The 144,179-nt window shown below is 32.3% G+C and overlaps 6 protein-coding genes across 7 annotated transcripts; 1 reads left to right on the top strand and 5 right to left on the bottom strand.

The window, feature by feature from the left end:
- Positions 1-4,187: 4,187 nt before the first annotated feature.
- On the bottom strand, positions 4,188-21,598 carry LOC143079371 (uncharacterized). The gene is made up of 2 exons (XM_076254651.1): positions 21,018-21,598; positions 4,188-6,755 (listed from the first exon to the last, which is right to left on the bottom strand). The coding sequence occupies exons 1-2, from the start codon at positions 21,079-21,081 to the stop codon at positions 5,902-5,904; spliced, it is 918 nt and encodes a 305-aa protein (XP_076110766.1). The 5' UTR covers positions 21,082-21,598; the 3' UTR covers positions 4,188-5,901.
- Positions 21,599-25,197: 3,599 nt separating this feature from the next.
- On the bottom strand, positions 25,198-46,508 carry LOC143079372 (hepatic lectin-like). Of its 2 annotated transcripts, none has more exons than XM_076254652.1 (5): positions 46,391-46,508; positions 30,309-30,415; positions 29,316-29,406; positions 27,525-27,735; positions 25,198-25,297 (listed from the first exon to the last, which is right to left on the bottom strand). In XM_076254652.1, exons 1-5 carry the CDS (start codon positions 46,416-46,418, stop codon positions 25,273-25,275), a joined length of 462 nt encoding a protein of 153 aa, XP_076110767.1. In that variant the 5' UTR covers positions 46,419-46,508; the 3' UTR covers positions 25,198-25,272. The 2 variants fall into 2 exon arrangements, with proteins under 2 accessions (XP_076110767.1, XP_076110768.1); XM_076254653.1 differs by lacking the exon at positions 25,198-25,297 and adding an exon at positions 26,982-27,021.
- Positions 46,509-49,421: 2,913 nt separating this feature from the next.
- On the bottom strand, positions 49,422-78,051 carry LOC143079375 (syntaxin-16-like). The gene is made up of 8 exons (XM_076254660.1): positions 77,812-78,051; positions 75,220-75,314; positions 71,738-71,790; positions 69,715-69,821; positions 67,843-68,005; positions 65,845-65,954; positions 65,013-65,156; positions 49,422-62,138 (listed from the first exon to the last, which is right to left on the bottom strand). The coding sequence occupies exons 1-8, from the start codon at positions 77,890-77,892 to the stop codon at positions 61,956-61,958; spliced, it is 936 nt and encodes a 311-aa protein (XP_076110775.1). The 5' UTR covers positions 77,893-78,051; the 3' UTR covers positions 49,422-61,955.
- A 3,502-nt stretch (positions 78,052-81,553) lies between these two features.
- On the bottom strand, positions 81,554-98,718 carry LOC143079376 (vesicle-associated membrane protein-associated protein A-like). Its single transcript, XM_076254661.1, has 7 exons — positions 98,560-98,718; positions 96,603-96,755; positions 95,129-95,235; positions 94,536-94,613; positions 93,739-93,807; positions 93,389-93,484; positions 81,554-86,189 (listed from the first exon to the last, which is right to left on the bottom strand). The coding sequence occupies exons 1-7, from the start codon at positions 98,609-98,611 to the stop codon at positions 86,010-86,012; spliced, it is 735 nt and encodes a 244-aa protein (XP_076110776.1). The 5' UTR covers positions 98,612-98,718; the 3' UTR covers positions 81,554-86,009.
- Positions 98,719-98,983: 265 nt separating this feature from the next.
- On the top strand, positions 98,984-107,936 carry LOC143078565 (cilia- and flagella-associated protein 418-like). Its single transcript, XM_076253424.1, has 6 exons — positions 98,984-99,212; positions 101,910-101,956; positions 101,990-102,083; positions 102,328-102,393; positions 103,486-103,634; positions 104,152-107,936. Exons 1-6 carry the CDS (start codon positions 99,112-99,114, stop codon positions 104,247-104,249), a joined length of 555 nt encoding a protein of 184 aa, XP_076109539.1. The 5' UTR covers positions 98,984-99,111; the 3' UTR covers positions 104,250-107,936.
- A 14,112-nt stretch (positions 107,937-122,048) lies between these two features.
- On the bottom strand, positions 122,049-138,377 carry LOC143079373 (eukaryotic translation initiation factor 6). The gene is made up of 7 exons (XM_076254654.1): positions 138,131-138,377; positions 134,564-134,649; positions 133,982-134,157; positions 127,033-127,143; positions 126,348-126,413; positions 125,457-125,638; positions 122,049-122,390 (listed from the first exon to the last, which is right to left on the bottom strand). The coding sequence occupies exons 1-7, from the start codon at positions 138,235-138,237 to the stop codon at positions 122,381-122,383; spliced, it is 738 nt and encodes a 245-aa protein (XP_076110769.1). The 5' UTR covers positions 138,238-138,377; the 3' UTR covers positions 122,049-122,380.
- Positions 138,378-144,179: the final 5,802 nt, after the last annotated feature.

Raw genomic sequence — 144,179 nt, forward strand, 5'->3', positions numbered from 1 at the left:
GTTATACTTTACTAATCTTTAATTTATCAAAAAGCATATGCTGCAATATGAGGTGTCGTGTTGAATCCAGTTCTGTGGGGAGAAGTACGTATGTCTGATTGTTGTTAGTTCGGTCTTTAAACTGTTTTAAGTTATGAGCCTTGTATCTTTGACGAATTTTAACAATCATTGGGCCAATCACACTACTGGTGGACGTTTCGTATCCCAAGGGGATCACTGAGAGTATCACCAGCCTAGTGGTCATCACTTTTGTGTAACCATGAAATATCATTGATATGTTCATTTTCTGTAATTTACTGAAATATTGAATTATTCGAATTTGCATTTACAGTTTTTAATGCTTTTCTACTTCGTATTTTATTTGTCCTTTAATTCATTTAACGCCACTGATTGATTAGTCATATGTAGACGAAACGTGCGTCTGGCGTACCAAATTATAAGCCGGTGATGCTTACATCTCTGATGGATAGTTGTCTTATTGGAAATCATATCGTATCTTCTTATGGTTAAACTGGTATAGGTGATGCGTTTTTGAATAATGGTAGTGCTTGAAATTGATGCTTGTCTTTTACATGATCTTGTATGATTAAGAATATTGCTGTAATTAAGGACAAACTCATTTCCTCCTGGTTGTTGTACAACTGATAATTCGCTTTCATAAAGTCCGCCTTCCTGTTCTTTCGTTTCCACGGCTATATCCATGTTTGGTCATTTGTGCATAATGACTGGTGGTACTTCAAATATAATGGCTTTTTGTTGCATTAATAAGTTTGACAATGGAAGTATTATATAATAATTCCATGGTTTGACAATTTTGATTCCGCTTTTCTGAATTTGAACATCCTTGTTGTCGGTTATATAAATATACAATATTAGGTCAATGTCAGGAAAATATAAACTTTTGTGTATGAGGCTGAGAAACTGGGAAAGGGCGAGGTTCTGCGCCGAGTACAAACAAGTTTACATTTTTATGACATTGACCTAATATTGTTATCATACTGCAATTTAAATTAACATTTAATACATTGTGATAGCTTTTTAAATCGTAACACAAATGTCAAACTATTTTTTTTTCCTTAATGGACCCCTGATTGTGGAGAAAGTGTTCCATGATGAAATTGACATTATACAAAATATAGCTATGTTACTTTATTCAGGAAATAAACACAACTAGTTGCAGTATAAATAACATAATCCCTTGTGCTCATGCTGATGTCTGAAGATAGAAAAGATGGGATAAAGAAATCATCAATGTCTATTTTGTTGTTCGATTGTAAGTCAGCCGACTTCTCTAATTTAATTAAGCCTTGATAAGAATTTCATTATTTACTGTTGTTTTTTTTTTGCAACATCAATCAATGCATGCAGATACAAATATCCCAAACCATAAGATACGCAGATCCAAATTAAAAATTTAGATATTGTAAGAAACATTCAAGTATTATGAGGAGAAAAGATTAAAATGACACTCCGTAAATTTTATGGACACCATTACGAATTGGTTGATCTATACGATGTGTCTGTGTCTAAACTAACATTTTACCACGTCTTGGATTGTGGTTTAACATCTATGTCGTCTGTCTGCTAAGTACTGAACGTCACCTTTTCTCGAATATGACTGTTAAACCGAGAGTGAATTTACATTGTTGTACGACGTGTCTCGATATTTTGTACATCCAACATTCATGCATTTTTTTGTTATGGTTTTGGTTGAATAATGTGTTATGTCGTATCGTTTGTTGTCCAAATAATTATAAAATTACCATTCAATACCATCATTGTCAACTGTTTACTGAATGTGAATTTGAATTGCTCTGCGGCGTGCCTCGGTGTTTTGTACATCATCCATTCATGGATTTATTTTTGATGTTTCTGTTATGATTTCGGTTGGATAATCTGTTATGTCTTATCGTCTGTAGTTCAAATAAATATAAAAATTTCTTTCCATACCATCATTGTCATGAAAATTTGTTGGTTTAGTCCTAAGCAGATGTCATGATGGGGAAAATCTAAATATTCATGGCGTATTAATAAACAAGTTTACATTTTAAAAGGTTTTGACTTGGATTGAGAATTGTCTCATTGGCACTCATACCACATCTTCTTATATCTTAGTATAGATATGGATATAGTGTTTTAAAATTATTTCGTCTTTTATCCCCAAAAAACGAACTACAATGTAAGGTTCAATCAACCTCAGGCAAAAGAGAGGCGAAAGATGCCAAAGGGACATTCAAACTGACAACACCATGGCTTAAAAGAAAAAGACAAACAGATATACAACAGTACACAAAACACAACACAGGAAACTAAATACTGATTAACAAGAACCCCACCAACAACTGGAGGTGATCTCAGGTGCTCTGGAAGGGTAAGCAGATCCTGCTCCACATTTGGCACCTACTGTAAAGTTTACCAAAGATTGATTTGGTTATTTGCAGGTTCCGTAATGTCATATAGAGATTTTGAATTTTTGTATTACACATCCGTGGTTTTCAAACGATAGGGTTTCAGCTTTATTGGTGATGGTCAATCAAAAAAAAACCTCGAAAGTACGAAATTGATAAGGTGTTATATGGATTTACCAAGGATATAATAACAACAAACTTACTTAAATTGAAAAATATCAACATTATATTTTGCTAACCTATTTAAAGGTCAGTAAATACTGATGTGGAAAACATCGTTTAACTTAGCATTTATTGGTGGCAGATAGAGGTTTAACGTTCTGTGCAGATGTTACATTCATATTCAGGAAGATAGTATGCAATGGTCGTATGGATATATATATTCTGCTTTGTATACAGCAGTAACTCTGAGTCAAATTTTTGACGTGGTAAGTGACCTGGTCCACAGCAAGGATATCTTTCAGTCTCGGACAAATATAACCTGACCTAGTGCTGTTAAAAATAAAAAAAAACAACGCTTTATAAATTCCATGCGCCCGAAGCGCTTTTCTGAATTTACGTCCATCAGGAACGCTCAAAGTCGAGTATTTGAAAGGATGTATAAAACCCGAAACAGTTGAAGAGCTACATGAATAAAAAGTATATAAACAATATGTTTACTTTGCCTGAGGGAGTTGAAACCTTAGTTTTTTATAATTTTAAAATCTATAAACGAACAATTTCAGAAAGGTTTATAAATCGTGTCAGTACCAAAGTACTGACTACTGAGATGATGATACCTTCGGAGACTGATAGTCTTCCAGCAGCGGTATCGACCCAGTGCTGTAAAAAAAATTGAAAAGAACACTTCATACATTTGATACGTCCGAAGCGCTTTTCTGAATTTATCTTCTCCAGGAACGATAAAAGCCGAATATTTGAAATCCATAATGTATAAAAACCGAAACAGTTGAAGCGTTTTATGATCACAAAGCACCTAAAAAAAAGTATATGCTGATGGTCTTAAATGCTTGGCGAAGGATCGGGCTCATGGCATTAAATGCTTGGCGCCGGATCGGGCTGATGGTCTTAAATGCTTGGCACCGGATCGGGCTGCAGATATGAAACATGATGATTAACGGAGATAAAATTTCAATTTCTTGTGAGAAAAAATGAGAAATAAATGAGTAATAGAAAATTCAATCTTTACTGAAGTACCCTTTCGGAGCACATCGGATTCTCTTTATCTTGTTTCCAACTTTATGTGATTTATCGTGTGCACGTCTGTTTTTGTTCTGTTTTGAAAGGTTGTCTTTGTTGTTTTCATTTGAGCATATTCTAATAATTATGAAAGACAATCTGTGTTTTTCAATGGTCTCCATGGTTTTTTTTAAAGCACAGTCCTTCGACTTACCCCCGCGCTATGTTAAGTCTGCCTCAGATATTTGTGGACAACCTGAAAAAAAGGCCTTTCTAGTACTAGGTAAGTGTTGGTTTAGATTAATTTGTTTTGATTTGGTTGTATTACGGAAATTGTCATAATAGCTGATTGTGTATTTATCTCTCATTCGATGCCACATCTAACCAGTAAAGGTTACTCAAGAATACACAGAAAGTCATCGGATCAGGATTAATCTCACTTTTTTTATTTTGATTTGTTCCTAGATGTTTTTCTCTTTACTTTTTTAATTAATGCGACAAAAATGCATATGTTGATACTGCTCAGACATTGTATTTTTAAACATAGGAATTACTTTATAACAAATACAAGCACATATGAAAGACAATAAAATGTTAAAAATCAATACAGTGCAATATAATACATATAACGAAAACAAATATTAAATGCGATATCACAGTTTAAATCAGGCATATCAACTGCCATAAAAATTTAAATATAAAAAATATCAACAAAATACTGCTACTTATTCAGTTTGCATGAACTTTTATAAAAATGCTTGTACATGTAAAAGGCAAACTATAAAAATATTTCTTTGCATATATTCACATTTTATGACAATAAATATATATTTCAAATTTATTGATTATAAAATGTTATTTTGTAGCCTTTTTTATATAACTAACCACTCGGGGGGGGGGGGACATTGATAGAATAAGAAGGTTGTGTGGTGTGTTTCACTCAATTAAGTTTGATAAGTCATTGCTTGACTAACTTCCAGTATCTAAAACATGTATATGACACGGATATATTTCAGGAAAACTTATCAATAGTGTGGTACAATTTGCAAACGGACCAACCGGGATGAAAGAGAGGGAGCATTTGAACAGTCACGAAAATGTGTGTCATCTTAGAATAGACCTTTTGTTTCGTATAGACAATATAATATACGGCAGTCTTATTTGGATTGTGTATAATAGTTTATCTCGTCCTATTCAATGTTTATTTTTCCGGCTGTGATTTTGATGTTGATTCTTTATGCCTAAAACGGCACACTATATAAGATACGAAAATCCAGTTAATGAGATACCCGTATGTTTATGGTTTAACTGTATTACTTCGATTAATTTAATATCCTGCCACCAGTCTAGGAAAAAATACCAGCAGCAGCAAATATAGAATCATTTTTAATAATAAATCAAGTTGCTGGTATTGTTTGGCTATGTGACTTGCTTTTGGCATCAATAATCACGAATTATGTGCTGCTCATTGAGAACATTATGAATCAATTTCCTTTTATAATATCAAATATATTAATAAAGACAAAATTTCAAAATGTTGTTTCAATAACTTTCGATGAGTTTCAAAATATTTAGGTATTTTTAATTTCTTTAACGAAAAAAGTGGTAGTAAAAAATGGATATAAAACATAAATTTTCCTAATATATACAAAAAAATAAACAGAAGTTAATTTTGGTCCAAAAGACCCAAACGTTTTCTTTAATCAGTTAAAATACTCTTTAATAGCAAATGCCAAATTCGTTTAATCTTTACTGACTTTTTGTCTATGAATAGAAACTAAAGTATCAAAGGATTAAAATTGGCAGAAAGTAGATTTCAGAAACGAGGAATTGTAATATAATATATTTATAATAAGGAAACATATTTGAAATTCACCTATTTATTGTCGTGGTTAAAAATCCGAGACTCAGACATCTACTGTTGTATACTTGTCTTTAGATTCTTTTGATCTGTTATAAATATTGTAGTACCATTGAAATTGCATTAATAACATAAAATTATTTGCACAAATATCTGTTTTCAAAAGAAACTTTCGAACAAACACACCTGTACAACATTAAATATAGAGCACTTTTGATTAAGCCTAATGTTTACTTGAGTCAAATTTAAACTGACTCATGTACTGCAAGTTACAGAAAGTTCAATGTACTGTTACACTGCAAAATAATATCTAGTACAAATGAATGGTACAATATGTCTTTCGTCAAACTAAATACGACTCTGCATTGACTGTCGCATCTTAAACAGTAATATACCTTGCGATGGCCATCCATTACAGTAACTAAGATTAAATGAAAAGACATTTTGTCAATGTCATGTCTTCTTCAAATTAGATTTATTTGAACTACTAATATCTGCAGCCTTTGTACTAGAAGAATGGTCCCCGTTAACTTCTACAAACTCTTGAAATGTAACACTTTTCTTTGTCTTATTATTGCCATTATTTCCATTTATAGAAACACTAATAGAAACACCTGTTGCTGACGTAACATCACGTGGTTTACCAGGAGAAACTTTAGTTACAAAGTCCGCTCTAGAATCGGGTCTAGAGTCAGTTATAGAATTCGATCTAGAAACATTAGGTCCTATAAAAGTTTCTTGTTTTTTACCAGACGGCGGTCTGCTTATGGGTAATTTGTGTTTTAATTTTGGCGAAGGAGAACTATTGTTTGTAATAGAAGTTGATGCTTTACTATTTTCACTTGATTGTATATTACTATTCTTAGTTTTTGATCCGTCCTCGGGTCCTTGTTTAATTTTGTTTGATAGTAGGACAGTCAATTTATTAGACAATGCATTTTTATCCTTTTCTTTAGTCTTTGATTTCGCTTCTTCTACAGTAATTACAGTACTTGAAGTCTTGTCACTTTCATTTCCTGTTAATGTATCATTCGCTTTTCTTGACCACAGTCGGAAAAACTTCGTGCCTATTCCTACATTTCTGGCCTTCCTTTGTAATGCTATAAGCGACAGTCTAGCTCTGATGATATTTTTCGTGTTGTCACTAATGTCGCTGGCGTCATCCTCAATAACAGCTCTATCATGGCAGACATTAGCTACCTTTGCTATAATAACTGCAAGAATTACACCAAACAATGCTATACAGATAGTTATGACTATTTTAGGGTACGTTTCAGTGTAAGTTGCCGTAACCGTACTATTGGAACCTGCAAATAGAAATAATGGTGTGAGAAGAAATGTCAATCCAATATGTTCGATATTAAAAATAGATAGTCTTATAAGTTATGATTAAGAGATAGGGTATATACGTCAATGAGACAACATCACCAACGTCAAAAATGACCAAAAAAACAATTATAGATCAACATACAACCTTCAACAGTATAAGTATTCCTTTCTAGATTTGACTTTGAACAATTCTCTAGAGATATATCTTAGAGTTGATAATGGAAACAGGGAATGTGTCAAAAACACGGCAAAAGAGAAAAAAACAGCTCAAACACACTAATGGGTCTTCAGCGAGAAAATCCCGCAGCAAAAGGCGGAATTCGACGCCTAAACAATAATGTATACTAGTTTAGCAGTTTTTAAGTACTTATTCGTGGTCCAATTATTGTTCTAAAGACTTAGCGATTAATTTTGAAAATATAATCAGTTAAAAATCAATGAACTGGATTAAAAGGGGCCTTTGAATATCCATATCTCTTCGTGACATTAAAGAATCTAATTATTACAAAAGGTTGTACACTGAATTTAAATTTACATGTACTGAACATCATATCGTATGCCATATAAATACCTTTTGCATTATTTTTTTTAAAGGCACGGTTACCATTAGACATTATTTCATTTTGACTTAATTCTTACGCCTTCTGCTTGTAAATCATGCTTATATGTTTCTAAATTATCCTTTTTAGGAGTGTTTTCTATGTTTTTTTCCGGTAATGTTGTTGTCTGTTGTTTTCTTTGGTTATTTCTACATTATTTTTTTTTTATTTTTTTTTTGTTGTTAGTGCCATTTAGAAATATTTTCTTGCACATTAATGTCGCTTTATGTTATAGTCGACGAAAACAAGACAACAGATGATTACTATGGACAGGTTAAACAATATACTACGTGTTAATAAAATAAATATTAATCAATTTAAACAAAATAGTGGTCAAGAATTATAAAATATGACGAACAACTACGTATCTTAAATTTAACTACAAAATTTAAATATCAAGGAACACGAAAACATAAAAGCCAAAAAAACATTGAACACGTGTTCCCCAACTTGATAAGCACAACCTTTAATCCACACGATATATTTTTGCAAATTCCCGGATCAGGACTAATCACCTTCAATTTCATAGTGTTGACTATTTAATACTTAGTCTACTTATCTTATCAAAGGAACTGTGTCTTCTGTATGATACATATAAACAACAATACTGTTAATAGTTCAACCTTTACAAGCATAATTTAATCTTCGTTTGATTCAGATTGTTCAATTAATTAAAATTTATGGTCTGGTTAACCAATTCCTATAAGCGTTGTCATTGTTAGAAAGCCCTCTTGAAAGAATTTAAATCTATCTTATAATTAAGATTTAAATATATAAAAGTCGTAGACGTTTGTAAAAATCTCATCGCAACATACGTTTAAATATCTGTTAAATTTCTAACTTTGAAAATTGAATCAATTACCATAATTAACTGATCAATGTATTTTGGATAAGATTCGTTAAACAAAATGTTGCATTTATTCTCTGGTAACGGGAATACTGATGGTAAAACGTTTACGGTTCAGTTGATTAGGCAAGTGATCACACGAAACAAGTCATAGATATTAATGCAGTTAGCCATAACGAAGATACTGAAAGCTAGCTCCAATCCAATGCAAAAAGTAAAATCACAAAAATATCGAACTCAGAGAAAAATTCAAAACGGAAAGTCCTTTATCAAATGGCAAACTCAAATGATAAAGCGAATGGACAACAACTGTCATATTCCTGACTTGGTTCAGGCATTTTCAAATGTAGAAAATGGTGGTTTGAACCTGGTTTTATAGCGCTAAACCTCTCACTTGTATGACAGTCGTTACCACACAATACAAGACAAAATATCAGTCAGTACACATATTATGGATTTAGTGTCACGACATCATAAATATTCTAAGAAAAAATGATCATAGGCCTGTGCAATGCTAAAATAGAATAAAACAATAAATAATTTTATTTGAAAAAAAAAAAAAATATCCGGGCTAGCGATTCAATTTACTAGACTATAAGTCTAACTATTCAATTCACCAAATTATCGGGCTAAGTATTCAATTTACTAAACTAAAGGGATATCATTAAATTGCTAGTGCTCAAAAGATTATGAACTGATATTTTTTTTCTTTCTGAAAATGTTATAAAAAATTAAGGATATTAATTAATGTTGTCGTGATGACATTTGCTAAGACTTGTGTTTTTCATTTGTTTATAAAATTGACGTAGGAATTAAAACCCATCACTGTACAAAACTTAATATTTTCGTCTAATCCCTTGAAATCAAACTCTCTATCCCTATTTTTTTTAAATCGTAATATTATGAAATTTAAATATATGTTTATGAGACAATCGGTTATCCTGTTAAGGTGTGAATAACCTTTTTTACATGACGTCAAAACCTTAATTCTCTTTTAAACCAATGTAACAGAACGAACGTTAATTGATGGTTTTTTTTTCATTGTTTTTTTTTAAATGAGCGGAAGTAACAAAACACAAGTGATTCCATTCTTGTATTTACAGATTATCGAAATAAATATATATATATGATTATTTGCTATCTGATGAAAGTAAATCTTCGAGAGAGAATGTGCACTTACTAATTTGTTGGAATATAAACTTTTACAAGTATTTCGTTTGCGCGATAAAATGGTATTGCGTTTGCGCTAACAAATGGTACTGTGTTTGCGCTAATTAACCTGTAATTTATCTGCGTTTTAATCTGTTTTTTTTTTATACTGATAATAACCTGTACTTTATGGATGTCATGTGAATTAGTAAGGATATTTATAGATAATTTATAAGTCAAGGAGGTTATATATATGGCATTCAACAATGAGCAAAATCCCATTAATGCAAAAAAAAGGCTCCGAAATGACAAATGTGTTATTTTTCAAACGGGAAAACTAATAGCCTAAGTATTATAGGTACATTTCAATAACTAATATTATAAATTATGGGATACTATTTCAAGATATACAAATCTAATGCTTCCATTTTTTATAAATTGAAATAAACATAGAATGAAATTCAAAACAGTGTGGCTGTGGCCATTGATTGACACATTAAATTCATCCATTGACCGGGGCAATTTACGTGAACGTTTGTCTGTAACGACCACTGTTCACGACGTACCTACGATAGACATTTAAACTGTGGGTTTCTTAACGCCTTTAATTATAAAATAATTCGAAAAATTAATCAGGAATAACCTTTATGTTTTGATTTATATAATTGATATAAATCAAAACATCGTGTTATTTCTGATTAATTTTTCGAATTACTTTATTAAGGTGTTGAGAACCTTTGGTGACCCCATAGTTTAAGTGTCTAAGCCACACTGTTTTGAATTTCATTCTATGACTAATTCAGGTGATTCGTTTTTTTTTTTTTGGACAATTAAACTTCAGTTCGATATGAGTTATTGAACATACTCGTACATCTTTAACGTGGCATCGTAAAGTTGCCGCTCATAAACCACCCGGTGCATAAACATGATAAACGTGAAGGACAATTTTAAGGTTTTAATTATTTTTCGTTGTGTAAACATTTTTTTAAGGATCCAAAAGAAAATATGTAATTGTGAGAAGGAATGTACTTTTCAAATGCCCTTGTATTGTCAATTGTTTGTTTTACTATTTATATAAAATACACTCATTATTTCACATTGTGAAGCTTCATTTGTATTTTGTGTTGTGAGTTCTGATTGAAATTAAGTTGTTTAATTTCAGATAATTAAATTTAAAATGAATTGAACTTAAAAATTTAGTATAAAGTAAATGAACAAATTGAGGTATAACCATGTAGACATACAAAGTTCAAAGTTCATAGGTATTTCTCTTCCAATTAAGCGTAAGCTTAGGCACATGACGACAGCAATTACACGAATATTATAATTCAAAACACATATAATAAACAAATAATAGAAAATCAACATGTAGTACGGAAAAGTCGCTTAATAAGGAGTTTAGTCGTCATTTTGGATTACGGCTATAAATCACAGTATTGGTATTTCAAAAAATACACTTCACATTTTTACTTGTCGTCAAAAAATCGTATGGTGCAATTTTTGTAAAATGGGCTTTGAAGTACGTTCCCTTACTTTAAAGAAAAAATTACTATCAAAAGTTTTTAGGTCTACATTCTCCTGAAAAGAACATTCGTGATATGCTTTCTTTTATTATATACATTGTTGTTACACCTTATTTTAACATTTTCAAACAAAGTTTAGCAAAATTAATCCGTTATTGAAGAGTTTTTATAAAAATTGAACACTACGAATATTTTGCATCAAATAGAGAACGTTTCAATTCATTTTCATAATTTATTTTTACGCAAAATGTAAACTAATAAACATTTATATGATATTTGAAACCTTTATCAAACAACAATATCAAAATCATTTATCTTGAAGCTTTATTTCGACTTAAGCATTGAAACAATATATACACTACAAAATCGGAGATATAGGTTTTCCTCCGACAATTCGACTTGTACAAAAATATTGAACCGCACCGATACTCTTATTTTAATCTTTAAATGATATTTCGTAAGTTATTTCAGACAATAATGTTAATGACTGTCGTAACTTGTTTAGCACTCAACAAGGGCCAATACTCGTATGATATTTAATGCCTTATGCTTTGACATGAAGTTTAGAGAAATGGGAAAGTGCGGCAGAACAATCATACGGACCTCTGATATGGGTGTGATTGTTCTGTGTATTCATTTCTACAAACAGATGACACATACAAGTGAGTTGTGGGTGCATATGGGGAACATTAGCAGTCTAAAGAATGGGCGAGGATTTTTACCCATTCACCAACTATGCGCGTGCTATTTTCCAACAATTTGTTAACTGCTGCCTGCTGTACATACTCTTTCCGGATGCAACACAACTTCGTCTCTGTTTGGAGTAGGTAAGAAAACAGTCTGCAAGACTTTGAAGGACACGCACGACTATTTTAGTTGCAGAGCTTCGGGAGTTCTGATGAAGATGAAGCCCCTGTTTGTGCAAGAAAGTTAGTTTCAAAGATGTATAATCTGAAGAATCTTTTTTAATCATTCAATCATGATATGAATAAAATGCGCGTCCAGCTTGCCACCAGTAAAGATGTAGGTTTAGTCAGGTTACCACCCTGTGAACCGGCTATTTGGACCACATCACACATTGCTAAACCCCCTATTCCGTCACCTTTAGAATACGGTTGGCGAAAAGTAAATGATTCATAACACCTCCCAACACCCCCCCCCCCCCCCCCGGTGTATTTTGAAGGGTATATGTCAGCAGAATTCTTGCAGGATCTTGTGTGTTCATGTAAGGGGAAATCTCTATGTATAAAGTCATGTGTTTGTTCACCAAAAAAACAACGTGTACGGAGCTTTGCTCCTGTCAAAGGTCAGAATTATATAGAAATTCCTTGAAAAATGAACCAGAAGATACTCCTAGATGAAATCTGTTTTGTATTTCATTTTGATTTCATAATTGTAACTGTTCTCGAGGTAATAAGTGGTTTTTGGTTGTAATGAGTTTCATGCATGAGCTTTTGAAAAATAAACGTTTGGGATAGAAGGCTTTAATTGAAAACAACATTTATCATTTATTATTGTTGAGGTTCAATGTCACCCGGCAAGGTGACTACTATAACTCTAACGAAATTTGTATTGTTCTTGTATAATAGAACAAGTGTTTGAAAAACGTCAGTTTTTAGAATTAATCGATAACTATTAGTAACAAGTTCTTTTTTTCTTCTAATTTTCGAGATAATTTATTGTAAAATAATTTGAAAAAAACGTCTTTATCTGAAATTTAACACAAAATGCTGCCTATATCTTTCAAATTTGAAAATATAGAAGGAAAAAAAAAAAAAAAAAACAGTATGTTGATATTTGACCTTAATTTATGCAAAACTGTTACCACATTTCTTTGTGACGACATCGATATTCCATAAGTACTAATTTTGCCGAATCCAATGATATATAGTATAGCCATATAGTATGTTTGACGATTAAATTTAAAAAAATAAATTGGTCTGGTCACCGTACTAATGATCATACATGATATTATCATTTATATACCTTTTGACATAAATTGTACATTATTTGTGTATGTAAACAATCCATAGTATAAATCAGTTGGAAACTTTGTAGAAAAATAGTTCTGTTATTAATCCATATCAATTACAAGTTTCCGATGATAAAATCGTTTGGTGGCTATCAATATGCGGGAAAAAACTGTTTTAATTACCTGCTGTTTTTTATTTTAACTTTAAAAATAAGAAGATGTGTTATGATTGCAAATGAGACCATTTTCCACCGGAGACCAACTGACTGAGAAGTTAACAATTATAGGTCACCTACGACCTTCAACAATAAAAAAAAAGGCGATACCGCATCTTCTTCTTCTGTACTATCCTTCCATTTGGGAACACCAAGAATTTATTGTAACACTTTAAAAACATATATACACTATATATATACAGGTTCTCCTTAGGTCATCTCAAGGAAATATGTACATGTATACACACGACCTATACTATTCTTTAAAGTCTAAAGCTGGGGTCAGCACAATAAGTAAAGTTTATGGAATAAAAGGAGCAGACTACCTTGCCATCACCTCAGTCACTGATATATATATTAAGACAAATAATATATGTTTTAAAGTTACTGATCACTTAGAAACACTACACATTAATAGATGAACTTGTCCCTTTGGTAATTGTGAATGTGTATCTCCCTCATGCAAAGCTCTGATTCCTTTCACGGATTTGGCTATACTTTTTGAACCTTTTGAATTATAGCTCTTCATCTTTTATATAAGCTTTGGATTTCAAATATTTTGGTCACGAGCATCACTGAAGAGACATGTATTGTCAAAATGCGAATCTGGTGCAGGAAAATTGGTACCGTTAATGTAATTATTCAGAGTCCTTCCAACAGTTTTAATCTTTTAATATATAGCTGATGACACAATTCAGTAGATATTTTTGTAATGACCAATACTTTATTTGCAGTGGCGGATACAGAAATGTTCATAAGTGGGACCCTACTGACTGCCTAAGAGGGGCCCCGCTCCCGCCACGCTTCAGTGATTCCCTATATATAAGCTACCATTTTTTTTCCCAAAAAGGGGGGCCCGGGCCTCCTGCCGCCCTAAATCCGCCTCTGATAATTTTGACATTAATTTACTCTGTTATAAATACAAGCAAAATCAAAAGTATAAAGATTATCTAGGCAAACAGTGCCCCACAATCCCTCCGCCTGACGACTTGGGAGGTATGAAACACTTACAGAGAATATGAGCCTGTATTCTTTGTGAAAATCCTAATTAACTTATACTATTTGTATATTAAACAGTTGAAAAGTAATACGGTTCAGTATAGATAAGATATGTTCATGAACACTTTTATTATTATATCGAAACTGTGCCTGACGCAAAGCATTACAATAGATTACAATAGGTAACACAGCAGATGGACCCCAACCCCAAGGAGCAATTAAGCGGCTATTTTTTTTAAAGTAAATTCGGGATCTGATTCCCACGACGAAATTATATCATTACGGTGGCAAACATTCCTTTAATTGCTCGTCGGAATGCGAACCCCTCCGAGGATTTCGAGTCGGGATACGCGATGTGATCAAGAACGACATGATTTTTTAAATCAATTCAAATTCGTTGTTGAAAAAATATATTGTTAGTGATCTTTGAAAATAAGCTTTACGTGCTTTAGTGTGTGGAAAAAAGAAGACTTTGCACTGATAATATCTTATGCGCATTTTTAATTATTTGCACAAATGTAATGTTTATTCGTTTACAATTTATAGATATGTATAGCATATTGATATGTCTATTTGTCAAGCTCTAGATCATTATGAGTCTAGACTATGTATATAAAGATTATTATAGACCACAAAAGGTCCGCAATCATCACTGAATTTTTTAAAGAACCACAGACTACAATACGTAATTAATTCTAATCAATTTATTTGTTTATTTATTATCTCAGTTGGTTTCGTACCCTTCAAAGATTACCGTACCTATTTTTGTTTTGGAAGTGAACTTTTAACGTTTGAAGTACTTACATCAAATAAGAATATTACGTTTAAGTCTTATATACTTTTTTTTAATTAATTGTTGTTGGCTTAAAACAAGTTGTCAGAAACTTGTTTTTTTATCTTTTTATGTGGGATGTTTAGATACGCTGCCACGTCCGGTCCGTAGTCAGTCTGTAAGGTGTTTTCTGCTTTGTATCGATCTTAATATGCACAAAGCCCTCTTCAACTAATTATTATAGTTTATTCTTATGTAGTACTGTTACACCACTGTCACAGATTAGAAGCACGGTTTGATGCACGCAAACTAGTTTACCTCGCCACATTCTATATGTGCCTGTCCAAAGTCAGGAGCCTGTAACTGAGTGGTAGCCGTTTTATGCTGTTTTTCGTTTATTTGCTGTGCATAGTTTGATCTTGTATTGTGCCGTTGCGCCACTGTCCCAGGTTGGAGAGGCTTGGCGCCTTTGAACTAATTCAAACCCACCATATTGTGTACGTCCCTGTCCGTAGTTCAGTGGTAGTCGTTGGTTCATGTCTCATATTTGTTTTTCGCAAGTTGTTTTGTTATATATTTTAAAACTTTCACAAATATTATTTAAACACAACTTGTGAAACTTCGTGTTCCCAAGCTCTCAACAGATCAACAAAATGAAATAAGTAAGCACGTTTGCGTTGCTAGACTTGCTCACTTTTTTATTACTGTAGTTACTCATCCAGCGGCACATATCTCACAAAGTAACTACGACAATGCCAACCACAAGTGCAATTACTTTGATGGGTTCTAAAGGTCAATAGATTATACGGGTATGATAGATATTTCGACTTCAACAACAAATAGTTGATAAACAAGAATGTGTCCATAGTACACGGATGCTCCACTTGCACTGTCATTGTCTATGTTCAGTAGTCTTACCGTATAACTGGGGTCAAAAGTCTAATATGGCAATACAATTAGAAAGATCATATCAGAGGGAACATGTCGTCGCTGGGCTTCTAAAATGTTGTAAATTACAAATTTTTCAAGAAAAAAATATCTCAAAAACAGACTTTGAAAATTTTGGCAAAATGCATGCTTCCAAAATGTCGTATGTGAACTTGAACATTTTTGTAAATAGCAGTGAAATAAAAACTTTGACATTTCTGGATTATCCAAGAACTTAAATTATTTTCACAGAAATAAAGAAATGTACAATTATTTTTTTCCCAAAGCCATTCTACAACAATTTTCAAGTTTTCATACAACATTTTGGAAGCAAACTTTACTAACAAATGACATTGGCAATTTTGTAATATGTCTTATTTCACACATTTTGATTGGTCTAACTGCATGCTATTTTGTAATACCAAAGATTTCCTCCCGGCCAGACCATTGGTGTCAAAAAGTATTTTTAACCAAAAAAGTCATATACGACATTTTAGAAGCCCAGCGACGATGTGTATTAGGTTTCAAATTGATTTGACTTCAACTTCATCAAAAACTACCTTGACCAAAACTTTAACCTGAAGCGGGACGGACAGACGAAGGGGCATACGCACAGACCGAAAACATAATGCCCCTAGGTGAGGCATAATGAGCAAGATTAATTTACATTGTATGCTTTACTATAGGACCTACCTGCTGAGTATAGCTAAAAGGTTTTATAAAGATGCTGAAAGAGCGCATTTTCCAAAACTAGTCAAATGATATGTCATATTTCAATTAAAAAAAATGGATGAAATGAAACGTGGGAGTATCTTTAGTTATATATTCACTATGTCGTTCTGACCATGTATGAACTATTTGCTACTGGACATTAAGCAAACATTAACCGATCAATCATATTCATAAATGAGCACACCAGGTTAAGATTATTTATGTATTTCAAAATAGGAGGTAACGTTATTGAAATAACAAAAATGTATAGCTTGAATGTTATTTTTTCCCCCTTAAATTCGTTTTCAAGTTTCTCCTTGGTTTTTTTTAAAACTATCAAGAATTCTTCAACATTATGTGAAACAAAACCAATGGGATTAATACAAAAATAAGATGTGGTAAGATTGCCAAATCGACAACTAATGTTACTTCAGATATGTTTTTTGATTGTCCATTTGGTGTCGTCTTCCCTTTTCACATACATTACGTTATATTTAATGACATTATTTATTTATGGTGAATAATTACAAACGTCAATAGATTTTATTTTTAATTCATAAAGTTACTTTAATTTAACAACTGATTACCTTGCTATACACACATTCTAATAACACAACAATACTCTGAACTGTTCGGGATTAAATCTTGGACATTTTTATACTGGCTGACATAATCTAAAAGCATACTTAACATTGGGCTCTATAGTTTAATCTAGTAAAACTAACCACAATTATCTAAATATAGAAACGGTAGCTGTAACGTTGTTTAAGCTGAGCACATTTCTGTTATCAAAAATATCCAGAGTGTATAATGAGTTACATAAACTCTATGATACTCCATTAAAACATCATGTATAATTTCCATTTTGTCTGCAGATTTTTGGTTTAATGGGTTCAAAAACGGTCTGATTAATTAACAAGCAACTGCCCGGCATGAAAAACTGTAAATCAATATGTAAATCAGAAGAGTAGACAGACGGTCTGATCTATGTACAATAGGTGTGGGACATACATGAAAAAGAGCAGCCAACACCAACCACTGTATTACAGGTTCCTGACATGGAACAAACACAGATAGTTGCGAAAATTACTGCAAAAACTCAAGTACACGTATACACTCATAAAAAAATAGGCACACATTGTATCAAGTTTTTAGATTGATAAATTGAAAAGTTTATATCATCAAAAGCTTGCAGCGCTTCATATATGAACCATAGTTTGAGTGGTTGCTACGATTAGATTGCACGAAGAGGGCTTAACATTATCACAACGCGTGAAAGGAATTTGACCAATCTTATGTGTACTCCAATACATCATATAAAAATATTTTAATTAAGGATTAAAAAAAATATTTTTCTTTAAACGCATCGTAACAAGATACACTGCAATTATTTTTTTTTTAATCAATTTTTATAACATTGAACCTTTAATATTTTCATATCGGCTTATGAAACCAATATGTACTCTACATTTCCTTGAATATTAAAACCGTTTAAATCTTAATTTAAAGTTATAATCTTGAAACCTTTTCTATTGTAAAACGGTATGGCTAATATTTAGATATATTTTTTAGTATTTTTAGTATTAAGTATTTTCCTTCATTAATATTTCTAGAAAATATCATACATGTAGTGTTAATATTCTTTACTGGATTCCATATTGATAGCTTTCAACGTATGCAGTATGGGTTTTGCTCAATGTTGAAGTCCGAACTGTGACCTATAGTTGCTAAACTTTCTGCATTTGGTCATTGGTGGATAGTTGTCTCATTGGCAATCATACCACTTCTGTTTAACCTTTTTCATACTGGTTAGGAAACAGATTGAGCGCTCGCGCACGCTTAACCCTGCTATTTTTGTATGCGACTTTCCAAAGTAAAAAAAAATGTATTTCAGTTAATGTCGAAAATAACCAAGATATTAATAAAAGGTTTACAGTATGAAATTTAAAGGATTATAAATAAACTCAAGGACGTTTTATAGTTTAAATTTTTACCACATCTCAGCTAAAAATATCGTTTCATCTTGTTTCGGATGACAGTTGAGACTTTTCTAATCTCTACACGACACTACACTTACACATAATCTCATCAAACATGAGTTTTCTAATTTAATCAAATAAAGTCCTTCATAAATCTATTATCAAATGTCTTAGCTGTATTTCATAAAAGTCCTTTTTCTTAGTGAAAAAAATCTAAAACTGTATTTGCACGGTAATGATATGGCTAAGCTTTTTAAAAATACATAGTAATCTATATATTTAAATTGATAAGCTATAATTATAAGTTATTCGAAGGATTAACATGGTTTTATGGTTTGATTCTAAAATTGCGAGCTCTAGTAACAACATCACTGTAAATCTATGAGTGTGATATCCCGTTTAAGCATCAATAACATAAATGGTAGCAATTTAACAGTATGTGGTACTAAATGTTTCCTGAAGTCATGAAAAATATATATTATAGATACCAGCTCATTTCTTTGGGAGCAGATTTGTTATCGTAATCAACAGGTATGCAAAAGGCATCCGATTTAACAGTTTAAGAGAGCAAATGGTGTGTTTTCAACATCATCTAATAAATATTCCCGTCTTCTAGAACTTAACTGTATAACTTTCTTTCTTATAATAATATAGTTGAAAATTTTACTAACTTTTTCAACAGTATATAGATTTATATTTAAATATAAATCATACAATGAAATTGCTTTCAGTGCCAAACCATCATGTCCTTTCATTGTAAAAACTAAATATAAAATAATGAATGGCTAAGGGTGATAAATTGTTTAAATATTAAATGAAAATGAATAAATGTCAATATGAACACCTTACATTTTTTATTATAAATAATATTTGTATATCTATAGTTTAAAGGCTGAGTGTGTAAGAATATGATTAAAGAAATCCTTGGACCGTTTACTTTGAATATAGTAAGATTTAAATCTTCTTTTGAAATGACCGTTATTTCTTGTGTAATATTGTGTATTGCACAAAAGGACACACTAAATAAGTATATAATAGATCACACTGCCCTAGATAATAACATACAAACGTACAAAATTAAAATTGAATACGTGTGATCAAAACCTTGAATTTTACTTATGCTTTTGACGGATCAGTAAACAAGGCCTTGAAAATTACTTATGCCTTCGACGGAACAGTAAAGAAGTGTCAATAGTTCTTTGTATAACTGTTTTATAATTACAATATTGCAGTAGCACGTTATATGATTATATCTATCACATTTTTAAAATATTATCTCAATGAATATAGCGGGATATCAACTAGAAAATAAATTGTAAGCATGGAGTCTTTGGTACCCTCCCCCTTTTTCCACAAGCTGAACGATTATAGTAAAATTCTTATTAAAAATAATATGTTAAATAAAATTATTTGTAAGCTGAAAATGTATCACTGGTGCTACACCATTGAAATATTTAACAACTCGCCACCAATTAATGAATGCCATTAATAGGAATAAGAATTTGATATACTTTGCGTTTAAAGACAAATTTGCCCAATAATGATTAGAATAAAAAAGACCCATATTTATTTGTCCTTACTGAACATTCAAAAGGGTGTACAAATACACGTACCGTTAGATAAGTTCTTATCTTATTCTAATGTTGACAACAAAAATATCTTATATACATGTAGATATATTACATAAACAAAGTATAAATAATTCGTATGACAAATGATGGTTAAGTGTGGAGATATATCCAGTCCAACACATACATATAAAACAAGAATGTGTCCATAGTACACGGATGCCCCACTCGCATTATCATTTTCTATGTACAGTAGACCGTGAAATTGGGGTCAAAACTCTAATTTGGCAATTAAATTAGAAAGATCATATCATAGGAAACATGTGTACTAAGTTTGAAGTTGATTGGACTTCAACTTCATCAAAAACTACCTTGACCAAAAACTTTAACCTGAAACTTGCACTATTATTTTCTATGTTCAGTGGACCGTGAAATTGGGGTCAAAACTTTAATTTGGAATTAAAATTAGAAAGATCATATCATAGGGAACATGCATGTGTACTAAGTTTCAAGTTGATTAGACTTCAACTTCTTCAAAAACTACCTTGACCAAAAACTTTAACCTGAAGCGAACGGACGAACGGACGCACGGACGCACAGACGGACGGAGGCACAGACCAGAAAACATAATGCCCCTCTACTATCGTAGGTGGGGCATAAAAAAAACTTTAACCTGAAGTGAACGGACGCACGGACGCACGGACGCACAGACGGACGGAGGCACAGACCAGAAAACATAATGCCCCTCTACTATCGTAGGTAATCTCGTGATAATATATTGCAGAACCGACCAGTAATAGCAATATATGCGAGGGGGCTACGGAGGAATAGTATCCTACTTCAACACGCATGAGGTATCCAAATGTTGTCGTAAAAGCCGATATTTTAAATATATTTGAAAGTTTAAGGTGATTTTTCAAAAGATAATTCTGGTAATATACAATAAGCAAAAGGGTTAAATTGGTCCTTTCAAACTTACCTTTTATTTCATGTATCAGTGAACAAAAAGTAACAACTGTGAACCCAGTGATAGGGTCCACCATGGTGATATTCCATCAAACTTTCAATTAATCCCATGTTCACATAATATCCTAGAAAAGAGTGATTCAAACTTTCTCATTGTTTTATTTCAGCAGCTATTTATATTAGTAATAGAGTTGACTCGGGTTTATCGTGTAGTTGATCCTTTTTATAAAACACTCGTCAATTTTTTGAAGCTCGGTTATCTTGAAGTAAATCTCACATCCATTGATCCTTTAAAAATAGCGTTGTGTTCATTTATAATCTTTAGATTGTCTGTTGGTGTTTAATAAATTTCTAAGTTACCAGTGTCCATTAAATGTTAGCAAACTTTTTGAAACGAGAAACACCTCCGCAAATTATTAATATCCACCAATTTTCGCTCTCTGTGTCAACAATGCTTTGCTCCAAACAAACAATTGTATGTATATAGTTATAACTGAACAAACGATTTAATAAATCAGGTATAGCCAAATTTTAACCTGCTATTTAATTATTCCTTTAACTAGATCGTCGTGTACCTCTACAGAAAAAAAGTTTAAATATACACGTTAATTTATCGATTCTGTTTAAAAAGCATGTAATCTGTCTTTAATTGGAGGCTAAGCAGATTAATAAAAAAATATTCTATTGTAAAATTTCAAATGTTATGTAATTACACCGTTTGTCACAAATACTTGTAAGTAATTTATAAGTACTTACATGATTAAATGTCGTGGTAACATGTAACGGCAAAGGTTAATTAATTAGCAACATATTTAATTAATACACCGAGCGGAGACGTAAATACAATTGTATGTCTCTGATACAACATAAAGTTTTGCGTTAATTAACCAAATCGGTGCTATTTGTTTGAATTCTTTCTTTTTATATATATCAAAAGAGATGAAAAAGGAGATGCTAAACTGCGACAACAGTTTTTAAATTTGTAAAGTTTTATAAAGATAGGAACGGTAACTCTATATAGCATGACCGTAAACTCCGAGGCAATATTGCCTAACGGTTCTGTACATGCAATAGTGAACAAAAATAAACACAAATCTGCTGTATACTATAATTGCAAATTATAATACTTTGAGTAATGTAATTCCACCAAGAATCTGAAGTATGCCGACTGTTTTTTCTCCACTACGCAATGGTAACGACGCATGGCATCGTTTCTTCTAGAAATAGGGTCGTAATTATAGATAAGCTTTTAACAAAACTATGATTTTTTAAATACTAAGGCTTTTATACCTCAGGAAAAAATTACCATACTAGCTATATTTGGTAATACTTATAGGATTTTTTTTTATCCTCGATGCTCTTCAACTTCGTACTTTATTTGCTTTTTTTAAACTGTTGTTGTTTCGAGCGTCACGGATGTGTCTTTTGTAGACGAAACACGCGTTTGGCGTGAATAAAAAATGTAGTGGTCTACTTAAGAGCAAAATGAACATATCTTTAAACATGCACTTGATTTTATAAGAGGTTCGAATATGTTTCTTACTGCTTATATAGGAAACAATGCACACACTCATCTTTTGTGCCACTTAAATGTTCTGTAAATTTTCTAAAAATGTTAAAATAATATGCATGCTCTTATCTATTGTATTGCTAACTTCTTAAATATGCCAAATGGAGAAGACTTCATCAGTCTTGTGTCTTATCCAATTTATGGTTATGCAAATTCAATATGTTTAAACTAAACTGTGTTTGTAGTGTCCTGTCATACATTTATGCATGCGAGTTGTCCGTATTATTCTGTGGTTTACATGCTGTAAAATATTACTAATTTTTGTATTTCTCTGTCCTGAGTGTTCTTTTGTTTATTTGCACTGAATTCCTCTCACGTAATGTTGCCATTTTAGCGGTATATTTAACATTCCAATATAAGCGGAAGGTTTAGCTAGCAATCAAACCAGGTTTAAACCCCATTTTATTGTTAAAAAATATCCTGTACCATTTCAGAAATATGGCAGTTGTCATCTAATAGTCCGTTTCTATGGATGTTGGTGTGTTCTTTTTCTTGCGTTAGTGTTTCTAATGTTCCGTTGTTTTTCTCTTATAGTTGATGTGTTTCCCCCGGTTTTGGTTTGTGAACTGGATTTGTATTGCTTACTCGACTATTGAACAGTGGTGTACTACTGTTAAATAAAATTGAGAATGGAAATGGGGAATGTGTCAAAGAGACAACAACCCGACCATAGAACAGACTTCAGCAGAAGGTCACCAACAGGTCTTAAATGCAGCGAGAAGTTCCCGCACCCGGAGGCGTCCTTCAGCTGGCCCAAAACAAATATATATACTAGTTCAGTGATAATGAACGACATACTAAACTCCAAATTGTACACAAGAAACTAAAATTAAAAATAATACAAGACTAACAAAAGCAAGAGGCTCCCGTCTTGGGACAGGCGCAAAAATGCGGCGTGGTTAAACATGTTTATGAGATCTAAACCCTCCACCTATACCTCTAGCCAATGTAGAAAAGTAAACGCATTACAATACGCACGTTAAAACTCAGTTCAAGAGAAGTCCGAGTCTTATGTCAGAATATGTAACTAAAGAAAATAAACAAAATGAAAATAATACATAAATAACAACTGACTACTAGCAGTTAACTGACATGCAAGCTCCAGACTTTAATTTAACTGATTGAAAGATTATGTCTTCATCATATGAATTATATCAGGCACAATCCTTCCCGTTAGGGGTTTAGTATCATACCATCATAACATATATGAGAAGAACATAACCCGTGTCATGCTAACAGCTGTTTTTTTTTTTTTTTTTTTAAATAAATGTGTTTAGTTCCGATGCAAAGACCCTATAAGTGAATCAATATTAACGCCAAAATATGCAATCTTTAATGACCTGACAACAGTATCGTAACTATATCCCTTCTTAATAAGTATTTTTAAAGGGTTTGTTAGCTTCTGAGGTGAATACTGACATTTTTGTGCTTTATAAAGAATATTTCCATATAAAATAGATGTGAAATACATGAACGTATAAGAAGTCTGCATGTTGAGTTATATTTACGAATGATGAACATTCTCGAGCTTTGTCAAATGTTTGTTTGTAATAGTGAACTGGGAATATTATACCATCTAGTATAATAGTCCCAGCAATAAACAATAGAAATACTATCATTGTTTAAATATTACAAACGCAAATATTTTTCCTTTGAATTGTGTAATGTATACTACTTATTACATAACTCGTCTCATGAATATCATTTCATATTGTAAAGGGTGCTATTTAAATTGGCCTTTGTTGTTGACGTTCTTGTCCTTTGGACTTTGGTGGATTGTTGTCTCGTAGGCAATCATACTATGCACATAACCTTAAAAAAACACGGTTGAATGTGTTTAATTTATTGTCACGTTATCTATTATATAAGTATTATATAATCTGACATCTGATGACATGAAATATCACCCTTCAAACTAAACACTTCATAGATTTGTATACGTTCAATTCAAGGATGTGATTATAACTGGTTAAAAGTAGGCCAGAAAACGTTCGGGTAAATAGTACTGAATCGAAATTACATAACAATAATATTTTCATCACATGTATAGCAGGCTATATGAGTTTTATATAAGATTTATAAAATTAGTTAAAAGCGTATCTATAAAGAACCGAATCCAAACGGACAAACTTATTAATGTATGTTAGTGCTGGTTGTATATAAGTATATCAAAGAAACATATGAATCCACTCTGTTATATTTACGAAGTTACAAGTTCAAGATAAAATACAAACGGAACCGATCGATATGCAGCATTAATTTATAATAAGTCCGTAAACATACGGATCTAATTCGGACATAAATACTAAGAAATCGTGAAGACCGTATATAATAATCAAGATGACCCTCTAAATTGTATTCGCACAAACTATGTCAACCTTTTGGCGTTCCCTAATTTTTGTTTCAAGTCGCGATACCTGATAAAAATTGTCCTTTCATACATTACTTTATCTGCTCTTTATTTGTTCTCTCTACATCTTTTCGGAATTTTTTTACCCTATTTTTTTGTCTTGTTTTGACAATTTCTTGTGAAGATTATTGCAGAAAATCCATAGAACTAAACAAATTAGTAAAATTTGCATATTCAATAAGGTTTGAATTATCATTAGATTTATCATTATTATTATTCATTAGATATTTATTAGTATTTGAAACTAAAATTTCTTGAAAAGTTTCAGTAATAAAAAGTCATAACAATCTATCCAATGACTGGTCCTTCTTTCCTGAAATATAGAATATAATACACATTTTAATTTAAAAACAAAAATAGTTGGTACTTAAAAGACAATTGCAAACATATCATCTGGGCAGCATTGAAAAACCTACAAAACAAAATAATAAAATTGAGAATGGAAATGGGGAATGTGCCAAAGAGACAACAACCCGACCATAAAGCAGACAACAGCAGAAGGTCAAAAGCACATCAAACAATACATAACAGAATGTGCACTTATACAACTAAACATGTAAGTAAAAGACTAGTTTTCAGACAAAACGCTGGCATGAGCTATCAGATCAAGAAATTATTTAGTTTCTGAATTGTTTAGAAAATGATAAACATGCATCAGATAGAGAAAATCTCAATATTTAATTTCTTGATGTTTTTAATCTATAGTTTTTGCACATACGATACATTATACGCAAAAATATGACAAATTTTATGAACAAAATTTTATTTAAGAATTGAATGCTGCTTTTTGTAAATTTATTGGTGTGTAAAAGCGTTGACCGAAGTACATTTTGTATGAAGCGCCCTATAAAGTTACAAAAAGAAGCATTCAATACTTATAATTACATTTTTAGCTAGGATCATGAAAACACGATTTTTATCAAGTTTTTATTTAATTCACCTGTGCACTTTATTGTGGGACCTCGTGTCATCATGAATGATAAATTTGATGCAATTGTTTCAGGAATAGCACGTGATGTGCAGTTAGCCAATCAGAATAACGTATTATAATGAAAAATGTATACATCTAATGTAATTATTTGTAGATATTAATTTGCTGAACATTTATGTTATGTATTGTTGATCTCTATCTATCGTTGATTAAAAAAAAAAACCAGATTAAAATGACCATCCAGGGACTTTAAATGCGAAAAGTAGTTAGTTGACAATTTCGGCCAACTTTTTAGTAGTTCTTAGTTCTGCTAAAATTGAAAACAATTAATGGATAAAACCACCTTTAAGTTTCAAGATATACATAAAGCTTGATATGCTGATAAATTTTACTGAAGCCAGTTTTGCTCTAACAACTTATGAAACGAGATATAAAATATAAGTACAAGAATGTTTCCATAGTACATGAATGTCCCAACTCGTACTATCATTTTCTATGTTTAGTGGACCCTGAAATTGGAACCAAAACTCTAATTTGGTATTACAATTAGAAAGATCATATCATAGGGAACATATGCACCAAGTTTTAAGTTGATTGGACTTCAACTTAATCAAAAACTACCTTGACCAAAATGTTAACCAAAAGCAGGATAGACGGACGAACAGACGGTGAACGGACGTTCAAACGAACGAACGAAAACATAATTCCACTACATGGGGCATACAAACTGCAGTTTAACCCTATGTTCTATTCCAACAACAGCGACACAAATGGTGAGGGATCTTATCTCGGGATACAATTATAAAACTACACTACTACATTCAGGTAACGTTTATAAGCATTTGGCTCAGAAGGTCCAGAGCACGGAGAAGATTTTTAAAAAGTTTACTACGTTGGACGGACGGTCAACGATAACGCATACCAATTAATGGAAAAAATCCACATGGCCTTTTAGGTTAGGGGACCTCATGACTGGTATCATTGTTTTGTACATATACTAATGAACCATTTATGGAACACTCTTTACCTTAAATGCATTTCATCACCGTCTCTTTTTACCTATTATATGAACTCGAATAATTCAGCGTCCTGTGATTGTCAGTTTCCTACAGAGTTAATGTAGAGAATGTAGTAAGCGAAATTACTCCCGAATGTAACGACTTGATTGTTATTCGGGTTTTGATATGTTACGATTGAAATTGATCGGGAGTTTCATTTATATGTATGGTGGACGCGGATGCGGCCAAATCCACGGCCAATCAATTTCGCGTTTTATGTTTAAAAGATAAACGGCGATATCGAGAGAGTGAAAACATCATTTTCGATTTCGCGTTTTTTGCGATTTTGTTTTCAAGTTTTCTCCAATTTACTTAAATTATAATACAATTCAAAATCGCGAAAACACGAAATTAATCGCATCCGGCTTCCATAGAAATGTCTATGACTGGCGGGCGTTTTGAGCCGTTTCTTATGGGTTCTTTCTTTCTTGAGTTTAGACATATTACATGTATATATAAGCAATATCTCTAATTTAGAGAACACACTTTCTTATTTGCATCTATGGTCTATAAGTTATAAATATACCATGTGCAGATGTTTATTAACCTACATTCTTTCGCAGATGAATAGTAAACTGGCAGAGCAAATTCCATCATTCCATTGACCATTGAGAGGACTACTCGTCATCAAGCAGTCTTCCCCTCCATTAACATCATTTGGTTCGCCAGGGGCAAAGTTGGTATAATCAAAAACTTCGTCAGTAGATGTCCATTCCCAGACCCCTTCTGTCACAGAATCGTTTCCTCCAAGCCAATAACCACCTGGTTTCAGGTCAAATAAAGCATCGTTATTGGCAAAATTACTTTGAAAAATATCTCTTATTGAATAATTAAAAAATAATGTAATCATAGTTCGAATAGTAAAAATATTCAGGCAATTAGTGCCATTGGTATAGGAAAATGCTGTATTGTTTCAAATAAATGACACTTTATAAAGTCATGGGTATCATTATAACAAAAGTGAACAAGCCATATGGCGAAAGTACAACTAATTCATAGAACTGCATGTTTTAATAAAATAATTAATGACACCATCATACATAATTATAAGCTGAGACTACTATTGTTATAGTAGTCTCAGTTATAAGTAAGCAACTATGTGTTTGAAAAACTTGACCTATTATAAGTTTGAATTTTGTAACTGATTAAATTTGTACTGTACCATGTTTATTAAAGTTAAAGTTCAATTCTATAATGCAATTATTACCTAGCTTTATATACTCGATACACATTTGATATGTATCATGTCATTTGAGAATGACCCCTGCCCCTTTTTCAAAACTCAAATACATGTATGTATTTCCTTAAATCTCATAAGTTTGCAAGTATTCTTTCAATGACTGTTTGTATACAGGCAGGAATTCTTTTTCAAAATTTTGCTGTGTAATTTGGAAGAGATAAATTGAATGTGTCTACACACATGACATTGGTATATGTGTAGTTCCTGCAAGTTTGCAACAAACAGTGCCGCAAGCTTGCAGCAAACAATTTCGGCAAGCTTGCTGCAAATCTAATTTGCATAATTATGTTTGCAGCAAGCTTGCCGCAACCTTCATTTGCATGGTAAAATGGTTGCAGTAAGTTTGCAGCAAATGTTTACTGCAAACTTGCGGCAATGTTTGCTGCAAACTGGCTGTAAATGTTTGTCGCAGGGCTTATTTTTCGGTAAGGGTGGTCAATCAAACAAAATATCAATGTCTTGTTTGTGAAAATATATCAGTTTTCAATTATGTCATGCAAACATTGCGAGAATGTAATATAGTGATCATAGATCATAGCACATGTATCTTATTTTTTACAGCGAATGACCGTGAGGGCTTTCCGGTGTAATGCCATCGCTTAGATTTCCATTTAGCAATATTCGTTTTGGGTTTTTAACCGATTTATTTACCTGATGAATACGTAGACATTATCAAGTGCAAACTAATATTCCTTATCGCTTCTTATAAATTCATTTCTTCAATGAAAACTCATTACCGTATCATGGTGATACGGTCTGATTAGTAAGAGGCTGGACGTCTGGAATGTGGCAAATCTATTAACGGTATTTCATTGGTTATAAATACTATTTAATTGCTACTTCGTGGCTGCTGCCGAAATGATTCTGGGGGAAATGAAGGCCATATTAACGTGTAACTGGCTATTATTGAGTGATATGCATTATGTGTCAACGCGTCCGTATATGGGGTCGGATAAAAATCATGATAGTAGGCCATCGGTACAAATTATGAAGTGTTCATCTGCTATCGTAAAGAGCTGTGATGTTAATTCACGAAGCACTGTCAAGTTGGTGCAATTAATTAAATCAATATAGTTCTGTGTATAATCCAAACACTGTATACCTGTTCTGTTTTTCACCTCGCTCTCTATAAATGCGTTCTCGGCTTGGGTTTCTATTGCAACAAGTTCGGAATGGTGAACCTGACAAAATGCCTGAAAATAAGATTAAAATACTTTTCTATAAATATTTGAATTATAAATGATACGATGGTGAATCATTACAGAAAACTGTCTAAAATTTTCGTGTTGAAAAATACATTATCACACTTGTCATAATATTAAGAGTTTGTTACATTTGTAATGATTCGGTGTATGACTTTAATATTGTTATTTCTTGGTAGTAGTGTTATTCTAGACTTAAAATATCAAACAAATCGTTCAGTTTATGTGTATATATTTTGTTTAAATGGTTTTTTTTTATCGAGTTAAGCAATTCCAATTGATATTTCATAGTCTGTCATGTTACACTTCTAGTTCAGGTTAAGGTGAAGGTTGGTACCTGTTTAAAATTAAGACCCCCTTCTGCAACTGTATGCACATGTCTTAAGTCAGAAGCCTGTTGTTCAGTGTTTTTCGTTTGTTGGTATGGTTCATAGGACTCCTTAAATAGATTAGACCGTTGGTTTTCCTGTTTAAATTTTTTTTACACAAGTCATTTTGGGAGCCCTTTATAGCTTGTTGGTTTTCCTGTTTGAATTGTTTTACACTAGTCATTTTGGGTTCTGTGTGAGCCAAGGCTTCATATTTAGGGCCGTACTTTGACCTATTACTGTTAACTTTACATACACTGTGACTTATAAGGAGAGTTGTCTCATTGGTACTCATGCCACATCTTCTTATTTATATCTATAATATAAGAATGAAGCTTTGTAACAATATTCTATGTTTATAAAATAGCAACCTTTCGACACATATCTAACATAAGACATATAAAAATGCTTATATATATATGATGTTTGTAAAAATAGCACTTTATGAATTTAGTAAGTCCGTACGTTTTTCTGAATTTAACCTCACTCAATTCTTTTCAACAATGGATATTTAAAACAACATACGCCTGCGTTTATCCAGTCTAACGAAAGGTCACTAAAATAGTAACAAGACTTTTGATAATATGTCCATCCTTGATGACACGATTGTGAAGTAGCTCCACATACACACCCTGAAATGAAAAAAATATACAGACAATCTGAATTCAGTGATAATTTTTTTTAATGTTTTTTTTTATGAACCAGATTTAGCAGTTCATTAACAAGGAAATGTTAAAGTGTGTATCATTTTTTTAGTTTTCGGTATTGTAGGTTTTTTTGCTATAAACAGACACATCATTGTTCATTCGTATGTGTAGTATTCCTTTCGGGCACTCCACATACCCCCAATGATAAAAACTGATTACAGCACTAAGGTATTTTGTTTATTGAGTATAACTTATTGGCGGATACCACATATTTTCTGATAATAAAAATAATCAATATAATTCTATACGCAAAGTTGTCCGCAGTGCTTATGTCCTGTTAAATGAGTACACTTTGTCTGTAAATATTGTATATATTGTTTGTACTAAAAAAAACCTGAGGCTCTAAAGAGCCTGTGTCGCTCACCTTGGTCTATGTGAATATTAAATTATTAGGAAGCAGATGGATTCATGACAAATTTGTGTTTTGGTGATGGTGATGTGTTTGTACATCTAACTTTACTGAACATTCTTGCTGCTTACAATTATCTCTATCTATAATGAACTTGACCCAGAAGTTTCAGTGGCAAATGTTAGTAAAAATTTACAAATTTTATGAAAATTGTTAAACATTTATTATAAAGGACAATAACTCCTTAGGGGGTCAATTGACCATTTTGGTCATGTTGACTTAATTTTAGGTCTTACTTTGCTATACATTATTGCTGTTTACAGTTTATCTTTATCTATAAAAATATTCAAGATAATAACAAAAAACGACAAAAGGAGTAGGTCCGGTAAGGGCCGATTTTGGTCCCAAATTTCAGTTTCATCTAACGAGATATTTAGGACACTTTTTAAACACTTAAGTGTCTATTTTAATTGATTCGATTAGTTTATGCTAAAGATGTTAACTGATTCAGTCATTAAAAACACTCCGATTGAAGCTTAAATATGAAAAATCTATCAAATATGCCAAAAAACGTCACTTTTCAGATGGTTTTCGTCAAAAATGAAAGTGGCCGCATCCGTGTTCATCCTAAACCTTTATATATGTTATGTTTAATCATCAAATACAACTTACATTTCAATATTATGAATGAACACGAATGCGGCCACTTTCATTTAAGACGGAAACCGTCTAAAATTTAACTAAAATGCTATAATTGTGAAGATTTCAGTAATTTAGCATGACTTTATGATGCTAGTACACGATATATGTGCATTGTATTGTCAAAAACAGCACATATTTATGTAGCAGAAGCATTCTACTTTCCAAAAAATAGCTAAAAAATTATATTTTCACAATTTTGTGTTACGGCTAGAAATCGCCTTTAAATTGTAGCCAACAAAAGACACAAATCAATAGTAAAATTTAACAATATTTAATATACAAAAGTTTACAAAAGGTATTACACAAATATTACTGTTAACTTAACTGTCAAAATATGAGTCCAATCTGTTATCTTTATCTGTATCCGGAAATCTTTCGGAATCCAATTTGAATATTACGTTCACTACTAATGTCACAATCCAGTATGATGTTGTTTGTAGAATAAAAGTGTCAATCCAAATGCTGTGAATACTAATGTCTATCAATGTCTATGTCCAAGTTTAATTATGAGAGTTTAACTTTAGTGTCTGTATATATAGTGTTGTCATGGAAAATTCTAGAACACTCTATAATGGAACATTGTGGAAAATCCTGGAAAGTTACAACGGAAGTTTCTGGAATAACGTAGAAGTTTAAATTACGTATTTTTTATAAGGATCATTCTAGAAAAGTCCAATCATTCTGTGATTGTTCCAGTGATTCCTAAACTGCACAGTTATAAGATTATTTGGTAAACAACTATCAGGCCATACAACACAAATTAGGCCAACATAAATAAACATAATAATTACAATATCATAACACCTCCCCCCTTAAAAGAAGTTTTAGTGTAACAAAAACTTATCATGAATAATATGAACAAAAATACATAATATATACAAAGTGATTTAATAAGCTCTAGATAAAGCATCAGCTATTACATTATCTTTACCCTTAATATGTTTTACAATTACATCATATTCCTGTAACAATAAACTCCACCTAGTCAACCTCTGATTCTTGTTTCTCATTTTATGCATGAAGGTGAGAGGATTATGATCAGTATGAACAAGAATAGGATTTACAGTGGGATTCAAATATACATCAAAATGTTGAAGTGCTGACAACATTGCAAAACACTCTTTTTCAATAGTTGAATAATTTTTCTGATGTTTATCTAATTTCTTAGAAAAATATGATATAGGTTTTTCAACATTATCATCTGTCTCTTGATATAAAACAGCTCCTATTCCTACATCGCTTGCATCAACGGCAAGTTTAAATTGTTTTTCAAAGTCTGGAGTAATCAGAACTGGACTATTAATTAAAAGTGATTTGCTATTTTCAAAAGCGTTTTGACAATTTTCACTCCAGATAAATTTAGAATCTTTTCGTAAAAGATGAGTCAATGGTTGAACAACAGTAGCAAAATTTGAACAGAATTTCCTGTAAAATCCAATCATGCCTAAATATCTCATAAGTTGTTTTCTATTTGTAGGAGGTGGAAATTTGGAAATAGCTTCCACTTTACCCATAATAGGTTTTACTTGACCTTGGCCAACTGTATGCCCTAAATAATCAACAGTGGCCTGACAAAATTCACTTTTACCAAGATTAACAGTCAAATTTGATTTTGACAATCTATCAAAAGTATCATACAAATGTTTTAAATGCTGTTCCCAGCTATCACTACATACAATAAGATCATCAATATAAGCATAACAACAGTCTAAATCTTTTATAACATTATTGATCATTCTTTGAAATGTAGCTGGAGCACTTTTCATGCCAAATGGCATTACAGTATATTGAAATAAGCCATCTGGTGTAACAAAAGCTGATATTTCACGAGCTCTCTGTGTCAATGGAACTTGCCAATAACCTTTCAATAAATCAAATTTGCTCACAAATTTTGCTTGACCAATATTGTCAATACAATCGTCTATCCTTGGAATCGGATAGGAATCCGATTTTGAGACTGTATTTACTTTTCTGAAATCAGTCACGAAACGAAAAGTTTTATCTGGTTTTGGCACAAGGAGACAAGGAGAGCTCCATTCACTGTTACTCAGCTCAATAATATCATTGTCAAGCATATATTTAATTTCTTTTCTCATAACTTCAAGTTTGAGTGGATTGAGCCTGTAAGGATGTTGCTTAATTGGAGAAGCATCTCCGACATCAACATCATGACAAACAGCAGTGGTTTTGTTTGGCACATCTGGAAAAAGATTTTTAAAAGAAAATACCAAAGTTTTTATTTCTTCTCTACGATCAAAAGACAGATGTGCAAGTTTTGAATCTAAATTTGACAAAATTTCTGAATTTTTCAATCTAACTGTCTCTTCCATAGTTTTACAACTAAAAGTTGGTTCAATTACATCTGGTTTGTCATGATTGTTCTCAAAGTTAACCATGCCTAAAGTGGCAACTGGTTTACTATCACATAGTACATTAGTACGCTCAAAATATGGTTTAAAAATATTAATATGACACACTCTATTTTGTTTACGCCGACCTGGAGTTTTTACAATATAATTCAAATCATTGATTTTACTCTCTATTGTATAAGGACCACAATATTTAGCCTGTAAAGGATGTCCAGGGACTGGCAAAAATACAAGTACCCTATCACCAGGCTCAAAAACTCTGTCCCTGGCATCTTTATCATACCATATTTTCATCTTGTTCTGTACATTTTTTAAGTTTTTCTGAGCAATTTGACAAGCAGTGTACAATTTTTCTTTAAATCTAGATACATAGTCTAAAAGATTCAAGTCAGTATGTTCAGTAAGCCACTTTTCCTTAATCAATTTTAACGGTCCCCTTACAGTATGGCCAAATACCAATTCAAAGGGACTAAATCCAAGGGATTCTTGAACAGCCTCTCGAACTGCAAAAAGTAGAAAGTGAACTCCATCATCCCAGTCTCTGTCAAATTGAAGACAAAAAGTTCTAATCATGTTCTTCAATGTTTGATGAAAACGTTCTAAGGCACCTTGAGATTCTGGATGATAAGCACTTGATCTGTACTGAGCAATCCCTAACTGGTATACGACTTGCTGAAATAAACCTGACATGAAATTTGATCCCTGGTCGGACTGTATAGACTTAGGAAGTCCTACTAATGTGAAAAATTTGATCAAAGCTTTGACGATAGTAGGTGTCTTGATATTTCTGAGCGGAATAGCTTCAGGAAAGCGGGTAGATGTACACATGATTGTCAATAAATATGCATTTCCAGTCTTGGTCTTTGGTAAAGGTCCAACACAGTCAATTAGAACTCTGCTGAAAGGTTCGTCAAAGGCTGGAATAGGCAGAAGTGGTGCTGGTGGTATTTTCTGGTTAGGTTTACCAACAACCTGGCATATATGACATGATTTGCAGTATTCTGCAACATCATTTCTAAGTTTAGGCCAGTAAAAATGCTGCAAGATCTTAAGGCAAGTCTTCCTTATACCTAAGTGTCCAGCCAAGGGGGTGTCATGGGCAAGACCAATAATTTCTTGTCTATAAACTTTAGGCACCACCACTTGGTATAGCACTCTCCATTCCTCCTCTGGGGTAGCATCAGGAGGCCTCCACTTCCTCATTAAAATACTGTCCTGATGGTAATAGCATTCGGCCACTTTGTCTGCTTCCTCCTGTGGTTGAGCCCTCTGGCTGAGCTGAAGAATCTCAGGGTCTTTATGTTGTTCTTCGAGTAAATTATTTCGGTCTAATGAATGGCTGTTCACATCTGGCCATGGCATAATAACATTTTTGTTAACACTAGGTGGTTTTATAATAGCCTTTTCTGAGTTACCAGGATCTTCAATATCAGCTATAAAAGTGTCAGAAAGGTCCATGTAATCAAACTGGTCTTCTTGCAAATTCTCATCTTGTTGTTTTCTAGCCATCGCCCTAGTAACAACACAAGCTGGATACAATTCAGCATCATCTTCAGGTGATTTAACATCCACCACCGGTTCACTGGTAACAATTGGTTCAGCAACCACTTTGTTCCTAGCTAGATCATTTCCTAGCAATAAGGTAACACCCTCTACAGGGAGATTAGGACGAACACCTACAATAACTGGTCCAGTTATCAAATCTGACTTCAGATAAATACGATGGAGAGGAACATCTATACAACCTAACTCTACACCTTGTAACAAAACGGAGGCACCAACAGAAGTCTTCTCGGACAAAGGCAACACACCTTCTAACAATAAAGACTGAGAAGCTCCAGTGTCCCGTAAAATCTTAATAGGCTGAAGAGTGGTATCATCAACAATAGAAACAAACCCATCAGACATAAAGGGTTTGTATTCCTCCATGTAATCACAAAAACTGGACTTAAAAGCCTGACTCGCAGGACATTCCAATGTACTGGAAATATAAGGTGTCGTACAAGCACTGGTCTTCGGCTTATTATCTCGTTCATTCTTCTTCTGGAGTCTAAAACAATCAGCCATCAGGTGACCAATCTTCTTACAATAAGCACAAGTCAGTGACTTCTTCTCAAAAGTATCAAATTTTGGACTAGACATATTATAACTGGACTGACTCTTATTCTGTGGAACAGGCTTACTATCAGTACGCTCAGTGCTTTGATTTTTGTAATTTCCACTGGAAGTATTAACATTTTGACTCTTGAAACTTCTTTTATGTGAAAGAGTATAATTATCTGAAATTACAGCCGCATCATGTATTGACTCAACAGTTTTGTCGTCTAAATGTGTTTTTAATTCTGAATGAACACATTGTTTAAACTCTTCTAATAACATCAATTGTCTTAGTTGATCAAAATTGTTTTTTGTTTTCTTTGAAGTAAGCCATTTATCAAATAGATCTTCTTTTTCCCGAGCAAATTCCACATAGGTTTGCGAATCAAACTTTTTATAAGATCTAAATTTCTGTCTATATGCTTCTGGTACTAGCTCATAGGCTTTCAAAATTTCCTGTTTCACAGTGTCATAATCAGAACTTTTTTCTGATGGAAGTGCGGAGTATATTTCAGCTGCCTTACCCTCAAAAACACTTTGCAGCATCGTAGTCCAATACGGCATTGGCCATTTCAAATTATTAGCAATTTTCTCAAACTGTGGAAAATATTTATCAACTGTTTTTTCACAAAATTTCGGAACCAAACGTATATTTTTTGCTGCATCAAAATAATCTGATTTCGACTGGACTTTAGTGTTGCTTTCTTCTTTGACCATTTCAATTTTCAGTTTTTCCATCTCTAGCCTTTCTCTCATTTCAAGTTCTTTTAATTTTAATTCATCTTCTTTTATTTTCTCCCTCTCCTTCATTTCCAGTTCTGCTTGTTTTAATTTAAATTCATCTTCTTTTCTTTTCTCCATCTCCTTCATTTCCAATTCTTTTAGTTTGAGTTCATGTTCTAATTCAAGCTGTTTTAATTTAAAGGCGTCAATATTTTCGACCTTAAGTTCAAGAGCCTCTTCACCTAAAATTTCTGCGTCAACTAATTTGTCTATAACCAAATTTTTTATAATTTGTTTTCTCATAGATACTTTAAAAACTAATTTCAGTTCTTTAGCAAGCAACACTAATTCCTCTTTCTTTAAATTATCAAAACTCTCCAGGTCTGGCGTTTTCAAAAATTTACCAGCATCAAATGCCATTTTGTAGAATTTTGTTGGCTAGTTATAATAAAAATATTGAATAAATTTTGAAAAAGATATTTTCGTTATCCCGGACGAGCCCCCAATTTCTGTTACGGCTAGAAATCGCCTTTAAATTGTAGCCAACAAAAGACACAAATCAATAGTAAAATTTAACAATATTTAATATACAAAAGTTTACAAAAGGTATTACACAAATATTACTGTTAACTTAACTGTCAAAATATGAGTCCAATCTGTTATCTTTATCTGTATCCGGAAATCTTTCGGAATCCAATTTGAATATTACGTTCACTACTAATGTCACAATCCAGTATGATGTTGTTTGTAGAATAAAAGTGTCAATCCAAATGCTGTGAATACTAATGTCTATCAATGTCTATGTCCAAGTTTAATTATGAGAGTTTAACTTTAGTGTCTGTATATATAGTGTTGTCATGGAAAATTCTAGAACACTCTATAATGGAACATTGTGGAAAATCCTGGAAAGTTACAACGGAAGTTTCTGGAATAACGTAGAAGTTTAAATTACGTATTTTTTATAAGGATCATTCTAGAAAAGTCCAATCATTCTGTGATTGTTCCAGTGATTCCTAAACTGCACAGTTATAAGATTATTTGGTAAACAACTATCAGGCCATACAACACAAATTAGGCCAACATAAATAAACATAATAATTACAATATCATAACATTTGCAAAACTGCTTAATTGTGGGGCCAAAAAGGGGTCTTACTGAACCTACTCCTTTCCTTAAAATTACCAATTCAGGGGCAGCAACCCAACAACGGGTTGTCCGATTCATCTAAAAATTTCAGGGCAGATAGAATTTGACCTGATAAACAATTTTACCCTGTCAGATCTGCTCTAAATGCTTTGATTTTTTAGTTAAGCCAAAAACTGCATTTTACCCCGATGTTCTTTTTTAGCCATGGTTGCCATCTTGGTTGGTTGGCCGGGTCACCAGACACACTTTTTAAACTAGATACCCCAATAATGATTGTGACCAAGTTTGGATTAATTTGGCCCAGTAGTTTCAGAGGAGAAGATTTTTGTAAAAGATTTCTAAGATTTACGAAAAATGGTTAAAAATTGAATATAAAGGGCAATAACTCCTAAAGGGGGACAACTGACCATTTCGGTCATGTTGACTTAATTTTAGGTCTTACTTTGGTGTACATTATTGCTGTTTACAGTTTATCTCTATCTATAAAAATATTCAAGATAATAACAAAAAACGGCAAAATTTCCTTAAAATTACCAATTCAGGGTTGTCCGATTCATCTGAAAATTTCAGGGCAGATAGATTTTGACCTGATAAACAATTTTACCCCATCTCAGATTTGCTCTAAATGCTTTGTTTTTTGAGTTATAAGCCAAAACTGCATTTTACCCGTATGTTCTATTTTAAGCCATGGCGGCCATCTTGGTTGGTTGGCCGGCTCATCGGACACATTTTTAAAACCCCAATAATGATTGTGGCCTAGTTTGGTTTAATTTGGCTCAGTAGTTTAAGAGGAGAAGATTTTTGTAAAAGTAAACAGACGACACCGGACAACGGACGACGGACGCAAAGTGATGAGAAAAGCTCACTTGGCCCTTCGGGTCAGGTGAGCAAGACGCAACGTCAGATATTGCTACCATTTATATATAATTAGTGTAACAGAAAAATAACGTTAAATTAGAAACGCGCACTATCAAGTTTTTCTGCTTTTCTTGTTGGGTAAATTCAAAGTAGAAATGCCGAGATATTCCATTCCAATATGATTTTATAATTAACATAGGATATTACATTATACTTCTAGTAATAATATGTTTTTCGGGGGAATATTGCTGTATTATTTAAACAACCTGAATATGATTTTATTCAAGCAGTGGAACAAGAGACAATTAAATGGCTTATAATTATGACACTGAAGTTTTCTTAACTTTTTGATCGTCTTATAGATGTGTATTTTTGTAATATGTGCATCATTTCGTTTAATTTTTATAGGTAACCCTGTAATCATAATACAATTTGGTGTAGAAATTTCAACTTTTAAAGTACTTTTTATTGGTATAGGTAATCAAAGCCGAAAAATAATATCTCTGTTTTTTGGCAGTAAAAGTTTTGTGAAGGCAAGAAAGTTTAACTCGGACATTACCGCAAGACATTGCAAACCTATTGTATTGAATTGAATATGTAGCTCAATTCATTCATTAATTTGAACTTTTGGAGGTAACACTTAGTACAAAACGATCGTGCTTACAATTTAATAAATTATATGTCAAAATTTTATTTTTTAAACTGAAATGTTTCAAGTTTCCATACTAAATTTCCCCTGGGACAGTCATTTATACATATTCTTTTCAAAATATCTATGCTAATTTTACATTGAGACGGCCATGTAAACCGGTACTGAAATATATCACGTCATAGAACATTCATGCACAATTTCGAAGAGTTGCGTGAACATTTCGCGAATTGTTCGAGTTTAATGTTTCGAGTTTGTTACATGGGACAACGCCAAGTGAACGTTTTTTTCTGATAATCTTTGTCTTCCGAAGCCTATGAATATTATATTTTTATTCTTTCTCTATCATAATGTGAAAATTTAAGAAGCAGTCTTTATTTTCATATAATTTGAAATATTCATTTCAGCATTTCTAAGAAAATTTCCTTATCAAATATTTACTTAGCGCTACTTTTCGTGGTAGTAGCAATATCTAACGTTGCGTCCTTAGAATAAGTGTCAATTACCTGATGTAATTCTTACCTTAGACAGTTTTTTTGCGGTTCGTTTGAGGCACTTAATGGTTTTAATGCTCTCAAAATGTTATTTTTTGGGGGCCGTTTCCTTTGTTTTCGCAATGTAGTGTTCTTGATAAATGTTTGAATTCACGTGTCGCAGGAAGAACAGTGATTTGGGTAACGGCATGCTTTATATTTTCTGTAAATTTCATATTCAAACTGTCAAGCAGTAACAGACATGCCAGCTCCATCGGAAAATCATGGAAGTATATATATATTTACGTTCATAGTCAAATGAAAATCAAACACAATCCCTCCCATTATGGGTTAAGTATTATGTCACGAGAATAACACAACCCGCCTCATCCAAACTACGTGTTTTAGAATAAATGCAAATACCTTATCAGTGAATCACTATTAATTCCGAAAAATGTAATTTTAATGACTTGTCAGCAGTATTGTAAAAGAGGGGCGAAAGATACCAGAGGGACATTCAAACTCAAAGATCGAAAATAAACTGACAACGCCATGGCTAAAAAAAAAGAAAAGACAAACAGACAAATTATAGAGTATACAAGACAAAACATAGAAAACTAACGAAAACTACCACACGTAATAATATCCCCTGTGAATGAGTCTTCTGAAAGTTTTGGTTGGCTTTTATGTAAGGCATTTTTGGCACTGGCTACGGTTACATGGAAATGTAACAATAATAAAAATATTATTGTTACATTGGAGACTAATTGCCGGAATGCAAAGTTGGGTAAGGAACCAATTAATTACGAATGTAACAATAATTATTGAGGCTACGGTTACATTGCGTCATTGTTACATGAAAAACAGCAATGTACGCTAGATTTATTAAACTTAAATCTTCTATATAGTTTTGTTGCTTAATTCATTCATGTCTACTAAATAATACTTGTTATAATAATAAATAATAAATATTATTATTCAACAAATGGTGTTTAAATAGTTTTAGGTATTAATGAATTTGATGTTCTTAAAGATACTACTTCAAATTAGTAGTGCCAAAGGCGAAAAATATAGTTCAATGGTTTGTTGTTGAAAACTCGGGCTGAGAAAACTGTTCACTTTTAAGTATTTAACTGCACACCTACTCGTATTACTGTCATTATACTTTGAACAAAAGATGAAGAGATTCCTATTACCATTTTTTTGGGGGTGAAAAATTTAAAACTTGCATTGGATGTGTTTGAAACGAAACTGAAACAATAGCAAGACACAAATTTCATACAGCTATACAAACGCATTTACCAAAAATTGATACATCAAAAGCAAAGTTTGCTAACTGTGAACTAACACTGTGAACTTCTGTATACATGTATAAAATTGAGAATGGAAATGGGGAATGTGTCAAAGCGACAACAACCCGAACATAGAGCAGACAACAGCCGAAGGTCACCAATGGGTCTTCAATGTAGCGAGAAACTCCCGCACCCGCCGGAGGCGTCCTTCAGCTGACCCCTAAACAAATATGTATACTAGTTCAGTGATAATGGACGTCATGTACTAAACTCCGAATTATACACAAGAAACTAACATTAAAAAATCATAAAAGACTAACAAAGGCCATGCAAAGGCTCCTGACTTGAGAAAGGCGCAAAATTGCGGCGGGGTTAAACATGTTTATGAGATCTCAACCCTCCCCTATACCTCTAGCCAATGTAGAAAAAAACAAACGCACAACACTACGCATAGTAAAACTCAGTTTAAGAGATGTCCGAGTCCGATTTCAGAATCCATGGAGGACGTACTATAAAAAAATCAAAAAATTGTATGTTATACTTGTATGTATTGTAAATATATTAAGATAATAGAGATTATAAAAATTTCATATTTTCAATAATCTGGTTTAATTCAATCAAATATTTGTGTGGGTGTGTGGGTGTTGCAGCCTGTAGCTCATTGCCATATTCGGCATGGCCATAGAGGGCGCTCGCAGCTTGAATCAGAATTTTGGAATTCCCGTATCAGCTTGAATTAGAATTTTAGAATTCCCGAATCGGGCACTTGTTAATTTGCTGTCGACTAGAAAGCAGGTGTTACACAAATTAGTTAAACTTTTAAAAGAAAAAGAAAAGATGCCAAACAAGAGAAATGCCGTAGGATCGCCATCAAGGGCCATAGGAAAGAAGAGAAGAACGGCTAACAGGACAGGTGGACAGATAATGCAGAACGAGGAAATAACCCAAAAGAAGGACGGAGCTGGCCGGAGAAGAATTGCAAAGAAAAAACAAGGGGTCGGACACGTGGTGGCAGAAGGACCGGTGGAAACTACTGATTTTTCATCAGGTAATGAGTCGGAGGAGGATGCACGAGCGTTCACCTCTTTAAGGCACGACCCGTTACACAAAAACTTTGAAATTGCAAATAATTCCATTGATTTCACTCCTTCACAAGAATCTAGCATTCATGACACAGTGGGGGAACACGTGCCTTTTAAAATTAAGGAAAAAATTTGGGAGGGAAAGTTTATTGAGCTGCATTCTCTTTTGAGAACGCAAAAAGCAATGGAAGAGGTGGACGAGGGCGATTTGAAATTAAAAAGGGGAAAAATTTGCATTGAAAAAAGATCGTCGAGTGTTAATTTGTCCATAAATGAATGGACTTCAGCATTCATGGTTTTTATGAGTGTCTACATTGAGAAATACTGCACACGGGCACAGGAATTGTTAAAATATATGCGCGATATAAGACTAGCGGCAACGAGGTCAGAAAACTGGGCCACCTATGACGAGCAATTTAGGCTAAAAATAGAGAAGAATCCAAATTTATCTTGGGGAAATATACACGGTGAATATTGGCTATTACACATCACATCTCCCATAGTACAAAACAGCGTGTCAGTGCAATCACAGGGTTAAAGGACAAATACACAACATCCGCTAATCTGATGATTATAAATTCCTAACTCTCAGTATTAATTATAAGCCGATTCAACTATAAATTAGTGATAACGTATAATGTAAACATAACCAGACAAGGTCGTTAAACACTTCCATTTGTTTGTTGTTAACATAACAATCCTCCCCCTTTTAATTAAGATGATCAAGATAAACAAGATTAATCTCCAGTGAATGAAAGCAATAAATTCAATTTGCACTCAATTGAACTAAATAGCTACAAGTTTTAATGTTCAATTATGAAATCCTAAACCTACAGTTATATCACTGCACTAACTTAATTAACCACAATTATTTACAGTCATATATGTTTTCAATAAGTCTCTCTCAGTCTGGTGCCTTTCTTACTCTTTATGTGCGGTGCATAACTATAGTATCATTAGCATCTTCAATTGTTTTATTTTCGGTTATTTTAGTTTGTTCGGATTCATTGTTATTTTCAGATTTTTCGCTATCGCAAGTGAATTACATGTTGGTTAGGTTATTAATTCAGTGTAAATATCAGATATGGTAATTTCAAGTATGTTTGGTATGTTTTTATTTTCCTGCGGTATGAAGTTACGAATCTGAAAAATATGTCACTTCTAGATAAGTTACTGTTCCGAGTTTATGAACGATAGCTCCTTGTTTCCACTTGTTATTGTCTCTATAGTCTCTTTAAGATTTGAACTCCCTACTGGATGCAAAAAGAATATTTGTTTTTACCATCTCCCCATTTTATTATTATTCTCTGTGGAGCTATTGATTTGACATATTTAGAATTGACATCAAATGGTTTAATTGAAAAGGAAAAAATGGTCTACCCTACGTAACCAGGCTTTATTTAAAAAGGTTATTATAATATGGCCTTTATTGCTACAGTGCGATACTGGCATGTTGCACCCTTGAATGTGGGTGCAATAATAGAACAGAACAGAAAAAGAGTAATTTAGTGGCCAAAAATCTTTGTTACGGAAAAGAGGGGTAAAGCTATATTACATGAGAACATTAGGGCAAGTGAAGTGTCTTTATACAAAACAAATGGAACTTATTTGTCACAAACTGGAAATCAGGTTTTCTTGAATAATATACAAGGGTTTGTGTAGGGGGGAGTCGGTCCTACGCACAACATAATCAACTTTTCCTTAGAGTCAATAAAGAAAATTTTGTGGAGGTGAGAACCCATGTCAGATTTGGAAGCTGACTTGGGCTCTCATGTGGCGGTCCAGGGAGACTGGTAGTGATTGGGGGATTATTTCACTCGGCCCTTGCTCTGGGCCTGACAAGTTATAAAATTTGCAGGTTTGGAAAATGTGGTTAGTGGTAACGGTGTGGTCTACAGATGGGTGACTCTGGGACCTCCTCCACCTCATCTCATAGAGGGGAGGCCTACACCTGCCAACAGGTGGGGCGCTAACTGGAGCATTGGTAATACGAGTGTTTTCCCCGGTCACTCCCCATGGTAGGTGGTGGTGTAACCGTGTTTAACTACCAGGGGTTTTATGACACTATGTCAACATAGGTCAGCTGATAGCCATTGTGTGTAGGTAATCAGTAGTCACCCTGGCGCCTCAACAAAATATCATAGAATACTCTGTAGCCAAAGTATTGCCAAAAAGTAAAAAATGTATATTCTAGTCATGAAAATGTAAATACAAGTTGGTGTAATAAATGTATGTTTAATTCAAAGGATTGTTTTTGTATAAGTTGTATATGAATTACAGAGGATGGAACCTCTACACAAATGAGTATAATACACAGAAAGTCTTTAGTTAGTATTTGGTATTTGTGAATTATAATTCACAACAGAAAAAGGGAGACAACTCTTGATTAAGTTTGAGTATGTTTAGAAAATACGTCGACAACTCTGGATCGTTGTTTTTCATCTCATTGTTATTCGTTCAGTATTGAAATAGGGTCTTCATATATGAGTATTGCAATTAATAGAGATTATAAAAATTTCATATTTTCAATAATCTGGTTTAATTCAATCAAATATTTGTGTGGGTGTGTGGGTGTTGCAGCCTGTAGCTCATTGCCATATTCGGCATGGCCATAGAGGGCGCTCGCAGCTTGAATCAGAATTTTGGAATTCCCGTATCAGCTTGAATTAGAATTTTAGAATTCCCGAATCGGGCACTTGTTAATTTGCTGTCGACTAGAAAGCAGGTGTTACACAAATTAGTTAAACTTTTAAAACCCGCCCGCCCTCCCTATGAGAATAGTTGCTGCTGTTTTTGTTTTATATTTTCAGGCATCTGTTTGCTGTATTTGATTGGCATATTATGGTTACCAGTATCCAAGCAGGACCTTCATAGTATTAGACCAATACAGGATAATTTCGAATAAACTTGCGTTTCTATGAATTGGACATTTCCGTTATTAAGCACTTTATTAACATATTATGGACTATTGTGATTTGAGCATCCAGCATTAATTTTAGTTTTTATTAATTAACAATTATATTAATTGGAACGAAAACAAGACATTTTTAAAAAATCAATTATCTTCTTTTATCCTAAGGCGCAGAGTCAATTTTGAATGGGGGGAGGTCCAGGGAGACTGGTAGTGATTGGGGGATTATTTCACTCGGCCCTTGCTCTGGGCCTGACAAGTTATAAAATTTGCAGGTTTGGAAAATGTGGTTAGTGGTAACGGTGTGGTCTACAGATGGGTGACTCTGGGACCTCCTCCACCTCATCTCATAGAGGGGAGGCCTACACCTGCCAACAGGTGGGGCGCTAACTGGAGCATTGGTAATACGAGTGTTTTCCCCGGTCACTCCCCATGGTAGGTGGTGGTGTAACCGTGTTTAACTACCAGGGGTTTTATGACACTATGTCAACATAGGTCAGCTGATAGCCATTGTGTGTAGGTAATCAGTAGTCACCCTGGCGCCTCAACAAAATATCATAGAATACTCTGTAGCCAAAGTATTGCCAAAAAGTAAAAAATGTATATTCTAGTCATGAAAATGTAAATACAAGTTGGTGTAATAAATGTATGTTTAATTCAAAGGATTGTTTTTGTATAAGTTGTATATGAATTACAGAGGATGGAACCTCTACACAAATGAGTATAATACACAGAAAGTCTTTAGTTAGTATTTGGTATTTGTGAATTATAATTCACAACAGAAAAAGGGAGACAACTCTTGATTAAGTTTGAGTATGTTTAGAAAATACGTCGACAACTCTGGATCGTTGTTTTTCATCTCATTGTTATTCGTTCAGTATTGAAATAGGGTCTTCATATATGAGTATTGCAATTAATGTCTTCAACTTTTATTATTTAGTACATATTACTAGTCCCATCGAACATTGCTGTTTTTCATGTAACAATAACGCAATGTAACCGTAGCCTCAACAATTATTGTTACATTCGTAATTAATCGGTTCCTTATCCAACCATGTATTCCGGCATTTAGTCTCCAATGTAACAATAATATTTTTATTATTGTTACATTTCCATGTAACCGTAGCCAGTGCCTTTATGTAAATGACGACCTTACAGTGTTTTGTTTAAAATATTTCTTTATAAGAAATTGGATGTGAAATACATGACCACAGTATACATAAACCGGACATGTAATGAAGTACTTACCAACAATTATAAACAGAACTAATGACATTTAAAACTTGTACACGCAGTAATCTAAACCAATCTGCACACTGATAAGACTATGGTCATATGACTACGTCATATTTGTGCCTCACGAACTGTTACTACTTTGTCACATTCATTCGAATCAGAATTTTCAATACCATGTATTCTTTGCCTCAATATTTCGGATTCAGTGACGTAGCTAGGTCTTACTTGAGTGTACGCCCGAACCTCGGTGAGGGGTTCTGATGGTCCAAAGCGGGTCTATTTCATAGCATTCACCGCAGGAATTTAAAGAATTATTGAGCAAGAAATATCATTCCTATCATTAAAAACGTTGTTAAGGTGCAATATGAGAGTTAGTTAAGGGTTTTGCAATAGCTGAATCCGGCAGTTACCAGTTCTTTACAGCATTTAAAAAAATCAAACATTTCTTTCCATAATCTTTCTTGATCTGTAATGTTTACTTTTGCCAAAGTTTCATGACAATCAACATTATCAATAAAGGTTTTAAAAAAAATTCATGTAACAAAAAACACAGACTGTTTGTTAATTTCTGTCAATATAATACTGATATTTTTGTTTTGCTTCAGACATTAATCATGAAAAAGCTTCTGCCCAAACTTTGATAAAATTCGATGAAGTTGACAACAAAATTGATGCGTTACAAACTAACCCCTCTCTGTAATCCACTAGTTAATTGCAAAACGAAATTCATTTTATCAGTAAAATTCGGGAAGAGTAAACATATAATTTTATCATTATTTTCTGGATACTCTTTTGATCAAAAAACAGTTTCTCTCTAACTATCACGAAGATTTGACATAACTATCACGAAGATTTGACATAACTATCACAAAGATTTGACAGAGTTAGTGATACTAGCATTTGAATTTTTTAACTTCATACTGAACCTTATTATTTACGTCGCCAACGAAATTTAGAATCTCTGTTTCTTTTGCAACTCAAATGTCACAGACTCAAAAAAAAAAAACTGATACAAGACACATATTAAGAGTCAGCAGATAATAAATAATAAATTTCTTTAAAGTGAAGGAAAGTGAGTAGAATTCGCAGTAGATTCAGACTTTGACGGAAAATATACAAATATAACTTGATATCATTTGGTTCAAAAAGGTAACTTTCGTCTGTTTTATTCGCTATTACAAGTCACTGAAAGAAGAATTGCCAGGCTAATGTGCTTTTAACCTTTTTATTTTCTTCAGATAATTTTTTTTATCAAAATTTAAGTGTACGCCCGGGCGTTTTGTGATAGTGATGTGTTTGTAGATCTTACTTTACTGAACATTCTTGTTGCTACAATTATCTCTATCTATAATGAACTTGGCCCAGTAATTACAGTGGAAAATATTTTCTAAAAATTTACAAAAATTTATGAAAAATGTTAAAAATTAACTATAAAGGGCAATAACTCCTTAAGGGGTCAATTGACTATTTTGGTCATGTAAACTTATTTGTAGATCTTATTTTGCTGAACGTTATTGTTGTATACAGTTTATCTCTATCTATAATAATATTCAAGATAATAACAAAAAACAGCAAAATTTCCTTAAAATTACCAATTCAGGACAGTAACCTAACAACGGGTTGTCCCATCCATGTGAAAATATATGGGCAGATAGATCTTGACCTGATAAACAATTAAACTTAATGCTTCGGTTTTTGAGTTATAAGCCAAAAACTGCATTTTACCCCTATGTTCTATTATTAGCCGTGGCAGCCATTTTGGTTGATTGGACAGGTCACGCCACACATTTTTTAAACAAGTTACCCCAATGATGATTGTGGCCAAGTTTAGTTTAATTTGGCCCAGTAGTTTCAGAGAAGAAGATTTTTCTATAAGATTACTAAGATTTACGAAAAAATGGTTAAAAATTGACTATAAAGGGCAATAACTCCTTCAGGGGTCAACTGACCATTTTGGTCATGCTGACTTATTTGTAAATCTTACTTTGCTGAACATTATTGCTGTTTACAGTTTATCTCTATCTATAATAATATTCAAGATAATAACCAAAAACAGCAAAATTTCCTTAAAATTACCAATTCAGGGGCAGCAACCCAACAACAGGTTGTCCGATTCATCTGAAAATTTCTGGACAGATAGATCTTGACCTGATAAACACTTTTACCGCATGTCAGATTTGATCTAAATGCTTTGGTTTTTGAGTTATAAGCCAAAAACTGCATTTTACCCCTATGTTCTATTTTTAGCCATGGCGGCCATCTTGGTTGGTTGGCCGGGTCACGCCACACATTTTTTAAACTAGATACCCCAATGATGATTGTGGCCAAGTTTGGTTGAATTTGGCCCAGTAGTTTCAGAGGAGAAGATTTTTGTAAAAGTTAACGACGACGGACGACGGACGCCACGTGATGGGAAAAGCTCACTTTGCCCTTCGGGCCAGGTGAGCTAAAAAGTAGTATACCAGCTCCTTTGCAAATAAACAAACACCTTTTCAATACACATGAAATGCACAATCAGTCATTATTTTTTGTCTCTTTTTACTAATACAACTGAAAGGAAGGATTAATTGTCTACTTGTCGTATATAGTGACTGTATAACCCTATTCTCCTTTTATTCGTATTCAACATAAAAATACATAGGTTTGAGAACTTTTCCTTGAGCCACTGCACCACTTAAAATACCAATGCAAGTAAAACACTGTTTTTTCGTTTAAGCCTTCTTTTAATGGACAGTGCTTTTAAAGTTATATTTTCACTGCATCTGCCTGTCAATATATGAACATATGTCCTTCAAATGCTCTCCATAACTAAAACCATATTTTTTAAAGACATTTAAAATCAGGAATCACTTGAAATATTGGAAATTTTTGCATGCTTACCAGAAAGGGGAGACAACTTTCCATATACATATGGTTCTCAAGTAGTTTGTTGCCTCAGCACCAATTTATTTTTTACTCTTAAAATCCAAATTGGTGATTTAAAGATCTCTATAGGTTTCATTTACGTTATGTACTATGCTAAAAGATAAAACAAAACAAGAAATTGTTTTTTAACAAAATCATTTGCTTTTTTATAATTTTAATAGATTATAACATATATTTAAGTAATACTTATATATCTTATATGAAATAGACAAAATATAGACATTTATTTACCGTCACATTTATATTGCAACCATGCTATTTCACTGTCAAACAAAAACATGTTTGATATAGTCCCAGACCATAGAAAGCATTGTGTATGATTTTATAAATGAGTTTATGAAGAAATACAAGGTTGAGGAATTATTAGTTTGCGGCTTAATATCCAAAATTCACTATTGTCACCCAAAAGGTTAAGCTATGAGTATGGCAGTAAAAGGATTAACAGTGCTTCTTACATAAAATTGTTTCCTGCTCCACTAGAACCAGAAAGTCCCGGATACTTATAATATTTGTTTAATGAGAGAAAATGTATGGCAATTCAGTACAAATCAAGCCAAATTTTCTACAGTTGATTGGTCAATCTATACCCATTCAAATCTTTACAAAATTATTGAATGTAACCAAATGAGAATTTCTTTCAATTCAAATTCATTAAAAATAAGTAGATTAAAAATTTAAGATAAACAAAACATCTATAATTTAAATTTGAACAGCCTGGCAATACTGTTTTGATTATCAAATGCTAATTTGGATTTCAAATGTGCTTAGAGAAAGAGGAGGGAAAAATGGTATGGTTTTGATATACCAGTATGCACATATGGTTTGATTGTCTGACTGAGTCTTCAAAATAATTCTTAACCAGATGCTCCGCAGGGCGCAGCTTTATACGACCGCAGAGGTTGAACCCTGAACGGTTGGGGCAAGTATGGACACAACATTCAAGCTGGATTCAGCTCTAAATTTGGATTGTGATTAAATAGTTGACACAGCATAGGTTTCTGACACAGAATGAATGTGGTCTAATGAACTTAAAAAAAAATGTTTGCCTTTGAGCAATTCACTATGCTGTTGAATATTAATCCTCTCAAAAAAATGTTTGAAGAAATTTTCTTTTTATTTATGAAATCTGAAATGAAAAAAATTGACCCTCCAATTTTTTTTTCACATCCCCCTTTCCCTTATTTCAAAACTGATCTCAATTCAAATTTCTAATGAAGTTTGCAACAATAACTACTCATTTAAATACATCATAAAATATTAAAATGTAAAAAAAGTGCTTGTTATCACTGAATGGTAAAGATTGTTTTAATCTATCAGTTGGTAGTAAAAGTGAATATACATTGTATATTGTATAAAACAATGATTTAAGTTGATTCAACTACTATTCTGGACAAAGAAAGATAACTCCAATTGAAATCCAATTGGAATTTCTTGCTATTGCACAATATTGTGCAATTAGATATTTCTTGCTATTGTGGAATACTGTGCAATTGAAAATATTTGCTATTGCACAATACTGTGCAATTGAAGATTTCTTGCTATTGCACAATACTGTGCAATTGAAGATTTCTTGCTATTGCTGAATACTGTGCAATTGAAAATTTCTTGCTATTGCACAATACTTAATATAATAATTTTGGATCCTGATTTGGACCAACTTGAAAACTGGGCCCATAATCAAAAATCTAAGTACATGTTTAGATTCAGCATATCACAGAGGCCCAATAATTAAATTTTTGTTAAAATCAAACTTAGTTTAATTTTGGACCCTTTGGACGTTAATGTAAACCAATTTTAAAACGGGACCAAAAATTAAGAATCTACATACACAGTTAGATTTGGCATATCAAAGAACCCCAATTATTCAATTTTTGATGAAATCAAACAAAGTTTAATTTTGGACCCCGATTTGGACCAACTTGAAAACTGGGCCAATAATAAAAAATCTAAGTACATTTTTAGATTCAGCATATCAAAGAACCCCAAGGATTCAATTTTTGTTAAAATCAAACTAAGTTTAATTTTGGACCCTTTGGACCTTAATGTAGACCAATTTGAAAACGGGACCAAAAATTAAGAATCTACATACACAGTTAGATTCGGCATATCAAAGAACCCCAATTATTCAATTTTTGATAAAATCAAACAAAGTTTAAATCTGGACCCTTTGGGCCCTTTATTCCTAAACTGTTGGGACCAAAACTCCCAAAATCAATACCAACCTTCCTTCTATGGTCATAAACCTTGTGTTTAAATTTCATAGATTTCTATTTACTTATACTAAAGTTATGGTGCGAAAACCAAAAAAAATGCTTATTTGGGTCCCTTTTTGGCCCCTAATTCCTAAACTATTGGGACCTAAACTCCCAAAATCAATACCAACCTTCCTTTTGTGGTCATAAACATTGTGTTTAAATTTCATTGATTTCTATTTACTTAAACTAAAGTTATTGTGCGAAAACCAAGAATAATGCTTATTTGGGCCCTTTTTTGGCCCCTAATTCCTAAACTGTTGGAACCAAAACTCCCAAAATCAATCCCAACCTTTCTTTTGTGGTCATAAACCTTATGTCAAAATTTCATAGATTTCTATTTACTTAAACTAAAGTTATAGTGCGAAAACCAAGAAAATGCTTATTTGGGCCCTTTTTGGCCCCTAATTCCTAAAATTTTGGGACTAAAACTCCCAAAATCAATCCCAACCTTCCTTTTGTGGTCATAAACCTTGTGTTAAAATTTCATAGATTTCTATTCACTTTTACTAAAGTTAGAGTGCGAAAACTAAAAGTATTCGGACGACGACGACGCCGACGACGACACAGACGACGACGCCAACGTGATAGCAATATACGACGAAAAATTTTTCAAATTTTGCGGTCGTATAAAAATTAATGGCAAACTGTTTTCTGGAGAAAATCAGATTACTAAACTTGCCTTTATCAAACAGTGGTAATGACTATTAAAAAAAAAGAACACCACCATAGATTTATTATTATGTTTGGGGAGTAAAAGTTCAAAATTTCCTATGAAAACAAATATTGCACCTTAATTTTAATGTGTTGCTGGAACCCTCTAATTTCATGTGACTGTGTTCTAGTGTCCACAAAGAAACACATTTTTCTGGAATAGCCTTAATTATATAAAACAGACTTTTATTTGAATTTGGAATTATTTTTAATTATGGAATTTGCATAATTTCTTGAGCTTGAAATTTTTAATAAATTCCATGTTTTTGGGTTATTATAATGTTTTGATAGGTTCATAACACTTCCCATACAATGTATTCTGTATAGATAGATGCACAGTACATTCTTTTGAAAATGTATGATCTTCTTTGTTTAATATAGAAAATGTTGTGCGTAGCAAAGGACATTAAAGTACAAAATAAACAAGAAATTTATCAAAAATTTCAAGCACAAGAAATTATGCAAATTCCATAATTAAAAATAATTCCAAGTTTAAATAATAGCCTGTTATAAGCATTTTCCTACTGACTGTATTTATGCCTTGAACCCCTTCTATAATGTTAATAGGCTATGATGATCTATTCCAGTAAAGATTAGTTGTTTATATTGTAACTATAATAATAAATGTAAACATTTTTATAGCTATTGTGTCAACAATCTGAAAAAAAAGAGTCACATATAATCCCTTATTATGAGGACAAAGATTTAATATCTTAACAGCAGTAAACATATATTCAATATTTCATAAACTTGCTTTATTACTAAACATGGGGTTTTTTTTCACAGTAGAATTGTGCAAGATTTTTTTTATAATTTATTGGATATGAAAAAAACCTTTTGAACAAAATTCTCAATATTTAAGATACAAGAATTGGTAATATTTGTTTTTTTTCAACATCTACTTTATCTTTATAAAATAAGATACTGCTGCATGGGATTTTCTTGCTGGGTTGAAGACACAATGGTGACCTTTTGTTGTTTTCTGCTCTTTGGTCGGGTTGTTGTCTCTTTGACATATTCTCCATTTCCTTATACTTCACACATGTCAGTCATACTCTCACAACTATTTTATGAAATTGTATTCTTGTTTCTTTCCAATTAGTTACACTGATTACCATTTTTGGCTGCCAATACATCATTTGTTTTTTTATATATTTTTAAAACCTAATTTGATAGAGGACTGCAATTCAGGCAATCAATATATGTGTATCAATGTTTATTCTGTCCTTCATTATCTTAATATCTAACTAGAGGCCTCAAGAGCCTGTGTCAATCACCTGTATTTACTGATGCTTTGAAAATCATGTAAAATAAGGTTAAAATCATAATCAATTGTATTACTATTAGATATAATGAAATCTAAGATAACAAAAAACTGCAAAATTTCCATATAACTACTTACTCAGGGGCAGCTTAGGGGGTTGTCCGATTCATCTGAAAGTTTCAGGGCAGATAAATCTAAATCGATGAACATTTTTATCATGTCAGATTTGCTCTAAATGCTTTAGTTTCAGAGATATAAGCCAAAAACTGGATTTTACTCTATGTTCTATTTTTAGCCATATTGGTTGGCAAGCAGGGTCATCCGAAACATTTTTATAACTAGATATCCTAGTGCTGATTTCGGCCAAGTTTGGTTAAATTCTGGCCATTAGTTTCAGACAAGAAGCTTTTTGTAAATGTTAACAGACGACGACAGACGAAGGACGCCAAGTAATGAGAAAAGCTTCCTTGAGGTGTAATACCACCAAATCATGGTACATCACATCTGGTTGTATTCGAAAATAGATCGAAAAAAAATATTCCCTTGAATTTGACAGTTGTAGGTAATTAATCCTACATTTTATTGCAGTAAAAGATTTTTGTGTCAAAAACATATGTCTTGGGTGTTTTAAAGCACCATTATTTTTTTATTTGGGATTTCTATAGAATATTTTGTAATCTTGAGGTTACATGGTGACTAAACCTTGTACACAGATAAAATAAGGGGAGAGATTTGATTGGTTAACTTTCAGTGATGATTATTTTCTTATATGCAATGAAAAATTATGTGAATTTTTTTCTATAGTACTGGACAGGATAAACAGTCGGAAACCCGGTTGAAATAGATCAAAAGAATCGAAGCTCTTTGTTAGAGAAGGCGATAAATGTGTACTGTATTGTTTACTATAGTGACAAAAATTTTAAAAGTTAATAGAAACAAACAAAATTACAATTTTCTTCTCAATTACGAGGTGTTTTATTTTAAAAACACCCTTTGCATAAGTTTTCAATTATCTAGTACATAGTTAAGCAGAACAATTAGATTTTTTTTGAAAAAATTACAACGGATGGAAAACATATCAATCTATTAGTTCAAAAATTTTCGTGTCTGCCCTTCCATTATATGACTCAAGAAAAAAATCCAAACTAGAGGCTCTAAAGAGCCTGTGTCGCTCACCTTGGTCTATGTGAATATTAAAGGAAGCAGATGGATTCATGACAAAATTGTGTTTTGGTGATGGTGATGTGTTTGTACATCTTACTTTACTGAACATTCTTGCTGCTTAAAATTATCTCTATCTATAATGAACTTGGCCCATTAGTTTCAGTGGAAAATGTTAGTAAAAATTTACAAATTTTATGAAAATTGTTAAAAATTGACTATAAAGAACAACAACTCCTAAGGGGGTCAATAGACCATTTCAGTCATGTTGACTTATTTGTAAATCTTACTTTGCTGAACATTATTGTTGTTTACAGTTTATCTCTATCAATAATAATATTCAAGATAATGACCAAAAACAGCAAAATTTCCTTAAAACTAACAATTCAGGGTCAGCAACCCAACAACGGGTCGTCCGATTCATCTAAAAATTTCAGAGCAGATAAATGTTGACCTGATAAACAATTTTACCCCATGTCAGATTTGCTCTAAATGCTTTGGGTTTTGAGTTATAAGCCAAAAACTGCATTTTACCCCATGTTCTATTTTTAGCCATGGCGGCCATCTTGGTTGGATGGCCGGGTCACCGGACACATTTTTCAAACTACTAACCAAAAGATGATTGTGGCCAAGTTTGGATTAATTTGGCCAAGTAGTTTCAGAGGAGAAGATTTTTGTAAAAGATTACTAAGATTTGCGAAAAATGGTTAAAAATTGGCTATAAAGGGCAATAACTCCTAAAGGGGTCAACTGACCATTTCAGTCATGTTGACTTATTTGTAAATCTTACTTTGCTGAACATTATTGCTGTTTACTGTTTATCTCTATCTATAATAATATTCAAGATAATAACCAAAAATAGCAAAATTTCCTTAAAATTACTAATTCAGGGGCAGCAACCCAACAACGGGTTATCTGATTCATCTGAAAATTTCAGGGCAGATAGATCTTCACCTGTTTAACAATTCTACCCCATATCAGATTTGCTCTAAATGCTTTGGTTTTTGAGTTATAAGCCAAAAACTGCAATTTACCCCTATGTTCTATTTTTAGCCATGGCGGCCATCTTGGATGGTTGGCCGGGTCACCGGACACATTTTTTAAACTAGATACCCCAATGATGATTGTGGCCAAGTTTGGTTTAATTTGGCCCAGTAGTTTCAGAGGAGAAGATTTTTGTAAAAGTTAACGACGACGACGGACGACGACGGACGCCAAGTGATGAGAAAAGCTCACTTGGCCTTTTAGGCCAGGTGAGCTAAAAATGGGTAACAATTGTATGGAAAAGAGAAAATCCAGTGCCCCTTTTTATGTAAGGGCGTGTTTGAGTTGAATATTTTGTCTTTATATCGTACAAAGTAAGACTATTTCATACATCGTCTCGCTTCAGATTCTATTATTTTTATATATTAAAGCTACAGATCGACTTTATAACACAAAAAAAATAACAGTACTAAAAGATGAAATATATGGGTCAAGTGAAATACCTATCTAATGAGTCACAAAAACAGAGAAGGTGTGTTCGAATAGCTATTTTTTTACTGAAAGTACTTGACGACAGTCTTTCAAGTTGGATGATGAAAATGCATATCTTTAAAAAAATATATTTTTTTGTGTGTGAAAACTAGGGTTTATAGTCTTTATACACTAAACTAGAGGCTCTAAAGAGCCTGTGTCGCTCACCTTGGTATATGTGAATATTAAACAAAAGAAGCAGATAGATTCATGACAAAATTGTGTTTTGGTGATGGTGATGTGTTTGTACATCTTACTTTACTGAACATTCTTGCTGCTTACAATTATCTCTATCTATAATGAACTTGGCCCAGTAGTTTCAGTGGAAAATGTTAGTAAAAATTTACAAATTTTATGAAAATTGTTAAAAATTGACTATAAAGGACAATAACTCCTTGGGGGGTCAATTGACCATTTCAGTCATGTTGACTTATTTGTAAATCTTACTTTTCTGAACATTATTGCTGTTTACAGGTTATCTCTATCTATAATAGTATTCAAGATAATAACCAAAAACAGCAAAATTTCTTTAAACTTACCAATTTAGGGGCAGCAACCCAACAACGGGTTGTCCAATTCATCTGAAAGGGCAAATAGATGTTGACCTGATGAACAATTTTACCCTGTTAGATTTGCTCTAAATGCTTTGGTTTTTGAGTTATAAGCCAAAAACTGCAATTTACCCCTATGTTCTATTTTTAGCCATGGCGGCCATCTTGGATGGTTGGCCGGGTCACCGGACACATTTTTTAAACTAGATACCCCAATGATGATTGTGGCCAAGTTTGGTTTAATTTGGCCCAGTACTAGTAGTTTCAGAGGAGAAGATTTTTGTAAAAGTTAACGACGACGACGGACGACGACGCACGCCAAGTGATGAGAAAAGCTCACTTGGCCTTTTAGGCCAGGTGAGCTAAAAATGGGTAACAATTGTATGGAAAAGAGAAAATCCAGTGCCCCTTTTTATGTAAGGGCATGTTTGAGTTGAATATTTTGTCTTTATATCGTACAAAGTAAGACTATTTCATACATCGTCTCGCTTCAGATTCTATTATTTTTATATATTAAAGCTACAGATCGACTTTATAACACAAAAAAATAACAGTACTAAAAGATGAAATATATGGGTCAAGTGAAATACCTATCTAATGAGTCACAAAAACAGGGAAGGTGTGTTCGAATAGCTATTTTTTTACTGAAAGTACTTGACGACAGTCTTTCAAGTTGGATGATGAAAATGCATATCTTTAAAAAAATATATTTTTTTGTGTGTGAAAACTAGGGTTTATAGTCTTTATACACTAAACTAGAGGCTCTAAAGAGCCTGTGTCGCTCACCTTGGTATATGTGAATATTAAACAAAAGAAGCAGATAGATTCATGACAAAATTGTGTTTTGGTGATGGTGATGTGTTTGTACATCTTACTTTACTGAACATTCTTGCTGCTTACAATTATCTCTATCTATAATGAACTTGGCCCAGTAGTTTCAGTGGAAAATGTTAGTAAAAATTTACAAATTTTATGAAAATTGTTAAAAATTGACTATAAAGGACAATAACTCCTTAGGGGGTCAATTGACCATTTCAGTCATGTTGACTTATTTGTAAATCTTACTTTTCTGAACATTATTGCTGTTTACAGGTTATCTCTATCTATAATAGTATTCAAGATAATAACCAAAAACAGCAAAATTTCTTTAAACTTACCAATTTAGGGGCAGCAACCCAACAACGGGTTGTCCAATTCATCTGAAAGGGCAAATAGATGTTGACCTGATGAACAATTTTACCCTGTTAGATTTGCTCTAAATGCTTTGGTTTTTGAGTTATAAGCCAAAAACTGCATTTTACCCCTATGTTCTATTTTTAGCCATGGCGGCCATCTTGGATGGTTGGCCGGGTCACCGGACACTTTTTTTAAACTAGATACCCCAATGATGATTGTGGCCAAGTTTGGTTTAATTTGGCCCAGTAGTTTCAGAGGAGAAGATTTTTGTAAAAGTTGACGACGACACCGGACGCCAAGTGATGAGAAAAGCTTACTTGGCCTTTTAGGCCAGGTGAGCTAAAAATGAAATATTGTGAGTGGATTGAGTCTCCAAAACACATTTTATGAGAGATTTTTACAAGAAATAGGACTATTCCATGAATATTGTTGGGTTTTTTTGGGAGGGGGAGGGGGGGTCTTTTTCTCGTTATCTCTTATGTTTTGCTATGATAGAACATTTTCCTAGAAAATACTTAAATAAATATATATTTTATTTATAAGTTAATGAAATTATTTTTAATGCTGTAACGACAAATTATTCACTTAAAGGGAAGCCTTTTATGTCCCATTCTGGAACGTGGCGTAAATTTAATTTTGACGCAAGGACTTATTGAAACCTCCTTGGAGACAGTAAACTTGTATATGGATTGTTCATTCTGCTAAAATACTTCATTTACTCATTTCTGATAACATTTCTATCATAAATGAGTGAAAGTTACCCCATTATTTTCACACTTATTGGTCTGAAAAGTGGAAATTTTGAGGAAATCAGAGGTATGAATTGACCAAAAGAGACCTTATAAAGAAGACAAAGAGGTTCATTAGTGGTATTTGTCTTCCTAAAATCATCTTGAGTATTATATTCAACTGTTTGTAGGCAGATAAGATAAATATTTGATCATGTATTAGTCCACACTATAATCTATCTTGATGCGGCTTGGTTTGGATTTGTCGAAGAAATTTTGCTCAAATCGCTGTAGATGTCGTCTTTCATTATGCTAGATTTTTCTCAAACTATTGAACTGATTATGACAAAACTTGACAGAAATGCTTGCAATAACCAGTATTACAAAGGAAAAAAGTCACATTCAGTTTATTAAACAATAATGTCTTCTTTAGGTGTAATACCACCAAATCATGGTATGTCACATCCGGTTCTATACCAAAATAGGTCGAAAAAAATATCCCCTTGAATTTGACAGTTGTAGGTAATTAATCCTACATTTTATTGCAGTAAAAGATTTCTGTGTCAAAAACATGTCTTGGGTGTTTTAAAGCACCATTATTTTTTTATTTGGGATTTCTATAGAATATTTTGTAATCTTGAGGTTACACGGTGACTAAACCTTGTACACAAATAAAATAAGGGGAGAAATTTGATTGGTTACCTTCCAGTGATGGTTATTTTCTTATATGCAATAATACAAATGATGATCACAATGAAATGTCACTTTGTTTCTATTGAAAATAGTTTTAATATAATATCCCAACATGTTTTACCTAATACATGTTTAAAGTTGTACAATATGACAATATTTAATTTAATGACTAGACTATTTTGGAATGTATTTTTCCTATAGGAATGGTGAATTAAACAATAGTTAATAAGTTTTTTTTCCATACAAAATTCGTCACTATCCTATCTTTTCACTATATATAATTTGCGACCATCAAATCCCCAATTGATGCTGTTGGAGCTTAAAATACAATACAGTTATCTCCTAAATAAAAGAAGAATTTTGGTCTGTTCTTATACTTATAAAGTCTTGAACATTTACAGACTTTGTATAATTTTTTTTAAAATTTCAAAAATGGCTGGTGAATTCATACCTGACGCATCTCATATATTTTGTTAAAAAGCATTTCTTTAGTTTATATCTCATATATAGGCTGCACAGAAAAATCATATAAATAATATCGAAAACATCTTGCTATTTTCATATTTTACTATAAACATAACATATTGAAAACATTAATGTGATTTCCCCCCCCCCCCCCTAAAAACAATGAAATATTATTTTTGTATAATAGCAAAGTAAAATGAAATTTTAACAAAAGTATCACCATAAATATGAAGCTGACTTTACAAGAATTAACGTGCTTCTACCTCTTTTCATCTAGTAATTTTGGTAATAGTTCACATGAAAGATGGACTTGAAAAAGATTTTTTTTAAAACACTAGTAACATATACATATATGTAATGTCCCACTCTACTTTACTACAACTATCACCCTAAAACATTTAATACATCTACCCTCTCAAGATAGAATATTTTAAAGAAAAGGTAAATGGTTAAATGATATATTACAGTATATTATTACAACCTCTAGCATTTCACTTAAGCAAATGTTTGTTTTATTATTCTAAAACAGTATAACTGTGTTTAAAGTTACAGAATAATTCATAATTATCCCCCTTTTTAGTTTTGAGGACCCCGTCAGAGTTTATCAAAAGATGATATCAATTGTATACTCTCATTTACTTTTTTATTGCATAAACCCTGTTCAATAAACAACTATTAACATACCAGTAAAAGATATGACTTTTGATCTTCCTATCCTAACCTAATGGAAATATGTATTTGTCCAGATTCTGGGCAACTAAGGCCCTATTACATGGTATGGTCATTTGACCATTTTTTACAGATATTTGATGACTTCTTAATGTGAAGTTTTGCTTCCTTAGAATAGGAATAACAGTACTGTAGTTGAAGAGTTGCCACTGTCAATTGGTGATTTGACAGTCGCAAATGCAGTTTTACTGGCAACGCATAGCAGAGATAGTTAAACAGAAATTTGCTACCGTCAAATCAAAATTGGCAGTGGTAACTCTTCAACTACGGTACTGTTATTCCGATTCTAATGCAATACAAAAAAAATTATTACATTAGAGCTTGAAAAAATGTATAAATTTCAAATAGAATAAAATTCAGCGAAACTTCATGAATGATTTTGGCGCAAAGGAGTTGTGGCTAAACGTGACGTCATACAAATGATACCTTACAAACTGAAGGTTATTACGTTACCTGTACAATTCAAATTTGTATAAAATCACATTAAAACAGTGATTCTGATGTAGCTCTTGTTTTATTTTTGAATAAACTAATGCACACAGAAATTACTGAATTGCCAATACACAATGATGAACACAATAACTACTTATTGCACATAGAATAATAATATAATCTACAGATAAAATGTTATGCTATACACAAAACATAATAAAACCCATTTACAATCTGAATAACTATATTCAAAATTTTAATTTAAATTCAAAATGTTACCATTTGCTGTAAAATTATTAAATACGGAAGTAAGTCATCCAAACTTATTAAATATATTCTCCTGTCAAGAGTGAACACAGGAAGAAGGGAAAATTAACAGTACCCTGATAACCCCTTGATTAAATAAAATTATTTTGGAGGGCATTGTTGATGAGAAATAGGGGTTTTGCAATTTCATGAACCATAGTTGACAAACCAAAACTGCAGCAACAAGCGAACGCTTAATCAAACTTTTCAACATTGGCACCTGGCAAAGTTAACATTAAGGAGATTATTTGGCAATGGTGGAAGGTTAATGAACGATGGAGGTGCACCATCAACAGGCTAAGGAGATACCTGGAGCTTCAAAACAATTGTAAATTGTACAACAAACACAAAATAGACTTTATCATTAGATCATTCCCAAATTTTAACTTTAATGACTTCTGACAGACTCTTCTATACACATCCATATATAAATACAAGGAAGGATACTTTAACCTTTCATCTTTTTGTGTAGATACCATTGAGATATATTAAAAAAACCATACATGACATTAAGTATAATTGAGGTAAAACCTAACTTTTCTGCTCTAACAGAATGCATAGTTCAATGGCACCATTCAATGTTTCCTTTAGTCCCTAAACTTTATAAGTTAATCACAGCCTTTTTTTTTTTATTAAAATATAAAAATCCCTAAATGATAACTAATGCTATCTTTTGACGGCTATCAATATAATCAATAATAATATAATAACAGCTGCTAATATAACAATACATAACATTTTTCTATTTTTCTTTTGATATTTTTCGGCCTTCTGTAATTGTTGTAGTCCTTTATCTACTTGTACACTGGCATTTTCTACATTATAGTCTATTCTATCTAATATTGTTCCCTGAAAAATATACAATATTTGTTGTGTTAATAAATTGATACAAGTATTTACGAACTTAATATGTACTTTTTGTGTTCCCAGAAAAATAGTATTAATTCAAATATATCAAATTATTTGATTCAGCTGCAAGCTGCAATCATAGCAAACAAAAATCTTTATTTTGCACATGATTTACCATAATCCATGATATCACAAACTGGAGCCTACACATGTTATTAAATATTCCATTTATAGTATGTGTAAGTGAGACAATTTCCAATCAGTATTTTAGTTGTGTCCCTTTGATAAATGGATTGAAATTGAGCAACAATTTGGATAGTTAACATCCATATTACAACTCAAATTCAGCCCTTCAAAACCTACATCTTATACAAAGTCATTTACAGATAATACACAATTTTCATTAATTCATGAAAGTTAAGCATAAACAAAATTTAATTGTGATGTTTACCACAAAAAACATTACAAATAAGACAGTTTCATGAGGATAAGAAAACAAGTGAATTATCACTTTTATACATCCCTCTTCTATCTACATAAACACAAAGGTTTTTAATTCATTCTTAGAAAGTGAAATATATAAATTCAAGAACTTTGTAAAACTAACAAATCATCAAAAACTTGAACCAAAGTACATAATATAATAAATTACCTCCCCTATCATGAATTTGAATTTTGTTTCTGTATGACCTATATTTCCAAGTATCTCTAGAAATAAGATGACATGAAAAGATTTTAGGATTCCATTACTTTTTTGCTTTAGAGGTACTGAAAAAGATTATTACAAAAACATTTCTGCTATGAATGCGATTTAAAATGACAGGTTGCATCTGCCACACTACGCAGGAAATTATGTTGTAACTACATTTGTATTTAAACTTGAACACTAACCTGATCTACAACCATAGTAGCTAAATCTTTAAATATTTCATTCAGATCTGTTATAGACTGTACTATCTGTTAGTACACTAACCTGATCTACAACCATAGTAGCTAAATCTTTAAATATTTCATTCAGATCTGTTATAGACTGTACTATCTGTTAGTACACTAACCTGATCTACAACCATAGTAGCTAAATCTTTAAATATTTCATTCAGATCTGTTATAGACTATCTGTTAGTACACTAACCTGATCTACAACCATAGTAGCTAAATCTTTAAATATTTCATTCAGATCTGTTATAGACTATCTGTTAGTACACTAACCTGATCTACAACCATAGTAGCTAAATCTTTAAATATTTCATTCAGATCTGTTATAGACTACTATCTGTTAGTACACTAACCTGATCTACAACCATAGTAGCTAAATCTTTAAATATTTCATTCAGATCTGTTATAGACTGTACTATCTGTTAGTACACTAACCTGATCTACAACCATAGTAGCTAAATCTTTAAATATTTCATTCAGATCTGTTATAGACTATCTGTTAGTACACTAACCTGATCTACAACCATAGTAGCTAAATCTTTAAATATTTCATTGAAATCTGTTATAGACTATCTGTTAGTACACTAACCTGATCTACAACCATAGTAGCTAAATCTTTAAATATTTCATTCAGATCTGTTATAGACTATCAGTTAGTACACTCACCTGATCTACAACCATAGTAGCTAAATCTTTAAATATTTCATTCAGATCTGTTATAGACTATCTGTTAGTACACTAACCTGATCTACAACCATAGTAGCTAAATCTTTAAATATTTCATTGAAATCTGTTATAGACTATCTGTTAGTACACTAACCTGATCTACAACCATAGTAGCTAAATCTTTAAATATTTCATTCAGATCTGTTATAGACTATCTGTTAGTACACTAACCTGATCTACAACCATAGTAGCTAAATCTTTAAATATTTCATTCAGATCTGTTATAGACAGTACTATCTGTTAGTACACTAACCTGATCTACAACCATAGTAGCTAAATCTTTAAATATTTCATTCAGATCTGTTGTAGACTGTACTATCTGTTAGTACACTAACCTGATCTACAACCATAGTAGCTAAATCTTTAAATATTTCATTCAGATCTGTTATAGACTGTACTATCTGTTAGTACACTAACCTGATCTACAACCATAGTAGCTAAATCTTTAAATATTTCATTCAGATCTGTTATAGACTATCTGTTAGTACACTAACCTGATCTACAACCATAGTAGCTAAATCTTTAAATATTTCATTCAGATCTGTTATAGACTGTACTATCTGTTAGTACACTAACCTGATCTACAACCATAGTAGCTAAATCTTTAAATATTTCATTCAGATCTGTTATAGACTATCTGTTAGTACACTAACCTGATCTACAACCATAGTAGCTAAATCTTTAAATATTTCATTCAGATCTGTTATAGACTGTACTATCTGTTAGTACACTAACCTGATCTACAACCATAGTAGCTAAATCTTTAAATATTTCATTCAGATCTGTTATAGACTATCTGTTAGTACACTAACCTGATCTACAACCATAGTAGCTAAATCTTTAAATATTTCATTCAGATCTGTTATAGACTGTACTATCTGTTAGTACACTAACCTGATCTACAACCATAGTAGCTAAATCTTTAAATATTTCATTCAGATCTGTTATAGACTGTACTATCTGTTAGTACACTAACCTGATCTACAACCATAGTAGCTAAATCTTTAAATATTTCATTCAGATCTGTTATAGACTATCTGTTAGTACACTAACCTGATCTACAACCATAGTAGCTAAATCTTTAAATATTTCATTCAGATCTGTTATAGACTATCAGTTAGTACACTCACCTGATCTACAACCATAGTAGCTAAATCTTTAAATATTTCATTCAGATCTGTTATAGACTGTACTATCTGTTAGTACACTAACCTGATCTACAACCATAGTAGCTAAATCTTTAAATATTTCATTCAGATCTGTTATAGACTGTACTATCTGCGCTATTTCTTTCTCTCTTTGTTTAACATGTACTGTATTATCTTCAACCATGTGTAATTGTGACGAAGTAAAACCCTTCAATATATAAATAAATCTTTATCATTCAACTAGATTCAATCTTTTTGAAAATGTCCAGTCAACTATTGGTCATGGCAAAAGTGTATATGTGTATTTATAAACCAGTTTCATGACATCATGTGTATGATTTCTTACACTAGTGAAACTTTTCTGTAAGTGTGAATGAAATGTTTAACCTGGACATAATGTAATGAGCATTTTACTGGAGCTATAAGTATTTAAGATTGTTTTTACAATTTTTAATATTCATCTTTTGTACATGTCGTAAATGTATATTGTACTTCTTCGTTCAACTGAAACTATATTTGCATGTGTTGTAAACTCTGATTGATTGAATAAGAAGTGTGACCAGTAATATAGACGTCATTGGCCATTTTTTAAACAATATCATTCATTCAAAGTGCATAAAGGGAAGTCAGCAAACATTACAAGCTCCTACCGACAAAAGCCTCTTGGACTTCTATCTATAAAAAGGAAGATTTAAGTATAAAATGCCGCAGGTTATACATGAAGTGATTCATTGGCAAACTTATAAAGCAAGAATCCGTATCATTTCATAAACTAATTCTTTTTTATTTATAAAATAAGATTTTTATTAAGCCTTTGTTATTTTGCTTCTATAGGAATCATCAAACACAACTCTAACATTGTCTAAATGATGACGTAGATAGCTTCCCTCCATTACCTTGTCAAATACATCTTCAAAAGGTTCTATTTCCTCCATAAATGACCCTGAGCTTGGACCTATATTTGTATCAAAAAATTCTCTAGATCTTTCTTCTCTACTTTTTATTTCTGAAATGAAAAATGAAGAAATTGTTCACTTTTGAATAAATATAGAACAAGAATGTGTCCATAGTACATGAATGCCCCACTCGCACTATCATTTTCTATGTTCAGTGGACTGTGAAATTGGGGTCAAAACTTTAATTTTGAATTAAAATTAGAAAGATCATATCATAGGGAACATGTGTACTAAGTTTCAAGTTGATGTAACTTTAACTTCATCAAAAACTACCTTGACCAAAAACTTTAACCTGAACTTCGCACTATCATTTTCTATGTTCAGTGGACCATGAAATTGGGGTCAAAACTATAATTTGGCATAAAATTAGAAAGATCATATCATGGGGAATAAGTGTACTAAGTTTCAAGTTGATTGGACTTCAACTTCTTCAAAAACTACCTTGACCAAAAACTTTAACCTGAAGCGGACGGACGAACGGAGGCACAGACCAGAAAACATAATGCCCCTCTACTATCGTAGGTGGGGCATACAAATACAGTTTTCTCCAATTAGAACTATTTCTTACTTGTGACACTCAGAGCTGTCTGCAGTTGATGTAAATACTTTCATTTATTGATATCCATTTATCTTTAAATTCATGACTTAAAAAAATCTTTAAACATTGAAATAATATGTGATTAATAATGAATCCACATTCCACAGTTTATCTTGATTGATTTTTCTACCTTTCATCAAAAAGACAAAAGTCAAAATAAAAAACAGCAATAAAAGCAATGCTTGTCTGATAAGAACATTACTAGTATTGAATATTTCAATTGTGCACAGGTGAGGTTTTCATATTCCAATATTTAAGGTGGATCAGGTTTGTTCGACGGCGCAAAATTTCATGCAAGAATTACAATACACACGAAAAGTATGTGTCGTAAATTCAATAATATTTTCTAAAATATTTTGATTGATTAGAAATATTAACTCATTGTAGTTATGTCCTTCAAAAAATATTATCGTTATTATGTGTATCTCTGAAAGACTCAAAATGACATTTCACCCAATTTCACCATTTTCCCGCCACAATTTGGGTTTTAAGGCAAAATATTTTTTTTCTTATTGGTGACCTATGTTTTTTATTTGCTCATTGTTTGAAGCTATATTTCAGTTTTGGACCAAGTGTCATAGAAATTTTTTCGATATTCCGATAAAAATATGTCAACACCTCTATATTCCCTATCATTTCATTGAAAAATAGTACGTTTTACACACCTGTTTAAAAGTAAAATTTTGAGCTTAAATGGTCAGTGACCCCATATTTTTTTTCGACCACTTTGTTTCACTTTCTGTAAAGAATAAAATAACCACAAATACGGCACTTCTGATAGAAACTTCGAATACGCCCGAGCCACCTTAAGATGCCAAATTTTTTGAGTTTATTTTATTACAAATGTACAGTTTCTTGGTTTGACTAAAACTGACTCATTAATTAAGTTACAAGTAAGGAACTGTAAATGTGTAATACTGTATGACATAACCAGATGAAGATCTGTATCAGTCAACAAGAAGCTCTGACTTTTAGCGGCGAAGAAAAACTTAAAAGGTTTCAGTGAAAACAATAAAAACAAAGTAATAGGACAAGTTTACATGACTTTGTCATATTACTATTTATACAATTGTGTTCTTGTATTTATTTTAGGGATGTTCTATAAAAATATACATGGGACCCAGGGAAGGCACTTCCAAATTTGAACAATGGTAGGGTGTCATCTATGTTTTTGTATAGTGGAAATGTAAGTGAAAATTTAATTTGCCTCAATAGATGGTTACCCCATTTTAATGTGCCTTCCCTGGATACCATGGATGTTTTAATGGAACAGCCCTAAGTCATCAGTATCTGTATCATAGCATTTTTTTGTGTACCTATCAAAAGACAAAACAACTTACTTCTAAGGTAATCTGATTGTGTTTTTCTAAAATTTAATGACATATCTTGTAGTGATCTGGCCACAGATGATACTATATTTTTGGCTAGTCTTTTTTCTTGTTCTGTTCCATGGTTTCCTTTGTGACTTATTCTCTGAACTGTTATTTGACATCTGGTAAACATCTGCAAGAAAACAAAAGTTTTACTCTTGATTCTATATTATATGTTGGATATCAATTTCCATGTATTTGTATGGCTAAAACCAGGAATTTAAATGAGCAACAGAGTACAAATTATCTCAGAATTTAACTAAATCATGAAATCAAATATCCACAAAAAAATCTTTTTTTTTCTCATGAAAATTATTACCCTTGAAAAATAAGTGAATTTAAGAATGAAATATTTTGAATGTTTTGAGAAAAAACTGTGCTGTTTGGATGATACAAGCAACTATTCTTTGGTACAGTATTGTTTAACCCTTACCCTGCGGTACCCATCATATGACAGGAGTACCCAGACCATCGTTATTTGGCTCCAATGGCGTTCCATATTTTTAGAAGTCAGCTTTATGATACTTATTTTGAAAGTTATGCAGGTTCAATCAACCTGAGGATATCTAAAGTCATGTTTCTCATGTATGAATTGCGTTTTGTGGCAATTTGAGCACAAATACTGACTTGGCAAATTGAAATCGGATGAAACTAGGTTTTCTGGAGGGATGGGCTTCTCTTCTGTGTCTTACACAGGAAGTCCAGAGGCCTAAAACTTGCAAAAATAGTGCAAACCCGCAGGCATATAACTACTGATCGTAATTATTATTGAAATACGCATAGGAAAAGATAACTTCTGGTTTCAGGTCCATTTGAAATCAAAAATCGGAAAAAATCGTGAAATTCCGTATCTTTGGTCGAAATGACCTTCTGTAGACTGCTGAACCAGATCAAATTCACTCCCACCTAACAGTTGCTGGGGTCAATTTGTTAACTTGGCTCCACTCTACATGCAGACTACAGCTGGATACCTTTACCTGATGACCAACTTTAGGGCAAATTCCCCCCCCCCCCCCTCCTGTCTCCTCACCCCCAACCATCCCGCCCCTTGATCACTTACATTAGATTTAAAGGAATCAATATGCTTCAGCAGCAGGGTTAAGTTCATTTGCATATTTTTGCAAATAAACGAAAATGAGACATTTTCTGAAAACAATTCAGCATGGTAAGTGTTAATATTATTTGGAAAACAACTGTCTTCCGACTATCTACTACAGCTAATGATTTAGCAAGAGTTTTTTTCTGTTCTGTTCTGATTTTTTTTATATACCTTCTGATATTCCACTGCACGAGATTTTTTATTTCTGATAAATTTATCCACAAAATGTGTATGCCTTGACCATGGTAGTTAATAGCTAGACACTGGTCTAATTGTTGAAATTTAAGTGCCAATCTGCCTAAGAATCAGGCATTGGTGAAAACATGACAAACAAAAACCCACTCAAGTTGACATTAATTTATGTTCAAATTGTATAATGGTGCACGAATATAACATTCGTTTCCTTTTCTTGTTCTGGTAATTCAAGATATAATTTAGTTGAAATGCACTAGAAAATAAAAATTAAGGGGAGCTAACTCCATAATTTGCTATCATTCTAACCAAAAGTTATCTGGAGATTTCTCGAATTACCAGACACGCAGAAACAAAAGACCTACCATTTCTAACTCAGGATGAGGATAACTTCAAAATAGGACGGTTAGGTCGGTGGGTTTTTTCGGCCATGTTTTGAAATTTTTCTAAATTGCCTGATTCTTACAAAGACTGGCACTTAATTGTCTTTGTTTTTTTGTGTCATTTGGTTTGTATTCCAAATCTCTTTTAATTTATACAAGGAAACAAACCTGTGTAATATCTTGTGTCATTATTTCTATAGCATGTTCCTCCTGTACATTATCATCTAATGTTGGTCTGTTTAAATGTCTGTCATGGAGTGTTGCAAGTTCCTTCACTAAAAAATCAAATATATGCAGCTTTATATAAGGTTTCATCTAACAATGATTATGCATACTGTCAATTTCAGAAATTATTGCAAAATTTATTAAAATAGCTATTTTGACTTGACCAACCAAAATTCGAGATAAATTGTTGTGAAATCTCTTTCTTATTATCCAAAGTGCCAAATCTAAAAGTGCTTGTAAGCACTGAATGGTAAATATTGCTTTAAACTATAAGTGGGAACTTAAATTAAATATTGAATTGTATAAAGCATTGGTTGTATTTCAACTACCATTCTGGACAAAGACAGATAACTCTGAAATTTTAAAGACAACTTAATCAATGACATCATTGATATTTTTAGAATAGATATTTGGTCAGGCCTCGACAATAAAGCTTGTCCGATTGTCTGGTACCAGAGGGGAAAAAGGTGGGACAAGTAAAAGCTGTATCAAGCTTATCCGTTGGGACAAGTGCAATTATTCTGCAGAAAATAAATTTAATCCACCAAAGACTGATGATGACCAAAGTAATTATAAACAAAAAAACAAGAAAACAAATATTAATTTGACATGTTTCTGTATTCTGTTTATTCGAATGCAAAATCTTTTTCTTCAACATGTTTACACAGGCACTTGTCTCAGAATTTTTTTCCCCTATATACCTTAATATAATATTAGGTATATAAGGGGAAAAAATTCTGAGACAAGTGCCTGTGCATGTTTACTTACAATCGATAATTTCTAACTAGTTCTTTGTCAGGTACTTTTTAAAAGGTAAAAGTTATTCTATTCTCTGAAACCAGTCTTACTGATGGAATGATGCTAAGGTAACTTAATATGTCACCAGGACAGGTTTAGCTCCAAGTTAAATAGACAGTTTGGCACCGTAGGAGACATATTTAGTAGACATGATTGATAGACAGTTTGGCAAGGCAGGAGACATTTTGGGACCAAGACAAATCAAAAGTACCTCATTTTGCTACCTTATTCTGTTCCTTATAATAATTACCATATTCCTAATTTTTTCACAAAAATATTTTTTTTTTATTTACCATAATATTAAATCATATGATAAGTAAAAAAAAAAATACTTGTAATATGGTTACCTATAGTTGTTAATTTCTGTGTCATTTGGTCTCTTGTAGAGAGTTGTCTCATCGGCAATCAGACCTTATCTTCTTCTTTTTATTGATTGCATTTGAATCAACTTTTTTCAACTTCAAAAGAAACCAGGATACAAATCCAATGATTGTACAGGCCTATCAGATGGTGCCTCATGTGCAGAATCTGATGAGACTAGCATTGATGAAAACTAGTACCCAAGTCCTGTGACATGACTAGATTCAGTTGTACTTGACTCATATTTTTGAAAAGTATTTCAAAAGAAATACATCAAATTCTGTTCTATTGTTTAAATTCGTTTTGTTCCTTTAATCAACTTAAGATGTAAAAAGGTTATTTTTAATAAAAATGTTTTGGACAAGTAACAATTTCATTCGGACAAGTAAGTTTTGGTATGTACTTGTCCTACTGGACAAGTTGAAAAAAATTTTATTGTAGAGGCCTGTTGGTTCATATGCCTTGCAAAAGTTATGTAATTTTCTAGACAAGTATAACATCATTTTGTGCCTTGAATATCTGAGCATATATATATCATTGATAAATTTCTGGTAATGTTCAAGAATAGGATGTATAGAATGTGATGATCAATGCACTATATTATGTGAATCTCAAAAGGTAGTGATAAACCTTGGAAGACTTGGATATCAAGTCAGTACCATAGGGTTTTGGTAGCATTTCATGCAATCTTTACTCAAAAATATAACAAATGAGAAAAGGATACCTTTGCAGCAAATTGCTTTTTAAATAGTTGATTTAATTGAATCTTCATATGTAAATTGAAATCTGATATAATCTGTCTACTTACTTTTAGTTTTGATTTTTGTCATTTCAAATTGTACCTCTTCTACACCATCTACCCTGCAAAAATAATGTGTAACATTTATTACATCATGTTGTACAAGTATAAGGGGGGTATGAATGCCCCTTATTGTCATGCATCAAATTGTTAAAATTTTACAGTTATTTGTCAAAATATCCTAATCATGATTCGTCAGACTCACAGGTCAAAAATAATTATCTTAACTGTTATTTTGAAGAAAAAAAACATGATTCGTCACAATTAGTCAATATTTTAAATTGTCCAAAGAAAGTGTACATTTTATCGTCTGGCACCAAACATTACGGTTGTCATTAGGCAAGAATTTTTACCGTAATTTGTCCATTAATCATAAACATTAACTTGTTGGCTGCTGCAGGGCCATCTTGTCATAACTCTAGAAATTGATTCAATGTTCATGATGTTTGAAGGATTCCAAAATCAAAAGCAAAATTTTTTTACTTGTTCATCGTTTTTTGTTTGTTTTTTTTACTTGAAAAGTTGAGTAAACAGTATTTTTATCTTTATCCGGTTATAATATGGGCTATTAATAATGTGAAAGGGGTAGTTGGCTATAATTTTTGTGATGAAAGTATCATGTGTAACTTAAGGAAGTTTAATTCATATAAATATGCATTAACACATACATTAACACATAAAAATGTACCAACTAACAAATCATTTGGTCATGTTTGTTATTGAAAGTAAAGTCTTCGTTGTTGCAGTTTGTCTTGATCTTATGTTGTTTATACATATTTAGTGTTAAATAACAGTCATGGATAATACTTGTACAAGTCATGCTTATTTGCTTTAGGAAGTAAGAATCATTTACTTGTATAAGTCAATTATAAGATTTAGTTTTCGTTTTAAAGTTTGAATAATCTCCCTTGAATGATCGGCAATTTACAACCAGGTGCTCCGCAGGGCGCAGCTTTATACGACCGCAGAGGTCGAACCCTGAACAGTTGGGCAAGTATGGACAAAACATTCAAGCGTGATACAGCCCTGAATTTGGATTGTGATCAAATTTTTGACATTATATGTTTTTTTTTACACAAAACATGTCAAGATTTTACAAATCAATTAAAGATTTCTTCAAACTTTTTAAATCTAAAATTAAATAGTTGACACAGCATAGGTTTCTGACACAGAATGAATGTGGTCTAATGAACTTAAAAGTTTTTTTTTTGCCTTTGAGCAATTCACTATGCTGTTGAATATTAATCCTCTCAAAAAAATGTTTGAAGAAATTTTCTTTTTATTTATGAAATCTGATATGAGAAAAATTTAAACCCCCCCCCCCTTTTTTTCACATCCCCGTTTCCCTTTTTCCAAAACTGATATCAATTCAAATTTCTAATGGAGTTTGCAACAATAACTACTCTTTTAAATACATCATAAGATATTAAAATGTAAAATAAAGTGCTTGTTATCACTGAATGGTAAAGATTGGTTGGTAGTAAAAGTGAATATACATTGTTTATTGTATAAAACAATAAAAAAAACTTCATCAGCAACATTTTATATTGGCAAATTTCCAATGAAGTTATTTACATAAAGTTATTGGCAAATAAAAATAGAAAATGACATCATAGTCATGTCTGGCAAATGTCCAACATACATTATCTAAAAACATTTTAGATAAGATAAGGAAAAAAAGCTTCATCAGCAACATTTTATATTGGCAAATTTCCAATGAAGTTATTTACATAAAGTTATTGGCAAATAAAAATAGAAAATGACATCATAGTCATGTCTGGTAAATTTCCAACATATATTATCAACTACTATTCTATACAAAGAAAGATAACTCCAATTGAAAATTAATTGCTATTGCACAATATTGTGCAATTAGATATTTCTTGCTATTGTGCAATACTGTGCAATTGAAAATTTCTTGCTATTGCACAATACTTGATATGGAATCCTGATTTGGACCAACTTGAAAACTGGGCCCATAATCAAAAATCAAAGTACATATTTAGATAAAGCATATCAAATAAGCCCAAGAATTTAATTTTTGTTAAAATCAAACTTAGTTTAATTTTGGACCCTTTGGACGTTAATGTAAACCAATTTGAAAACGGGACCAAAAATTAAGAATCTACATACACAGTTAGATTTGGCATATCAAAGAACCCCATTTATTCAATTTTTGATGAAATCAAACAAAGTTTAATTTTGGACCCCGATTTGGACCAACTTGAAAACTGGGCCAATAATAAAAAATCTAAGTACATTTTTAGATTCAGCATATCAAAGAACCCCAAGGATTCAATTTTTGTTAAAATCAAACTAAGTTTAATTTTGGACCCTTTGGACCTTAATGTAGACCAATTTGAAAACGGGACCAAAAATTAAGAATCTACATACACAGTTAGATTCGGCATATCAAAGAACCCCAATTATTCAATTTTTGATAAAATCAAACAAAGTTTAAATCTGGACCCTTTGGGCCCTTTATTCTTAAACTGTTGGGACCAAAACTCCCAAAATCAATACCAACCTTCCTTTTATGGTCATAAACCTTGTGTTTAAATTTCATAGATTTCTATTTACTTATACTAAAGTTATGGTGCGAAAACCAAAAAAAATGCTTATTTGGGTCCCTTTTTGGCCCCTAATTCCTAAACTGTTGGGACCTAAACTCCCAAAATCAATACCAACCTTCCTTTTGTGGTCATAAACATTGTGTTTAAATTTCATTGATTTCTATTTACTTAAACTAAAGTTATTGTGCGAAAACCAAGAATAATGCTTATTTGGGCCCTTTTTTGGCCCCTAATTCCTAAACTGTTGGAACCAAAACTCCCAAAATCAATCCCAACCTTTCTTTTGTGGTCATAAACCTTATGTCAAAATTTCATAGATTTCTATTTACTTAAACTAAAGTTATAGTGCGAAAACCAAGAAAATGCTTATTTGGGCCCTTTTTGGCCCCTAATTCCTAAAATGTTGGGACTAAAACTCCCAAAATCAATCCCAACCTTCCTTTTGTGGTCATAAACCTTGTGTTAAAATTTCATAGATTTCTATTCACTTTTACTAAAGTTAGAGTGCGAAAACTAAAAGTATTCGGACGACGACGACGACGACGACGACGCCAACGTGATAGCAATATACGACGAAAATTTTTTCAAATTTTGCGGTCGTATAAAAACTAAATTATCAAGTTTTTGGAGGTCATAACATTCATGAAACTTGTATATATTTTATCTGGTTTAATAACATTTAAAAGCCTCTATCTGGAGAAATGCAGTAGTGTACATAGAAATCTATTGCACCAAGGATGTTCAAACTTCAGGAAATGCCTTCTAAAGTAGAGGAGGCTTCTAAACTACAGATCAGTCTTGATGTGAACCTTTTATAGTTATTTTGTCTATACCTTACAGATAAGCATTGTTAACTTGCTATTGTAAAGATGTCTATAAAAAAAATTATCTAATAAATAAATTGTTAGTCGTGCTTACCATTCTGGAGGCAATCTTGATGATTTTGTATTAATACTGCCCATTTCCATATCAGAAGCTGCATTTGAAACAAGTGCCATCCGGTCATCATTAACCTAAAATTATATGTTTTTGATGTCTGAACATGCACTTTAATCATTGTAAAAATTTACTAATAAATAAACAAGTTCTCAATTTTTTTATACTGCATGTTTGCATGGCTGTTCTTATCACATTTGTGTATTGCCATCATGATCAAGACCCAACAAATAATTTCAGAGAGGTTATAATCAAGGAAAAAAACAATAGGCAACAATTTTTATTTGTGTGGTGATGAATTTTAAGTAATTAATTGCAAGGCTGTTCAGAACATGTAAGTGTTTGTTGGTTTTGAAAGATATGCATCTGTGTGTGTTGCTTTTTACTTTGGGATACTGTTTCAATTTCAAAAGATAAACAATATTTAGTTTTTTTGTATGGTAATTGTAATACATTGTAAGTTGTATTATAATGATAATTAAGGGCAAAATACAATGATGTACAGACAGATTGAAGGCTAATAGTTTAACAAATGTTTAATGTAATTACTTCAATATTTACATTATTAAACCAGCTCCTCTTGTTTTGCTTTCAAAATGTAAATAATGGCAAACAATCAAATCAGGATTATGGACAGACCTTAGACAAACAGAAACAGGGGAAAGCGGGACTGTGGGCACCCATTTGACCTGGATTCTATCATAATTCATCTTTATATTTCCCCACTGACTCAGTTACAACTTTTAACTATCATGGCATCATGATGTGCATTTGCAATAGTAGTTTAAGCATGTTAAGAAATCAGCTGTGTTCTCCTTGCACAGCCAAGCACTTGTTTCTGTCAATGGGGGATTTACTATCCACATGTGTACGAAAAAGATAGTAAACCCCCATTTACAGAAACAAGTGCCTGTGACCCCTTGCCTTGAATTTCACAAAACATGTATAACAATGTATAAAGAATTCAAATTAAGGCACTTGATATAACTCAATCTAAAACTGAACCGTATAATACATGTAACTTGTTCTTTGTAAATACTGTAAGTCATAGAACCAGCTGAATTAATTGATTGGTTATTGGTTGCTTAACGTCCAGTGGAAAATATTTCATGCATGTTCTGAATGTTCCAGACCAGAAAAAGTTATCACTTAATACAATCGGTAGGTCTTTTAATAGAGGCCATTCTGGATGAAGGTTGGGGAAATTTTGACTGCCACTGGAAAATGAGGGCATATTCCGTGCAACTGGCCACCTGTAGCTAAGGACTCCTCAAAGAGTTGTTGCAAGGTTCTTAACATGCAGAGAGCGTGGCATCCTCTCTACATGAGGCATCAGATGTAACATCCACATTCTAACCGGACTTTGCTGCAAACTTGTTTATCCCCCACAGCCTTTTTATATATTATATTGCATAGGTTGTCTCATCAGTCAGGGGACTTACTGAAATAAGTGAAATAAGTGATTTTTAAATCACTTATTTGAGTAGCAAATTCGAGGTTTTGTCACAAATTGGGATTATGTAGTTTTTTCAAAATTTTAAACACATAGGTTTAAATAATATCTTTTAATTAGTAAAATTAAAAAAAAATGAACTTTTTGCTTCTTTTAAGTAGCAAGGTTTATGCCTTTGATGCTATCATTTAGCTGAAAATTCTAATTTAGTTGAAAAAATGCTATAATAATGGCTTTACATAATGAACTGATACTTTCAGTATTTTCAGAAGATTTTTCCCAGCAGTGGGAGTATTTTTCCTGTGAAGTTCAAGGTTTCATCTTTCAGATAATGTAATAAAATTCTACTGTTCGCGATAAAAATTTCACTATTCAAGGTGTTGAAATAAGTGGGGGTTATTAAAAGAATGATACTTAAAGAAGTGATTTTTGGGAAGGAAATTGAGGTCTGATACTTAAACAAGTGATTTTTATGTCATTATCCTAGATTCAGTACAAGGTCATCACCTGAAATGACCTGGTCATCCTAGACAACACAGATGTTGGTTCTGATAAGTTTAGAAACATAATTAGTCCCTGGATCATTAGTATTCTATATTTAAAGCTACAATAAAATTAAATCACTTCTTCTAGTGATTAAATTGTACTAAATGTACTTAAATAGGTGATTATTAAAGAAAGACAACTCTAACTTCCAACCTTTATGGAAATAATGTTACTTGAATCAGTGATTTAAAAAATCACTTATTTAACATGTTTAAGTAAGTCCCCTGACTGCTCATTGGCCATGTTTTAAATTTTCCATGTTGCGTTGTTTGTACTATTACTTGTCTATTTGTCGTTTTCTTTTTTGGCCATGGCATCAGTTTATTTTCAATCTATGAGTTTGAATGTCCCTCTGGTATCTTTCGCCCCTCATACCACATCTTCTTATGTCTTATATATATAACATACATTGCAATGAAGATCTCTCAAGTTTGAATATAATGAGTATATAAAAGTTTTTGTTGGAGAAAACAGACATACATGAAAATTAGTAGTATCAAGGATTGAATAGTAAGTCTTACTATACAAATCCTTGGAAGTATTAGTTTGTTTTCTTGAATCTATTGATTTCTTACATGTTCAGAAAACATATGACGACTTTGTAAAGCATTGTTTCTCATCAGAATGAAAACCTCTGTTAAACTTCGTGTTGCCATTTTAATGTTTACTCTTTAGTGTTTTTCTACTACAGAAAATCTTTGAAAAGCCGGCTACTGTCAAATTTTAGGAAACTGTTTTCATCCAATCCATCATCCGCAGTAAATAAGTCTTGTTTGCTTCTCACAAGGTTTACTCCGGTGCTCCGTAACACGTATTGGTCGACTTGTTTATCGAAATCTAAATAGATATAACTTAAGACCATGTAAAACTGTCCATCATAAAATAATATCTCCTCAACATTGTTTAATGTATCAATAAAAGGATTTAGAAAAATATAAAAATCGTTTCTATTGTAATTGCATATCCCTCCTATGCAGGAGCACCATAGTAGATCATAGTACTGTTGCAACAAATATAATTGAGCGTTTAAATAGTAATTGGGAATGGTCAGGTGGTCATATTTTGTGTTTTCTGATTCTCAATTTGTAAGAAAAAACTAATTTTGAATCCAGATTTTAAGCCTGTTTTTGGCTCTTTCAGCAGGTTGTTGCTACTGTTGACACATTCCAAATTTCCTTTTTTAATTTTATTTTTGATATTTAAATCATAGGACTTGTAGCAACTTTGCTTTTAATAAAAGTTTTATGTTGTTTAATAATAATGATTACACGTTTATCTCATTTTTTTATATAATATAACCAAGAAATTTCCAGTCTTATAGTGCATGTAAAATTTTGAAGAAAAAAAAATGAAAGCATTGAAAAACTGAGAAAAAAAATGTTTGCGCATTGCAAGAGAAAATAACCAAACTAAAGGTAAAAACCATTACCACCCTCCTCTACACTTGAAGTTAAATGGGTGCTCCATTTGAATAATATATATACTGTATGGTACATAATGATTCACACACAGCTGCATAAACTGTACCATATTTAATCACTTACCTTTTATCTATAATTAAAGGCTATAAAATCACCCGTAGGTATGTAGTTATTCATTCACTCTTTAATCTAACTTTTTTAATGGATTGGTGTTTATTTTTCATTGGCTTTTTAACACATCCTTCTTTGATGATGACTATAAATCAAAGTGATGGAAATCACTCATGGAAAGATTAGAGGAGTAGTTTGAGTCATTTCATATTAAGGTATGGTGGGGGGGAAAATGAACATTTATAAAGCACTATTTCTGAAAATTGCATTTACAGCAGGTCTTTAGAAGGAAACTTGCTTTTCCAGTATGAGGATAAAATAAGCTCAAATTAAGTAATATAGGTCTCTTTATTTGCACAATTTTATTTACACTGCAGTTTATATCTTATCAAAATTATGTTTCCGGTTCTGAACATGTTTCAAAAAAACAAAAAAATGCAAAAATTCTTCAAGTAAATGTTACCAACTATCCTTGTAAGACATAAATCTGGACCAACAGCTTAGAACTTTAAATTGTCAAACAAAATTGAAAAATGTTGTTTAGGGGCATTTTGTATGTTGAAACAGAGGTTATATGGCATTGAAGATTAAAAGTTTCAGAGTGCCTTTTGATCAATTTTTAAAGTATTTTTCAACACAGGGCATTGAAAATGTACTTTTTCAAGGTAAACCAACTAAAAAACTTATCTTATTGAAATGTGGATTCTTTTTTGATTGCAAAAATGTATATTCACTTCTAATAAAAATTCAAATGACTAAAAAAAAAGACATAATGATTGATGAGAAATAAGCTAATAAACAATGGTTTGTTATAATTAAAAGTTTTAAAATTTTTAAACTGTTTCAAGCCAATTCCTGATTAAAAAAAGTGTACTAATTTAATTAATTACAGATGATTATTGGAAATTTATCAAGTAAATTATAGGCCTTGCTTGAATACCTTTTATTTATTCATAATTATATTCATATTTCATTTTTTTAAGATCTTGTTAATCCATTAATCGTTTATCTTTCAGATATAATTTACAGAATCACTTTATGTAATGTAGATCAAAAGTAATTGGCAATAAATAAATCTATCATCCTTATAAATATCAAACATCTAATATACACATTTGTGTATTCAATTATGAGGTCAAATACTTGTGTATTAAGAATTATATGTATATTGAGTGGTCTGTATAATTATGTAAGACTGAGGTTGATAGGTAATGTGGTCAATTTGATTGGCAGTTTAGGAGGTGGGGCATTGTAATTAAAGGTCCACATTGTCTCTGATGGTTTAGTGATAATGACAGTTGTCAATCATACTAGTTGAATCAATACCCAGTTACCTAATCAAAATGTTTTTTTTTAAAAGCCTGCACATCAACGCACCTTAATGACATACATTCTTAAATGAACTGCTGCAATAATATACCCAGTTTTTTTCAGTTTATATGTGTATTATGTGCACATACATGAGAACCATAGGGAACTATATTTCAGTGTGAATACATTTAGTAATAGTAGCTAACCTGTCCAGTTGTTAGGGAGGCCGGTGCCTAAGTAAAGATTTAGAACAAGTTCTAATCTTTCCAAAAAGGAGATTCACACACTGAGGAAAATATATTAAGTTTTATTTCATTATAAATCAAAAGTAAGGTTTAAAGCTTGAATTTTATAATTTTACTTATTTCATTATGAAACAAAGTTATTTACTTCATGTTATCACTTCTGTCTACAAATGAGAGGTTTAGCCAACTATAAAACCAGGTTTAATTTACAATTTTCTACTAAAGAAAAAGTCTGAACCATGTCAGAAATATAGCAGTTGTCTATTTGTTGGATGTATTTGAGCATTTGATTTTCCCATCTGATTAGGGACTTTCTGTTTTGAATTTTCATTGGAGTTCATTTTTTTTGTGATTTTACTTTCCCCATTAATTTTGAAAACTTAACATCTGGCCTTGGCCTGTTTTTGGCTCTTTCAGCAGGTTGTTGCTACTGTTGACACATTCCAAATTTCCTTTTTTAATTTTATTTTTGATATTTAAATCATAGGACTTGTAGCAACTTTGCTTTTAATAAAAATTTTATGTTGTTTAATAATAATGATTACACATTTATCTCATTTTTTTATATAATATAACCAAGAAATTTCTAGTAAATGTTGCACTAATACACCTCAATGATAATTTGACCCGAGTTGTTGTTGAGTTGAACTGTTGGATATATATTAAGGTGGATCATATGTTCATTATATCCTCATGAATATCTGAGGAACTTTATTAAAAAAAAATCACCACCAACTGTTCCTGTTGACTTTGAATAAACAAAGGGAGAAATATTTAGTTGTTCTGACTTCAGAATTTCTAGGTGTTAATGTGAAATTTCATACAGATTTATCTCTACAAAGGTGGCAATTTCACATACATTTTTTTGTAGTTGTGAATAATCAACGTTTATTTTTCAAGCCATTAGTGACACCATTCTTTTTTTTTTTTTTTTTTTTTTTTTTTATAGATGTGATGATTATGTTACCCAGTAAATTATTTTTATTTCAGACAATAAACTAAGGCTTTCTTTGAAATCATTTTTGTGATGTGTTATGTAATGTGTTATTTTGGTATCATGAATGTCATCAGGGTATAATAGTGCATTATTTTCAATATTGATCAAACCTAAAATCAAAACAAAGTATGATTTATGAATTCAAATCAATATTTCTTTGTTTTTCAAAACAAAATTATTTACTTTTTCCTCTAATGTGTGAGTGAGCTTATGGCAATAAATACAACATCAGTATCATCATAAAAGTTTATTTTAACAAACTAAATGACTTGTACACTTTCATTTCAGGACTTTCTCCATTCTATTCTTCAATCATGTCCCATGAAAGTAACAAATGGTTGAAGCAGTAGAAATGATGGTTGTGTAACACCAGTTAGAAATGTTTACATCTATAATGTTACATACTGAATATACAACTGATTACTTGTATTACATTCAAAGCAGGTAGTTAGCACATAAATAAATTACATGATTTTACACTGAAAACCATTGAAGTATTCTCAATTGCAGATTAAATTGCACACATGTATATGACTGGAATAATTGGTCAGTAAAATTTTAACAGCAATGAAGCCATAATAAATAATTTTTAAATATCCCATGCCACCCTTGCTCTTAGTACCAGCACTTGATACACAACTTGGCTTTGTTATTTTGAAGTTTGCACATTGTCAGTTTTTAGAATTACATTCCAAATATAAGAAACGATGAACTAAATAAGATGTAAACCAAACTATCCAATAGTAATATTGAAATATGATGTGAAAAATGAAAACTACATATATACTAGTATAAAATATCAGTCTTTTTTAATCAACAAGTAGATGTCATTCGTCAATTATATATCCTTTTGGTCATTTGTGCCCTTTCCTTACACTAAGTTTAATAAAATATCATTGTTGTCTTGGAAAACTTTGTCTAATTTAACTTATACCTATTCATTTCATCCACCTTTTTTGGTGAAAAACTTTAAAGCAGTTTTGAAACATTTGTGCATACCTATTCCTCCTAGTAATGTCGATCAACTTCATCTCTTTTTTTATGTTTTCAGTGATGCACTCTTTTTTTAAAGATGGCAAAGTTGTATTGTAAGGAACAAATTTATTAAACCTTTTTAAATAGAAATTTTTGAACAAAATTATGGAAAGAATTTATATCTTCCAACTAAATGTTATTTATGTAAGTCATCATTAGATATTTCTATTCTCCCCACAGTTGTCACATATAAAAATGTACCAGTGTCAAAAAGGTCAGAAAAATATAATGAAAGAAAAGACTACTCCTGTTCCACAAGTGACAATCTTTTGTTACTCATGTTAAATTCTGCTGGTAATACAATGAAATTGGTGATAAAAGAAGATTGTTTAACATCTAACCTAAAGAAACTACTACAATAATACAATCTGAACATGGAAATTTGAACTTAAACATAAGACAAAGGACAGACAAGACCATGGCCATTCGATACACTGAAAATCAAAAAGATCACTCAATCATAACCAAAAATATATGTTGACTTGAGTTACTTGTGCAAAAGCAGGGAGATAAGAGAATTTAAACCAATGAAGAAGGGAGATAAGAGAATTTAAACCAATGAAGAAGAAACATAAGACAAGACAAAACCACATGTTGCTTACATCTACAAAGGTTTGAGAAAGTATAAATCCGCTAAGAACTAGAGTACGGCTCCTTCAATGTAATTTTCATTGTATAAAAGAACATACATAAAATATATACACCACTCATTTAATAATTCAAGTCAGGAGTTGTCAATACACAGCTACTGTTAAACATTTTTTTTCCACTTTCAATAGACTATTTTCATATTACCAACTTTTGACTGACTTTATAATTTTCCCATAGGTTACTATTTCTGTGGTAAGACCTCCTGGTACAACGTCAAGTAAGAGCCACAAAAATAAGTAAAATCAAAAATATAATGGGTGAAATTTGAGGGAAAATTTACTGTTTTCAGTTGAGTTTGTTGTGTAAAGAAAATATAAAGCAATTTAAAATTTTCATCCAAACATTTGTACAGATAGAAACCTTGATTTTACTTCTTCTAGTTGCTTTTACTTGACTTGGTACCAGGACAACTTACCAGAGTAGGAAACCTGTCAAAAAAATATAAATTGGAGTCAAAAGTCAGTAATATAAAAAAAAAGTCAACTAAGACAGGTGTCCAGCATTTCCCTATCTCTTCTCTGAAATATCAACCCAGAAATGTATTCTGTTAAGTTTATAAAGTTTATCAATCAGAAAGTCTTTCTGATAAATTATACATGTAGTTATGAAAATTTATAAAGTTATAAATGTTATATGATGAACTTATATCACTGGTAACCTAGAAAGCTTGTTAAAAGTATTCCAAAGAAATAGATTCAATTCCAACCAAGAGAAAACATTATTCAATTTCATAAGACAGTTATGCATTGGGTAGCAGGAAAATCATGAAAATGGAAGATATTGTATTTAATAACATCTTATCTAATAAATTATAAATATTATACATCAAACTGACACATGTTCTAGTATATTTAAGAAAGAAAAACTTGCATATTAAGTATCAACCAATACGTTACAAAACTTCTCTCCAAATTTCTTCTTTTCAATACAATATCAAAAGCTGTGATATGGTTGTGATGAAACTTATGTACAAGGGGACTTTATATTACTTTCTTACATCTGAAAATCCCTATATTTTGGCATCATTATCACAACCACTGTTTATGATTTCAAGTTTTATATGTCAGATAGCAGAAATGTATCGCATAGTTGTACAACATTTTATTGTTCCGTACTTTAAGGGTGTGAAAGTATAAATTTGTTTTCTTTTCATTTGGTGTCTTTCATAAATAAAACAAAAGAAATTATGAACCTTCAACTAGACTTCATAGAATCTAGTTTAAATAAGGCAAAACTTAAGAAAAGAAGTTAATTAAATAAACAGTCTAAACAAACAAAAAGAATAACAATGGAAAAAGTAATCATTTTCATAAAAAAAACTAAAACAAAACAAAATAGGACCATGGAAAACAAAACAGTGCATCAACTTAAATTTTGGTCTAAAAAATGAAATATACAACATTTGTACAAAGGCCTAAAAATGCACATGTGCATATGATAATCATTAAGTTTTCTTTCAAATATAGTCGTATAGTTCCTATAGACATTTCAACATTTCAGAAAATTTTATGGGTTTTGTGCAAAACCAGATTTGATCTGAATTAAAATATTGTGTAATTCAAAGCTAGCACCTTTATAGAATTTTTCGATAGAATATGTATAAAACTATTCCAGGAACTATATGCTTTATCAATACTTCTTTTAATAACTAAACTCCCAAAACATATGTGTTAAATGATAATACACCTTTCATATAATACACAAGTATGAACACATCTAATACACCATATAGTATTCTATCAATTTGATGAAAGTACATACAAGTATGAAATTATATCATTCAATAATGAATTATAACATGCATTACTTCTGATATTAAGAATGATTTTAGCATTCATTTATTGTTTAATGTTAGAAATATAATAAATACAATAAACTGCTGGTATTAGTCCCTTTTTTTGCATGCAGATAATTTTTTTTTTTTTGGATGTTAAGCACATATATATGTAGATTAAGTGCCTCAGCAATTTCAATTTAATTGACAAGAATTTATCATTTTATTATTGCTCATCTTCTATATGAGTTTTAAAAAATAAACATATTGCTGTCATTAGCTATATCCAGTATCTAAACAACAACAAAATCTTATTTTTACAAGGTGATTACAGAATCTCTACTATCATTTTCATCTCACTCACGACATATTCCTTAAAAGTGCTTGCTTTATAAATATGAAGTGCTATATGTCAACATCTTATATATCACCTTTACCTATCTTTCAATTTTGTTGGAAAACTGAACCAAATTTTGAATAAAAAAAATATGTGTTATTCACAAAAAAGGACAATTAATAATTCAAATATATTAATAAAACTTTAAAGAGCCTATGTTGCTCGCCTAGGTCTATTTTTAGCCATATTGATTGGCATGCAAAGTCAATGGTCACATTTTAAAACGATACCTTTATGAAGTTTGGCTAAAATTTACCCAGTAGTTTCAGAGGAGAAGTTGGACAACGATGACAGACTCCAAGTGATGAGAAAAAATTACTTGGCTCTTTGGGTAAGGTGAGCTAAAAATGTATAAATAACTAGAAGCAAAAATAAGGACCAAAATTCCAACCTTTTTATAGACGAGGTACTTTGAAGCTAAATAAGTCCTTAACCGACCTCTATAGTAATGAATAAGCTTCCTAATATGGTCTTGTTCGAATCAAACTCACTATTACACCAAATTACTTATCTTAAGGTGGTAGACCTAGGTTAAAGGAAATAACTCTTAAAATCATCAGTACGTTTGTGTCAACCATTTTCAAAAACACATTCTAAGCTTCTAGGTTACATAGATTATTTTCAATCTGTTTCAGGTAAATGCTTAAAATACATTGGTGAACTTGACTTTTACAAACGCTTGACTGATTTAAAGAGTTATCTCCCTTAACCCAGGTCTACCTCCTTAAATTTAAACATTGACAGTTACAAATTAAAATGTCTATTTCTTTAAAAGTTATTAAATTCCAGTCTTATATAGTCACTTTGTTGCATTCACATGTTCAGTTATAGTTATAACAGCATTTTTCCAAGAATAACTCCTATAATTAGTGCAGCAATAATAATAACTATATTAGGGAACGCTGTTATCTGACTCATTAAATCCTGTTTAGTTTCTGGTGTAGGTGTGTATGATGGTGTTGATGACACTGTTTCTTTAAGGGCTGTCTTTCTTAATCTTGCTTCACTGTCCTGAAAAAGAAAAATGTAATTTTATGAATTTGCATAAGTTTTTGCTGAAAGGTGATCAAAGGGTCAAATCCAGTTTTTTGGGATGCTTAATGGAACAAAATGAATTCCCTGTCCAGCTAGATCATGTGAAAACAAGTGAAACTGCGAGCTACTGCTCACTGATGATACCCCCGCCGCAAGTGGATAATATTAATAGTGTAAAAATATGCAAGTGTTCGGTAAACAGGAAGTTGTCGAGTGATGAATCTGAAAAGGCATCACACAATATAGCTGACTTATATAAATCCTGAAACCAAATTTCAGAAATCCTTGTATTGTAGTTCCTGAGAAAAATGTGACGAAAATTTTCAACTTGGCTATCATGTGTAAAATCATACAAGTGTTCGGTAAACAGGAAGTTGTCGAGTGATCAATCTGAAAACGCATCACACGGTATAGCTGACTTATATAAATCCTGAAACCAAATTTCAGAAATCCTTGTAATGTAGTTCCTGAGAAAAATGTGACGAAAATTTTCAACTTGGCTATCATGTGTAAAATCATACAAGTGTTCGGTAAACAGGAAGTTGTCGAGTGATCAATCTGAAAACGCATCACACTGTATAGCTGACTTAGATAAACCCTGAAACCAAATTTCAGAAATCCTTGTATTGTAGTTCCTGAGAAAAATGCGACGAAAAATATTCATGGGACGGACTGACGGAAGGACAGACAGAGGTAAAACAGTATACCCCCCTTTTTTAAAGCGGGGGTATAATAAAAGTTCAAACATTGGAATATTGCCCTGCATAAGCTAGGTAATTTTCCAAGTTAAAAAGGGGCATAATAGTAGAATTGTAAATTACTCACAACCAAACTTGAACTTGTGTGCATATTGATAAAAGAATATCTGAGATTCCATTTGTGATAAAATTTCATTTCTCACTATAACGTTTAACCTAGAAATTCCATGTTCTGTTAAAAAAGACAAACTTTTTAAGCAGCAAACAAATGTATACCCTCTTTTAGTGAAGACATATGGATAGTATGGGTATGTGTTTGCTATAAAATAGAAATTGGCCTTGGGTCACAGAAGATCTCTTGCATATAGTATTATACAGGGACATACTTTTCAAGTACAGTAAGTGACACTACCCAATTCATAATTAATCAGAGTTTTGTGGTACTAAGCATTGTGTATAAGTTTCATAACATTTGGTTGAGATAAATTAAGTTAGAAAACCGATCCAGAAAATTCAGCATTTTTTCCATTTTAAAAGGACATAACTCTAGAACGGTAAAAGTGACACCACCAAAATTCTAAATTATCTGCGTGTTGTGGTAATAAGCATTTTGTATCAGCTTCATAACATTTGGTTGAGGCAAATTCAGTTGGAGAACTGAAACAGAAAATTCAGCATTTTTTTTTTAAATCTAAACGGACGTAACTCTAGAACAGGTTAAATAAAGTGACACAACCAAAATTCAAACTTGATCTGTGTTTTGTGGTAATAAGCATTTTGTATCAGCTTCATAAAATTTGGTTGAATAAACTTTATTTTGAAATCGAAAGGTAAATTCAGTAATTTTTTAGTTTGAAAAGGGGCATTACTCGAGAACAGAAAAGGGGACACAAACAAAATTAAATCTTGATCTGTGTTTTGTTGTAATAAGCATTGTGTATAAGATTCATAACATTAAGGAGGCTCTAGGGTATAAAAATTTAAGAAAAAAAATAAACATTTGTTTTTCATTTCAAATTTTATTTGTTACCTTTTGTAGTTGTTACTTAATATATGGTACAAAAATCATTCAAAACAAACAATTCGTGTTGGCCCCAGATGACTTTTAAAATGTACAGTTCAATTTTCGCGAAAGCCATCCCAAACTCCAAACACCGAGTTTTTTGCTGGTGTGACACCAGGAAACTCCGACATCACTCCCTAAATTGTCGGAGAAATTTGGGAGTATTCCCTCCGACTTCCGCGTAAATCCGTTACCTTTTGTTTATTGTATTAGCGACATCTCTCCCAGTCTGGAGTGACGCGGTGTCACACCAGGTAATTAATTGCCCTAATCCTTCTGATCTATGCCGGCACTCGACAGTCAAGGTATGCGAGATTTCTAATGTAATTAAACAATTGTATTTCCTGTCTATTGATTATCAGGTTATATCTGATTGCTTGAAACAAATGAAAGATTAAAATAAAAGTCAAAACGTTGTTGTTAATTCTTTCAATTACACTGTACATTTAAATCAAGTTAAAAAAAAAACTATATTTGATTTTGACTTCCGTTTTTTATCAGTAAATAAATATTTGATTTACTAAAAGAGATATAATTGTGTAACAATAAACGGAGACTAACGTTGAATAAATTAGGACAGTTTAAAGAAAAATTACACGTCTCAAAGTTTTTTATACAAGTAAAAAAGAAAATATTCACTATCTGTTATGCTAATAAGTTTCCATTTCCATTTTACGATTACAAAATAAAAGTTTTAAAAAGCAAAAGATTGTTGTTAATGCTTTCAATTGCAGTCAAGTTTTATAAAAAAAAATCTATACTTGATTATGATCTCTTGTTCTTTTTATCGGTAATTTATATAACTTGCGAAAATAGACGGAAATTAACGCTGAAGTTATAAAATGTGAGAAAAAAAGAAAATTACGCGTCTTTAAACTTGTATATGCAAGATAAATACTATTCACAATTCGCTATGCTTAATAAGTCTACGGCATTTTCTGTTCACGATTTGTTAGCATTACTTTAGGATAAATAATACATTTCGGCTACAACAGGAATACTTCTATAGCTGCATCAAATCGTCGTTGCATAATATTGATTTACGCACAATGAATGTAAACTTTTGTGTTGTATTTAGAACAGTAATCTTTAAATATTTCTAAAGCAATAAATTGCCGTGGGAAGACGATACGCAAATCAGTGATCAACAGTGCGTGGTTGAACTTGAACTTGACTTCGCTCACAATATTGAATGCTAAAAATAGTGACATCAATTTTGTCCACGAGATTTTTATTTGGCGGGAAATAGTATCATGTAACAGTTAACTCAGGTGACCTTTCTGGATAACCGTGGGAAAATTCATTCAAGGTTTAAACTTGCTTTGTAATGATTGACATAAATTTGTGTGCGTTAAGATTGAGGATCTAGAAGGTCCTTTTACAATTGATTAACCGGATTCTAAATTATATTCCTTTTCTGAATAAACCAACATCAGCCTTTTATTTTTACGTTTCTCAGTCAACAGAGGACATAAAACCGGACATTATTTATACGTCTATAGTCAACACTATATATTAATGGTATATGAAAACAGGATGCATGTTCATGATGGGCGTTGGTAGAGACCTCTGTGAAAATTTGTCGATCGTTAAAATCCGATCTAATTTTTTTTTTACATATTTCTTTCTTGTAGAACACGATATAATTTCATTTTAATATTCTATTGTATAAATTGTTGAACTACTTCTTTTTATATTTCGCCGAGGAGTTTTAACGAGCAGTAAACTACGGATTGCGCCAATCCAATTTTATTTTAAATAATTAAAGATCAATAACAGATTAAAAACACATGATTTCTTTTCTCCATATAATTAAATAAGGTTGTGATTATTGTGTTGTGTCTTCTCAGTATTTATGAATATAGGGCTGCCACATTGCATACAAAACTATTTGTCACTTTACAGTTCTTTCAGTTAAAATTCAAATATTTCAAGTCGGAAATTTTATTCTACCGAGGTAGTGAAACATAATATTTTACATTTCAAAATAAATTGAAAGTAACAGAGTTCACTTGTTGATCTGATAAATTAACTCTTGGGTTTAATTTAGATTGGACAAATTACCGTAAAAACATCATTTTGTTTTAAGCCAGTTGATATTAATTTTATAATATTGAACTGCTCACTGAGTAGGTCATAAAAGGTTCTAATTGTGGTAAAATCGTCTTTGTTGAAAAAAACAAAAATTATGACCTGATCGGACTATAATGAAAATACAAAATAAGTGTTTTATTCGTATTTTTATACGTCTGTACGCTGTATGGCAGATTCCATATAAGAAAGTGAAACAACTCCCATAAGCATGTTAGGCAAAAATCATAAGGGATGAACTTCTGTTTTTGAATACATGCTTTACTAATAAAGATAAAGACAATTTGACCAACAAAAAAATTATGAGCATCATCCTTTTCAAATAAACGAAGCCTTAAATGTTATGTTTCTGACATAAGATTTGACAGACTTTATTTTTTCTGACATAAGATTTGACAGACTTTATTGTTTCTGACATAAGATTTGACAGACTTTATTATTTCTGACATAAGATTTGACAGACTTTATTATTTCTGACATAAGATTTGACAGACTTTATTTTTTCATACATAAGATTTGACAGACTTTATTTTTTCATACATAAGATTTGACAGACTTTATTTTTTCATACATAAGATTTGACAGACAAATTGAGTTTCTGACATAAGATTTTGACAGACTTGATTCTGACATAAGATTTTTCATACATAAGATATTTTGACAGACAATATATATTTGTTGTTTTTGACTGACATTGGAAATCAAATCCTAGTTGAAAGTCATTTTAAAACTCCTGGAAAATACTGCAGCCTAACATCTAACAAGATTTCACCTCAGGTCAAATAATTTTAACTGTTAGCACATTCAAATGTTTCAGACATAAGAAAACAAGTTTGACAGATCTTATGTAGGAAACATATAAGTTTAAACTTTTGCTTGAATAAAGTTAAATAAAAGAATCAACATGTGTTTTTTCTTATGCACAGCATGATTTACAGTTTTAACTGGCATAAATTGGAACCAACAATGATTTTGAAAGATTTTACAGCGATGTTCCTGACATAAGATTTATTGACAGACACTGAGCTATAAAGCAAGATATTTGAAAGTGAAAAAAAATATATATCACAGATGTTTTTGACTAAAAAAAGTAACAGATTTGGGAACAGGGATGTTTGAATAACCTGACTACACTTTTAAATACCAGTATACAAGTGTCAACATAAAGCATTGTGACACATGAACATTGTGTAAAAAAATGGGAGTTAATTCTGTCAATTTTTTTGCATTTTTTCAACTTGTTTTAATCATTTCTACTTTAAACAGAAACAATCATATCCAAAAATTATTTTTATAATTTCATCAAACATCATTATTCATCAAAACATTCACAGATTATGTTTCAAATAACAGTAATTATTATTTTTTTCTATTTATTCATTTTGACAGACATTTCCATTTCTTACATGGAATCTGCCGTATGTCATATGACAATGACATGGGCATATACATACAAGAACAATAATCTTATTTTAAATAGAAATGTCACACTTTTATCTGACAATGAAAGGACATTTAAATAACGTATTTTAAAGCACACAGGTACAATCAAGATCGATTAAATGTACAAAGGTAATAAATCTGGCTAATCCGATGATGTTGTCACGCGTCATTAATTTTCAGAACATCCGATGGGCAATAAACCAATTAACAGCCACGCGGTGTTGGGAGAGAATCTTTGGAGGAAATTGGGAGTATAATCCGTGATTCACGGTGTCACACCGCTACACTCGGAAATCGGTGATTAGAGTTCGCGATTACATACTCTCTGGGCGTACTGTATACATCATTGAAAAAGTTCTAAATTATCTCCCTTTGGTGGAAAAATGCCATTTTTTGGCTTTAAAATTGAAATATCTTTTTTAACTCATCTGTGACCTATATTTTTCAATATAATTTCCATATAAGCTGTACTTAAACTACTTTATTGTAAAATTTGAGCGATTTCTGTTATAAATTTTTTTTTTTTTTTTTCGATATTACCTTTATTTCTCCTATTTCTTCAACAGAAAAAAAACACCTTTACAAAAATGTATGCTTCTTTCGAAGGCAGATTGTGAGCGCAAATGAACGGTGACCCCACTTTTTTATTTTATTTTTCTATTAATTATAAGATAAAGTTCATTTATAGAGAAATCTTATATAAATGATTTTGACCCGCGAACCACCTTAAGTTGAGGCAACTTAAGTAAAAGAAAGGAAACCAAAAATTCAGCTATTTTTCTAGATCTTGAATGGTGAAAGTGATGCCACCAATATTCAAAATTAATCTGTTTTGTGATACTGTGCTTAGTCGTCTGACACATTATGGTGGGGGCATAAAAAGCCTGTTAAGGTATTTTAAAAGAACACCTGAAACGATAATTTTGTTCAAAGAAAGATAACTCAATCGTAATTTTCCCTAGTTCTAAATTAATATTTCAAGATCTGTATACATCCTTCTGACTTTATAACATACAAGTCTATTGTGATATGGTGCAAAGTTAAATTGTCTTGTGTGTGTGTGCGAGTATACTTTATTTTACCCTGCCCATTAATTTCAATGTTGACATTTTTAAACAATAGTTCAAGTAGCTGTTTAAAATATTGAATTGTAACCATGTAACTTTTCTCAAGCATAACTTCAATTATGTTTTAATTTTATTGTTATATTTTCATATGTATACAAATGCAAGTACAAATTTAACATGATTTGAAGCCAATGCTATAACTGCCTTAGTCCTTTCATGCTAATGTAAGCTCCTACCCAAGAAAGATTGAATTTTCTTATCATGCAAAAATTAATTTAATTACGCCCTCAAAATCATAGCTTAAACCCTGATTTTTTTGCAGCAATACACAAATGGACTGATAGAGAAAGTTTTTTTAAACTAACTACAAGCTTAAGAGGCACCTCCAAAAGTAGTTTCACAGATTTAAGACCAGTGATGCTGGTCAATTTTAAAACAACTTACAGTTGCATTAGCATCTCATTTTCCTCCTAAAATCCAAGTAGAAATGTACAGGGTGCAAATGAAAAGTGAAATATGCCAACAGACAGAACAAATACATGTAAAAAGGGCAAGCTTTTAAGTGTCTAGTAAAATTGGCATATCTATTAACTCCTATGGAAGTTAAACAATAGTTTAATGACTGCAGGGGTAGACAGATGTCAACATTGTGTACACAAATCCATACTATCACAGAAAAGAGTTACTTGATATGAATATGATGAACCTGAACTTTCTTTTGACAATGGTTTCTGTTAGCATTACAATAAGACTAGGGATAGGCCACTAGGTTTTCATTACAATACTACATTTCAATAATCACTCTATAAATACCTTTAATGATTTATTTTCATCCTGCAGTTTTTCTATTTCAGCTTGTAATCTTTGTTTATCTGATTCACCTTTTCTTCCCTCTGATTCAGGACTTGACTAAAAAACAAAGGATAACTTTAGTCTATTACTTGTTTAATTTTTAACATATCTTTAATAAAAAAATTAGTAAATATCATAAATTTATTATCTATTTTTAACCCCTCTATAACAATAATGAAATAAGTCCTCAACGTTTTAAGCAGGCCCTTGCTAAAAATCATTTTTTTCAATCATGATCTAATAAGGAGAGATAACTCAACAACTGTATATATTAATATTCAATATGAGGAATGAATTATACAACTTGATACCTTTATTGTTTGTGAGGTTTCTAACTGTACTTGTTTCACTGGTTTTATCTTTTCTGTTTCTTCCCTCGTCTACAACAAATACATAAAGTTTAAAAAATTATATCTTTTTTTCTATTGGCAGAAAGCTATAATAAGATCTCTATGGAATTCTGAGATCTATTTATATCACTAAGGTAATAAATATTCATGTAATTCTTTATTGATTTGTAAAATTAATCAGGTTAGGAAAGATCTCTTCTTCATGAATGATTAATTAAATAGCCTATTAAGGTAATTACCTGAAGATTGATAACTGTATTGCAGTAAAGTAGATCACCTTATTTCATGACATGAACGGTAGAAAAATTAGTCAATGGTACTACCAGTTATTTATTCCTTTTCAAAGTTGTTTTATTTATTTCTATGATTGTATGTGATTATATTTTGTATGCATTTACCTCTTATTTCACATGTGAATGTGACAGCGTGTTTTTAAATAAAGCATATTGCATTATATTGTATTTACTGGTCATCTTCACCAACAGTACAGTAAATTAAAGACTGACGTTTTCATTTAATAATGTTCTTATTGCTGTTTCAAAATTGAGAAACGGGGGGGGGGGGGGGGGGGGGGGTTGAGTGAGATGGGAGGAAGCAAAATTATGAATTGTGGGGGGGTTACATTTTCTTTAGGACTTCTTTAATCAATAGAAAATTTTATATTTTAAGGGGGGTTGGGATCTTTATAAAGTGCCTCCCATGCCCCTATATGTAATTTTGGAAAAGCCTTTTGGACATATATGAATTAGCTACATTACCTGATTATTATCATTAGGAATTTCAAACAAACATTTCAATTTTGAATCCATTAAACTTTCTGGTTTGGCTTCTTTCCACTGAAAAAGAATAAATAAATATCATTATTTTATAAAGCTTCATGCATTCAACATTTTAATGGCAGTTTAGTGTGACAATTGAAGTAAAAAAGTAAATTTTTGTATTCTGCAATATTTTTATAATGTTTCATCTTGCTGGTTAGAAATCTAATTCTTATATTACACAGCAATTACAATATTTAGTTTATTTATGAATGGAGAGAACAATTATTTTATTTGTACATCATGCACCTGTAGTGTCAACAAATGGTTTATCTACAATATCACTAGCAGGGACAGTGCTGGGTGTCATCAAGGTTGCATTTTGTTTTTTTATTTCATCTGGCAACAAAATACAGCTGCTGGTGATATTTCTGATGTTAAAATTCTCAGTCTTTTTTTACTGTAACGGTAACAATATAGATCTTCAAATTAGTTTTGTTTGTAGAAACTAGTGATAATGATGCTAGTACTGAATTTTTAAATATATAATCAGCCTCCTATTTCTGTTAACACGAGTAAAATTCAAAACATACCAATTGTTCCTGGCTTTCAATTGGGCCATCTGGAGCAAACATAGTCTGAACCATAAACTTGTGTTTATTTTTTTCCAATGGATCATAGTCAAAAGGTTGCAGCATTACTGAAATATATCGAAGTTATTAAGTACAACATACTTCAAATACAAACATGTTGTTAAATGTTACCCTTCTTCACAATTTACAGTCCATATTTTGAGAACCTCATTTTAATGATTATTCAAATATTGCATAGATTAAAAAAGTTCCCACGCATTTTAAATTTGCTTATTCAGAGAATAATTTAATAGAACATGTAGAATGAATGTCCACAATATCAGCGTACATACTTTTTAGGACAAAGATTACATTGTAGAAATCCTGTTATTGTTTAGTGTAGTCCTTATTATATATACATTATACATGTAAACAAGAAGATCATGATGTGGTATGAGTGCCAAATGCCAATGAGATAACTCTCCATACAAATCACAATCAACTTCATATTCAAATCATATGCATTGTTAAGGTACATAAATACAGCTACTGTCATGACTGTAATATCAAGTTAACCCTTTCAACGCTACACAAAAAAATAGAAAAATGGCTGCTGCTGCTGCATTTTTTTTGTGTTCATTCATTAGAACAGTATATTCCTTTTCAGACTGCTGTATCTTTTTTATTGTAAGAGATACAGAAAAAGTTACTGCATGAAAAATGCTCAGGAGAGTATGAACTGTAATGTTAGGCAGTTATTTCAGTAAAATTTTTATCAGGTTACCTGCATTTTCAGGTAATTAACAGGTAAAAGGTGTAATTTGTTACAATTGTGTTGAATTTTGAATAAAAACTACTTTTCGTCTTCATCTATTTTGTTTTTTTATCTGCCATATAATAAAGAAGACACCAATTGCTCGATTCCGTAGCGTATTGCACCATACATAACATATTATGTAATCATGGCACAAATCAGTGGCTCCGTCCTCAAAATTTTCAGTCAACCTCCGTTTTTCCCCTTTTTCTACGTCTCGTAATGATCGATCAAATCATATTTCCCACACGAATTGAATGTGATAAACACATTGAGATAACAAGAAACCTTTGAACTAATCCTCGTCATCAGTTTCGCCATAGAAATGCTGAAATATTTCCATATTTACAGCTTCGTTTCCGATTTCCGCCATTTGCATTTGTCAAAATATTTGTTTTTATTTTCCTTCAATTTTCCTTCTACTGCATGATTTTACAATAAAAATTGCCGGGATTTCAAGCGCAAATGAGACCTTGCATATCCTCAATTCATACAAGGAAAAATTAGAGAGGACCCGAATGAAAACCGAATGGTTTAAGAGTCCTTATGAAAAATCCGTTGTAATCGCGGCATATGCCGGACGGCGTATGTCATCGCGGCATATGCTGTGTATAGCGTTGAAAGGGTTAATATGATTAGCACCACACAGTTCAGATTGTTTAGGGTATATGTAGCTCTTACCCGATACATTAACACTTTGGTTTGGATCGATGATGCCACTGTTTGGTCTGACACAGTACCTCTTTGGTGCTGTGGTTTTTACTTTGAAACATACTTTCTGGTCTGAGGGGTTGGTCAATTTTAATTCTGATGTTACAACATCTGTGAATGGTCCTACAATAAAAGAAATGGGTTGAAAAAAGAGATAATGAAAACTTTATGTATGTGTGTTCAAGTGTAATTTATAATGTTGAACTTTTCAATGAGAACATTATTTTTTATTAACAATCATTAATGCAGTTTACAGTCATGAAAGTTTTACTTTGCAAAAAAGTAGTAATAGGGTCTCTTGCCATAAAATTATTGGGTAATCCAGTCAGAATATTTTTTTATTTTCATTAATCGGAAAATATAATAAATGTATAAATCATGTATTAATATTTTGAGACATATGTACATTAAGAAAGTGATGATGTACATGGTGTTGCATATTTTGATAGATCTAGAACACACCTGTGACAAAGTGAATCCCTGACTGATTTAAAGTACCTACGCCTAATTTTTAGTATTCATATTGTCATCTGATAAACATGATAAAGTCATACAGCTTATAAAGTGTAGTTTTCTCTGATTTTAATTTTTTTGTTTGAACCTGTATGGTTTCCTTACTTCAATCGTAAACTTCATGTGACATTACTATTGGTATTTTATGTACAGTTGCAACCTATTATTTTAAATGATTAAGTTTTATGGAAAAATTATTGCTTAAACTTGGGAATTTTACATTACATTCAAACAACCACCCAGTGTCAAGAGAGACTCCTGCAGAATACACCAGCATGACCAGTAGATGTTTTAATATAGTAAAGAGTCATCTTCTTGTCTTCTCTTAACTGGCCAAATATTATCAGTTCCCTGGAATTTCCTTCCTTCTCCCTTGTTAATGTTATTGTCAGCTGTTTTGAAAATGGCAGTATGGTCAGATCATGTATTTTTGAATGACATATTAATTCGCACTTTGCATATTTTTCAATTGAAATTGTGACGTAACATTGCATTCTTAATAGCACGAAAACCCTGGCATGAGACAAGGCTGTATTTAGGTTTAAGAAAAAGAGCCTAGAGGTAAAAATTTGAATGTTTTGAAACAGTTTCAATCAGTATACAGATTCTCACAAAATTTAGTAAAAGGACACACCACAGTGAAAATAAGGATAAACAGTTGTTGTACACTTTTGGGTTCGTGTTGCTTATATTCTTTAGTTTTCTATGTTGTGTCATGTGTTCTATTGTTTTTCTAATTGTCTTTCTTCATTTTTAGCCATGGCGTTGTCAGTTTATTTTTGATTTATGAGTTTGACTGTCCCTCTGGTATCTTTCGTCCCTCTTTTATTGCTATTTGACCGCCACTACTGGACATCACAAAAGTTCCAATAAATTTTGATGTCATAATAGAAATTATCAGAAGCTACGATGGAAAAGTGATAGTTGTATGCGGGACAGATTTCCAAATAGTGTTAAGGTTTGTTCTAAGGATGAGAGGGGGTAGGAGGGGTCCTGATCCCGAAATCCCGGGCTTAAAAACAAGAAATCCTGAGGTCCTGAAATTCGAAAAAAGAATTCCTGGATCCCAAAAGATAAATCCCGAAATCCCCAGCTTAAAAACACCCGATCCCGGAGTCCCGATAAAGGTCCTATCCCCCCTCAAGGATAGCATTGATCTTAACTCTCTTATTTTGATAATAAAAAAAGTTGTTGACAGGGTCATGATGGTTGAGACATATTTTAAGAACACAATCATTTTCAAGATAATTTTTTTATCGAGAATGCGTAAGATATTAATTGCTTTAGATTGGTATTAAGTTAATAAAACTATTAAATTTGTTGTATTGGATAGGGTGTCATCGCCACATCGGCCGGTTATTGGGTCATACAATTGTATTTTCATTATGAAGTCAGCGAACTGTTGAGCGATTACCTTTAAATTTTAGTTCAATGTCTGGGTCTAATCTCAGCACTTGCTTTGCCATAACGATTTGACTTTAAGGTGCAGAACTAAACAAATATATGCAATGAAATATAAAAGTCACATCTGCCAGACTGGTTTCGTGGTATACGCATGCGCTCATTACTCATTTGTAAAATATACAAAAATTACGAACAAAACGAATTTACAACCAGAATAAATAAATTAATAATCCAATGAATTATTCAATTCCTATATGTTTTATTTCTGAAAAAAATATTACTATTTAACAGTTTGTATAAATGAAAATATTACAATTTTAAAACTCAAGTGGATTTAAAAAGTTGTGACAACAGGTCGATTCCAGATAAAAAAAATCATGATTGTAAATCAAGTTCACCCTTATATTATCTGTTACCTTTTTTTTTAATTCTTTGAAGGTAAAAAGTCACAAAAGAAAGCTTAAATCAGTAAGCACAGGAAGTACAGAGAAAAATGTTTGGTAGTGACAGCTAAGCAGCACATTTTTCTTGTTCATCTTATTTTAATTTTCTAAAATATAAAATGGCTGATGATATAGATGATTTGTTAGATGAAGTAGAAACAAAATATTGCCCTAAAGATAGAAGAAAAGGCAAAGAGACATCAAGTAGTATAAAATCAAGGTTTGTTTGAATAAGTTTTAAAATAAACTACATGTAAAATCTGGATCATGTTTATAATAGGAACATGTTGTCAGGTTAAGTCTTTCACTCTTTGAGAAATATAAAAAGAGAGCAGTGTACAAAGAAATATGAAAGTAAATCATGTTATTAACCCTTTCACCGATTGCTGCCCAGACAGAAGCTACTCTGAGACGATGGCTTCCCTGGCTACTTTTACTCAAGTGGGAGATCTTCATAATAAATGTCAATAAAAACTTGTTTGTAGTTATTTGTGTATTTATTTCATTCACTAACACCATGTTCACAGTTTTGTTTATGTTTTGATAATTTTTTCTTCATAAAATATTCAAATTTTCAAATTTTCGGCATTATATAGGTGAAATTCTCAAAATTCTGCTCTTTGACCCCAAATCGTAATTTTTTCAACCAAAACGGCAAAATTTTGAAAAATTTTATGAGGCAGTACAAATTCCTCACACTGAACGATGTCCATTCCAAGTGTTTTGTACATAAAACGACATTTTATGTCAAAAAAGTATACTAGTTTGGCTTCAATTCTTCCATATTCTTTCAAAAAAAATGTTCCCTCATTTCAAATTCTCGTAAATTCCGTAAATTTCCTCTGATTTTGACACGGTTTTCAACAAACGGAAGCGCCATGTTTACACTTTCATCCGGGTATTCATCAAAGAAAGATAACTCATGTTTCCACTGTTTTGAGCGGGAAATATAAAAGATGTATTCTGATCCCGGTAAAACGGGACTCGTCGTCAGCTGTCTGAAGCGTGAATCCCGGTAAACCGGGACTCATCGGCGAAAGGGTTAATATTAAAATAAAAGACAAGTTAAAAGAGCAACGGGCGTATTATGCGCTAAAGCGCAGCCCTTTATTTAATTGATGAAATATCATTAAATAACGGCATTTGGTTTCAAAATAAAAGTTTTATTGGAGATTAAGACAAAATTGGACAGTAACTTGTATCTTTTACAAGATTTGAATTTGTAATACTCAGTCTAAGACATGTAGTTTTGGAGCACATTTTACAGTGTACGGTTCATCAGTTTGGAATGAGATGTACCCATCAGCATTAGAATTGTCCGAACCCTTCGATATCGTTGATAATATGCAGAGGCGATGTGGTCGACAGACTACCGGAGCCAATCACCCTGCAAAAACTCCAAAACAGTATTGGAAAGTCTCATCATTTTTTGCGTTCATAGACCATATGATAAGGGAACTGGAGAGTGGAGTTGCGTCTAGTATTATCAGAAAATCGCTTCTTTGCGCTGTATCTGCTTCATCATGTTGTAGGAAATATAACAAATGATCAAATCTCAACATTGTCTGAGACATACGAAACTGACCTGGCATATAATTTTGAGGAATTCAATTGGGAGGTGGCTCGATGCCGAAAACGTACGCTGGTTTATAACGTCTCGCGAGTGCTGCCATGGAGATCTATCAGTGTACTACGTTTGTTGAAAACAAATGTACGATCAACAATGAATAAAGACAGTTACTAGCATTACTGCATATTCATCATGATTTCAGTGTGAATATTGACAAAGTAATAGAGAGTTTGTTTCTGCCTAGACCCGAAGAGCAGATTTTGGACAATTTTGAGTAAATTCTGTATCACAAATATGTGTTGTTTATGTATTACTCAATTCAGAAGATTTATTAATAGTTTTACATTCATAATTTTTTTATAATTCTTATGCTCCTCTTTTAACCGTCCTATGACCGAACACTGAAAAAAACATTTTTCTACATTAAAAGGGTCCCAAAATAATTTTTTAGCTCATCTGGCCCAAAACTACTTGGCCAAATTAATCCAAACTTGGCAAAAATCATCTTTGGGGTATCATGTTTAAAAAATGTGTCTGGTGACCCGGCCACCCAAGCAAAATGGCCGCCTCGGCTAAAAATAGAACATAGGGGTAAAATGCAGTTTTTGGCTTATAACTCAAAAACCAAAGCATTTAGACATGTTAGAGCAAATCTGACATGGAGTAAAATTGTTAATCAGGTCAAGATCTATCTGCCCTGAAATTTTCAGATGAATCGGACAACCTGTTGTTGGTTTGCTGCCCCTGAATTGGTAATTTTAAGGAAAGTTTGCTGTTTTTGGCTATTATCTTGAATATTATTATACATGTTATAGATAGAGATAATTTGTAAACAGCAATAATGTTCAACAAAGTAAGATTTACAAATAAGTTTACATGATCGAAATGGTCAATTGACCCCCTAAGGAGTTATTGTCCTTTATAGTCAATTTTTAACAATTTTCATAAAATTTGTAAATTTTTACTAACATTTTCCACTGAAACTACTGGGCCAAGTTCATTATAGATAGATATAATTGTAAGCAGCAAGAATGTTCAGTAAAGTAAGATCTTCAAACACATCACCATCACCAAAACACAATTTTGTCATGAGTCCATCTGCTTCCTTTGTTTAATATTCACATAGACCAAGGTGAGCAACACAGGCTCTTTAGAGCCTCTAGTTTATGTTTTATGTTTATGAGATAGCAGACTTGGTTCACACAAATGTGCAGCATAAAAATAAGGAGATGTGGTATGATGGCCAGTGAGACAACTACCCAGTAATAGTTCTGATTTAGATTATGTTGAATACAATACAACAGGAAAATGAATGATATCTGTTATGTTTTAAAATGTTCACTGCAGTCATAATGCATCCTTCAAAAGGAAATATTACCATGAACTGATTAACTGTAAATACAGCTAAGTTTGAATGTTGTCATTAGTGGAAGATGCAATTATTACTTCTTTTATATTACAGCCAGATGTTAAACCAATTAAATCAAATGGTTATGATGCCAGAACAGAGACAGCTAGGAAGTGAGTATGATATCACTTGGTCTATGTAACAGAAAATGGTCATGTATATAAAGGAATGCTTGACATACTTTTATAGCTTATCTGTCTAAAAACAGCTTTTTTGTCAAAGAAGATAATTATTTTTGTTTTGTTTGGGATAACCTACTTCTCACATGCTTTCATAGTTAAATCATTTAAATTTATATTGACACAAAATCCTTATTTTTGTATGTCATTAAAATATGTTTAAAATGTTGTTTTTCAGATGTTATCCAATATATGTAGGTGGTGCCAACTGTTCTTGTGGTATGGGAACATCCATGAGTCAAAAGTAAGTATACCATTACATTATTTAAAAGCATTGTAGATTAACTAATAAGGGGAGATAACTCAGTATTTTTTAACCAATTATTTCAACTTTCTTGATTTACAAACATACATTAAAAGAAAGACAACAAGACTGACATAACTTTTGAAAAGAACAAATTCTATTATTTATCTGGAATATTGAGATTTTCTACAGAAATTATGCACAATACCATTCAGACTCCAAAACATAAGAATCTCCACAGAGTTTTACCCTAGAACAGTCAAAATCTTTTCAGACTACTTGTCCGAAGACCAATATTTTGGCATTTTTATGCCCCACTTACGATAGTAGAGGGGCATTATGTTTTCTGGTCTGTGCCTCCGTTCGTCCGTCCGTCTGTGCCTCTGTTCGTTCGTCCGTCCGGTTAAAGTTTTTGATCAAGGTAGTTTTTGAAGAAGTCGGAAGTCCAATCAACTTGAAACTTAGTACACATGTTCCCCATGATATGATCTTTCTAATTTTAATGCCAAATTATAGTTTTGGCCCCAATTTCATGGTCCACTGAACATAGAAAATGATAGTGCGAAGTTCAGGTTAAAGTTTTTGGTCAAGGTAGTTTTTGATGAAGTTAAAGTTACATCAACTTGAAACTTAGTACACATGTTCCCTATGATATGATCTTTCTAATAATTATTCCAAATTAAAGTTTTGACCCTAATTTCACAGTCTACTGAACATAGAAAATGATAGTGCGAGTGGGGCATCCATGTACTATGGACACATTCTTGTTCTTATGTGACTCAACAGAGTTTTGCAAAAACTCACTAGTCCGAATCAAGTTTAACTGAGGCATCGGACTAGTGGCTAACAGTGAAGACTGTTAAGAATTTATCTGACTTTACTAACACTACTGATTTAAAATTATGTCTATTAGGTCTTTCAAGAAACACATAAATATAATTAATTATCAATGCTTTGCTTGGATAATTGAATTTACTTTGCATACATTTTTTTTAAGAAGTTTGTCTATGTTAATCAAATATTCTTTTAACAATTTAATGAACCTGTGATCAATTGAGATGTTTATTACCATAACTTTTTATTCAATTATAGAACCTGTGATAAAATGAGATGTACATCCTGTGATTTTAAAGTAGTCAGTTTTGATAACTTTGAGTGGACCACAGATACAGACTATTTATTTCTGAGGAATCATGCTCCAGATTTCCAAAAGTTAAAGTCAAATTTAAATTCTAGAAAAGGTAAGTGAATACATAATCTAATTGAGATACAGATCATATGTCTATGCTTCGCTTATTAGGAAGAAATACATAATTTATTGCTATTACATATGGAAAAAGGGAGTTGTCAGGTATACTTCAATCTGACAGCAACCCAATGACAAAGACGATCATAAAACATCTGTTAAATTAAAAATAAATATAAATACCGAATGAAACAAAACCACACAATAGACTCTGCCATGATGGAACCATACATAGTCATGGTAAACAATATAGGATGTCTCAGAAGATTTTAACAATGACTAATGAGACATCAGAAGATTGTGTAATAACTAAAAGATTGAATTAGTGAACAATATATTCTTCAATATAAACTAATGTGGTGTTGCTGTCTTTATAGCACTGCTTCATTAGCCTACTGGCAACTGACATAATTTTATGAAATTTAACATTTTGAAACTTAATATAACTTCTGTACAAGTACAAATAGTTTTAATATATCACTAACAGTAAGTTTGACTTCTTCTACTTTCAGGATACAGAGCTTATTGTTGTCAGTGTTCATTCAGATCTATAAAAGAATTGACACAACTAAAAGATCCACAACTTAAATGGGTGTGTGGAAAACATTGATGAGACTTAGATCTAGATCTGATTCATGAACCATCTTTATTTCTACAAACATGTTTTCTGTCATGTGATCACTTCTGTTTTATTGGGAGATCAACCCACAAATGTCATAATTTATATAATACATTGTACTTCAAAATGTGTTCAAAAGATTGGAAAGTATTTTTATGTATGATTATACACAACTGTTTAACTGTCTCCTCACTTGTAGATTAGCATAATCTTACATTGTCACAAAAATGGCTGACAAGAAGCTTACATTGGTCACTTTGCATTTGGCTGCTAATTTGTTTGATGAAGTTCAACTACAGAAAAATATATAATCCAGGTTTTAATTTACTACAATAGATTTTTGTCAAAGATTTTCTATATATGACATATTTTTGTTTTGATGTCAAATAATTTATACTGTTAAATCAGTTTCACCAACCATTGTATATGTTCTCTCTCTCTCTCAGTTAATTTTTAGGCTGTAACATTTTTCTTTCTTTTTCACTGATGTGCCTTTTCATAATGCTGGGAAAATAGTTTGTATGTCTTCACGATAGTTGACATTAAATGATATGTGTAATGGGACCACAAATATTTAAAAGTTAAAGCTCATGATTTGTGTCATATTTTATGTTGGGTTATTCCAGTTTCATATTCTTTATTTATTTTCTATTTTATTTAGTTCTTGCCACAATATAACAGAAGTCATATAAACAATAGATTTAATTTTAAGATTTTGTCAAGTGAATTGTAAGAATGGGCTTTGAAAAATATTTAACAGAAGTTCCTTGAATTGATATTGTGGTTAGCATATGATATACATGTATCAATCTTACAGTAATGGGTCCAACATTGTCCATACATTGAAACTTTTCTATATAATATATTTGTTCGTTATTCCATAAAAATAGAAATTTGAACTGAATTTATAGACTTTTTTATTGGGTTTTTTAGGTTTGTGCAATCTATATTGATGTAGGATTTACTGATTTACTCCGCTAACATACTAGTCATATTTATCTATAACTTATATAATAGCTTGTAAACTGGTGAATAGGGAACTGTTAAAAAAAGTAACACTGATAATCATAACAAATATTGTATCCCCACCAATTAAAAGTCATTTCAAAACCAAAATTGCTCATTTAAAAAGCATCCGTTAAACTATGATATTTGCAATATACATTCAAATGTATATCATATTGTTTTCTCATTTATCGAGAGAATTGCATTAGAAGTGTTCTACACTGACACTAACAGCCAGTTGAAAAATATATTGAAGTTAATACCCGAGGAATTTATTTTGATAGCAACACCAATTTTACACAAAACTATAGCCTTATGTTCTCAATGCTTGATATACTAGGAAAGAATTATCTACATTCTATGGCTATTTTTTTTTTAAGTTATCTTAATTTTTTCTATTATTTCTATTTACCAGATTATTTTGAAGAACTTATCAGTTACGTCTTCACAGAGAATGGGCAGATCATTTAAGACTTGCATTTCTTAGTGTTTGCAAGGGAGATAATATTGTGTTTAACTTATGATAAGTGTGATTTCAACACTAAAATATATCTGACTAAATCTTTCTTTTAAAATAGCCTTTAAAATTCCAAAGAAAGTCTCAAGATGATTTTGAAGTGCAATAGAAACTACATAATTTCAATATTGTATACAGTTTTTATACGACCGCAAATTTTGAAAAAATTTTCGTCGTATATTGCTATCACGTTGGCGTCGGCGTCGTCGTCGTCGGCGTCGTCGTCGTCGTCGTCGTCGTCGTCGTCCGGCGTCCGAATACTTTTAGTTTTCGCACTCTAACTTTAGTAAAAGTGAATAGAAATCTATGAAATTTTAACACAAGGTTTATGACCATAAAAGGAAGGTTGGTATTGATTTTGGGAGTTTTGGTCCCCACATTTTAGGAATAAGGGGCCAAAAAGGGCCCAAATAAGCATTTTCTTGGTTTTCGCACCATTACTTTAGTTTAAGTTAATAGAAATCTATGAAATTTTGACACAAGGTTTATGACCACAAAAGAAAGATTGGGATTGATTTTGGGAGTTTTGGTTTCAATAGTTTAGGAATAAGGGGCCAATAAAGGGCCCAAATAAGCATTTTTCTTGGTTTTTGCACAATAACCTTAGGTTAAGTAAATGGAAATCTATGAAATTTAAACACAATGTTTATGACCACAAAAGGAAGGTTGGTATTGATTTTGGGAGTTTAGGACCCAACAGATTAGGAATTAGGGGCCAAAAAGGGACCCAAATAAGCATTTTTCTTGGTTTTCGCACTATAATGTTAGTATAAGTAAATACAAATCTATGAAATTTAAACACAAGGCTTATGACCATAAAAGGAAGGTTGGTATTGATTTTGGGAGTTTTGGTCCCAACAGTTTAGGAAAAAGGGGCCCAAAGGGTCCAAAATTAAACTTTGTTTGATTTCATCAAAATTGAATAATTGGGGTTCTTTGATATGCCGAATCTAACTGTATATGTAGATTCTCAACTTTTGGTCCCGTTTTCAAATTGGTCTACATTAAGGTCCAAAGGGTCCAAAATTAAACTTAGTTTGATTTTGACAAAAAATGAATCGGTTGGGTTCTTTGATATGTTGAATCTAAAAATGTACTTAGATTCTTGATTATTGAAGTTTTTTTGGTCCAGTTTTCAAATTGGTCTACATTAAGGTCCAAAGGGTCCAAAATTAAACTTTGTTTGATTTCATCAAAAATTGAATCCTTGGGGTTCTTTGATATGCCAAATCTAACTGTGTATGCAGATTCTTCATTTTTGGTCCTGTTTTCAAATTTCAAATTCTACATTAAAGTCCAAAGGGTCCAAAATTAAACTAAGTTTGATTTTAACAAAAATTGAATTCTTGGGCCTCTTTGATATGCTGAATCTAAACATGTACTTAGATTTTTGATTATGGGCCCAGTTTTCAAGTTGGTCCAAATCAGGATCTAAAATTATTATATTAAGTATTGTGCAATAGCAAGTCTTTTCAATTGCACAGTATTGTGCAATGGCAAGAAATATCTAATTGCACAATATTGTGAAATAGCAAATTTTTTTTAAATTAGAGTTATCTTTCTTTGTCCAGAATAGTAAGCAAGAAATATCCTATTTGTGCAATAGCAAGAATTTTTTTGAATTGGAGTTATCTTTCTTTGTCCAGAATCAACTTAAATCTTTGTTATATACAATATACAATGTATATACACTTTTTACTACCAACTGATAAATTTAAATAATCTTTACCATTCAGTGATAACAAGCAGTTTTTTTACATCTTAATATTTTATGATGTATTTAAATGAGTAGTTATTGTTGCAAACTCCATTAGAAATTTGAATTGATATCAGTTTTGAAAAAGGGAAACGGGGATGTGAAAAAAAAGGGGGGGGGTTAAATTTTTCTCATTTCAGATTTCATAAATAAAAAGAAAATTTCTTCAAACATTTTTTTGAGAGGATTAATATTCAACAGCATAGTGATTTGCTCAAAGGCAAAAAAAACCTTTTAAGTTCATTAGACCACATTCATTCTGTGTCAGAAACCTATGCTGTGTCAACTATTTAATTTTAGATTTAAAAAGTTTGAAGAAGAAATCTTTAATTGATTTGTAAAATCTTGGCATTTGTTTTGTGTAAAAAAAACCCATGTAATGTCAAAAATTTGATCACAATCCAAATTCAGAGCTGTATCATGCTTGAATGTTTTGTCCATACTTGCCCCAACTGTTCAGGGTTCGACCTCTGCGGTCGTATAAAGCTGCGCCCTGCGGAGCACCTGGTTGTATGTTTGCATTTTCAACATTTCTATAGAAAGCCATTAGAAAAACAGAATTTAAACAGATACTGGCAGTATTTTATCATATTAAAGTGTTATATGGTCCTTGTAAGTGAAGCATGGACAAAGGATCTATATTTCAGTTGAATTGGTATTAATATGACAAGGTTGTACGGTATCAAATTAACATTCCCAAAGTGTGAAACAATTGTCGTCAGATTTAATTAAAATAGTAAGTGCTGGATGCATAGTAAGTGCTAGGTTGTTGCTTTGATAGAAATTATTCAGAAAATTAATATATAACCGTCTTTATTGTATGTTTGTTTTAGCAAGAAGGAAAGGTTGCACTTATTCTGTATTTCTATATATTTGTTTCATGTTGATATAATTTATTGTGAACTTTGTATGTGAATTTTTGTTGAAAATAAATTTTGAATCAATTTATTTCTTGTAATCAATATCAAGACATTAAAATCACTGGTGGACAGGTGAGGGGGGATAGGACCTTTATTGGGACTCCGGGATCGGGTGTTTTTAAGCTCGGGATTTCGGGATTGACCCTTTCGGGATCCGGGAATTCTTATTTCGACTTTCGTGATGTCGGGATTTCAATTTATTTAAATTCCAGACCTCGGGATTGCGTGTTTTTAAGCCCGGGATTTCGGGATTAGGACCCCTCCTATCCTCCCTCACAGATGAACATATTGGTATGATGCTCTGATACATGTAAGTTGAAGTCTTTACCTATTAATGTTCCTTGGAACTTTGGATATTTACCATATTCAACTAATGTGCTACTTGTCATTTTCACTTCTTTTTATCTGCATTACTGAAGGTGACAGCAGGTCTAATAACCCCACACATAAGTCTGTCTGACCTTAGATAGAAAACTTTCATCAAAGTATTTTGGGATTTTATGAAGGGAAAGATTATAATTAAGAGCAGATTAATGATGTTGGGTTGTTGCCAATAAGCAGTTTTATCATCCTCCTTGTATAGCCACTTCTTGTTTGCTTGTTTGAAACTTTGTCAAAATTTTATTGGCTGCTATTGAGTGGAACTCTGAAAGGTTTAATGTTAAATGATGATGTTGAGTTGAAGCTAGTACTTTAAAGCTATTTTTGTACGACCGCAAAATTTTTTGCGATCGTATATTGGTATCATGTTGGCATCGTCAGCATTGTCCGAAGACGATTGGTTTCCGGATAATAACTTTAGTATAAGTGAATAGAAATCATTAAAATTTTGACACAATGTTTATAACCACAAAAGGAAGCTTGGGATTGATTTTAGGGGTTATGGTCCCTAAGGTTTAGGAATTAAGGGCACAAAGGGGCCCAAAACAAGCATTTATCTAGTGTCAGTACAAAAAGTTGTGTTTAAGTATTTCAATTGTTCTGAAATTGTACCGCAATGATTAATACCATAAGTAGAAGGTTGGGATATATTTTGTGGGTTATGGGGCAAACAGTCTCGGAAAAAAGGGCCAAAAACAAACATTTTTGTAGTTTCAAGACAATAATTGGAGTTATCTTTCTTTGTCCAGAATGGTTGTTGAATCACCTAAAACCAATGCTTTATGAAATCTTCTTTGAAAATTGGAGTTATCTTTCTTTGTTCAGAATAGTAGTTGAATCAACTTAAATCAATGCTATATACAATATACATGTACATGCAATGCAATATTCACTTTACTACCAACTGATAAATTAAAGCAGTCTTTACCATTCAGAGATTACAAGCATTTTGATTACCATTCTAGGATTTATGCCCCCTTACAAATGGAACCAGATGCTCCACAGGGCGCAGCTTTATAAGACCGCAGAGTTTGAACCCTGAACAGTTGGGGCAAGTATGGACACAACATTCAAGCTTAATACAGCTCTGAATTTGGATTGTGATTAAATAGTTGATACAAAACATAGGTTTCTGACACAGAATGAATGTGGTCTAAGATCTTAAACTTAAAAACTTAAAATTTTTAAATTGGACATTTACCTATTATGGTCCAATATCCAAAATCTAAATACATGGTGAGATTCAGCTTATCATAGAATTCAATTTTTGATGAAATCAAATAATGTTCAATTTTAGACCTCAATGTGGACCAATTTGACAACCAGGCCCAAATATAAAAAATCTAAATACATGGTTAGATTTAGCATATTGAAGAACCCCATATATTCAATTTTGTTGGAATCAAACAAAGTTTAATTTTGGACCCTGATTTGGACCTACTTGAAAACTGGGCTGATAATAAACTAGATGCTCGGCAGGGCACAGCTTTATACGACTGCAGAGTTCGAACCCTGAACATTGGGGCAAGTATGGACACAACATTCAAGCTTGATACGGCTCTGAATTTGGATTGTGATTAAATAGTTGACACAACACAGGTTTCTGACACATAATGAATGTGGTCTAAGAACTTAACTTAAAAACTTTAAATTTTAAATTGGACATTACCTATTATGGTCCAATATCCAAAATCTAAATACATGGTTAGATTCAGCATATCAAAGAACCCCAAGAATTCAATTTTTAATGAAATCAAATAAAGTTCAATTTTGGACCCTTTAGACCTCAATGTGGACCAATCTGATAACCAGGCCCAAACATCAAAAATCTAAATACATGGTTAGATTAAGCATATTTTAAAGAACCCCATATGCAATTTTTGTTGAAATCAAACAATGTTTAATTTTGGTCCAACTTGAAAACTGGCCTATAATCAAAAATCTAAATACACTGTTTAGATTCAGCATATCAAAGAACCCCAAGGATTCAATTTTTGTTGATATCAAACAAATTTTAATTTTGGACCAACATGAAAACTGGGCCCATAATAAAAATTCTAAGTACATGTTTAGATTCAGCATATCAAAGAACCCCAAGGATTCAATTTATGTTGAAATCAAACAAAGTTTAATTTTGGACCAACTTGAAAACTGGGCCCATAATAAACAAGAGGCTGTCACAACGACAGCAAACCGGATTTATTAACATTTATTTGTATCCTGCCAATATCACAAGAACCATAACTGATGAATGGTGAAAGTGAAAATCGTCATTATTGAACTTGACCTCAATTTTGTCATCAGTAACAACATATTAAAATTTGAAAAGCTTTGGTTGAACAGTTCATGAGTAAATGCACGGACACGACTGGAAAAGCCATTTTTCAATCTTTCAAGAACCATAACTCCTGAACGGTAAAAGTCAAAATCGTCATTATTGAACTTGACCTCCATTTTGTCATCAGTAACAACATCTTAAAATTTGGGAAGCTTTGGTTGAACAGTTCATGCGTAAATGCACGGACACGACTGGAAAAGCCATTTTTCAATCTTTCAAGAACCATATAACTCCTGAACGGTAAAAGTCAAAATCGTCATTTTTGAACTTGACCTTCATTTTGTTGTCTGTAACAACATATTAAAATTTGAAAAGCTTTGGTTGAACGGTTCATGAGTAAATGCACGGACAACCGTGATTTGGTTGCCGCCCGCCCGACCGGCCGCCGTACATCCCCAAATCAATAACCGACAAAAATCCGGTTAAAAATCTAAGTACATGTTTAGATTCAGCATAAAAAAAACCCAAGAATTCAATTTTTGTTTAAATCAAACAAAAATTAATTTTGGATCCCAATTTGGACCAACTTGAAAACTGGGCCAATAATAAACTAGAGGCTCGAAAGAGTCTGTGTCGCTCACCTTGGTCTATGTGCATACATGTATTAAACAAATGATGATTATGCCTTAGTTTGGTAAAATTTGGCCAAGTAGTTTCAGAGGAGAAGATTTTTGTAAAAGACTATAAAAGGAGTAGGTCCGGTAAGGACCGATTTTGGCCTCAAATTTCAGGTTCATCTGACGAAAGATTTTGACCACTTTTTAAACACTTAAGTGTCTATTTTATTTGAATTAATTAGTTTATGTGAAAGATTTTAACAGATTTAGTCATTAAAAACGATCCGATTCAAGCTCAAATATGAAAAATCTACCTAATAGTAATATGCCGAAAAATGTCACTTTTCAGATGGTTTTTGGTAAAAATGAAAGTGGCCGCATCCGTGTTCATCCTCAACCTTTATATATGTTATGTATTATCATAAAATACAACTTAAATTTCAATATTAAGGATGAACACGAATGCGGCCACTTTCGTTTTACACGAAAACCGTCTAAAATTTAACTGAAATTATGAGGATTTCAGTAATTTAGCATGACTTAATGGTGCTAGTACCGGATATATGTGCATTGTATTGTTAAAAACAGCCCATATTTATGTAGCAGAAGCATTCTACTGTCCAATAAATAACTAAAGGTTTACATTTTAACAATTTTGAAAAACTCCTATATTTTGGGGTCAAAAAGGGGTCTTACTGAACCTTCTCCTTTACGGAAAATTGGTAAAAAATGACTATAAAGGGCAATAACTCCTAAATGGTTCAACTGACCATTTTGATCATGTTGACTTATTTGTAGATCTTACTTTGCTGAAAATTATTGCTGTTTTACAGTTTATCTCTATCTATAATAGCATTCACGATAATAATAACCAAAAACGGCAAAATTTCCTTAAAATTACCAATTCATGGGCAGCAACCCAACAACAGGTTGTCCGATTCATCTGAAAATTTCAGGGCGGATAAATCTTGACCTGATAAACAATTTTACCCCTTTCAGATTTGCTCTAAATGCTTTTGTTTCAGAGTTATAAGCCAAAATCTACATTTTACCGGTATGTTCTATTTTTAGCCATGGCAGCCATCTTAGTTGGTTGGTCGGGTCAACAGACACATTTTTAAACTAGATTCTCCAATGATGATTGTGGCTAAGTTTGGTAAAATTTGGCCCAGTAGTTTCAGAGGAGAAGGTTTTTGTAAAAGACTACAAAAATTACCAATTCATGGGCAGCAACCCAAAAATGGGATGTCCGATTCATCTGAAAATTTCAGGGCAGATAAATCTTGACCTGATAAACAATTTTACCCATGTCAGATTTGCTCTAAATGCTTTGGTTTTTTAGTTATAAGCCAAAAACTGCATTTTACCCCTATGTTATATTTTTAGCCGTGGCGGCCATCTTGGTTGGAGTGCCGGGTCACCGGACACATTTTTTAAACTAGATACCCCAAAGATGATTTTGGCCAAGTTTGGATTAATTTGGCCCAGTTGTTTCAGAGGAGAAGATTTTTGTAAAAGATTACTAAGATTTACGAAAAATGGTTAAAAATTGACTATAAAGGGCAATAACTCCTAAAAACCATTATAGGTCAATGTACGCCCTTCAACACGGAGCCTTGGCTCACACCGAACAAGAAGCTATAAAGGGCCCCCAAAATTACTAGTGTAAAACAATTCAAACGGGAAAACCAACGATCTAATCTATATGTATATGTTTACTGTATTCTTATTCCTTACAACAAGTATACAGAGGTGGATCCAGGATTTCCGGTTTAGGAGGGGGGCGCAAAGTTTTATGTTCCCCGAGAGGAGCGAGGCGAAAAAAAATTTGAGGTAAATTTATTGAAATATTCTTCTAAAGGGGTGAAATGTAGATATCTCGAACTATTGTGTGGTAAAATTAGCGAGAAACCGCCTTATTAATCCTCACCTGACAACAATCTACAATCACCATAATTAACAAGAAATATGTGAGCTTCTATTCATTGAGACTACCCCCATACATTTCCCAGAAAACGGGACTGAAGACAATAAGGATAGATGCAGACCTTAATCCGGAGTACACAAGCTGACCCTCCATATAAAAAAATTGTAGCGAATGTTAGGCAGCAACCATTTGATTTTCGGGGGGGGGGGGGGGGGGGGCTATGGTTTTTTTTAGAAAAAAAAGTTTGTTTCCAGTTTTTGGAGAAAAAAATAATTTGTTTTTGATTCTGAGAAAAAAAAAATTGTTGGTTTCACCCTATGCTGCCACTATATGTAATGCTAAAATTGAAAGAAACAAATTGTTTTCGACTTGTCATGAAAAAAATAGATTGTTTTTCGCCGCAGGCGAAAAAAAAAATTTGTCCAGAAAATCAAATGGTTGCTGCCTTATGTCAATGGTTGCTTGAAAATTGGTGTTGCATTCACATTAGTCAATCGAATATCTTCAGGGGGAAATTGTAATAATGACGTACTAGTAATAGATTTGTATGCTTCCTAGTGGATCCTCCGGACCAAATATCAAGTGACTGACTGACGGATGGACGTACAGAGGTAAAACAATATGTCCCTGTTCCGCGGAGAACCACCGAGTTGTGATATATGGGCGATGGCAAGGTCTATAAATCTACAAAAATCTCCTAATTTACTTACTAAGGGATTTATATTGCATATATGAGTGAGTTTATAAAGCTACAGTTATAAAGCTGCAGCCCGACAAACAGAAGCTGAAGATCATGCAAAAACCAATCTACAATCAAGACACCAGCACTTGTTGTAAAATTATCTATATAGCAATATCAGGTAATATCTTAACTAAACCTTGAAAGACATGGTGCTGGTAGTTGTGACATAAAGAACAAGAGGCTCTCAAGAGCCTGAATCGCTCACCTTAATTCTTTTGGTTAAATCTCTCATCAATGATTATTTTGGCTTTTCAATTTATTTAAATGTTTTTTGGATCGTCCTATTTTCTTCAAAAGCCAAAAAAAATAATCATTTTCTCCTATGTTCTATTTTAGCCATAGGAGCTATGTTTCTTGACATACAAGGAAATAAAATATAAAATTTATACTAGATACTCTGAAACTCATTTAGCCTAAGTTTGGCTGAAATTGATACAGCAGTTTCAAAGGAGAAGATTTTTTAAAGTAAGTCAACATGATGAACAAATTGTGAAAAAAGTCTTTAAAGGGCAATAACTCCTTAAGGGGTCAATTGAAAATTTTGGTCAAATTAACTTAATTGAAGATCTTACTTTGCTGAACATTATTGCTGTTTACAGTTTATTTCTATCTATAATTATATTCAAGATAATAAACAAAAACAGCAAAATTTCCTTAAAATTATCAATTCAGGGGCAGCAACCCAACAACAGGTTGTCTGATTCATCTGAAAATTTCAGGGCAGATAGATCTTGACCTGATAAACAATCTTAACCAATGTCAGATTTGCTCTAAATGCTTTGGTTTTTGAGTTATAAGCCAAAAACTGCATTTGACCCCTAATGTTCTATTTTTAGCAATGGCGACCATGTTTGTTGATAGATCATAACTTCGGATACAATTTACAAACTACATACCCTAAGGAACATTCAATTAAAGTTTGGAAGTATTTGGCCCAGTAGTTTCAGAGGAGAAGATTTTTGTAAAAGATTACTAAGATTTACGAAAAATGGTTAAAAATTGACTATAAAGAGCTATAACTCCTAAAGGGGTCAACTGACCATTTCCGTCATGTTGACTTATTTGTAAATCTTACTTTGCTGAACATTATTGCTGTTTACAGTTTATCTCTATCTATAATAATATTCAAGATAATAACCAAAAACAGCAAAATTTCTTTAAAATTACCAATTCAGGGGCAGTAACCCAACAAAATGTTGTCTGATTCATCTGAAAATTTCAGGGCAGATAGATCTTGACCTGATAAACAATATTATCCCATGTCAGATTTGCTCTAAATGCTTTGGTTTTTGAGTTATAAGCCAAAAACTGCATTTGACCCCTGTGTTCTATTTTTAGCAATGACGACCATGTTTGTTGATAGATCACAACTTCTGATACAATTTACAAACTAGATACCCTAAGGAACATTCAGTTAAAGTTTGGAAGTATTTGGCCCAGTAGTTTCAGAGGAGAAGATTTTTGTAAAAGATAACTAAGATTTAAGAAAAATGGTTAAAAATTGACTATAAAGGGCAATAACTCCTAAAGGGGTCAACTGACCATTTCCGTCATGTTGACTTATTTGTAAATCTTACTTTGCTGAACATTATTCCTGTTTACAGTTTATCTCTATCTATAATAATATTCAAGATAATAACCAAAAACAGCAAAATTTCCTTAAAATTACCAATTCAGGGGCAGCAACCCAACAACAGGTTGTCTGATTCATCTGAAAATTTCAGGACAGATAGATCTTGACCTGATGAACAATATTACCCCTGTCAGATTTGCTCTAAATGCTTTGGTTTTTGAGTTATAAGCCAAAAACTGCATTTGACCCCTATGTTCTATTTTTAGCAATGGCGACCATGTTTGTTGATAGATCATAACTTCGGATACAATTTACAAACTACATACCCTAAGGAACATTCAATTAAAGTTTGGAAGTATTTGGCCCAGTAGTTTCAGAGGAGAAGATTTTTGTAAAAGATTACTAAGATTTACGAAAAATGGTTAAAAATTGACTATAAAGGGCAATAACTCCTAAAGTGGTCAACTGACCATTTCTGTCATGTTGACTTATTTGTAAATCTTACTTTGCTGAACATTATTCCTGTTTACAGTTTATCTCTATCTATAATAATATTCAAGATAATAACCAAAAACAGCAAAATTTCCTTAAAATTACCAATTCAGGGGCAGCAACCCAACAACGGGTTGTCTGATTCATCTGAAAATTTCAGGGCAGATAGATCTTGACCTGATAAACAATATTTTTACCCTGTCAGATTTGCTCTAAATGCTTTGGTTTTTGAGTTATAAGCCAAAAACTGCATTTGACCCCTATGTTCTATTTTTAGCAATGGCGACCATGTTTGTTGATAGATCAAAACTTCGGATACAATTTACAAATAAGATACCCTAAGGAGCATTCAGTTAAGTTTGAAAGTATTTGGCCCAGTAGTTTCAGAGGAGAAGATTCTTGAAATAGTTTACGACGACAGACGACGACGGACGACAGACGACGGACGCCAAGTGATGGCATAAGCTCACTTGTCCCTTCGGGACAGGTGAGCTAAAAACAGGAACACGGCCACAAATAAATAACTGTTTTGCACATCCTCAATGCAATATGTGTTAGCCAATTGTACCTGGTTTCAAGAAGGTGAAATTTAACTACCTTTATACTTAAGAATTACTTTAACACTCCACAACACCAGCCCTGCATGCAAACTTAGTTAAGACGATTGAAATGTGAAGAGTTGACAGATAGACAGGCAGACCAACGGACGCAAATTGAGACGAGACAGATCACAATTGCTCACCTGGCCAATACTAGTATTATATTTTGCAAACGAAAATTTCTACTTTAACCAGCGATGTTTAATTGTCCTTTCATCATTTTTTTTACTTTTTTGATTTTCTGAGGTCGTGCCAGACTTTACTGTGTTCGCCACAAACAACTAAAATCAGAATGGGGTGCATTTACGAAGTTATGTTTCTTTTCTTGGCATCCCAAGCATGTAATACGGTACATAATTCGGCTAAATTTTTAGGTTGCAATTGAGAAATAAATATAGACATAAATACAAATTGATAAACTAACCTTTCGCTTGAAACCGTATTTCTATCTTTCATTACGAATATTATGAAAGAATCTCACCTGTCGACTGTTTTCTTGACCGTGTCATGATGAAATTGTAAAAGTGAGTAAGGGATGTTTTGGAATTTCGATTATCAAAGAATTTGATTATAAAAACCACAAATACAATGTAACATTTGTTTTTACTTTAACTGCTAACCAGATGCTCCGCAGGGCGTAGCTTTATACGACCGCAGAGGTTGAACCCTGAACGGTTGGGGCAAGTATGGACACAACATTCAAGCTGGATTCAGCTCTAAATTTGGATTGTGATTAAATAGTTGACACAGCATAGGTTTCTGACACAGAATGAATGTGTTCTAATGAACTTAAAATTTTTGTTTTCTCTTAGAGCAATTCACTATGCTGTTGAATATTAATCCTCTCAAAACAAGAATGTGTCCTCAGTACACGAATGCCCCACTCGCACTATCATTTTCCATGTTCAGTGGACCGTGAAATTGGGGTAAAAACTCTAATTTGGCATTAAAATTAGAAAGATCATATCATAGGGGACATGTGTACTAAGTTTGAAGTCGATTGGACTTAAACTTCATCAAAAACTACCTTGACCAAAAACTTTAACCTGAAGCGGGACAGACGGACGGACGGACGGACGCACAGACCAGAAAACATAATGCCCCTCTACTATCGTAGGTGGGGCATAAAAATGTTTGAAGAAATTTTCTTTTTTATTTATGAAATTCCAAATGAGAAAAATTGAACCCAATTTTTTTAATCACATCCCCCTTTCCCTTATTCCAAAACTAATCTCTATTAAAATTTCTAATGGAGTTTGCAACAATAACTACTCATTTAAATACATCATAAAATATTAAGATGTAAAAAAAACTGCTTGTTATCACTGAATGTTATTCATTATAATTTATTAGTTGGTAGTAAAAAGTGAATATACATTGTATATTGTATATAACAAAGATTTAAGTTGATTCTGGACAAAGAAAGATAACTCCAATTAAAAAAAATCTTGCTATTGCACAATATTTTGCAATTAGATATTTCTTGCTTACTATTCTGGACAAAGAAAGATAACTCTAATTAAAAAAAAATTTGCTATTTCACAATATTGTGCAATTAGATATTTCTTGCCATTGCGCAATACTGTGCAATTGAAAAGACTTGCTATTGCACAATACTTAATATAATAATTTTAGATCCTGATTTGGACCAACTTGAAAACTGGGCCCATAATAAAAAATCTAAGTACATTTTTGGATTCAGCATATCAAAGAACCCCAAGATTTCAATTTTTGTTGAAATCAGACTAAGTTTGATTTTGGACCCTTTGGACTTTAGTGTAGACCAATTTGAAAACAGGACCAAAAATGAAGAATCTACATACACAGTTAGATTTGGTATATCAAAGAACCCCATTTATTCAATTTTTGATGAAATCAAACAAAGTTTAATTTTGGACCCCGATTTGGACCAACTTGAAAACTGGGCCAATAATCAAGAATCTAAGTACGTTTTTAGATTCAGCATATCAAAGAACCTAACTGATTCATTTTTTGTCAAAATCAAACTAAGTTTAATTTTGGACCCTTTGGACCTTAATGTAGACCAATTTGAAAACGGGACCAAAAGTTAAGAATCTACATACACAGTCATGACAGTTAGATTCGGCATATCAAAGAACCCCAATTATTCAATTTTGATGAAATCAAACAAAGTTTAATTTTGGACCCTTTGGGCCCCTTATTCTGTTGGGACCAAAACTCCCAAAATCAATACCAACCTTCCTTTTATGGTCATAAACCTTGTGTTTAAATTTCATAGATTTCTATTTACTTATACTAACGTTATGGTGCGAAAACCAAGAAAAATGCTTATTTGGGTCCCTTTTTGGCCCCTAATTCCTAAACTGTTGGGACCTAAACTCCCAAAATCAATACCAACCTTCCTTTTGTAGTCATTAACATTGTGTTTAAATTTCATTGATTTCTATTTACTTAAACTAAAGTTATTGTGCGAAAACCAAGAATAATGCTTATTTGGGCCCTTTTTTGGCCCCTAATTCCTAAACTGTTGAAACCTAAACTCCCAAAATCAATCCCAACCGTTCTTTTGTGGTCATAAACCTTGTGTCAAAATTTCATAGATTTCTATTAACTTAAACTAAAGTTATAGTGCGAAAACCAAGAAAATGCTTATTTGGGCCCTTTTTGGCCCCTAATTCCTAAAATGTTGGGACCAAAACTCCCAAAATCAATACCAACCTTCCTTTTGTGGTCATAAACCTTGTGTTAAAATTTCATAGATTTCCATTCACTTTTACTAAAGTTAGAGTGCGAAAACTAAAAGTATTCGGACGCCGGACGACGACGACAACGACGACGACGCCGACGCCAACGTGATAGCAATATACGACGAAAAATTTTTCAAATTTTGCGGTCGTATAAAAACCTATTATTTGTCATCTAACGCAGCTCCGCGTTTGACACCTTCCTTTGAAATAATTTATAGAACTTTAATAAATCGTAGATGAGTTGATAAGTAATCACGTTGATTCTGTTAAACTGACTGTTTTATATACTTTGAATTTTAAAAAAGATGGAATGGTCTCTTCTGATACTTAAATAAGTTGAAGACAGCCCATGCTTTTGCAAATTTTAGGGGGGGGGGGGGGGGCGCACACCCGCCACGCCCCTGCCTTAATCAGCCCCTGGTATAGTTGAACTATTGCTCTAGTACTTGAAAAATAGACAAATAAACAAAACTTAATATTGACTAATGAACCATGAAAATGAGAACAAGGTCAGAAGAACCTGCCAGACTGACATCTACCCCTTACAATCATTCCATACACAAAATATAGTAGACCAATAGCTTATAGTATCTGATAAATGGACTTGACCATGAAAACTTAACCTTGATCACTGATCCATGAAATGAGGTCTACTAGATCAGATGAAAACCGTCTGACTGTCATTAAGACCTTGCAAGGTACGCTCATTCTAAATGTAATTATCAAATTAATCTAATAACACGAAAGAAATTAACATTACAAACAAATTTAGCTTTTTTTCAAGTATTCACTGAACCATGGAAATGAGATCAAGGACAGACAGAAACTACATAACATAAAGCATTTATATACAAAGTATGAAGCTTCCATGTCTTCCCCCTTCAAAAAATATAAAGCTTCTTAAAAGTTATTTCGACGCCACTGGATCACTATCCCTATGTCAACTTTCTGTGACAGAAGTTGCAGACTCAACAAACACTTAACACATGACTAAAAACACTTTTTATTTAAGCAGTCCCTGAACCATGAAAATGAGGTCAAGGACAATGGACATAGACAGAATCTTTGTTACATAAGGTATCTCCATACAAGGTATGAAGCACCCAGGTGTACTAGCTTCTGAAATATAAAGCTCTAACAAATACATGTAGCTTCAATGTGTCACCACCGCCGGATAGTAATACCTATAAGGCTATTTCTTCCTTACTGCCACTTTCTTTACAGGCAAAACAAAAACAGACAAAAGTTTGCAGATCTTGTTATTTATTTTCGTACAGTATTTAGAAAATAAATTCTAGATGACAATTTATGATAAATGTAATTGGCACTTTACATATTTGTTTACATGATCAAATTATTAACCTTGTAAATATTTCATTTTGCGTTTACAATATGACATATATACATATAAAGTACATATATGTTTTATCAATAATCTTTTAAATTTCACATTACTGTAAATTCTGAAATTATTGCGATGTTTTTCTTTTTGCAAAAAAATGTGACAGGGTTATCATCGCAAAAATTAAAACTTGCATTTTGATTTTTTTGTTAAGAATCAAATAGGATTTTTCTGAATAGGGCCAAAATCAAAATCGCAAATAAATGCACGCAATAATTTCTGATTTTACAGTATTCTTTTATCTGTTCCTAGATTTTTCTTTCCTTCTTGTTAAAATAACATTTTTTTTTTTTTTGTAACATGCTGACATCATTTCTGGAAGCAATTGTTATCAGGATATATATAAACGTAAATTCTAGATGTTCTACAAAACTTTTCATATGTACAATGAAGAATTAAAAGCTTCCAATTTTCTATGTTTTTAGAGTATTCAAAATGCAAATATCTCTGAACAAAACAAAATTAATGACAGTGGTGGAGTTATTTATTTATAGCACTAAGATTTATGATGGTGGATCTCAATCCTTCCTGTATTCCAAAATTCCAAGGTTAGCTCTTCTTAAATGTACCAGTATATCAAAATAATTCACTTTATTTTTCATCAAAATATAGAATGCATGGTTTGTTTTTCCAATGACTTCCCTGAAATAATGTGCAATGCCCCCAACCCTAATTGGAATATATTTTTAATAGTTTACATCACAATGAACATGTATGTGTACTAAGATCCATGTTGAGTTGATTAATATTTTCAGTAATCAAATCTTTAATCTGATATTAGACAGACCCATATAATACCTATCCATTTATGTAGGTGGGCATACAGATTATAAACAGTTCAGCAGAAAAATACTATATACACATGTTTTAATTTTACAATAAGTTTATGAATGTTGAAGATTTCTGTGTTTTTACTGGTCAAAATTTGAATAAATCTGTAGGGTTAAAAGAATTCTCCAGATGAGCATAACTGTTGAAGATTTCCATGGTTTTTTTTTACTGGCCCAGATTTGAATAAGTCTATAACTTAGGATGAAATTATTCTCCGATGAGTACTTTATTAGGCCACATCACCAATTAGCCCTGTTGTATATATGGGTTCTCAATTGTGTTCTGGTTAAGCATTCACATCTTCGTGCACACATGCATTCTTCATTCATCCATTTGTAATTTCTTTGTTGTTTTTACGTCATACTGAAATATACAAAATAATGTTGCATTAATGTATGCAGAAACCAGATGCTCTGCAGGGTGCTGCTTTATACGGCAACAGAAGTCAAACCCTGAACAGTTTGAGCAAGTATGGACACAGCGTTCAAGCTGGATACAGCTCTGAATTTGGACTGTAATAGTTGACACAGCATAGGTTTCTGACACAGAATGAATGTGGTCTAATGAAAATAAAAATTTGTTTTTGCTTTTGAGCAATTCACTATGCTGTTGAATATCAATCCCCTAAAATAAAATATTTCAAGAAATTTTCTTTTTAATTTCTGAAATCTTAAATGAGAAAAATTGTACCCCCATTTTTTTTTTTCACCTCCCCTTTTCCCGTATTCCAAAAATAATCTCAATTCAAATTTCTAATGGAGTTTGCAACAATAACTACTCATTTAAATACATCATAAATATTAAAATATAAAAGGTCATACAGTAATGGTTAAAATTAATAGTAATTAATAGTAATTTCTAAAAAAAAAAATTATAGCTAATCTTCTCAAGACGATCATCATTTCTTAATACATAATTTTCAATTAAGTGAGTAATCAAACATATGTATTCATTATTCTTCAAATGGAATTGGATTACCCCCCTTACACTGCTTTTAAATTGTCTAAATTGTCCTTTAACCAGAAACCCTTGTTTTTCCCCTTTTTTGCCCCTATTTGCTAAATGATTTGAGCCATAACCCCCCATAACAATCCCTTATTAGTATGGAAACTTGTGGTATAATTTCAGAGAGATTTATATACTTAAACACAAGTTATTGACAGGAAACTACAAAAATGCTTATTTGGGCCCCTTTTTTGACCCCAAACTTATTGAATCACCCTTTGGAGCAAGAACTCCAAAACTCAATTCCAGCCTTTCCTTTGTAGTAAGGAACCTTGATGTACAATTTCAGAGAGATCCATTCACTTAAACACAAGTTCTTGTCCAGAAACTAGAAAATGCTTTTTTTTTGCCCATTTTTTGGCCCCTTATTCCTATGATGTTCTGAGAAATTAACCCAAAACTCAATCCCAGCCTTCCCTTTGTTATATGGAACCTTGTGGTACAATGTCAGAGAGATCCATACATTTACTAACAAGTTATTGTCCTGAAACTAGAAAAATACTTGTTTTTGCCCCTTAATTCCTAGACAGTTTGCCCCATAACCCTTTAATCCCAACCTTCTACTTATGGTATTAAACATTGTGGTACAATTTCAAAACAATTGAAATACTTTTTCACAACTTATTGTCCTGAAACTAGATAAATGATTGTTGGGCCCCTTATTCCTAAACCTTTGGGACCAAAACCACCAAAATCAATCCCAACCTTCCTTTTGTGGTTATAAACATTGTGTTTAAATTTTATTGATTTCTATTCACTTATACTAAAGTTACTAAAGTTATTATCCAGAAACCATCTGTCTTCGGACGATGCTGATGACGCCAACGCCGACGTAATACCAATATACAACCAATTTTTTTTTAATTTTTGCGGTCGTATAAAAAGGCATAATTTTAACAAATTACTCAAATTCTTTTATAATCTGATAATATAATGGATTTTGAGTTTTATCAAAACCACAAATATTGATATATCAGTTTCACAATCGACAACTTAACTTTGACTGATCTTTAGTCAATGCTTTTGTAACTAATAACATTTCCAAAATCCCTGATGGTACTCAAGCTTCAAGTTATTCCTGTTGTGACAAAAAAATTGTATAGCTAACATTTTTGCTTCTATACAATGGGTGACACTAATGATCTGTGTATACACAAAAAAATGCTTATGTTGAATTGATTTGTTTAATTTGTCACATGTGTTATGCATAAACTAAAAGTGGAAAAGCAGAACAATTTATGCTTCTGATATTTATTACGTAATGGTAAAATATATGCTTCTGATATAACAGGGTCAGTTCAGTCCCTTCAAGATTAAAAGTTCACAGAAATTTAATAATTTGGTTAAAATGAGCATAATTTTTTACAGAATTAGTCAGTAGCACAACCTATGTCCGACCATTGCAATTTTTTAGGAAGTGTTTAGATGGTTGGAAGTTGTGAGCTATATTTCAATTTCTTTTTAGATCACATTAATGCTGGCTGTGAAAAGGCTAAATGGGATATTTTCTGTTTTATATATTAACCCTTTCGCCGATGAGTCCTAATTCACCGGGATTCACGCTTCAGACAGCTGACGATGAGTCCTGTTTTACCGGGATCGGAATACCTTTATTATGTTTCCCGCTCAAAACAGTGTAAACATGAGTTATCTTTCTTTGATGAATACCCGGATGAAAGTGTAAACATGGCGCTTCCGTTTGTTGAAAACCGTGTCAAAATCAGAGGAAATTTACGGAATTTACGAGAATTTGAAATGAGGGAACATTTTTTTTGAAAGAATATGGAAGAATTGAAGCTAAAATAGTATACTGTTTTGACATAAAATGTCGTTTTATGTACAAAACACTTGGAATGGATATCGTTCAGTGTGAGGAATTTGTACAGCCTCATAAAAATTTTTTTAAATTTTGCCGTTTTGGGTTAAAAAATTACGATTTGGGGTCAAAAAGCAGAATTTTGAGAATTTCACCTAGATAATGCCGAAATTTGAAAATTTAAATATTTTATGAAGAAACAATTATCAAAACATGAACAAAACTGTGAATATGGTGTAAATGAATATAATAAATAGACAAATAACTATAAACAAGTTTTTATTGACATTTATTATGAAGATCTCCCACTTGAGTAATAGTAGCCAGGGAAGCCATCGTATCAGAGTAACTTCTGTCTGGACAGCAATCAGTGAAAGGGTTAATAGGAGACTTTAAAAGTCAGCATTGGCTTTCTATGTTTGGTATAGTATTCAAGCTATCTAGTCTGGGAGAAAATTTATAATGCTTGAAAAATATGTCCATATCTAATTTCGATATTTGTACAAAAATACTTTTGAGTATTACAGGACAGTTTATTTGGCATTACTGGTATGGGAATAAAAGTGTAGCATTTTATAAATGAATTATCCAAAGTAGTAAGTCTTTACCTATCAATTAAACTTTCTCTCATTTCTGTAGATATTGAACTAGGTTGTCTATCGCCAAGTTTAAATACACTTTCTACAACTGATAATTCTGTACTGGTTGTATCTAGTCCACAAAATGCTATCCAATCATTGACTACCAGACCTGCTGCTATCACATCGCTGCCTCTGTTCACTGTACCTGCCTAAAATACAAAGAGTAATTGAACTTAGAGTGATTTACAGCTGGCCATGTTATTATTTTTAAAGGTTTTGTGTTTCTGACTCTCTAGTTTTCTATGTTGTGTTCTGTGTACTGTTGTTTGTCTTTTGGTATTGTTATTTTTGTGTTTTTGATATTGTTATTTTTGTGTTTTTGATATTGTTATTTTTGTGTTTTTGGTATTGTTATTTTTGTGCTTTTGGTATTGTTATTTTTGTGTTTTTGATATTGAATCATTGATATAGCATTGTCAGTTTGTATTAGACTTATGAGTTTGATTATCCATTTGGTATCATATAGGTTGTTGTGGTGTCCTCATGAATGTTGTGTTCAACTGGTCATTTTAATTGAATTTCGCTGAAAGTACAGTGTGCTTCCATTGCAATTTTAAATTTAAAAATGTTCTTATTGGTCATGTTGATTGTATTGGTGTCCTAATGTTGTTTTCCAGCAGTTATTTTCTATGAATTTTAAATTTTCACTGGACATACAGTTTGCTACCATTGCAATTTCAAACTATAAATATGACTATTTTATTATTATATTTTGCCTGATTCCTCAATTACCTGAGAAAGTAAACAACTTCCAAACAGTTTGACACATAAGTGATACACTGATTTTTATAGCTGTTTGTAATTCCACCTTTATAAATTTACTACCTATTATATACTTTTAGACAAATGAAAACTTACCACTAGAGGAACTTGTAATAATGAGGATAATTCATCTTGATCTTCTATGGTGGTTTTTGGATGTACCTACAAGTTATTTTCAAAACAAAATTAATTGCATAACTTTTGAAAGTAGATGTTATGGGATACGTGTTCAGATAAAATAATTACACACATTTCAACTAATAAATATAACTTGTACAACAATTTTAATTAGTCAATTTCTGTTGATGTTATTACTCGTGTTCGAATTATTGATAGCCTTGTTTCAATATAAGGTATGGGGCTGAAAGGTAAACAAAGAACTTGTGACCAGTTCTGTTGTGCACATGTGTTTATAATGGGTCATACTGGACAAATTAAGTGTAGTGGTCAACCATACAGGAACAGTGTCATATTTTGCTTCAAATTAAAATTTACCAAAAATGCAAGTAAAACTCTTTAATTCTAAAACTGCAACTATAAAGTTAATGGCAATAGGTATGGCATATTTCAAACCTTCATTGGATGCCTATAAGTGCTTGTTTAAACTGGCTCTAATGTAATTCAGTTATACTATAAATAGATATAAGAAGGTGTGGTATGAGTGCTAATAAGAAAACTCTCCATTCAAGTCACAATTTGTAATTTTTATTTTTTTTTACCAGGATTGCAGTCTGATTTGGCTATATTTAAATTTGTTCAAAGTTGGATAAAATCAAATTACCAGTCCTCCTTGATTACTGATTGCACAATAACTGCCTACTAAAACATTGTCTGCAACTGTTTGTCTGAACACTTCTACTTTCAACACATCAGAGATTATTTCTTCCGTTTCCTGTAATTAATAATATATTAAATTTCAGGGTTATATAGATCTAATATATTTACCAAACAAAAGATACACTTAGCAGTTTACACCTATAACAATATCTGTACACAAAGTTTAAGTTTTGTGACATCTCTGGAGTGACGAACTTACAAACTATTTTGCTATCTTTTAGCAAACTCGCATCTAACTTGCAAGACAGAGTGGTCATGTATTATAGAATATATAGAAAGTAAAATATTATTTTGTTCAATGTGTTTGCTATTTTGCAATTATTATTTGTCAAGTATAGGTCAAAATGGAAATTCATAGTTTTGAATAACTTTAATACATGCACACTGCAACAAGGTGTGAGTACAAAACATGTCCGTACTGTTCTAACAGCTGTTGACATCTGATCGAAAAGACTCTTTCAAGTTATCTTTTCTATACTATTATCTATGCCTTGTTTAATTTCAGTCCACTGCAATATTAACACATGGTTTATAAAATCAACTTGTAGGGGATAAAGCTGTAAGTATTCTTTGACTAGCATACTAGTTAATCTTTTTCTTTGTTTATAAAACTGTTAACCAGGAAACTGTAAACACATATGGTGTTCTAAAAAAATTCAATGGTCCTGTAAGAATGTTTATTAAATAGCAAAAGAATCTATATAAAAATTCTCTAAATTGAGTGCCAGGCATATGGCTTCAAAAGTTTACCATGTGACTGCTTGAATATGGAAAGAAGTTTTACAATATAAAATTGAGAATGGAAATGGGGAATGTGTCAAAGATACAACAACCCGACCATAAAGCAGACAACAGCCAAAGGCCACCAATGGGTCTTCAATGCAGCGAAAAACTCCCATACCCGTAGGCGTCCTTCAGCTGGCCCCTAAACAATTATGTATACTAGTTCAGTGATAATGTATAATTAGTTTAAAATCTTTAAAAATCGAAGAGCTGAAAGCTCTGAAGAAAAATGACGCCACTGTCTCTAATATTGGGATAGTTTTTATGCAAGTCTTGATTTTCACATACCGTAATTAGTTTAACAATGCAACATGTCTCGTAAGCATATAATTGATATTCGTATATATATGTGTGTGTGTGAAGTGAAGGTGACAACTGGCTGTTTTTTTAAGACAAATGAATAGGTCAAGACTACCTGAATTGTACAAATAAATACCGTAGAAAGGCTTGTATATTTCTCACTGGTACATAGTCTGAATCTGGGTCCGTTCGCGCCCACTCATGTTCGCCCCCTTTCACTTTCACACCCTAAATGTTCGCACCCAATCTTAATTGGTTTTGTGTTTAATAACTCTGTAAGCAAGTGTTTTCTTATAAGTATAATTGTTGTCATTGTCTCAAAATAAAGTGAGACAGCATTTTTATTTGTGTTGAATAAATCTTAATCATGTTTTGGATAGCGTATTATTAAAAATAATAATAATCCTTTCTAATTAAAGTGGTATTTTGTCAACGTTTTATTTTGTGTTGAATAACTCTTAATCATGTTTTGGTTAGTGTATTGCTATAATTTTGTTTCATTGACTTCTTTCAAAATGAAGTGAGATTCTGACTATGTTTTTTTCTGTGTGTTGAATAGATTTTATCATGTTTTGGTTATAATAGTGGATTGCTATATTTTGGTTCCTATATTTTATTGTTTCGTTGTTTCAGATCAAAGGGACCAAGTTGTTAAAAACAATTATCTTTTGTGTTTTTCCTTTAAAATCTTCAATGTTTTACTCATACCAAGCTATAAATACATTCAGTATTTACACCAAAGCAATTTAAAACAACAATCATGATTTTCCAATTATTCAACTTGAATTTGAATTAAAATTGAGGGCGAATGAGTAGAGTGCGAACGGACCTTGGGTGCGAATGTGCGAGGTGCGAACCTGCAAGGTGCGAAAGTGTCTTGGGCGCGAACAGACCTGATACCACAAAATATTAAGTAAATAATCTTTTTGTTACTGTTATCAAAGGTCTAATGAAACTCAGGTAATTTCAAACATTTGTCAAAGAATTCTAGTCAAACCGGCACCTGGTTAAATTGGCACCTGGACAAATCAGCACCTGGTTAAATCGACACCTGATATAGTCAATTCGTCACCCATGTTAAATATATATTTTAACAGTATTTTAAGCAAAAAGAGTAAAAATAAGTAAGGGGTTGCCAGAATTTTTTTCAGTATTTAAGCAAAAAGAGTTAAAGGGAAATTCCGCGATTTTTTACTTATCATCTAATTATGTTCATCTTAACATAAAAAACACATTTGCAAAGTTTTAAATTTATATTCCTTCTAATAACGGAGAAAATCAAGTATTTGTAACGTTTTTGGTTGAATTCTCGAGTGGGTCGTGACGTATTAGCCCGATTTATTGAATTCTGGGAAAAAATAAAATCTGTTTAACTCTTATAGCTTATCGACAATATACGTAATTAAAAGCGCACAGCTGACGAATGGTCGTAGTTATTAACCACAATATAATAATGAACGAAAATGAATATGCATATACCGTTTTGTATTCATTGAATTAAACTCCTATAAAATTATATGTCTCTGTCTCTAGTAAATGTTTTTGAATAAATTTGATTAATTATTGTTAAGATTTTATTCATAAAATATTTATTGAACATTTTTACTATTTACTTGTCTATTTACCGTTATTGTTTTGATAATCATTTCAATGCAACTATTGTGTGAGCAGAGTGTGTATATTATTTTGTAAAGGTCACTGTATATTTCTCGGCTTGAGGTCAATTCGTTTACCTTGTAGCTATTTAGCCGCAGGTGTGAGTTCAAGCGTACACAGGTATAAATGTTGTTATTTGGAAAGGATATCCAGAAAGGATTAGAAAGAGTATGATGTCACGATGTTAATACACTAAGATTTAATACACGATGAGAATAAAGATTCAATAATTAAATTGTGTAAATTAATTGAAAATAAAATTCAGATTCGTAAATCCGAAAATGTATAAAAATAAAAGGAAACAATTTTTGATTACTTTCTTAGCGGCAATTGGCGTAAAGATTCAAATATGAAGTAAAAAATAGTAGTTTTAATCTTTAATAAAAACTAAATGCAATATTACCCAATTTGATATACCATTGTGCATCTGTTTGATATCATTGACTTTACCGGAATTTCTTAATTTGTATTCAAATCTGGCTGTGTTTAAATGCTAATAAAACTATTGCAATTTTAAAGTTTTTAATTGACAAAAAAATACAACATACATGATTTTTTTTAGTTTCTTTTTAACATTTTATTCTTACATAATTAAATTCATTTGACAATCATTTACACGAACTTTTTGTGAAAAAATACCAATTATCTAAGCTAAGGCATTAATTTTTTTTAAGGATTTTTGAGGATTTTTTTTTAAAATTCAATGATAATAGTTGTGCAATGTTGAACATGATAGCCGTCATTAATCCAAATAAGTAATACAGTAGTTGTAATAAAAGTTATATTTTAGTCATGCATAACTGATATTGACGAATTTAGAATAGTTCGTCCATACATCGTTGTTCTTGAAACAATCATTATTAGTATACATGTAAGTTTCCTGACGTATAAGAGCCATTGAGGATGAGCTCCAGAGAAAGCAGACTAGTAGCGTTTCGTTCGTTTGTTTGTTGGGAAAGGAGATGAAATGCAACCGCTTGTACAGCTAAACAACAGAATTACCATACAAGCATTTATAGTCAACACAATCAGAAACAGTTCCCATCGTTAGACGGGGAATATGAAGGCTTTCAAGAATGAACAAGTGACATGTCTAACTCGAACAGTTAGAAAACGGACTATCGACATCGACCGCTTGTTCTTGATATTTGAAATTGTATGCATATATATACGTATACGTTTATGATAGTGATGAGTTCTTGAGTCTGACAAAAACTAAATTCCTTCATGGTTATATCTTGCCATACGTTTATATTGGTTTGTAAGGTGATTACTCAAAATCGTTATTTGAAAATCCTGTTTGTGAGATGTATATTCATTTCAATACAGAAATTTCGTCTATATATTTCACAAGTGTATAACACGGAGAAGCTCTGAAGGTCCATTACTCCCCTTTTGTTTGGGTGTGAACCATCGATGTTGACAGCAATATCAAAGAATAAGATGATGATGGTAGAAAGAACTATGGGCGTCATGTGGCAAATATTACATGCATATCGGACAATGAGTTGTCAATCTGTATGAAAAGATTTCCAATACAACCATATTATTGAGAAGGAATGTTTACATGCTATACTCTCGTACTAGTATTACAGGGTTCTTGTGGCGTTCACCTTAGACACACATCTTTTTAACGATTTAAAAAAAAAAGACAGAACCAATTTAATGTCATATTTCCCTATTTTTTTTTAAATATAACTAAAAGTCTTTCATCTGACAAGATTACCCCTATTTAGCGGACAAGTTATTTATTCTTTTTTCTGTTATTGAATACCAAGAAAAAAATAAATCCCGAAATTAATTTGAAACTTTGATACTCAAAAGTTTCCCAGCAAAATATTCACATCCCTTCGGGATAATTAGTGTTCGTCCAGTGGCATATATAACAATTGTGATGACGAATTCCTTCCTTTGTTCGAGAACAATCTTATTGAAATATAAATCTGTGATTTTACTATGTCCACAACTTCAATGAACCAAAGCAAAAGTAATACATCGACCTGTATTTAAATCAAATTGGTTCTCTTCTTCTTCTGGTATACAATAGTCTATCGACATTCGATGATTACATACTGTTGGCATACGTGGACTAGTCTATTTACAACACTTTTACCCCTATTTATTTAAAATATATGTTTTTTTCTTATGTTCAATGTATACATGTATATATTTTAAATTGCGCTATAGTTCCGTAACTTTCTATCCAGTCGTATAAACGAATCGTCGGCAAGTGCGTACATTTTTTTAAATCAATATTTCTGGTATGTTCCAATCTGTCCTTCACTTTTGACAATGAGTATATATTACATTTTCCCAAATTCACCCTTGGAAAAAATATTTAAATAGATTTTAATTTCATCAAATCTTATTTTTTGGGTATTATTTATATTTTTATGAATAATATTCTTTACACCAGAAATGTTATTTATAAACAAGCGTATGAGTTTGGTAATGACAAGTAAGACAGAGTTGTATATTATACATCTGATAGTTCAAAATGGAAAGTTAAATGTTATCAGCCGTGTACACTGATCAATACCTGCAGAAGTGAAACGATGCGTGAACTTGCAAGCCCGACAGGAAATCGCTTGAATACCTGGACGTGTCACCTCACACCCCTCACAATACCTTTGGAAGTAATACCTTTAGCCATGCTGGTGATCAGAAGAGGGAAGATCAAAATTTATTTGAAAACAGTTTATTACTTTAAAGAATTATGAACAAATTAGATTTTCGAAAACAATTTTCACGGAACACTTATTTATGATTTCAACTTTGACTTTTCACCTAATTCCAATATCAAGTTTAAAAACAACAGACCATGGTTAGTTAGTCGGATAAAACAACCGTACCATTGACAAGATATCGACACGCAATTACGACTACATCGGTTACTGTAGTTTTGTTTCTTTGTGGTTTATAGACATATCGTTTCATTAATCGGGAAAGAAGGACAAAATGGCGGAACGCAGATAATTAATACTCTAAATTTAAAATTGATGGTGATCGCTTATCTAGCGGAATAAAACTTTAATATCTATGAATTTGAGCATTTTTATACAGAATGAACATAATATCAATTTGTGATTTTTTTGCGAAGTTTCCCTTTAAATACTAACTTTCACATTTTTGGGTGTTCATTGTATATTTTTATTTTTCTCAACTAAATGACATTTTTGGTGTATTTTTAATGATATATATATGAGTAGTCAAAATATTTATTACGTCTGGCAAGTCTTTTTTAATTTTATTCTTGGACACCTTTCTATGACCGCAAGGCTATGTTAATTTTTTCTGGGACGCCTTCCTAAGAAAGCCTTCCTACGAACTTCGTAGGAAGACGTCACAGAAAAAAAATAAAATAGCCTTGCCAGACGTCATAATTATTTGGACTAATACATGAGATATTGGATATTTTTATACGTTTCAATTCCTCTGCGATCGTTTGCGGTATTTTCTTGAGAAAAACCTATTTTCCATCATCAAAGAGAAGAAGAAACTGCTTGAAAATGATTCTGGAACGCTTCATGATTGTAAAAATAAGTTAAATTCACTCAAAAAACAATTTTAAAACTTGTGATGTTTAAACAGGAAGTTTCAAAAGCACGTATAAAAAAAGAAATTAACCGGTGAGAGTGGAAATCCGTACATAACAGATATCACCATAGTACGACTTTGAAAGCAAAACAGTTCCATCCTTTTGTAAAACAGTCTTTAATATACCTATCACATTAATGTTTGAAGGGTCTTAAGCTTATTCAAACCATAAAAGTCCGTATGAAACACCAAAACGGAATGAACAATAACCGATTACGTTTTGTAGTTTACAAATTCTAAACTGGTTCCTGTCAAACTACAACACTTTGTCCGAGTGTAGTGGAATACAAGCAGAAACCAGTTAGTTTGTAAACTGGTTCCTGGCTGATTACTACACAATGACCTCTCATGCATAATTAATGATAACACAAGCAGATTCCAGTTTGTATAGAAAATAGTAAATACGAAACCAAGCGCGGTAGGCAGAGAAATGTAATGAAGTTCAGGTCGCCAGTAATGGAACAATGACTGCGTCATTTTCCAAAAATAAGGTCATAAACAGATAATTCATGCAACAATTCATTAAGAGCATCTAATCTAATGTTTTATTTACTTACCCTATCTAAATCTGGATGTACCAAGGCAACATAATCATTACATGTGATAACATTACCAAGGGCAGATAACCGTTCCTCAACTCTCTGTATTTTGACAGTGTCAGGAAGGGAATTTCTTATATGCTGTAATTCTTGATCTGTTGTTGTGTTTGGAACAAGTAAACCATTTCTGTTTCCTGGTTAAATAATAAGGACATAAATCTATACTTTGCATTTATCAAGTCGATAATCTGGATTAATCATCTAACCTACTAGGGGAGGTAATATTTATTAGTTCCCTTTGGTTCTTCTGGCTTATCTAAATATCCTCTAAATAACTTGGTTCACACCAAACAATACTTGACATTGCAATTTAGTTAATAAAAATTGTTTTGATTCAATAAACTTTTCCAAGTTGTTAATTCTAATTGTGACTTTACAAATAATTTAGATGTGAACGAAATGAAGCAAAAGTATGTTATGTATGTTGGCATGTTCATTTGATATAGTATCAATTTTACATCTCTTCAAAAGTTATTACAAAATAATAGGTATAACTAAATAATGTTTAATTATCATTAATGTTTTAATATCTGCACATACCTACACACATCCTCCCAATAATTCTGCATCCTGCAAGACTGATATGCACTACAGGTATAGTTTCTGATAATTCACCTTCAAACACACTGAAATATAAATTTTTAAATAAATGGAATGTAAAAATTATTTTATTTTATATCAGACAAAGTGCTATTTGGCTGCACATTGAAATTGTTCACAAGAAATATGGATTATATAAATAGGGAATATGCCTATGGGACACAGATCATGTCCCTGCATGCATATGACATTATAAATGGACATCTCAATAATGGTGAAAGTTATAGTACCCAAATTTGTACTTGATCTGATTTTGAGGTAATAAGCACTGTGTTTAAGAACTATAGAATAGAAAATTGACACCATCAAAATTCTAACTTGATCAGTGTATGTGGTGATAAGTATGTGTATGTGGTAATAAGTATGTGTATAAGTATGTGTATGTGGTAACAAGTATGTCTATGAAGGGGGGAGGGGGGGGGGCAAAAGATATCAAAGGGATATTAAAACTCAATTGTTGAAAATAAACAGACAACACCATGGCTAAAAAAGAAAACGACCAATAGACAAACACAAGTACACAAAATGCAACATAGAATACTCAAAACTGAGCAACAGAAACCCTGCCAAACACTCAAGATGACCTCTCTCAGGTGCTACAGAAGGGTAAGCAGATCCTGCTCAACATGTGGCACCCATCATGTGTTCATGACATGTTATAACAAACCTGGTAATGAGTGAATTGGTAGGTCACATTCGTGAAAAGGATACAGGATAGTATTTACAATAGAAAAAATATCTGTATATATAATGGTTGTTCCATTACCATGATTACGGTCAACCAATTTGTGATGGCGTCATTGATAAAACTTACAAAGGGATGATTTCACCACTTGGAACTATTTTTTAATAGCTTCCAAGTGAACATCAACCCTCTATCGGCAGTCTGATCCCAGATCCTGCTTATTGTTGCCATAATAACGCATGAAATTTCTCATGCCCCGCCCAACCTCATTTCCCATTTCACACCTTATTATTTGAGTTTCATGTGTTGCTCTTAAAAAAACAGGCTTCAAGCTTAGATCCTCTCTATCAAGAAAATCATGATAGGAAATACAAGCCCTGACGTATCGTACCAACAGGGAGACGATATACATTGTACACTGTATGCAGGCGCTGCTTGAAATTTTATGTTGCTTCATAGAAATGGAAAGTTCACAATTGGGAAGCTGAAATCATCTTTTTGTCTCAAAGCTTCACATCGACAGCATATGATACCTATGGCACATGTATATATAAAATGTTTATATGCCAACCATGCCAAAGAAAAGAACAAAGTTTCACGGCTTTTAATACAGTGGAGTCCCCGGTGTTCGCGCGGCCGGCGATACCGCGCATTAGGTTATTTCGTTATATCAACACCGTAACGCAAATAAAATTGTTCTTGTAATTGTTTTAGCATTCCGAAGGGATAAAAAAGAATAAAATTGATAAGTTCCAGATTGAAATAATAAATGCAATCCCGTTATTTACAATATTTGGCCAATGTTCATTAAAAAAAATACACCATCAGATAAAATTTGTTTTTCTAAAGTCAAATTTTAATCAGATTGAAATAAATTTTGCTCTGCATCCTTGGCAGTGTGCTTGGTTTGAATTAAGCTACCTTTCGTAGCAGCAAATCTTTCCTCTATTCAAAATGAGCTATTTTTGGAAGGTATGCGCGAAATCACCGGACATTGGAGGAACTCTCAGAACAGGGGTTTCCCCAATTTTGGACACACTAGTACTTTACACAAAAACTTGAGGGTGAAACCCTACAAACTGATAATTTTATGAAATACAAGTATGTTATGAATGTTTTCACACAATATCATCCAATTATTGGTTTTATCAGTTGAATGAAGTGAAGTCATAAGTCTTAGGTGCGCGGATACACTGGACTGCACCATATAATAAGGCATATATATACAGATATAAAATTTACTATACTATAGGATATGAACTGTTAAGCCCCAGTCCCACTAGACCACGATCACACCACGCTCACCGCGATCTAAAATAAATTTAGATCGTGGTGAGGTCGCGGTATGAGCGGCATGAAAATGTAAATTTTCGTTGCTTTCACGATGCTACTACGTCCTCTCTACGCTTCTACAAAGATCCCGCTACGATTATACCACGTTCTCACGCGCTTATTCTGCGACCTCACTACGCTTATTAAGATCTTTCTACGCTCTTCACGTTCTCACTACGACCATACCACGAGTTATCCGATTGCAACACGATCTTACTGCGATTATTACACGTTCTTACCACGATTATACTACGTTCATACTCATAGCGCGATCTTACTACGTTCTCAGCAATAACGTCAACATCGTGTTTCATATCAATACAGTTCAATTCCTTCTATTTCTGATTAAATCGTAGATTTCTCGGAAACAATACAGTCATGCCACCAAAATCTACCAGAACACGTGGGCATAGTGGTAGGAGTTGATGTAGAGGCAGAGGGAGCAAAGTAACGAATTCTGATCAAGCAGAGATGTCGGACCGACCAATCCAACCTAAATTACAACATATTGCTAGTCCATGAAGCTCAATGACGATATTTTAGTGAACGATAACAGAGATGACATAGATGTATCAATATATATAAGAAGATGTGGTATGAGTGCCAATGAGACAACTCTCCATCCAAGTAACAATTTATAAAAGTAAACCATTATAGGCCAAGGTACGGCCTTCAACGCGGAGCCTTGGCTCACATCAATCAGCACGTTATATTACTAGTGTTAAACCATTTAAACGGGAAAACAAACGGTCTTATCTATATAAAAACGAGAAGCATGGTTGAGCCGTTAGAGCAAATGGATAATTACATTCAAACAAACAAAATCTAGGGAGCTTTTTTATATATTTTATGTGAAAATGACAAGGAGAATGATGGTCGTAGTGTGAACGTAGTCAGGTCGTAAGAAGAGCGTGATGAGGACGGCAAGGGCGTACTAGAATCGTACTTTGGTCTTGAACAGCGTGGTATAGTCGTAGAGGAAGCGTAGTTGGGTTGCAGTGAGAACGTGATGGTCGTAGTGAGGTCGTGATAACGTCGCTGTGCGATCGTAGCGCGGTCTCTCCGAATAGAATCACGCTTTCGCTACGCTCTCGCTACGATTGTACAGCGACCTTTGCGATCTTACTACGATCTTAGTGCGCTCTCACTACGCTTCTACTACGACCTGATTTCGCCACGACCGCACCACGATTGTTTTGAACATGTTCAAAGTTGGCCACGCTCTTCACGATCTTGAAGACCTCACCACGACCGTAATACGACCTTACTGCGATCTACACGATCGCACTACGATCATCAAAATTTGCATTTTTTTCACAGATCGTGGCCTAGTGGGACTAGGGTATTAAAGACAAAATAATGATCAAAGTGGTGTAAAACTGCATTTTTATTGGAATAGATCCAATTAAGTTCAGCAGACAATTGAGTGATATTGACGTACAGTAAGGTAAAGTTGATTTTGTATAATTTTTTTGATAGCTCAAACTCACCTGTAAAAGTTTTCAGAACCACCTATTGCAGTAAGGCAATATGCATTTGTCAGTTTACTGAACACACCAATTTCATTATTTCCCTCAAACTGAGCACGGACAGCCATAGCACTAATATCAAAAATTCAAATCTTCGGTTTAAAAACAAGATTATTGCAAAATCATGAGAAACTTTCTCGACAACGTGCAATATCCAATGTGTAGTGAGTAAAACGTCATCAAACGTTGTGCTTTTGGGTTGTTTCATATTTCAAATCGATAAATGAAACGAACTATGAAAATGTTTTTCCTTCAAATTCACGTTCTGAAATTTACCATCAGTTATCTGATCTTATCTTAATTTTGAACCAGTTGGCCAAATGAATGTTTTCTAAACAACAACTATGTAGTCTGGAACTTTCATAAAAAAAAATAAAAATGGAAATGGGGGAAATTGTTTTTATCATTCTTGGGCCCAAGTTTTTCTTTGACAAATGATACCAAGTTACATAATACTCGAGATGGGTAGAATAAGAGTGAGATTAGAACATATACGATCATAGGTATCACATAGTTTAAAACCAAAGCGTATCAAAAAACTGTTGTCACACAGTTGAAGTAGCAGATAAAAAAAATATACTTCCAACTATCTGAAAACTAGACAGAAGACTATTAAAGAGAAGAAAACATTACACACGAAATTGTCTAAACCAAGGACGTATAATAACTAACATATAAATAAATATACATCCTTGTCTAAACGAAGCAATTCATCAAGAAATAAGAAAAGATGCATCACGACCAGGAACCAAGTTATGTACATGTACTAGTAATCAGCAGTAAACAAATATTTAAAAGACTCTTTACCTGAGGGGATAGCACAAAAAATTAGGAAAGCAAGTAAAGCATGTGGAATTAGTTTAAACGATATTTATTCAAAAAGTGCATGAAATATAAATATACAATATAAATACAGGGATTCGGAAACAAGAAAAACTTATATAAATCCGTCTCCCTTAAGAAAAAATGACAAAATTAGGAACATAGTATATAAGAAACTCGTATAATCTAATTTTCAATTCACATTTAACATGTTTATTCTGTGGTTTGCCAGTTACTCAGAAGTCAGTTTGATCGAAAAATGGGATCAACTCTTTTTATTATAATTATTGTTCATGCATCTGAGAAATGTGTAAATGTTCCGAAAAAAAGGTAACATTAAATCAAAGTTTCAACATCTAAATCGACATCGACATAAAGATAATTGTTATGGACCAAATCTCCCTGTTTCTAAAATAAATCTTTGTACAACTTTAAAAATATTTTCGTTTTCCTCATCACTGACGAGTTCACTACCTGATACTAATGTTTGTACATTATATATTGGTAGTGTAGAAATGGTTTGTGCCCTGATGAGTCTATAATCATGACATTCTAGCAAATAATGTTTGCTGCTCTCAACTTGCCCACATTTACACAGGCTTGAAAGAACAATATTTTTCTGGAAAAGGTGTTCATTTAAGCCACTGCAGTTCAACCGGAGTCTGGCGTGAAGTATTTGGCCTTTTCTACAACCAGTATTATAATATGTAGGGACTTTCTTAGTGTCTCGATTTATGTAATTTTTAAGTGTAAATTTTGATGGATTACATCTAACGTCTTGTGGAAGCCTGTTCCATTCACGAATAACAGATGGTAGGAAAGAGTTTTGATAAAAGGTAGTTCTACAGTTCATATTTTGGACATTAAATGCACTTCTAGTATTATAGTTATAGACTTGATATAGTTGTTGAGGTACGAGACTACAGAGATATTTAGGAGCTTGATCATGAAACATTTCGTGAAATTTAATAATTTTATGTCTGGGTCTTCTTTCACTCAGAGATACCCAACCAGTATCATTATAAAGATTAGATTTAGAGCAAAGCTTAGTGGCATCTGTGACTATACGAGCCGCTTCTATTTGAATGCTCTCTAGTTTGTCCTTTAAATAAATTGGTATATTATCCCACACAGTATCCGCATATTCAAGAATAGGCCTGATAAAACTGATATATATAACTTGTAGATTATTACGCGATAGCTTAAACTTTAAACTTTAAACTCCTTATAAGATTTAAGCGAGGCGTAGCTTTATCAATAATATAGTTTACATGACTTTCCCAACAACCGTTTTCTTGAAAAATTAACCCTAAATGTTTATGTTCTTCAACCTCTTGTATCAGTGTATCATTCATATATATTGGTGGATTATGGGGTTTTGCTCTTTTTCTAGATATGGTCATGGTTTCAATGTGGAATTGGTAACTAAAACTAGCTAATGTAGTTTAGATTTACATACAGATACCAAATTGGCAAAGAAGAATAATAGGCCAAAAATACAAGTAAGTATTTCAGAGGACTACTTTATAACATAAAGTTTTTTTTAAGTTAAGTTCAGAACAGGCTGAAAGATCGATACCGAAACCCCCCACAAAAGGAATTACTGATGGAATTAAAGAAATCAATTACAGAAGAGATTTTGTTAAGTCAATCTAAAAAATAGCGATTCACTTTGTGTGTTTTTTCAGTTTTAAGTATTTTTTAATTGATATCGTCATCTAGCCTGGTGTCTTCTGGTTTCATTGTGTTAAGATTGTTGGGCTTATCAAAGTTTCGCATTATCCACATTGATCTCTGTTGATTAAAACAATAATGGAAATTTAAACAGTTTTTAACAATTTTAAAATTGAATTTATTATATCTAGTTTGTGTCTAGCAGCCGTTGAAATAGTAACAAACCAAACATTATTAGTAAATGGGCCCCCTTCCCAAATAAAAAAGAAATCAGAAAGAACGGCAACGTGACAAACTTACTTTAATTTATCTCTCTGGTATCTTTGTTTCAATTGACATTTTATAGGATATGTGGTAATTGCCAATGAACTTTTGCCAATGAACTTGACAACTATTTACTATGACCACATGTCGTAGATATTCAAGGCCTGAGCATCTATAGGTCACCATACGGCTTTCAACAACAACGTATGATAACCAGCATGTCAGAACGTTTTAACAATTCAAGCAAGAAAACAAACGGCTTAATTTGTGCTAGACAATAAATTCGAAAAAGAAAAAGGACAAAGAGTAATCAACCATTATCACTATATAACAAATTCCTGACTTGGAATAGTTGCGTGACAGAACAACACAAGAACTAACTTATATGTTTTGGAAATAAGTGTGACGTCCATTTTTTTTCTGAACTAGTACACAATTGTGTTTAAGGAGCCAGCTGAAGCCCGCCTCCGAATGTGTGATTTTTTTCGTTGTGCTGAAGACCCATTGATGACCAAAACTGATAAGAATAACAAGGAGTATAAAAGTGGTGATGTCCTTGTGCTGTTTTCTGCTCTTTAGTCGGGTTGTTCTTTCTTTGACACATTTCCCATTTCAATTTCTATTTCAAGGTTCTTTTAACCACAAAAAAAACCCAGTTGGGATTGGCTTGACTCTTTAGATCGATACGAAGCACTAAAAAACCTAAATATAACTCTTAAGACGGCGCAAAGATTCGATATGAGAGAACTGGCAGTTATCGAATGCTAGTTCAAAGCATAACGATGTAACAACATATAAATAAATAATGTTTTTCTAGATTGAAATGGCATTGGCCATACATTCAACGGCTTAAGCAGTCTAAAAGCACGACAGTGTGAAATTCCAAACTATAAGTACACAGTACCATAGGACTAACATGTGTATAATTGTGAAGTGATACATATGTAGTTATGTTATAATACATTAAAAACATAATCAATGTCGATACTGACAAAAGCAATATCAAAATATTTTAATGAATTTGTTTTGAATTAAACCTTTAAGAATATTTTCGGAGGAAAACTAAGTTTACATAATTCTTATTTAAATAAACATATATAAGAAGATGTGGTATGCGTGACAATGATACAACTCTAAATCCCAGTTGTAAAAAGTAAACCATTATAGGTCAAAGTATTGTCTTCAACACGGAGCGGCTTGGTTTACAACGAACATCAACGGTCTAATATATATGGAGAGAAAAAAAAACAAGAAACGATAAACACTTATGAACCACATCAAAAAATAACAACTACTGAACATCAGATTCCTGACTTAGGATAGGGTCAAACAAATGCAGCGGGTTTAAAAAAAGAGGGACGAAAGATACCAAAGGGACAGTCAAACTCATAAATCCAAAACAAACTGACAACGCCATGGCTAAAAATGAAAAAGACAAACAGAAAAACAATAGTACACACGACACAACATAGAAAACTAAAGAATAAACAACACGAACCCCACCAAAAACTAGGGGTGATCTCAGGTGCTCCGGAAGGGTAAGCAGATCCTGCTCCACATGTGGCACCCGTCGTGTTGCTTATGTGATTACAAATCCGGTAAATTGTCTAATTCGGTAGGTCATATTCATGAAAGGGAAGGGGATTGTAGTTACGACGTAAGGAACATATCCGATATCATTTGTGAAACGGTTATTCCATAACGGTCAACCAACTCGTGATGGCGTCCGTAAAATTTACGAAGGGATGATTTCAACTTCACCATTTGGAACTCTTGGTTTAATAGCTTCCTTGTTAGCAGCAAACCTCTATCAAGAAAATCATGATAGGAAATGCAAGCACGGGAATATCGTATCAATTGGGAGATATATACCCCGTATGCAGGTGCTGCTGGAATGTTGCTACTTAGAAATGGAAAGTTCACAATTGGAAAGCTGAAATCATCTCTTTTGTCGTAAAGTTTTGTTTTCAACCGACCCTCATTGTCAATTTCTAGATGTAAGTCAAGATATGAAGCCGACTTAACTGTATCTGTAGTATCCTTTATCTCTAGTTCGATTGGATAGATGCGTTCCACATAGTCACCAAATTTTGAATTGTTTAGTGAAAGAACATCATCTATATAGCGAAAAGTAGAGTTAAAGGATATTGCTAACTTCTTATCTTTCTTCCTAAGAAGTTCCTGCATGAAGTCAGCCTCATAATAATAAAGAAACAAGTCGGCGAGTAGAGGGGAACGTTTAAAAATGTACCAACCTTCACCCTTCTCTGAAACAATCATGAGTGTAACATTGCATCATAGAAAGACACACTATAAAATATCAATTGAAATGGCTTAAGCTTTAAGTTGTTTTAAATTAAATTAATAACCTTTCAGAATATTTTATTTCGGAGGAAAACTAATTTTACATAAATGTATGTATTGGCTCTAAACACAACATCACTCTAAAATGAGAATGGGATATCCCTTTTGTACTAAGGTTTCTGTACAGGTACAAACAAACTTCCAAAACCACATATATATTTGTAGTAATGAAATAATTTTTAAACGTTTTTTAAGTAATTATTGATAACGAAATCTCGAATCAATAAACATTTAGCAGTTATACATATATTACGTTCGTTGAACTCTGCAACGTTACTACAGATACGGGCATAGCGCACGAGTTGTAAATAAACACACAATGAGACAAGACCACAGAACTGAGAAACATCGCTATTCTAAAAGAAAAAAACAAAACAAATGGGAACTAAAAATCTAGTCATTTGTCGTGAATTTTTGTAAAGAGTTTTCCTGGTGGTTACAAGAGCGCAATTATTTGTTTACATTTTACCGGCAGGTTTTTTACCCCAAGATGGTACTCAGAATAGAATCCTATACGGCTTCTGATTGGTTGATACAGGATTGGAATTATATTTAATCGAAAGCTTATCCAATTAGGTTTAAAAATTGCCGAAAATCATATTCACATTTTACGAAGTATAGAAAATATCTTTAATTTCTGCACGTCGGAGCCATTAAAAATATGCCTTTTTCATTAAGCGAAAAAAGTAGACGATTTTTTTCAACTGCATTTTAAGTCAATTTGAGCCGCATGACCCTATATTTTTTTTTGGTTGTAATGCAACACTGGCATTTGTACTAACAGGAACTGCCACCCGTTTTTCCCTAGTTTGTGTAGTCTTCGAGAAAAAAAATACGGAACACTAGTGGTACCCTATGGAAAATGCATTACGAATAATTGCGCTCT

This window comes from Mytilus galloprovincialis, chromosome 6, assembly GCF_965363235.1.
Source record: "Mytilus galloprovincialis chromosome 6, xbMytGall1.hap1.1, whole genome shotgun sequence".
Taxonomy (NCBI): domain Eukaryota; kingdom Metazoa; phylum Mollusca; class Bivalvia; order Mytilida; family Mytilidae; genus Mytilus; species Mytilus galloprovincialis.

Excerpts from the sequence above, each read along its gene's own strand:
- LOC143079371 (XM_076254651.1), bottom strand. The coding sequence starts at position 21,081 with ATGGTGGACCCTATCACTGGGTTCACAGTTGTTACTTTTTGTTCACTG. Across the intron at positions 6,756-21,017 it reads ACTGATACATGAAATAAAAG|GTTCCAATAGTACGGTTACG; the intron begins GTAAGTTTGAAA and ends TTCTATTTGCAG.
- LOC143079372 (XM_076254652.1), bottom strand. The coding sequence starts at position 46,418 with ATGTCATTAGTTCTGTTTATAATTGTTG. Across the intron at positions 27,736-29,315 it reads CGAGGTGAAAAACAGAACAG|GTGGTTATTGGCTTGGAGGA; the intron begins GTATACAGTGTT and ends ACCTGAAACCAG. Across the intron at positions 25,298-27,524 it reads CTATTCATCTGCGAAAGAAT|GAAAGAAGGACCAGTCATTG; the intron begins GTAGGTTAATAA and ends TCTATATTTCAG.
- LOC143079375 (XM_076254660.1), bottom strand. The coding sequence starts at position 77,892 with ATGGCAACACGAAGTTTAACAGAGGTTTTCATTCTGATGAGAAACAAT. Across the intron at positions 71,791-75,219 it reads TCAAGATTGCCTCCAGAATG|GGTAGATGGTGTAGAAGAGG; the intron begins GTAAGCACGACT and ends TTATTTTTGCAG. Across the intron at positions 65,955-67,842 it reads ACAATCAGATTACCTTAGAA|AAATAAAAAGTAGAGAAGAA; the intron begins GTAAGTTGTTTT and ends TTTTCATTTCAG.
- LOC143079376 (XM_076254661.1), bottom strand. The coding sequence starts at position 98,611 with ATGGCAAAGCAAGTGCTGAGATTAGACCCAGACATTGAACTAAAATTT. Across the intron at positions 96,756-98,559 it reads CATTGAACTAAAATTTAAAG|GACCATTCACAGATGTTGTA; the intron begins GTAATCGCTCAA and ends CTTTTATTGTAG. Across the intron at positions 86,190-93,388 it reads ATGAAAATAAATCATTAAAG|GACAGTGAAGCAAGATTAAG; the intron begins GTATTTATAGAG and ends TTTCTTTTTCAG.
- LOC143078565 (XM_076253424.1), top strand. The coding sequence starts at position 99,112 with ATGGCTGATGATATAGATGATTTGTTAGATGAAGTAGAAACAAAATAT. Across the intron at positions 102,394-103,485 it reads GGAACATCCATGAGTCAAAA|AACCTGTGATAAAATGAGAT; the intron begins GTAAGTATACCA and ends ATTCAATTATAG. Across the intron at positions 103,635-104,151 it reads AAATTTAAATTCTAGAAAAG|GATACAGAGCTTATTGTTGT; the intron begins GTAAGTGAATAC and ends TTCTACTTTCAG.
- LOC143079373 (XM_076254654.1), bottom strand. The coding sequence starts at position 138,237 with ATGGCTGTCCGTGCTCAGTTTGAGGGAAATAATGAAATTGGTGTGTTC. Across the intron at positions 134,650-138,130 it reads GGTTCTGAAAACTTTTACAG|TGTGTTTGAAGGTGAATTAT; the intron begins GTGAGTTTGAGC and ends TTTATATTTCAG. Across the intron at positions 134,158-134,563 it reads TATTGGGAGGATGTGTGTAG|GAAACAGAAATGGTTTACTT; the intron begins GTATGTGCAGAT and ends TTATTTAACCAG.